We start from the raw sequence: 144,179 nt of genomic DNA on the forward strand, positions 1-144,179 counted from the left end.
TTATAAAATCCCAATGTTCTTTGTTTGTGGATGTACTGCTATGCACCAGGAGTAACACATCCTTTTTTTGTTTAACTCAAAAGGTTTTTATTAAGGTTTTTGCGTAGACAGCTTAAAGGACAAGTAGAAATAAAGTTCACAAATGTGGTACAGTACATTAAAAAGAGGGCAATGAAAACAAAATAGAAAACATAGAGAGAATGGGCAGAGATCTACTAGGGGGAGACAGAAGAAGAAAGGGTTAAGGAGACACTTCAGGAATACCCACATTGATACCTATTCAGATTTACAAAGCATAAGGAACTGGTGGTGGTCCCTAGGTGGAACCAGACAAGGAGGTTTGGGTTCGGATATGTGGCGTAATATTCATACCAAGGGAACCACTCAATCAAATGAAAGAGTACTGAGGTGGAGTACTTAGACCCAACGGTTTCCATAACGTAGCTGTGCTGGATTTTTGTAATTATTTTGAAGAGAGGTGGCGGTTCCGGGTTCTTCCAGTGTTGAGTTATTGCAGCCCTTGTGGCTATAAAGATGTGTCCAGTGACATATCTAGATCGAGAGGGACAAGATGGAGAAGAGCAAGAGCAGGTTGGGGTGTGAGGCTCGTGGAGGTAACCTGACATATCAAATCAAACACTTCCCCTCAGAGAGATCCAGTCTTTGGGCAGGTCCAGCAGATGTGGAAGAATACATCATTTTAAAATGTCTGTGGAAGGGGTGTGTGTGAGGGAGACCCAATCAGAACCCGCAATGTCGGTGATTTCAGATTCGTATGAGTTTTCCCAATTGCAACCTCCTCCAAAGCACTACACAGCCATGTTTTTATAGTCAGGTATGGGATGCTAAACACAGACATGGAAAAAAGGCCTCATAGAGCAGACCCCAGGACTCTGAATGGAAGGTAGAACTAAAAGGCTCCACATGATAGTATAGTGTCAATAAACAGGTAACTGTACTTACTTATGTCTAATAAGTACAAATATACAAATGCAATCTTTAAAACATTTGTGGAAAACTTTCTTGTTGTATCACCATGTACATCTGATGTTATACAGCATGTGAATAAATACATTTTCTTTATGTCTAGATTTATTTACACATTAGTTTAACCTCAAGCCATCCATGTCATTGATCTGTTTCTGGGTGGCCTCGCGACTGTGGGATGTTAGAGTAGTAAACTATGGCTGATCTACTTAGTGTAATAACTGGAAAGGCACACATCACCCAAGGCACACATCACCTAACCCACACATCACCTAACCCACACATCACCCAAGGCACACATCACCCAAGGCACACATCACCTAACCCACACATCACCCAAGGCACACATCACCCAAGGCACACATCACCCAAGGCACACATCATCCAAGGCACACATCACCCAAGGCACACATCACCTAACCCACACATCACCCAAGGCACACATCACCCAAGGCACACATCACCCAAGGCACACATCACCCAAGGCACACATCACCCAAGGCACACATCACCTAACCCACACATCACCCAAGGCACACATCACCCAAGGCACACATCACCCAAGGCACACATCACCCAAGGCACACATCACCTAAGGCACACATCACCTAACCCACACATCACCCAAGGCACACATCACCCAAGGCACACATCACCCAAGGCACACATCACCTAACCCACACATCACCCAAGGCACATATCACCCAAGGCACACATCACCTAAGGCACACATCACCTAACCCACACATCACCCAAGGCACACATCAACCAAGGCACACATCACCCAAGACACACATCACCTAAGGCACACATCACCCAAGGCACACATCACCCAAGGCACACATCACCCAAGGGACACATCACCTAAGGCACACATTACCTAAGGCACACATCATCCAAGGCACACATTACCTAAGGCACACATCATCCAAGGCACACATCACCCAATGCACACATCACCTAAGGCACACATCACCCAAGGCACACATCACCCAAGGGACACATCACCTAAGGCACACATCACCTAAGGCACACATCACTCAAGGCACACATCACCTAAGGCACACATCATCCAAGGCACACATCACCTAAGGCACACATCATCCAAGGCACACATCACCCAATGCACACATCACCTAAGGCACACATCATCCAAGGCACACATCACCCAATGCACACATCACCCAAGGCACACATCACCCAATGCACACATCACCCAAGGCACACATCACCTAAGGCACACATCACCCAAGGCACACATCACCTAAGGCACACATCACCCAAGGCACACATCACCCAAGGGACACATCACCTAAGGCACACATCACCTAAGGCACACATCACCTAAGGCACACATCACCCAAGGCACACATCACTCAAGTCACACATCACCCAAGGCACACGTCACCCAAGGCTCACATCACCTAAGGCACTGATGGGACTTCTCAGGTAATTAAATTCCCCACATAAACCTATTTTGTTTTCTTTTTGTCCAGCCATGTTATGTACTCCTGTAATTAGTTTACAGTAGCTAATGTGAATACAGGCATGTGGTGCAAAATAAGTCAATTGTGTGCTTCCACTCTGAATTGGTGGCTCTGAAGTCCTCACTCAGTAATTACAGGTATTTCCCCATGTGTTGAGCACCGGCGACAATGTTGACACTTCTCATCTTTACAATTAATTGACACAGGAGTGATAAAACATGGATAAAAACTGTAATGTGTAACCTTTTAACTTTTGCTTTATTAAATAGTATAAATCATACAGTCATATGTGGCTAGACCATTTTATGCAATTGCCACAGGCAAAACTGTAAACATGTGATTTATTTCATTATTACAAATTAAATTAGTTAGGTGGTTGTACCAAAAGGTTTTAATAGGTGCCAACTGCTCTTCTGTTTGTTTTAAGCTTTGCCCCCTCCAAATATTTTTTTTTTTTTTAAATACACATATTAATTTGAAAATCAGACGAACTATAAGAGAAAACATATGAACTGATAAATGTCATAATAGCACAACTATATCAAGTTAGTATGTTGAAGTGTATGACCATAATAATGTGCTGTATACCACATATTTAAGAACTCTATGGAACCAATTGTATTCTCCAATAAGAATGCTGCAGGAACACAGTACTTTTGATTATTGTTTTGGAAAAAACTATGACCCAAGGACCATAATTTCCAGATTTAGGGATGTGTAGCTTGGAAAAAATGCTTATCCATAATACCTACAGAAGACATCCTCCACAAAATTAAAACATTTTTAATTGGAATCACATTCTGCAATGTAAATGAGTATTGAGCAGTTTCCTGTAACTTTTTTGATCTTACTGTATGGTGTTATTCAGTGTTATGTAAGGAGACACCTTACTTTCTCTATTTGGTATAAAGCTTTACGGTTTGTATTTACATAGACGGAACTTTTAGATCTACTGTCCTGTAATGTCCCGTTATGTATTGTAAAATCTGAAATAATCCAATCAGCAGCAGTCAAAATATCTGTGCCTAAAAGAGATGATTGTTTAGACTACTGAGATAAATTCACACAAACAGCTATTATTAATTTCACATTACTGAAATTCCCTTTACTGTATGTTTTATCAATCAGTCACATTTGCTACACTAGAGAAGATTAAAAAGACAGTTTATACAAATTATCATAGAACAGAAAACAAATAATCTCTGTGGATTTACAGATGTACAGTATACAGTACTTTCAGCTAATGGGTTGCATCCTATTCAGGAACTTTCTGGGGTAGCTCAATTTGATTTATGATTAGTATTATCTCTACTTATATTATGACTTTTTAAAAAAATAATTAGGTCAAATAATTATGATTATGTTTTTATTGTTTCTTTATCATTTTCTTAATTATGTATACATTTTAGCAATTGTGCTAATTGATTGATTATTTTGATAGTAGTTTTACTATATTTGAGACCAGTTGATTAGTATCTGCAAGGTTGCCTCCAAATTGCCTGTCTGAAATGCAAAAAGTGGAACACTAGGCTATGGTCAGCCTGTTGTAGCCTGTTACATATTGAATGTTATGTTTATCTGTTATTGATGAAAATGCAAACTTTATTATAAATATAAAATTATCAAGAACATTTGATCTATAAAGTGTTTTTTCTTCATAGTGCTCTCCACTATCCAATCATCATTGATTTTTCTGTCTGTTGTGGCATTTCTAGCCCACTGCCTGTATCCATCAACTGCCCAGAACCAGGACTAGCACAGTACTTGTATCCATCAACTGCCTGGAACCATGAGCTAGCAGAGAGTGTCCATGAACATGTATTCCCACCAACAGCTATGATTGTTATTCCGCTAACTTATATATGATGTGTATCCCAGACCTCGTAGCTTGTTTGAGCAGGGCAATCTATACCCTCTGGGCCTGAGTCATTAAGGGACATATCTCTGTTTTTTTGTGCATATCGTACACAAATCCCTTCTGCGCATGGCCAGAATGAGGACACTCAGCCGTCAACGAAAACAAGTCCACTGCGTATGCCAACGCAAATGTCAGTTATGACGACTTATGATTTCGGGGAGAGTGAACGGGTCAGGGAAGGGGCGTGTGCCTATACTCCCTCCCTCCATCAGAACATCCCCTAATCTGTCCAGTTTCAAACGGGCTCTAAAAACCCACCTCTTTCTCAAAGCCTTCCAGTCTCCCACTTAACTTCCTACCTTTTTCTGCCTCTCCCCCCTCTTCCCCCTCCCCTGACTCTGCCCCCGTTCCCTCTTCTCTCCCTCTCATCCCTGTGTCTCTCTGTCTGTCTACCCCTCCCCTTAGATTGTACGCTCCCTTGAGCAGGGTCATCTCTCCTCCTGTTTCCTTCACTTCTAACTCTGCTCTCCAGCTACCCTTCCCCCCAACCCCCCTGGGGGTCTCCCCGTCATCCGTGCCCTTCCTCTTGGGCTCCAGCGCTTGCTGGTCTTCCCTCCCCCTCTCTCTAGCTGTGCTTTGAGCTTACTGAGTTACGGTGCTTATTGTTTACTGTACCGTGCTGTCCCACCTTGTATTGTACTTGTTTGTCCCTGTACGGCGCTACGGACACTTAGTGGCGCCCTATAAATAAAAATTAATAATAATAATATTAATAATAATATACTCGATGCACAATGTGGGCGTGCCAAACTCAAGCGAATGCAGCCACGTCGGAATGAAGCTCTGTGTGTGTGAAAGTTTCTTGTTTTTCTGCCACATGTCTTGCACCAGCTGAGGATCTAGTCTAAGTCCTGGGTCAGTACCATATGTATGCTATAACATGTGTCTGCAATCAGAAGCAACTGTAGAATGTATTTTATGTACAGTAGACATTAAGGACAGCCTAATAAATGTTTTTCAACGGAAAAAAAAATTATAATTTTTTTTTATATACAGTTTCCATTTCTAATCATAAATGACTATATTACTGACAGGTAACATTAATTGATTAATATTTTTTTTCTGTGCATTCTTTTGAGATTTCATATTACACATACGTATTGTATGCATCCTGCAGTGTCTGGTCTAGTACAGCAGAGTGAACCTACACCCACAGTCAACACCACACGTATCTTGAGATCCGTTCCTTGCTGACTACGGGAGTAGGCAGAGCCAATTTACGAGCCGTTGAGAACAACTGCACGATGCGCTCAGTATGCTGCCTTTATGACTCAGACCCTCTGTGTTATATCATTTCATGTCTTCATCTGTATCATGATCCTCTCAATGTACAGCACTGCATTTCATGTTGGTGCTTTATAAATAATAATAATAATAATAAGTAAAAATGCTCCAAAGTCACAGATATTTTACTCATGAATATCACACCATTGAATTGTCTTTATTCACATCCCATATTATGGTGGAAATTCTGAATAAAAAACATAATGTACGGCATTCACATTTTGGTATTGTTTTGAAATGTCTATTCTGTATACATTATGCTTACACAGTTCATACTGTTTATTATTTTATTACACTACTGTACACTCTACCTGTGGGACCAAAGGTCCAACTCAGTAGTCGTATTATACTTTGTATTCTGCTCCAAAATTTCTATGCCATGCAAACATTCTTTTTATTTGGCCTGCACAAAGCTCATTGGTTTCACTACTTGATGCATCGATCAAGTTCATTACTTTTCTTTAAATGAACTTAAGACAATCTTATTAGATTGGAGTAGAACCATACAGTATTTATACATTATAGCAGTGTAATACAGTTAACTTACATTGTGGTTTTTATACAATAAGACACCTGTTTTTTTTCAGCCCTTTGGCATAGTAACACAAATCAAAGTGGGACGTACGCCAGTTTGGGTAGCGAATCACTCTGTGCATGCCCAAAAAGTGGTGGCGTGCATAAGTTTCCATGCAACCTTGCATATTCCTGGCGTTTACGCCTATCTGCACCACAGGAGAGGCGGAATGGAGGAGGAAAGAGGTGTAGAAACGCAGGCTGAGTACACTAAAGGTGTGTTCACACAAATGCACCTGCAGAAACACACACACATATACGCCTGGTAGGAGCTGTATGTTTTGCACCTGCAATAGGACAGGTGTATTTACAGGCTGATTATGACTTCTTGTAAACCACATATGCTGCTGAGACATTTGCGGACCATTCTTGAGATGCGTATAGCTCTACATATTGGTGGAGATACAGTAATTTTCTTCTTTAAGAGTAAGTTACTTTTGTTTTGCGTCCAACTCAGGATAAGACCCTTTGCAGAGCTTTGCAGGTGTTTCTGAATCACTTGTACAGGAAGACTCTCTATTGCTACATGTTACATCTTGTCAGTCCAAGCATTGTTGTATTTTCTGGAGAACATTGTGTGTAGGCAACAGATGAAGTCATGTAGTATACAGTGCACTTTAATATTTGTTTTAACTACTCCACAGTTTTCTACCTGCAGCCACTTTATGACATGAAAAGTCTCTCCAAAATAACAAACTGTTAAAACCTTGCAACTGCTGACCTTCTGTACAGAGCCCACAGTAGTCACACAACCTCTGTGGCAGCACTTTACAGAGCACTTAGAGAGAACATTGTAATTTCTGATTTTCCGTTCTCCAGGGTTCAATAATCTTTATTGGATTGTGTGCCATTGCCCATTAAGGGCATTAAAATGAAGGTCCATATTGGAAAGTGCATGAAAAAGCTAAAAAAAAATAATGCACAGACGTCGACAGTGACCTAGAGCCAACCCAGGACATTGCTATGACTGCAACTGCGGATGGACCGGTGAGTTTGGAACTTGTCACTTGTATTACTCGACAAGTAGATATAGGCCATCTGCTAAGGGATATTATGATTTTAGTGATGGTAAAGCAAACAAGTGAACTTGCATCTCACTGTGCTGACTCTCTGTTTCATCCCCTGTGCAGGTTCCTGTAACCCCAATTTCACAGCTATTCCCACTATGCACCCATCACAACACTTTGGTATATAAAGATATGGGGCATTAGAGACATTGGGAAGGGAATTAAAAGGAAATAACAGATATGAAGTGTGATGAAATACATGTACATTGCTGACACACTTTCCCGTGCTGTGAACAAAAGTGAAGGTTCTGAAAGTCTGATGGATAAAGAGATAGACGCATATGTTAATTTGATTGTAGCTTCTCTACCTGTGTCTCTTGCAAGACAAGAACAGATAAGAAAAGAAACAGAGACAGACATCACAATGAAAGTGTTACAAGACATCATTCTGAAAGGATGGCCAGCAGAAAAAAATGCGTGCCCACTGTCTATTCATGATTATTGGATGTACCGCACTGACCTTACGGTTGTCAATGGTATTATTTACAAAGGCAATAGAATTATTATACCTGCACGACTAAGAAAAATTATGCTGTGCAAGATACATGAAGGCCACTTAGGAGAAGAGAAATGTAAACGGAGGGCGCGTGAAGTGATGTATTGGCCAAGAATGAACCAGGACATAGCACAGACAACAGCTACATGTGAACTGTGTCTTACGTACAGACCAAAGCAACAAGTCGAGCCGCTGAGTCCTCATGCAGTGCCAGAGAGACCATACCAGAAGGTAGGCGCAGATTTGTTTGATTGTATTGGAAAAACACACATTGTCGTGACTGATTATTATTCTAATTACCCTGAGGTGCAGACTCTACCTACAACTACTAGTAAAGCCGTAATCAGTTGCATGAAGTCAATCTTTGCAAGGCATGGTGTTCCTATGGAAGTGTTCACTGACAATGGACCTCAGTTTTCCAGCGCTGAATTTAGACAGTTTGCTGAAGAGTGGGAATTTGTCCATGCAACATCGAGTCCCCACTATCCACAGTCAAATGGGTTGGTGGAAAGTTCAGTAAAAACTGTAAAGAGTCTAATGAAAAAAGCACAAGACGGCAAAGAAGATTTCTACAAAAGTCTTTTAATCTACCGCAGTACACCTTTACAGAATGGACTCTCTCCTGCACAAATGCTGATGGGAAGGAGGATTAGAGCAAATCTTCCGATAAGTGACGAACTGCTTAATACGCATAACTCAGCATTGGTGAGACTGAGTAAGGTACGTCAACAGGAGAAACAGAAACTGTACCATGATAGGCGAGCAAAAAGCTTATCTGATCTAAGATCAGGTGACCAAGTCCGTCTCCGAGATCATGAGAAAGGCATTTGGATGCAGAAAGGTATTGTGCAAGCACAAGTAGCACCAAGATCTTATATTGTACGTACAGATCGTGGAACAGAAGTAAGAAGAAATCGGGTCGATTTAAGATCTCAACCCAACCATAGTGATGGCAACACGACTGAAGAATACCCTTCATCTGACATGTATGATGGACTTGATAATGGTGAACAAACCATGATGGAAGAAAGGTCCAACATGGTTGACGATACACAGACTTTGTGTGAAAGACCCATAAGAGAAATACGCAGACCTGAGAGACTCATTGAAACGTGTTAGATGATGTTCTTAATGTTATATTGTTAAATTGTTATACTGAAGGATACAGGGCTTATCTTTAAAGAAAAGAAGATGTGATGTTATTGCATTAGATATGCTTAATGTTTGTAGACACTCCCTTATATGTTTAAGCTTGAATCTTTAGTGATGGTCCCTAAGACCATGGGGAATGCTGGGAAGTGGGTGTGGCCAGTGTGCAATGTACCCAGAGTCTGCAAATGGCTGAATAAAGAGCTCAGCAGTGCCCACCCATGCTTCAGTGTCCTGATGAACTGATTTACAAGTATATTAACAAAACATGAAGGACTTACAATGACTTGCATCATCCAGGAACAATCACAACCAATGTTGACAACCAATGTTGACAACAGACTGCACCGCACTGGCACCCTAGGACCAGCAGCTGGATTAGACCACCTTGCTGTAAGGAGCTCAATGTGTAATACAGCACCTCACGTCCTGGACTACCAACCACAACTGTCTTTAACAAACTGCTCGCACAAACCACAATGGAGGTGCTCGCAAAAGGACTAATGCTGTGATAGGCGAATGCCTGCTTGTTAAGGGAAAAATAGACAAATTTGTACTGCACGTGCCCACGGAAAAAAAATACAGCAGCGTCTATGTGCAGATTTGGCACTTTGGCCTCTATATGCTTGGAGAGGTTGAACTGGAGATGAATGGGATGATCACACAAAGTTCTAACACAGCAATGGCTTCTTTGCATAATTGTAACTGAGACAGGCCCACAGAGAAATGTCTTTCATTAACTGAATCACTTGTGGGTGCCTGAGGGTTCATGCAAATAGACACTGATGAAAATGATGGTTGTCGACACTAGACAGCCACTTCTGATTGTGAATTTACATCTGAAGTTGTTTTTGCTTTCCTCTTTGATTGTGTCTGGTTTATATGATTTTGTGGGAGGATTTTATAATGAATTTTTGGCTATGTTCATTTATTCATTCTATTTTATCTGCTTTATTATAGAGACTTTTTATTCAGATGAATATAAACATACCTATACTATGCTAGGCTGGGTTGGTCATACTGTAACAGGGGTTCTCCTCTCATCGTGTAATGCCAGCCTCACCCCCTGTCAGCACAGATGAGAATTCTTTAGGGGAGTTGGAACCACAACTAATATGCAGCTGCTCCTGGCAACCATTAAATACTGCATTAGTATTTTTGTGAAAGTGCAAGTAACAACATTCCCATGGCTGCTACTGCCTGCCAACATATGCTGTAGCTTCCGGAACTACATACACAGTAGTTCCTAAAACTAGAGATGCTCGGGCTTGGTTTTCCCGAAAACCGAACATTGCCAATTCAAGTAACGAGCCGAGCCGGTTTGGTACTTTCCCGCTTCCTCGAATCTGAATCGAGGCAAAATGTCATTGTTGCATTGTCGGATCTCCTGGGTTTTGGATTCCATATGTACCTCCCTCCCCAGGAGAGAGCACGTTTGAAGCCTTGGAGAGAGCTGGAAAGGAAGTGAGTTCCAGAGGAGGGGAGCAGCAGGCAGAAGTCTTGGAGGTGGAAGTGAGAGAAGGTGATGATTGGGGAGGAGAGGCAGCGGTCATTGGCAGAACGGCGAGATGAAGCCAGTGTAATGACTGGCAGAGAGGGGAGGCAGATGCATAGTGGTGGAAAAGGAAAATAAGAGGAGCAGCAGCATTAAGGATGGATTGGAGTTAGGAGTGGCGGTAGGAGGTTAGACCAGAGAGAAGGAGGTTACAATAGTCCAGACAAGAGATGACAAGGGAGTGACAAGGTCCAGGTTGCCTACAGGGTGAGAAAGGGTATGATCCTGGCAATGTTATGAAGGTAGAACCAGATAGTACTTAATTCATTAGCATTGCGACAGTATCTAAAATATGTAATGTTTAACCCTTGCAGAGTAACATCAATTGGGAAGGTTAATCCATTGGAAATAAAAAATACATAATTTAAAATGTTCTCAACTCAATTTTTTTTATTACGTCTTATTATATATCATTTAAAGGGGTAGGGGTACACGTTAGGGGACAAAGTAGGTACTGGCATCACCTGGGTGGCAAAGTTGAATTTAATGCAGTAGGTATCCGTGGTTTCGCTGGTGCTAACCACATGGTAAAAATGCTTAATTTATCAAGCAGTGACAAGGTAAAATGTTTGTCGCTTGGATTTTGAAAAGTTAATGCCATCAACGCACCAACACCATGCTTAGCTTAGACCATCTGCATGTACTGCTATCCTGGCTAACTACTAAACGTAGGGCGACCTTATCAGTCAGTTTCCTCTTTTGTATCACCTTAACTCCATCACTGCTGGGGGACTGCAGGGACATGTGCTGCTGACTCTCTAGCAGCACAGTGGTTAACAAACCCACAAGCAGACAGAGGATGAGACCCCACTGTCACTGCCACTGTCCAAGGTTCTGAAATACTATCAGCTCTTTAAAGGAGAGAATGAACAATGAGCATGTGCAGGAATATAACTCTTGATGTAAGGCAACAGCAAAAGTTTTTTGCCGGCACTGTCTCTGTAAGAAAACTTTGATAAATTATGGCAAAATTATATTTTTTATTGCTGCAATAAGTAGGGACAAAAAAATTATTAGTTATCACCAAATATTTTGTGGACTGTCATAAATAGGCCCGTTTATGGTGGTGGTACACTGACAGTTTTTATTTATTAATGGAGTTATATCATTCATGCATAGGGATTTCAGTGTATGCACAGATCAATTACTTCAATATGACATCAGGTCGTAGACTAAGGACACTGCATGATAATCAATTGAATAATTGAAACTTGAGGTTTGTGATACTTTTACAACACTATATGATGTCTCCATGAAACAGCACTGCGCGTTACAGTAATGGCAGTGTGACATGCCTGGTGTCATACTAAAGCTTTCTACACCTGTACTAAAAAACAAAGACATATCAAAGCCTATAAAATAAAACCAACTTGACTATAATGAGCTTAAATAAAATGTAATATAAAGCTACAGAGTAAGTTTAAGGAGATTGTCCACAGAATTAAACATTTCTAAAGATGCTACAACTTAAGTTTTCTGGACATTACCATGTTACAATGCAAGGGGTGCAAATTAGTTTATTGTTTTGCACATAAGTAAAATACTGGCTGTTTTTTCATGTCGCACACAAATACTTGATAGCTTATTTGTACACTGAAATTTAAAGTTGATATTTGTGTGCTACATGAAAAAACAGCCAGTATTTTCCTTATGTGCAAAATAATAAACTAATTTAAACCCCTTGCATTGCAACATGGTTTTGTCCAGTAAACTTAAGTAGGGAAGCTTACTCAAGTTACTTGATGAATCAGGCCCTTAGTCACAAGCAACTCAGTGAGTTGAAATACATTTCATGGGATTTGCAGAGATTTCAGAAAGGGATGAAGTGTCTGTCATATAAACAGTGATGCAGAGGACAGTTTTTCTGACTCAGAAGTAAAACAATAGGGTAAATTTACTAAAAGTACTAAAAAGAAAAAGTGAAGGTGTTGCACATAGCATTGAATCAGAGTTTAGGGGGTAAATGTATCAATCTGCGCAATCTGTGGCCCAGCGCACCTGTAAATGTGGCCCAGCAGGAGTTTTGGTTGTGGCAAGGGGGAAGCGCTGTTAATGAAAAAAAAAATCCTGGAGAAAAAAAGAAAAGAAAATACTTACCTAGCGGTCAAGCGGTCACGTCAGCTGGCGCTCCAGCTCCCTCCCTGGTCTCCTCCTCCGTGCGGCACTCGCAGTGAATGTCGGGCGTGACATCATCACGCCCAACATCCATTGCGGAGCGCAGCACAGAGTAGTCACCAGCACGATCAGCAGCAGTGCATTTAGTAATCAAGAAGAATTATACCAAAGAGGAGAAATGTAAAGAGTAACAGAATAAAAAGGTGAATGTAATAAGGAAAATATGAACAAACTTAATAAATGCAGTGAGAGTGGGGAAAACACAACAACATATGGAAGAGGAGTTATGAGTTTCCACCGCATTTGATGCTTCCCTTAGATGTGTATTTTTTTGGGCTTCTTAGATCTCATATACACTTTAGTTTGGTGTTGCGTGACAAGACGCAAGTACAAATTCCAGTGAAAATGCATATGTAAAGGAAATCTATTTGGCAAATAGTTGTTAATAGTGTTTCTATTCCTTGCTGTATGGTGTTATGGAATTTGTTCCGCCAATGATGATGTTCGGGAGGTCACCTAGGCTTCCCCATTACATACCCTTGTGGTATATATTGTTTGTATTTTATGTGCGGCCCAAACCAACTCGTCATCTTCCAATGTGGCCCAGGGAAGCTAAAAGGTTGGACACCCCTGCTCTAGATGATTGCCGGTTGAGCAGGCTAGGTGCAACACGCTGATAAGGGGAATATCTTCTGACATATATTGCCCCAAATTACAATCTGCTTTGTCCTTCAAACTATAGTAAGGTTGTTGATATAGAATTGTGGGTATCTTAGAATTATGAGGCACTTAGGAGTAGTGATGACATTATGGTCATAAATTTCCATTGTTAGTCTCTGGTACACATTAGTATGGATCTGGGTAAGCAGCCCAAATTAATCATCAGAGATGCCATTATAGTGGTATTTGGCTTTGCAAAAGGCAAGTTACTGGGTGGACATTTCATGTGCTGCTGCCAAGCGCTACTGCACCACACATTGCTGTGCTATATCAGAGAAGTCAATGTTTTAGGTAGAAACATAATGTCCGTCTCACAAGAGGTCCAATTTGAAGCTCCTGGAGTCCTGATTTGCACTCTATAAAAGGCCACTTGGTAGCAGTAGGCAAAATCACACATCTCTATTCCAAGGATCTTGTCTATTGAGGTCAATAGTGGAGGCTGATTCCATTGTCAAAGAGCTGGACAGAGTAGAGTAGAGGAGGTGTAAGTTGTATTATACAATTAGACTGTAGAATATTTGGAGGAAAAGCAAAGATGAAAAATAAGTCAATACAATGAGAGACAATAAAAATGGAAACACAGTAAACGAAACTTTGCTCCTGCAAGCTAAAGCAAAGAATGAAGAATGTATCTGTGCTGTAACTGGGTCTTGCTCCTCAGCCCTGAATGCTGTTAGCAAAAATGCTGAGATCTTCTTTGCAATCAGGCGTCTCTCCTTAGATCTGACCGATACCAGTAGAAGTGCTTTGCAATGTGTTGCATCATCCAAGTTTAACCATGGCTGCCAAGAGGAATTCAGGGCCCCGGTACAGCAACTGGGGCTCCATTTACAGTTGAGCATGGCAAAAACTTGTGCGCCACTGCGCCCGAAATTAAGTGTGAACAGAGCAGGGAGGAGGGAAGAGGGCTGCCGATGCCGCGATCATGTGAGTATTTGCATTTTTTCTTTTAAGTAATGCAAAAAAAAAGACAAAAGAAAAAACTATTTAGGTTTTACATAAGAGACAAAAAATAATTGTAGGCAGTGAGGGCCTGGCCGGGCCCCCTGGCATGTCCCGCCCCCCCCTACTCTCGGCGGCCCTATGTATAACTATTTGCGGTGCTGTCACTCTCTCACTGTAATGTCACTAGGGTTTTGAAGACCCTAGTTTAACACACCTAAATACTATTCTCATGATAATTCTATAGCTATAATGACTGGAAGCTTGGAAATATATGTCATATAAAGGATCCCTCCCACTTGATCTAGCCCTCTCATATTTTCATCCACATTAAATCCATGTCAGGGAAGTAAGACTTAAGCTATAGTATAGAGTATATTTTGGTGATAACTATGACCAAAATAAATTGATATTTGGCTGTCAGTGAAAAACATATCCATTTTTGTACTTTTATATAAAACATATTGTTGTTATTGTGTAATCAATACTTTGCATTGCTATAGTCAAAAATATAAAATAACACATATTTTTTTTACCAGGGAACTATAGGGAGGGGGTTTACTGAATCATCCCTGGTACTTATATCTCAAGTAGTTACCCTAAGCATGGCCGTAACTAGGGCTGTGTGATAGGGGCGACCGCCCAGGCCGCATTGCTGAAGGGGGCGCAATTTAGGAATGTTTTAGGTTCATTTGGTTAAAATTGAGGGCTAGGTGGGCGGCATTAACCACTCAATAATACCTAGTAAAAGGAAAAGGGAGTATAAGGATGTTATCTATCAAAAAGACTCACGATCCCTTTTAAATGTAAAGGTTGTCATTTTCTTTTATTTGTTGAGAGTCTTAGAAATCCAGAAATTATTTAACAGAAACATTTTCCGCGCTATTTCTTGCAGCTACATTATCAAAAGACTGAAATGTCAATCCAAAAATAACCAGAAAAGGCACTTTCTCTAGTTTGAGAAGTCCTGCTGGTAATAACTGAGTGTATGGTCGCCACTGAGATTTTTTTTTTCAACCCATCACAGCCTTCTTTAAAATCTGTTTTTCAGAAACACTCTTTTGTCTGCAGTTGTGGAGTAATTACCGCAATTGAAATTGTACACTCAGTTGTTGACTGTGGGAAATTGGCTCTATAAAATTTTCCTCCGCTTGTTCTTGGCACATTTCCAACTCTGTTTTTTTTTCCATTAATTAGACAACAACCCAGATATTTTTTCGTGTGTCTATTTATGGCATTTGTGATTCTAACACAAGGTTGGTAAAAAGAAAAACCCTTGTATGTATCTCTTCTTGTTTGTTACAGTTCAAGCTACTGTCCCTTAAATGATTCATTCAGCAGAAAATGACCAGCAAGGAAACATAGCTTGTAAAACAGAACGAGGAACAGTCCGAATGAGGATGTCAGTTGCAGTCACAAGCTATAATGTGTAAATTCTGTTTGGCGATTTTTCAGATATAAAAAAAATATTCCTTAAGCAGATGTGAAATATCTTTTTGCAATTATTTATGCCAGTCCAATAAATTATGTTACACTGTCTGAAAAGCATCGTGGTACAATGTGATAAGGAAGAAGAAATATTAAGTGTTTGAATCTTGTGGGGAGTATGACATAAACTGACATTTCAAGGATCTTTTCTGTTATAGTTTACACCAGAAAAAAAGAAGATTATATTGGAAAAGAAATGTATTATGTGTAGCCAACTTGGATGATAGTGCTCTCTAGTGGCAAAGAATGCAATAGTACCACCATAATGAAAGTCTTAGGTAATGTGATCCAGTGTTGAGGAACAACAGCATTGTTTTAGAGTTTGGTATGACATGCTGGGTCTTGTAGTTCCACAATAGTTTGAACGCCCACAGATTCTCTAACTGTGTTCTAAAAGTAGAATTATTCATATAAATGACTAGCTGAATTATATGTCGTTGGATGAAATGGTTAATCTGCCTCATGGAATAATGTAACAGACTAAAACAATGATTTAATATCAAAAGCATTTTTATAGGTAAAATGAATAAAAATGTAATAAACCGAGTAACAGACAAGTTTAGCTACACTCAGCCATTGTATACTTTTTTACTTTAGAATTTTTATTCCCCTTTTAAACAAAACCTATTTCTGCTCCCATGTGCTACTCTGTTATCCCTGCCACTAACTGTCCATGCTTCCTGAACTTTCATGAAAGTCTATGTGGAAGACAGACTTTTTCAGACATTCTTCTGCAGAACATAGTGAGAAAACAAATAGTGAGGGCAGATTTTAGGGACGTTGCTTTCTGTACGGAGGGGCATATGTCCAATTCACTCTGCAAAAGGACTTTTCAACAAACTCAGCGCTGGCAGTTCCTGTACTTTCAACAGGATGTTTCCTACTCCATCATGTTACAATTTGGTGGTGAAGAACATTTTCAAAGCACACTCCAACTATTGTAAGGAAAAGCTTCACACACCAAAATATATGTAATATGATATGTAATAATCAGGGCCGGTGCTAGCATGTCTGATGTCCCCCTGCAAAATCTAAATTTGCTCCCTTTTATAAATTAATTAATTCAATAATGCTTTTCTTCTTTTAATGCAACCATAAAATAAACTTTAATAAAGAGAGTAATACAAATAAACACATTAAACAGAAAATATGTATTGCTATATGAATAATATAAATGAAGATTATGTATTCTTTGTAATAAAATTTTACATTTTTGGCAAATTAGTTTTGTGGGAAGTATAGAAGAGAAACAAATGTCCCTTCCTTCATCAAACTTCTGCTCCTTCTTCACACTGTGCCCCCCACTTTCATCACACTATGCTTCTTCATCATTACACTTTGCCCCCCCATTATCAAACTTTTGACCCTTCTTCATCATATAGTGCCCTCCTTCATCACACTGTGCCCTCTTCATCACACTGTGTCACTCCTTCATTACACTGTGCCCATTCTTTGTCATCTTGTGCCCCATCCTTCATCACACTGTGCCTCCTCTTTCATCACAGTGTGATCTCCTTCATCCCACTGTGCCCCCTTCATCACACTGTGCTCTCCTTCATCACACTGTGTCCTCCTTTATCACACTGTGCCCCCTCCTACATTACGCTGTGCCCTCCTTCATCACACTGTGTGCCCTCATTCATCACATTGTGCCCCCTCCTTCATCACACTGTGCCCCCTTCATCACACTGTGCCCTCCTTCATCACACTCTGCCCCCTTCATCACACTGTGCCCCCACCTTCATCACACTGTGTCCCTCCTTTATCACACTGTGACCTCTCTACATTATTAACTTGATTAATAGGTAGATAGGGTGAATATCATCCCCACTTTAACCCCTGACTTCTAGCTCCGGGCAACTTTCATATCTATTCTCCACCACTAAATGGTGCACTGGTTGCCTATTTTAAGATTACAGCACAGCAGGGACCAACCTAACGGCCTCCACCAGTAGTATCTCCTACAATAATAGCTCAATATGAACATGCATGTTTATGTTACAAAAGATTGCATTGTTAAACTTCTAGGATGTGTAATGCCGCTCACTACTTAGCATATTTATCAAGCAATGAAGTGGTATTTAACTATGTGTTTTAGCCCCCAAATACCTTTTTGATTATTTTGCCTATAATGATATTGTGTAGTAGAATTATTTATTATTTATTAAGTTATTTATATAGCGCATACTTATTACGCAGCCCTTTTATCATATTTCACCTCAGTCCCAGTGGAGCTCATTTTTCCTACCACAAGGGTACACACTGGGGTTAATTTTGTCAGAGGCCAATTAACCTAACAGTATGTTTTTGTGGCTCGGGTACGTTATAATGACACTGACTAATCCGTCGAAACTAACATCGACATGATGACTCTGAAGGGCTCCTTTCCACCGAGGATCGATGACGACTGCTGTGGAAAGCGACTGCAACCAGTCCCCATGAATGAAGAATCCAGCACGACTTCTTGACGACACTTACATCCGCGACGCTGTTGTAAGTATGCGCCCATGGACAATCTACAACGCTTTGTAAAGTAGATTGTCTATGGGCACAAATTTACATTACCCCCTTACCAGCAGCGATAACAGCATCGCGGATGTAAGTGATGATATGAAGTCACTCCAGATTCTTCATTTATCGGGATTGGTTGCAGTCGCTTTCCACAGCAGTTGTCATCAATCCTCGTTGAAAAGGAGCCTTTTGGATTCATCATGTCGGGGTAAGTGTTGTCGTGGTAGTCAGCATCGATATGCTGACTACCACCAGTTTTTGGAGTGTGGTAGGAACCAGGAACACCTTGACGAAACTCATGCAAACACGGGGAGAACATATAAACTCCACAGAGATTAAATTTAATGCCAAAGATATGTTACATCTATTTATAATTGTGCAAAAGTACACTGAAAATTACATCAGATCTTAAGGCTCTGCAACTTTTAATTGATGTAATATATGCCATTTAGTAGAGCCTAATAATGAAAATTTGCTTAAATCATTTGAAGATTAAATTGGATCAGTGCACATCCTTCCTCCTGTGACATCTGCTCCTTCCATTCTCACATCATGACACTACCACAGGCAACAATGCCCTTACTTATTCACACTCTAGTTAAAAGGTCACTACTTCCTATAATATCAGCTCATTAATCTCCTGAAATACTCTCTATCCTTTGAGAAAGATATGATCAAAATGTGTGTTACAGCAAATTAATCTGGTTTAACTTTGGCACTGATTGATTATTAATCTGGATATTTGAGAGGAATAGCTATAATTTAGGGTGCCCTACAAAATCAAAATCTGACTCTAAAATAGAAAAGAGATTAGAATCTATCAAGTATAGTAGCGCATAGTGCTAGAAATCATTATGGGAGATCACATAGACACAGAAATATAAAATACACAGTGATTTTATATTTACCAGTTCTTATTTATCTAACATCTTTACCTCTAAACTACAGACTAGTTTAAGCTTTTATATTGGATTGGAAGAGCAATTTTACTATATTATACCGTGGCGACATATATGAGACATCATAGACACAGAGGATTAATATGTTGTCAACTGTGGTGTATGGACATAAACACATCACTATAGTGTAGTATTAGGGGCAAACACAATAAAGAATAGACATGTGTTATTTGTATTTGGCTAAAGAGGTATGCCCCCCCCCCCCCCCACGCATTGGTAGAAGTTACCATTGAAATTAATTTGGAGACAATTAAAAGAGACAATTCCCCTTGCTAAAGCTATAATAAGACAAGACTTTTGCCACTGACCAGAATAATTGCTAAGAAGTTATTTATAATCTAATATTTATAACCCTAAGCTAGATAATATTATTGAACAATGGAAATTTAAGATCAGGAAAACATGCAAGAAAATATGTACAAAATAGAGCAAGGCTCCTATAAAATGATTGAATGTGCAGCTTCAAGTTAAAACAGATTAATATAACTTGTGCCTGACATATGGGAACAAATATCAGTTACTGCTTATAAACCTATACGAGAAAGATATGATATGTAAATTCAATACATTTTAAAATAAAGTTATAGTTTTTTTATTTTATGAATGGTATTGGATTGTAAGTGCCCCTATATATAGAATGCCTGTACTTTCTGTTATGTTTAATGTCTATTATCTATTCTGGAGGGCACTATCTACTAAAATATAAGACAAAGAAGTCTAAGGATATTATAAGTGTTAGAGAAGATTTCCTTCCAGTGCAGTTTTCAATTTTCCTTCATTATTTGTGCATTTCTATGACCTGATTGATAAGAGATTGTTCTATGTCAATCAGTTCAAAATTAGGGACACTCAGCTGCAGATATTGACTGGTAATAAAATGTGTTCTGACCCCAGTCATATGAGCCTTTATACATGAAAACAAATACAAAAGTATATCTAGTGCCCTTTGCAGGCCTGAAAATGCCTCTATTCTACCTTCCCCAACTGCTTTCAACCTACCCGCTTGAATATTATATATGTTTTCTATCGTGATTTCTAATTTCTTTTCTTGTAATATAGTTTTTTAATGTAACGACATCTGAATGTTATTGATATTAAAAAGCATTAGAATTATATCTGCACTCTTATTTGTGTTTTTTTGAAGGACACCTCAAGAAACCTTTTTGACATAGCTGATAATAGAGCAGTATAGATTGAACTTTGATACATATTAAGTGTATATTCAAAGTCATTATGTGCAAACAAGTTTACATATAGGTTAGTGAATGCTACAGTTAGGCTGGGTACACACTATACAATATTTCTCCTGATATGATATGCTTAACGATTTTACCAACAATTAAAAAAAAAAAAAGTCCCGATCAGCTGCCGGTTCATATGTACACACTAAACATAGTTTACACGATTTACCTTCAGATCTGTGCTCTTCATCTGTCATACCCATCAGCTGAAAAGATCGCGACTATGCACACTCCATAGATATCTATGGACACTGCCCGTCATGAGTGCATACACACTGCAGGATTGGAACAACATAATTCCATTGTTGAACAACATTTTTAGTCTAGTTTAAAAATCAAATGAAACGATACGATGGGCTTTGGAACGATAATCATCCATCGTTGCAGTGTACACACTAATGCGATATCAGGCTGAATGATCGTTTATCGTGTGATTGCCCCGGTATTCGGCTGAAAACCATGTCGTTTGCACCCAGCCATATAGACTAGCTTTTCATATTACTTTTTAGACTTAATGGCTATTTCAGAGTTCAAATGGTTTAACAGCTTCCTTAATCGCTGTGGTAATTTACATTGCACAAACCACAGCCACACACACAATCCAAGGTACCCAGTCTGCTAGCATTAAGTCTATATGACACTCGACTCAATCCTGGTAGCTCTTTTCTCATACTGAAAATGGTAATTATCAGTAAATGACTGGGCCATGTTGAAAACTAAATACTGTATCGGTAAAAACTTTTCACAAAGTTCAAAACAACAAGTCCTTCCCAATACATTTATTAAAGATGCTCTACATCCCAGTCTACTAGATAATTGGATTATTATTACTTTTTACTCCAGGGGGTAAATTTATTTGAGGGTATGAAAAAGTGGAGATGCTGTCTATAGCAAACAATTAGATTCTAGCTGTCATTTTGCAAAATGTACTAAATAAATGATAATTAGAATCTGATTGGTTGCAATTGGCAACATCTCCACTTTTTTTAAAACCGCAGCTTGATAAATTTACCCCAGATGTTTTGGATCCTCTACTGTATATAACATAGAGTAAACAGTACAGGGTAAATGCATATAGAGGATGAATCTACATGCTTTTCTGTAACTTTTCTTACTCCCTTTATGATGAATATATATATTTAATAGGAGTATTTATAATGACAAAAAATGAAATCATATTACCAAGTTCAGTAAACATGTCACAACGTGGATTGCAGTACAGCAATGTATGGCAAGACTCCACATGACAAGCTTATATGCATCAGATAAGCTGCAAGGTGTCCCTGGAAATTATATTAAAATGTTGGGAGCTGTGATGTGCTATTTGGTATAGATTAATAGTGAAGAGTACTTAGTAGATGTGCTTTCATTATATTTTGAGAGAAGTCTACGGGAGACACCATGTGGAAATCTGTAGAATTACAAGAAAATATAACCACCCCAGTGACTCATACTGAGAAGCCAAATACGTCGCAGTTGTTTGAGGTGACCAATTGTCATCCATACTATATCATTCCCAACCATACATGGAGATTATTTAACCAATATTTTGTGCTTTTGCTTATTCATGGAACATGGAATATATACACAGGTGCAAGTAATCACTGCAATTATACATTAATCCAGACACCAAAGTGACTACACCTGGTGGTCTGATTCCAGACTGCGTGGCTCCTGAATCAGGTTGCTGCTTTGTGGAAGCCAGAAAAGCAAAGAAACCTAAAGGAAATATCAAACTTAGAGGCAGACTTGGAATATCAAGCTTAACTTTAAATAAAAGTTCGAAAGAGAATGTCATTCAGAAGGTTTCTTATATTAGATAAATGACTCTCTTTGTGGATTGGTTTTTGGGTCTGACTGACTGAAAGTCATTCTTAATCTGAGTGCACCTCAAGAACCTCAATAATTCTGTTGGATCTTCACAGGGGGGTATTCAATTGTTTCTTCTAACGCGCTAAAACAAAAAAAACCGAGCGTTCGAAAAAAACTTCATATTATACGGTAATTTTGCGCATGTAAACAGTTAATACGGTACTTACTCGCTGCCAGCGGGCTGAATTTCAGCTCGCTGCTCAGGGAGCTGCGAGGTGAAATTTAGCGAGTAATTACCGTATTAACGGTAATATTTTTAGAGCGCTCTTTTTTTTTGTTTTAGCGCGTTAAAAGAAACAATTGAATACCAGAGTCCAATCTACAAGTGTTTAAAGAAAGTATGCTATTCAGCTACTTATGGGCATAAAACAGGTCTTAATGAAAGACACTTCAATTCATTCCATACAGTTCTGTACAAAGTTTATATAAATATTCATTTTTTAACTCACTAAGTGTAGTGAGGAGGCAATTAAATGTTAGACTGTTTTTGATGAGAGGATGAAACAGGACTGGCAGTGGCACATGGATGGACAACAATGGCAAATGGAATAATATCACCTGGGCAAGCAGCTGTGAAGATACCGGGTTTATGTTTAGCTCTTTTACTGTACCAACTGGTAAGACGTGCCCAAAGACAACCTCATAAGCCAGCCAGGCACACCCGCTGCTCCTAGTGGGCAAGAAGACGCTTAGGAAAATATACTTAAAAAACTAATGCACTCTATTGTAAAATACAACACACTACTGTGAAACACTAATGCACTTTTCTTGTAAAACACAACACACTAGTATAAAACACTATAGTAATGGACAACTAGTAGGGGACCTGTTGCACCAAGCCACACACAAACGTATCTTAAGATATATAATCACCATTTCCAGAGCACTGATCCAGTTATCGAGCATCGATCTCTTCACTACTCTGCCTACAAGACAGGGGACAAGCCTGATGTCAGACAGCTTCTGGCAGGAACACATAATGACAAATAGCACGGAGCCTGCAAGTCATGATCACAAGTTCATTCCACCAATCCTCGATCAGACCAAAAAGATCCGTAACCCATAGCTAGAACAGTCTAAGCAAAAGTGTCCTGTTGGTGGGACAATAGCTCCTTAATGCCGGTCTGATCCATATTGTGAAGTGGGTGCTGGAAAGCAGTGACACACTGGATTGGCACCCACTTATCAGAAGGGCAGATACCAATCCTCCCCCATCCCTCACATAAGCAAGGTCCCCTGCAGTGTTTAGCTCTTGAAAGTTTGGATGGCAATGATTTTGAATAGGGTCCCACTTGTTCATACAAAGGAACATGACCCCTCTGGTATCAGGCAATCTGGACCCACCTCCTGATTTCAACCATTCCAGTGTTTTTGGGTAAAATCATGCTTCAGACTCCTCCACTTTCGGCTGAGAGTGGCTGACCTCTAAAGGATATCCCACCAAGTCTTGTGGAAGCGGTCAGGGCTAATAGTCTGTGTGGAGCTGGTCTTCTGGGTACCCCATTGAAACCAAGTGAAAACAGCTCCTTTAGGGGCTGGTACAGAATACAACAGCAAATCTACCTGCTGGCATTTAAGAACAGTGCAAATGATAGTATAACATTAAATGCAAAATAACTGATGTTTTTACCCTTTATCTTTAAAATCCTGGCACATTGCTTTAGCCATAGTAGCATGGACCAAAAGTTTTATTGCTGAATTAACTCCTTTAAACACAAAGAACCCCGCAAAAATTGCATGGTGCATATATTAATTTCCAAAATAATGTATGTTCACAATCTAGAGATGTTTAAATGCTGAAGTATTCAATATTCAGGTGAGCACTAGTGTATAGTTCTCCATTAACTATGGACCTCTCTCTTAGGGCTAGATTTACTAAGCTGCGGGTTTGAAAAAGTGGGAATGTTGCCTATAGCAACCAATCAGATTCTAGCTTTCATTTATTTAGTACTTTCTACAAAATGACAGCTATAATCTGATTGGTTGCTATAGGCAACATCCCCACTTTTTCAAACCCACAGTAAATCTAGCCATTAGTCTTTTCCTTACGTAATTTCGGTAATTTTGTAGGTTGTAATAGATGTAATTATATAAATTTAATCTTTGTATTTATTTAATTTTGTCACTTTTGTACTTTGTGTTATTTGTTAATTTGTTGAATTTTCTAAGCCCTTATGTATGGCACTCCGGAACACTTGAGGCACTATGAAAATAAAAGATAATAATAATAATAATAATAATAATAATAATAACCAGATCTTCTACAGCAATGGGAAACTGGAGGAAACAAGGCTAAGAAAAGACACACATAAAACAACAAATAATAATAGCACACAGAGAGGAAGCCAGAATTAAATACGAATGAAATAGTTCTTATTGGAGAAAAACATAGAGTCTGATTCATTAAGAAATGTAAATCCTGATATGAATTGCTCTGTGTATGCTCAGAAAGGGGCTACACGCCAGTCAATGCAAGTCCATGCCATTCAACTTTGAATGCAAATACTTCCGACAGCCTGCTGTTTAAAGGGCAGAACGGGAAAGGGAAGGGGTGTATGCACATAGGCAATGTACGGTGAGGGTGTGCCAAGGCTGAGTGCACACATCCGCCCGATTAAAGCTCTGGGCATCACTTAGGTACATGATTTTTAGCCGTATCACTTGCACCAGCTACAGGTGAGTCGAATGTCGTATAGAGTGCTAGCAGGCAGGGCGCCTATCGATTGATAGTGATGACGGGTGCACACGCATGCTAAAACATGTTTATGTACAGTTGGCATTAAGAGCGTCATGATAAATGTATTGGGGGGGGGGGGGTTCGGGAGTGAAAAAACCCCAAAACATATGTTTTCAATGTATTTTTATTACTGATTATATTATTATTAACAAGTGTTAATGTATTCAATAATATTTTTCTAACTGCATTCTGATGGAACTTTACATATACATATGTATTGTGCATATTCTGCAGTTTGTTGTGTTTGTCTGCAGACGGAAAGTGTGTGTAATATAGTGTGTATCTATGTGTTAGATGAATTAATATATATATTAGTCTGAAGAGTTTACTTTCCTTGGGTACAGTTTATTGATTTTAGTTGTTTTATATTATTTGTGGATTTTCAATATTAGATGGGGGTTATGAGCATAAAAACGTGTGTGATTTTGCAGAAAGGTTCTACTTCATGGCAGTCAAAGGGGTTGGTTGGTAGAATGGAGATAACTAGGACCCACACTTTGATAATCTTTGGTAAAGGTCTAGAGTTGGAGTAATTGTAACTGCGCCCATTGAACAATGTGCTAGAGTTGCATATTTAATTGTATGTGTCTTTGGTATATCACTACATGGGAAGGACTTTCCTGCCTGAATAAATCAGCCTAAATAAATTCTATAAAGAGACTTATTTTTTTTGAAGTTGCCCTTTGTAAAGACAGTGGCAACAATCATGGATGATTATTCATGTAGTGACCATATATCTTTCATATCAGAAATTCATCCAATTCCTGTTGATAACAACAAGCTGTCCATTTCACAGTATGTACATACAGTATATATATAGATATTCAATATATTATCCAAAAACCCACTGTCAAGAAATACCCCAAAAGTGTAAATTACTTGTGATGCTCAGTGAGTTGTTATATGCACCAAGTGCCTTTTCCTGCAGACACTGTGAGGAGTACTGCTAGACTATGTAATAAAGGGAATGACTGGTTGCAGTGTGGCTAATGGCAGAGGTAATTTTTTTTTACCTTTTACCAATCAGTCTGTCAGTGGTGAGAGAAATAAGAGGAGCCCTGAAGTGGACCTAAAATGGGGCAGAGGTCAGCGTGGCAAGACAGAAGACTAGTGAGCAGGCGTGTCAAGAGAGAAGATGCTGGAGACCGGCGTGTCAGCAGAGACGACACCGGAGACAGTGGCCTTGTTGCCGAAGACAGCTGGGGTAAGGCAAAGAGCTGTCACAGTTCCCCCTGCTAACGTCTGAAGCAGCTGGATTAGGTAAGGCCTGTGGGCACAATTCGGTCCAGCAATCAGTTAGGGATTCACCAATGTCACTGTGCGACTCCCTAATTGGTTTCTGCCGCCATCGGGAGCCGCTCCCTGGTAGGAGAAGCGTGTCTCTGCACTGTTGTAGCGGGGTCTCCAGTAACCTCATGCAGCTCTCATACCTGTCTTGCATTAGAGACATATATATATATATATATATATATATATATATATACACAAGTTAACCCGTGCATGATACTCATGCATTCTAGTCAAATCAAGATACTTAAGGTCTTAAAAAGGTTCTTGTCATGCATTTGGGCCTAGCCCAGGCCTCCGCAGGGGAAGATCGTTACTTCCCGACGCAAGCGCCCTTTTTAATGTGTGTTCATGAGGTAAAATTACCTCACGAAAATGAGTTTGACCCCTCAACTCGTAAATTTAGCCTTTACTACCCCTCCCACGGGGGGAAGGGGGGATGATGGAAGTTAACTGACTTGACTATTCTAATTTTTTTGACAAATAATGTCAGTATACCAAATTTCAGGTCAATTGGATGAGCCCTTTCTGAGAAAATAGTTTTTTACACACACACACACACACACACACACACTAACGCACGCCTCTACACATGTGTGTTCATGAGGTAAAATTACCTCACGAAAATGAGTTTGAGCCCTACCAAATTTCAGCCCTTTTTGAATTTTTTTTCCCACACACACTAAGAATTTAGTGGGTCAGTGTATAACTCTGCCCAGCAGGTGGCGCTGCAACTTGGGTTTTTTTTCCACACACACACAGACAGACAGACGCCACTAAGCATTTATATATTAGATATAGAGAGAGAGAGAGAGAGAGAGAGAGAGAGAGAGAGAGAGAGAGAGAGAGAGAGAGAGAGAGAGAGCGAGATATACAAGGTTTTGTGGAAGGTAAGAATACATATAGTTTTCACTATTTCCCTTTGCTTCTTTTTCATGTTATCTCTTAGCCTAATCTGTAAACATATTATATTAATTTATTCAACACTGTGTTTTTATTTAAAAAAGTACAGCCTCTAGCCTTATTATATATAAGTAATATATAATATAATATAATACATTGGTTGAAGTGAAAATTTAGAAGTTGTGGTATATAAAATGTAATGGGAAGGTATGTAAAAGGAATATGATAATTTTACAATGAAAGCGGTGGGAGAAGTGGCGGTAGGGCATACCACTGTATACACCCCCACTTCCACCACTGATAAAGAAATACATCATCAACATGAACATGAAACATTTTTGCAAAAAATATATAAAGTTGATATGGAAACAGCTGGTGGGGTATTGTGTGGTGGTGTGTGTGTGTGTGTGTGTGGTGTGTGTGTGTGTGTGTGTGGTGTATGTGTGTGTGTGTTGGGGGGGGGTATGCTGCATTAATTTGAGCACTCCCAATCATTTTAAAAAGCAGGCTTCTATGTTCAAAGGCATACCATTCTGTAAATAGTAGGCAGAGATGCAAAACAACATTGTTTGCGTGACAGTAAGCTAGTCAAAATATCATCAAATCAAGGTATTGAATACTGAGTCCTTGCAACATGGTTTGTCCAGGTGCAAATTTGCACCCTTTAGAGGATGTCGTTCTGAAACCCTATATGTCTGCACGTGAATTATTACAATTTCTCAAACTTACATAGGAAATGCCGCTGGCTGAACACATAATATTTGCTGAGTTACAAGAATAAAAACAAGGAAGTAGTAGTGAGCACAGGTCTAACACGAATGTCATTTTTCACACTCCTCTCCAGCTTGTCTATTTCTGCCTATTATGACCCAAGGGCAATTTTAGGATGTCCATCATGTTATCTAGATACCGCACAACAGTATATTGAAGCACAAGGCAAGATAATTAATATACATTAAGGGAAACATTCATTTTGTTTCTGAGAAAAAAAGATATTCTGAAATAAGATAAGCACGTTCTATGTATCCTGTTGTGTGTTAGTTACATCCTGCTGGTCTTCCTCTATATCATCAGACAGTATGTGTCGGAAAGCAGGGCGTTACACACATTACACATTCTCATTGGACCTGAAAAGAAAATGAGCAATGCCTGAAAGTAAATTAGCATCCGATAATTTAGGGTTCTAAAGCAAAACAGAAACTGTGACATTTTGATACAAAATCATTGTGTAAAAGAATTGAATAATGTTAAGTATTAAGTTAGTATATACGCTAGGATGTGCTGTGACGTGCAGGAACTCAGGCAACAGGAACAATGACTAGAGGTCAGTATGAACTAAATTTTTCTACCCATCTCTCAGAGATGATCTCTGCAATATTACTTCTGTACAGCATTCCCTGACAGGTTGAAAAAAGGACTTACTCAGTAAATATATACATATATACATCATAGTTGCCAACCTTTAATGATTGGCCTCCGGAAGTCTCGGTGTAGAGGTGGGCGTGAAGGGGCGGGGCTCTGTGAATTGCATCATTTTGGCCCCGCCCCTGTGACGTAATGAAGCAAACTCGTCATTTTAGCACGGGTGGTGGGTCAAAATGATGCGATTCCTGGAGAATCGCATCATGGAGGCTTCAAATCTGCCCACTTCACTAGGAAGTGAGCAGATGCGGGAGAATTATCAGCTCTCCCGGGAGTCCAGGAGACCTACCCGGAATTCAGGAGCCTCCCGGGCTTTCAGGGAGAGTTGGCAAGTATGATATACATATTTTAAAATGATTGCTTGACTTTCTCCATGCTCTTTCAAATGGTTTTTTTCTACCAGTGAGTTAGTTATTTTATAACTGTATAGAAGTAATACAGAAGGTATTAATAGGAATATTTATTTCACACTGACATTTGAACAACAATATTTTGTCTTCTAGCCTTTCTACACCTCATGTTAAGTATAAGGATCTTTGATATCACAGAGGTGTCTGTGCCCACACACACACAGGGCAAGGCTCGGAATCCCAAAGCGATGTCTAATATCCTTATATTTCAAAGAAGAGATTCTGATTCTCTTTATCATACATGAGTAGTACTTGCTCAACTTTCCTCCCACACTCCAATGACAGATTGTTAGATTAATTGGCCTGTGTTGAAATTAGCCCTAGTGTGTGTTCACGTAGTCGGGGAAATTGATTGTAAGCTCCACTGGGGCAGGAACTGAATGGTGAGATATTCTCTGTTAAGCCCTGTGTAATATGTAGATGCTATATAAATAACTGTTAATCTCTCTCTATATAAAAGTAGTTTGTTTGTTTGTTTGTTTGTTGGTGAATGTGTTCCACAGCTCTCTCAAAGTAAAACTGGCAAATCTTTCATAATGATTTAGTATCGAAAAGGAAAGCTGCCAGACCACATAGCGACAACGTGACAATGCGACAGAACGACAAATATTGAAAACATCATATTTTGGTTGTAAACAATTGTTTGACTGCTGAAAGGAAAACTCGCTACAACACAACATAACGACAATGCGACAAAGCAACAAATCTCACAACAGTTGCATTTTTCAAGTGATCGCATAACTTTAAAATAAAATAAATCATAGTCGCAATAAAATTTATTTCATTTTACTGAAATAAAATTTTGTTTAGTTACAATTTTATTTTATTTCTTTACTCAAAGCTTCTGTATATTTTCTAAATAGCAGTTTTGATCTATTTACCAAATAAGTTCCTAATATATAAAAACTGCAACACATTACAAATAGGACCCCCACATTGCCGGGTGACCCTGCTTGTAAACAATAATAACAAAAATACTGTGTGTGGGGATCAGTTTGTGGGATGCACTATTAGAATAATGGTAATTCAAATTAAAGAATTTAAAGGTGCTGTTGAGCTGCATACAAATTCTATTATTGTTAAACTTTTTCTGAGCATGATAGAATATAACATATATTGTTTGCATTTGACATTAAGGAGAGGCTTAATTTGCTTATGAAGTGAGAGGCACACTGGATTTTCACACTCCATACTGTGCTTGCATTAGGTATGAATGCTAGGTTTGGAGAACATTCATTTCTTTTGCATAATTATAGTTCAAATATGTGCCTAATAATATCTATTAATAGGTATATGTATATCCTGTATACGTATATATTTATCTTTGTCCTTTTGTAATGTATGGATCATTAATTTATATATGCTGTGAATTAAGTGAAATTATTTGATAAGGGAGGATTTTACATTGTAAGTCACCTTCTGATAAAGTGACCATTATGCCATGAAATGCGTCAAGGCTTTCACTCTCTATGTGAGATAATTAAAAGCTTTCTTGCCTTCTTAACATAGTTTATGTATTAACATTTATTTATATAGTGTTGGGATACTCTGCAATGCTTTACAAGCGAATGCACAGATTCACGTTAATTTTTTATTTGCTTATTGCGCTCAATTCTGAACTCACTCACAAAATGAGAATCTGACAATTTAAAGCCATTATCTATAAAAGCTATATTAAAGCTACTTTACTAATGGAAGTGCTGCACGGAGAACCTGCTGTCATAATGATTTAAGTTTATGCTGCTATCATTTCCAGATTGCTCAGCCTAAAGTGATCCCAATTATGCCAATCCCAATATTATATGTAATTTCCAACTTAAAACTTCAACGACGCTTCTTCTGCTGTAGGGCGTTAAAATATTATTACTCTTTACACCAATTCTGTACAATATCACCTAATTAAAAAATTATCTTGAAGTAGATCCGTTTCTACGCACATTGGATGCATCCTCTTTGAGATGGCAGAAACCAGTGATATAATTAAAATATATACTGCGTTCTCCTGAATATCAGCTCATTAATGGCTGTGTAAACTGTGCATAGGCAACGATTGGGTGCACATTAAGTTACAGCATTTTAGATTTTACTGTTTAATAACAATTTATTTAGTTGCAGAATATCACTGGGGATTTATATGTTCTCCATGTAGCACACTACAGAAAAAAAATACATTAAATCATTATTATTGAGAAACGTCAGAAAAAAAGTTTCTCTTTATTTTATTCATAAAGCAATTTATAAAACAGTAACTGTAACAGAACACTTACAGATCAGTGATAACATGTACATTTCAACATGGAAACTTAAAGACTTGACATTGTTTTTAGCTGAGTGAGAACTTTAATAAAACACTTCCAACATTGTCTAGTCGTCATTACAAATATTAGTCAACTGAATTTCTCAAAGGTACATTGAGTGCCGACTTGCTGAATGAGTGTATAGGCTGGATACATGTTAGGACTTGGTAGGCATTCATGGGAAAATTAGTCTGCATATGGTCCCAATCATTCCGGTGGATAACCTTCACATTACCCTTTAACAGGTCATCTGATAAACATCAGCTTTAGACTTTTCACATAAACACGGCACCTTCAAGTGCCCTAGGCTGGTAGTCTTGAGCATGAGAAGGTGATTATATCCATGTATATTTCGAAAGATCCTTCAAAAATGGTTGTAAATGGAAATGGAAAAATCGTAAAAGATCGTAGATGTTTAAATAATTCTGATTGGAAACATTAGTTAAAAACAAAACAATTTTTTTTTAATGTGTATATATATATATATATTTATTTATTTACTAGCTTCTGTTACCCAGTGCATTCGTTGTTGAAATATTTACAGGACAATGAATTCAGAACTTGCCTTACAATCTCTTTGGCATTGCGTTAAGATATCCCTTATGTACTTCCCGGAAAAAAAGAGCAATCTTTCTTCTTTAATGAACATATAATACAGATTTATATTCTCCATAAACTCTGCATCCTCCTCAGTGCTTAACTAACAGGCAAACTAAGATGTAAATAATTCACTTAGTTTAAGGAACAATAGAGAACAGGTGAATAAGAGAATTACATTTCTGTTAGAGAGTTGGGAATTATGTGATCATTTATAGCCATAAAACTAAGCTTAAAGTCTAGTAAAGGAAAAATATTTTATATCTTTATAGCTATTTTAAATTGGAAGATAGTCTAGTGTCAGTGACTTTCAGTTCAATTTAATACATCACATCTACAGATCTACGGTAGATGGCATACATTCAGTACAGGCATAAGATTTTAATTATTTGGAATGCTTGAGACATGGGTTTTCCAGATAAGGGGAATTTCTGTCATTTGGATCACTATGCCTGAAATATACTACATTATATTGAATAGTTACCATGCATTGTTGTAGCAGTGCTCCTCACAGTGACTGTAGTAGGAAGCACAAGATTATCCCGTCTGTCTGTATGACATTTTCATTTCGTAGCAAATCATTTCTTTCTTTCTAATTTTTGAAACTTTTTGGATAATGTGCTTACAAATAACAGATCTTATATTTATTTAAGAAATATAAAAATATTATCATACAGCATTGTTTGTTCTATGTTTTTTTGTTTCTTTATGTTTAACATATATTTAATAAAGAATGATATGATAAAAAATGTAACTGCTTGTTGTTGTTTTTTTAAAATATTAACAAACATTGAGTTGACGCTGGTTAGATGAAATGTTATATAGTTCCTGGTATGTGCCCTGTGGAGAGATGGAAAATAATTATTGGGGAATGGTGTGTTTTGCCATCAGGAAAGCGTGTGGGCTACAATGTGAAACATATTTGAAGAAAAGCATTGCATACTGTCCAACGGTGTCCCTTTACAGTGTTTGGATGGGCCGAGATTAACCATTTTGTAATGTTGGCATCAGGAAATATCAAATATGGGTGGGATATATAGGACAAGTTTATCCAGATTTATTTTGGCCCTGGACTTTTGGAATTTCCGCCACCTTGACTAGCTCCGAGTTGAAGAAGGGACACTTCTGGTAATATACTAAGTCATTAAGAGAAAGCACTAGAACCACAGCCAAAATATAGGCTATCCATGACCAGGTGTGATTTTTCAGGAGGATCAGGTGTAATGAACTTTTCAGCCAATTTGTGTTCATGATAATGGATTTCAGTGGCTGCTGGCTACACGAGGGTGAATATCAATATTTAAGAAAGTGCACCAACCCAGAAACACCTCCAGAGGGAGATGGACTAGGATCTGAATTTTTTTATTGCGGGAGCAAATCTGAAAAACATGGCTGGAAATTCACTACCAAAAAATTAGGATAATTTCCAAGTATATGGAACACTGGAATATACAAGAATTAGTGGCAAGGTTTAACATATCTGTAACCATAATCAAAGTCAATGTCAAAGTCTCATACACTGTATGGTTGAAGTCAGATCTGTAACTATGTGAATAACACAATTCCTGGGTCTAACACACACGCAGGCAAATGTGTGGTATTAAATGCCCACAGGGTTAATGACTAATAGTCAGGATGTAGAGGTACTGAGTAAAGATAATAGTTGTAGTCATAGGTAAGCCAAGGGTCTTATATACAAGGAGACAGAAATATGGACAAACAGTAGACACTGGTGAAAGCTCACAATAATCTGGCAACCCATCGCGCAAGGCACCTGGTTAATATAGCTTCTGGAGCATGCTCAGTGTTGATGGTAATGCGTGACCCGAGTGCATTATAGAGATTTTCATGCACACAGATGCTGCTTACAAGTAACAGTCTGATCGGGCGATGCCGCTGACTGCCAGCACCTGGAACCGGCACCCCCAGACCACTGCCACCCAACAGGCATGTCCGTGAAATGTCTAGCAGCAAGATACCAGCTCACAACAATCAACTTTAACTGTAATAATTATACCTGGTTAAATAGCTGTTATTATGTCACCTTTTATTCATTTTTAGAAACTTAAAAATCAATTAATAAAAGTTTTTATCATCAATTATTGGAAAAATAAAATGCCCTGCTTGTCCCAGCAGATCTACATCATGTCACAACATTGCAAGGTGAATTTGCCAGGACTGACAGGTGGAGGCTCCATCTTTCTACATAATTCACTGTGACTATTTCTAAGGATTAGCCATAGCCAAGTCGCTGGTTTTGAGATTGGAATCATGACTTCCAATGTAATTTGACTGCATACCTACTCAGGTAGATCGCTGTGTACAACAGAATACTGTAGAGCATAGCACAATTAAACAGTAAGGGATCTGCTGTGTGGCACTCAAAGTACCTTTGCTCCCATTATACAGGACACTTGTCTAGGTTGATCCACAGTTGGACACAAAATGAAAGTAAATTTCTCTCTAAATAAGAACACGGAAAATACCGTATTTTCGCCCATATGCAGATTGGTACATATCTCTCTGATGTGTCCGCCTCTACATCAGCAGCATATGCTCCTGTTTTATGACAAGGAATTATCATTAACAAAAGGTATATGTGTGTTTCTGAAGGTCAGCATGACCCACATTTCCAGAAACACACCTTTACTGTCCTCGGACAATGTTAGAATGCCCCTTTCCTCCCCCTCCACGTGAAATCGGGCGTAAGTGTCCTAGAATCGCTCAAGCCTGCATAGGCATATATGCTTGGTGCCATTCTGAGCATGTGCAGGGCAATTTCATGAAATACACGATATGCAAACTGGGGTGCACTCCCCATCACAAAAAGTAATGAATAGTACAGACACAGCATTACTTGTCACTTCCGGTCACATGCAGAGGGCACCTAGAATAAAAGAATTAGACAAGAGTATATATAAACAAGAGAATAGGGGGTTGGAAACAGGGGCAAAGAACACACAAAGGCAACAAAAAACATGAGCCAATTAAACATAAGCAATTAGGTAGGGGGCAGACTACAGTTGTGGGGGCAGGGGGCAAAGGCAGTGAAATAACGGGGGTCCTGCATGAAACAAGAGTCAAGAGGCAAGAAAGAAGGTACGTGAGGGCAACATGGATGCAGACCAGCCTAAGCAATGAGGCAAGAGACATGGGGCAGAGATGGACAGACGGTGGTATAGGCTATGACATAAGGGAGGGGGAAGACAAAATGCAAGAGGCAAGAAGAAAATAATGCTCATAGACAAGCATAAGAGCAGGCTAGAAACAAGGGGAGACCGTTGAAGTGAGACAGTCAAGTGAGAAAGTTGGACAGAAAATTGGCAGAATTTTTATTTTGGGGGAACGAAGCAGATGGAACATAGGCAGTAGAAACAAGGTGGGTAAATAAGGCAAAGAGGCACAAAAAACATGAACAGATATGAGGCAATGGACTGAGGAGATAAATGGAACAAGAGAGAAATGGAGGAGTAGTGGGGAAAATAAGCATGGAGGGTACAAGGGGGTTGTCACAGCTATGGATAGTTTATGGATCCCTTTTGCCACTACTTAGATGTTATTAGCAGTGGATGGTGGAGGTTGAACAAAACACAGAAGAGGATAGTAGCTTTGCAATATAGTATATTGATAGATGGTATATCAGCAACAGTATAAGATATGTACAACTCAGCAAGCTGAGTACACGGCAGTTCACAAAATACAATGAAATCACGAAAGAAGTTCAGTTGGTAACCAATAGCAACGGCATGAAGATTGAACGCACACAACTTGAATAACGGAACTGGCTACTAGCTTGGCAATATATTCTTAATAACAGTCCAGCAACTAATAATTAGCAGAGTAATAATAATAGTCGTGCCAAACTTAGAACCATGGATGACAAGGTAACTTGATTGTAGTTCAGTAAAGAATACAGGCAGCCGAGCAGAAAGGTAGTTGAGCCAATCAATATGAGTGCAGGTGTAATAGGCAACTCACGAGCCAGTTCAGTGTGCTGATGTAGAAGTCCAGCACACAGGTAACAGCCGTAGGAGATTCAGTAAGCAGTGTGGAACTACAAGTACCAGGTATGGTGGTTGTAGATGTAGAAGTCCAGCACACAGGTAACAGCAGTAGGAGATTCAGTAAGCAGTGTGGAACTACAAGTACCAGGTATGGTGGTTGTAGATGTAGAAGTCCAGCACACAGGTAACAGCAGTAGGAGATTCAGTAAGCAGTGTGGGACTACAAGTACCAGGTATGGTGGTTGTAGATGTAGAAGTCCAGCACACAGGTAACAGCAGTAGCAGCTATAACCTAGACCAAGGTAGACTGAGTAACACGAAAATCAGGCAATAAGCCCATAACCTTGGGAGGTTAATATAGTGCTCCAGGACCAATAAGGTTTAGGGAGTGGTCCAGATCACAGTAGCTGGGAACAACTGTGAAAGTAAGGTTTGAAGGAGAAGCAAGCAGAATCATGGTTCTTAAAGGAAAAGTCACAGAGCCGGGACCTGATTAAGGGAGCGGCGTGTGACAGGGGTAATGTGAGGCAAGCATGGAGGACAGAGGAGAGCATAGTTAAGATGGTGAGCAGAAGAGACACAGTGGAGACAAAGGAATGAGATATGAGGCAGATGAGACAACCAGTGACATGAGGACAGCAGACAGGTGAGATATAATGACAAAAGTAGTGTCAACTAAGAGGAAATGAAAAAGAAAATAAATGAGTGGTAGAAATGAAACAGAGGAGTAGCCAAGGGAGACCTCTATAAGAAGGCAGGGCCCCTGTGATTCTGAAAAATAGCTGCATTGCAGGAGAAATGGATGAGGGCACAGAAGGGACATTTTTATGCTTTGATTTTTCATGCTTTTATTATTCTTTGATTTAATTTAATTTACTGAATCAAAAAATACAAAATGCTACATTGGATATAGGGCCACAAAATATACTCTCAAAGCATACAGGGGAATTGTGCCATAAAGGCCAATTGGCTCTTTTTTTCAGCACTTTTTCTCCCAAGCATTTGGAAATCGGTTAAAAGGTATTAATACTGCCTGGCCCAAAGACGCTGTTTACTGAGCAATTTAGTTGTACTTAACTCCAATCCAACCCGATCCTCCATACCATGCCACATCCACCATACCATGCCACATCCACCATACTATGCCCAATCCACCATACCATATCCATCATACCATGCCCAATCCACCATACCATGCCCAATCCACCATACCATGCCCAATCCACCATACCACGCCACATCCACCATAGCATGCCACATCCACCATACCATGCCACATCCACCATACCATGCCACATCCATTATACCATGCCACATCCATTATACCATGCCACATCCATTATACCATGCCCAATCCACCATACCGTGCCCAATCCACCATACCGTGCCCAATCCACCATACCGTGCCCAATCCACCATACGGTGCCACATCCACCATACCATGCCCAATCCACCATACCATGCCACATCCACTATACCATGTCCAATCCACCATACCATGCCACATCCACCATACCATGCCACATCCACCACACCATGCCACATCCACCATACCATGCCACATTCACTATACCATGTCCAATCCACCATACCATGCCACATCCACCATACCATGCCACATCCATCATACCATGCCCAATCCACCTTACCATGCCACATCCACCATACCATGCCCAATCCACCATACCATGCCACATCCACTATACCATGTCCAATCCACCATACCATGCCACATCCACCATACCATGCCACATCCACCATACCATGCCACATTCACTATACCATGTCCAATCCACCATACCATTTCCAATCCACCATACTATGCCACATCCACCATACCATGCCACATCCACCATACCATGCCACATCCACCATACCATGCCACATCCACCATACCATGCCACATCCACCATACCATGCCACATTCACTATACCATGTCCAATCCACCATACCATTTCCAATCCACCATACCATGCCACATCCACCATACCATGCCACATCCACCATACCATGCCACATCCACCATACCATGCCACATCCACTATACCATGCCACATCCACCATACCATGCCACATCGACCATACCATGCCACATCCACCATACCATGCCACATTCACTATACCATGTCCAATCCACCATACCATTTCCAATCCACCATACTATGCCACATCCACCATACCATGCCACATCCACCATACCATGCCACATCCACCATACCATGCCACATCCACCATACCATGCCACATTCACTATACCATGTCCAATCCACCATACCATTTCCAATCCACCATACCATGCCACATCCACCATACCATGCCACATCCACCATACCATGCCACATCCACCATACCATGCCACATCCACTATACCATGCCACATCCACCATACCATGCCACATTCTTTTCTCAGTAGACCATACCCCTCTGACCTCCAAAAGTTTGGACTGTTCATAGAAAATTAGAACTTTTGAGACAGGTATTGTTTGACTTAAGGAAAAACATTTTATAGAGCACAGAAATAGTTAAAACTTTACTCAGATGTAGTCAAACAGTGGTGATGAGAACTGCCTAGTTTACTAGAATAAGGAAATCCCATCAATACTGTCCTATATAGAGAGAAAACAGGTTAGCTGTATACAGGAAAAAAAATGATCAAATGCATAGTCCAGTAAGTCTTAAACAATGAAAGACTAGTAAATTTACGGTGATCTGCAAGGTAAGACATTTCTAGTTTATATGGTGAGAGGAAGCATATTGTCAGATTTTTTTTCATGAATTGGTATCTAGCTGATTGAAGGATATTCTGGGAGGGTATAATTAAATTATGATTCATGATTTAAGCATCTGTTTCAGTTTAACAAGGATTTTACAGTTTTGATGAATTTAATGCAAGATTTTGAGATAGGGTGAACTCTACCTGAAAGATCAACTCCTAATGTGAACCTGAAGAGTTAGAACAGCTTTATGATATGCAGCAGATTATGTACAATTTGAGCAGTTCATTGTTGTAGTAAATTAATTTATATTCTTTCAAATGTATTAGGCTGGAACACATAACATTTGTCAGGGGGTTACATTTTTTTCATAACAACTGCTATGTATCCATTTGTAGCAAAATACATTTATGGTTCATTAATTAATTAGTTTTTTTAGATGCCTCACATTATAATAAAATATAATATAACATCTGAAATAAATAAGAGGTTGTGCAAATTTGGACCAAATTGTGAATTTCAGCCTACAGTGACAAGAAGACCTCATTCAGATGGGTACTATGAGTAACAATTCAGATACATCTCTGTATTATATTGTGTATTATTACTACAGAGTCTAAAAAATAAATGTTTGTTATTGTGATTATTATGTCTTTATTGTCTAACGCGTGTGTTAGTCTGTCTGTGTGTGTGTGTGGAAAAAAATAAAACCAAGCTGCAGCGCGACCTGCTAGGCGGAGTTATACACTGACTTACTAAATTCTTAGTGTGTGTGGGAAAAAAAATTCAGAAAGGGCTGAAATTTGGTATACTAAGATGTTTTTAATTTGTTAATTTAATTTGTTAATTGTTAAAAGTGTTTATAAAGATTTAAAATATATATATATATATATATATATATATATATATTTCTTGAAGGAGAAGTGACAGTGGGGAGTGGTTGGTGGTTGAGGCCTGGGCTATGGCCCAAATGCATGACAAGAACCTTTTTAACACCTTAAGTAGCTTGATTTGACTAGAATGCATGAGTATCATGCACGGGTTAACTTGTGTATATATATATTGACAAATTAAGTTGTTTTTCTGCTTTTCAGACAGTGTTGCTCCAGGTGTATGGGCAAACATGTCTAAAATATATTACAATAACGTAACGTATTTAAACTGAAATGTGGCCTCAGTTGTTCGTGTCAGGAAACGTGGAAGCTGTGCTACAGTAAGTCAATGACAGACAACATGTGACAAGGTCTACTTGGATTTATGCCTATATCTGGGGGATGATGGGAGATGTCCTGATATGTGGCGTGATATTATTGGTCTAAAGTCTTATATGATGCTTTATCTACGTATTAGTTTGTGGTTTTAGGGCATAAAAATGCTTGCAAAAGTAATATGAAATTACCATTGTTCTAAATGAATTGAATGGTCTGTATTGCGCATACAAAATAAATAGAGAATATTCTGAAGAGACTTTGTTTTTTGGATTATTTCTGAATACTGCCATAACAGCACAATGTAGCTCTTTCCTCGTCTCAGCACACCTAGGCAATCTTCTATGTTGCTGATGCTCCCGTAAACACGGAGGGTAGTTCTTGAAGTGTGCTGGGCAAACCATCCAGGAGCACAATTGCAAAACCAAAGCTTTTACTGGTGTTCATTGGGTGTGCTTTATAAATGACCTAGAGCAGTGTTTCCCAACTCCAGTCCTCGGGGACCCCTAACAGTGCAGGTTTTCCAGGTGACAAGTGATATAATTATACCCGCTGAGGATCTTTCAAAATGTGTCAGTTAGTAATGATACACCTGTGCTCCAGCAAAGAGATATGGAAAACATGCACTGTTAGGGGTGCCTGAGGACTGGAGTTGGGAACCAGTGACCTAGAGTATAGTTCTAAAATTGTCATGTATAATATACATTTATTTGGGGAGTACTGAGCTTTTTTTTTTAAGAACTCACCTACATATTGATTGGCAGGGACATTGAATGCTGTATTTTGTATTATTGTAATAATCCTTTGTTTTTATCAAACTTTTTTGAATTATATTTTATCAAAAGTTACATTTTAATTCAACTTTCCTTCCTCTTGTCTCTCTTTTATGCTTATTTACTCTGTGTACACACTGGTTTGCACTGTGGCCCTCTGATGAATAAAGTTGTAATAGGACTGTAGAAATATACTGTCTGCTCAATTAAAACAAAGTCGTTATATTATCTGTAATTTTTACAAAGGGCATGATATGGGCTTATGCCATAAAGTTTCCTTTACTGTACATTATACATATATTACAAGTCCATTGAAAGTTTTGTAATATTAAACAATATGTTAGTTAAATATATAATATACTGTCTTCTATTTTTTTATTTCTCTTCTATTAAAACATCTGTTAAAAAATGTACGTTCTTAATGGCAACGTATACTGCTATTCCATTTGTCACCACAGTATGTCACTATTTCCACAGTAATATTACAAAAGAACACTTCTAAATATTTAGAATTCTGATTTGGATAAACAGATAAAATCGTTGTTCCCATTGATTACCTTTTACACTCTCTTGTCCATGCTTATTTTATGCTATTCAGATTTTGATTCATATGCATTTTTATTTCAATTTCACTGTGAGCGGCCTGAAATTTCCGTTGTTTTGCTGAGAGTAAAATCTTATTTTCATTTTTGAATTCCATGACAGAAGAGCTCCTGGATGATTTAATACTTATGGAGGTATACCTCATTGAAATCATAAAAATGCTTAGAGGGGTTTTACAGCTTAAAATACCATTTTGAATGTAAAACTGCACAATACATAAGTCAAGAACACTAGGATTTAATTTTGCTACAGATCTGACGTTTGTATAATGTATAATATAGTGAAGTGTTCTGTTTCATTTTTATCAGTTACTTTTTCATTGAAGTGGAATCTACCAACTGATTTATGTATTGTTCCTTTTATTCCGGAAGCGCTATCTATCATACTTACAAGCCATAGTGGAAAAAAATAGACTCAAATGTCATAAACCATAATCTTGAACCACACAGAAATCATTATTTATTAGACAATAAATATCATGTTACCTAGGGCTTTAGGCTATTTTTATATAAAAACAGGAATACCTCAAATTATACTTTATTTTTGTTTATGAGGCAAAAGTTAGCATAATGTTAAAGTGTCTTTTTACTAAATAGCAACATACTGTTCACAACATCACACTCATGGGAAGTTTGGTAAACAGTAAAGTTGCAATTTAAAATGATCATGAGAAGTAAAAATATACTTAATACAAATAAAACAGACTTCTAAAGGGTTAGTTAAATATTTTTGTTCTATAACTGCTAAGCTCTTGACTCGAATTGGAAGGTCTGACATGAAATTTAAAGTTTGAGTTTAAAGATCCTGTTCACAGTCTGCAATTACAAATGAGCTTTGAAATGTTCTTTTTCTGCCTGTTCAAAATGCAATGGCTACATTCTAGAGTATCTTTATTTTTTAATGAAACAGAATATTACTGTGTTTGAGTATAAAGTTGGCATGGGGAAATGTTAAAGATATTATAAAAATTAGTCTATCTAAATTTTGAGAGTCTATGGTAAATTTTTAAATATCAGAACTGGTTCATCAAACCAGCTCGAGAAACACTTTGAAACCATTTCAAGCATCTATATTAATTCATGAATAAGTCAAGTTACAATAGATTCTAAATATAAGCACCTTGAGTCTCTCTTTCTGCTATTTGCAAGGCATGCTGGGACATATCCTTATAAGCCCTTGCTTTCATTTAGGCAACAAATGCATTAACACAGCAAGTTCTGGAATCCCAATCCCCTTAATTTTGTTATTTAAGTCTGAAAATAAGTATTCTGAGTGAGGGCTTTCCAGTGGCAACAACCAAGCTTATCGCAGGAAAGGTAGCACTCATTGAATCCCTACACAAGCAGCAATGACTCATGGGAAAACTGTACATACCAAAGTCTATGGTATTCTTTTTGTTTTACAGATCAATGTTCTCAAAGATCACAAAACCAAAGTCAGAGACTAGTTACAACATTCCAACTTACCATTTGATGAAATATTCTCAGGGGTGTCAAAGATCTTTGTAATTTTGTAATTGATTCTTTTTGTTTGTTTATTATTTCATTGTTTATTAGTTTCCATGTTACTGATATGTAAGGCAGATTTTTCAGATGTGCGTCATGATATGCACCATACTTTTAGTTAGAGATGCTCAGGCTCGGTTCCCCGAGAACCAAACACACCCGTACTTAGCAGATCCGAGTACCGAGCTGAGCCAGCCTGGTACTTTAGCGCACCCTTGGAATTGAAAATGATGCAAAACGTCATTGTTACATTGTCGGATCTTGCGAGTTTTGGATTCTGTAAGTACCGCCCTTCACGGCAATCCAGCGCCCTTTCACAGAGGGACACAGCCCTTCTTTGTCCCTCTGTGCACAGTTCTTGGCAGTCTCTAGTGCAGTTGGCCAGCGTCATAGGTAGAAAAGAAAGAGGAGGGGTAGAATTGTTCTTCAAAGTCTCCAGTGACATTCAGGAGAGCTCCATTGCTCAATTGCTAATTGTCATTGCTGAAATAGAAATGATAGGTCTGGCAGGCTTGATCTTCTAAATCTGCATTCATAATGTACTGTGTTATACAAGTAAAACATAAAGAAGAGTGCACCATTGCTCCATTGCTAATTGTCATTGCTGAAATAGAAATAAAAGGTCTGGCAAGCTTGATCTTCTAAATCTGCAGTCACATCGTACTGTGTTACATAGGTAAAACACAAAGAGGAGAGCTCCATTGCTACATTGCTAATTGTCATTGCTGAAATAGAAATAATAGGGGTGGCAGTCTTGTTCTTAATCTGCAGTCACATTGTACTGTGTTATCAAAAAAGATTCACAGCAGTACAAAGAAGACCAGGAGCACCAAGCAGCTGCTGGCACCAGTCATGATGATAGTAATCCCTCTACGTCATCTGCTAATGACTACTGCATCAGGATGAGGGGGATTTTTGTGTAGCTGACGAGGGCGCTAATGAGGATATTGATGAGGATGATGTTGTTTGTGTAAGTCCTGCACCAGTGGAAGCAGCTCTTGCACGTGATAAGAAGAAGGCCATTGTCATGCCTTGGCATAAGATCAAAAAATCCACGTCTTATGTGTGGAATTATTTTTACACAAATCCTGACAACAGTTGTCCAGCAATTTGTAGCATTTGTAAAGCCACAGTCAGTAGAGGTAGGTACCTTAACCATCTGGGAACCTCATCCATGTTACGCCATTTGAAGCGAGTTCATGGCAAGCTGTTGGGAAAATTGGAAACTTATGCTAAAAAATAACAACAAGCAGTCCAGCATCAGCTAGGTCCCTTCTCTCAGCTAGATCCCGACACCTGCAATCTACACCCACAACACCGTCCATATCAATAACCTCAGTAGCGATCAGAGTTAGTCCTGTATCCAAGTTGCTAAAGCTAGATGACTACTACACTATTCTGGATTCCTCAGAAGAATTCTTGAGCGTTAGTCCTACTACTGCTGCTGCTGGGGGTGGATCTTTATCCCAGAAGCAGACCAAGATGAATAGATTGCAACAATTGACTGTTAAACAATCCTTTGCAAGAGGAAGCAAGTATGAAAGCTGTCACCCAGTCGCAAAGCGGATCACTGATGCCATGGCGACTATGCTAGTATTAGATCTGCGTCCAATATCCACTATTAATGCAGCTGGATTTAGACAGTTACTTGAGGTCTTGTGTCCAAATTCCATCACGAAACCATTTTACTAGAAAAGATATTCCTCACCTCTATCAAAAGGTTCGTAAAAATTAAATTATTGCGCTACAAAATGCCATTCTACCCACTGTACACTTAGCCACAGATATGTGGACAAGCGGAACTGGGCAAACTAAAGATTATATGACTGTGACAGCCCACTGGGATGGTGATTTGCCTTCACCAGCAGGAACAGCGGCAGCATGCACCCAAGTACGTCACATTTTTCAGAGGCAGACTACTTTGTGTATCACCGGCTTTACTAAGAGGCATACAGCTCACTATTTGTTACAAAAACTAAGGGATGTTATTGCAACATGCCTTATACCGCTTGGACTCTCATCAGGATATGTCATTTCTGATAACGCCACCAATATTGTGAGAGCATTACAGCTGGGTGAATTCCATTACATTACCTGTTTTGCTCACACAATCAACTTGATGGTGCAGAGTGTTTTAAAAAAAATGACAGGGACTTGCAGGAGATGCTGTATGTGGCCCGTAAAATATCTGGACATTTCCGACAATCGGCAACAGCATGTAGGAGATTGCAGCAGCTACAAGAGCAATTTAATTTGCCCTGCCACAAACTGATGCAAGAGGTGGTGACAAGGTGGAATTTCACCCTATATATGCTTCTACAGATGGAGGAACAGCGAAAAGCCATCCACGCTTACTGCACAAGCCATGACATTGGGAAAGCAGGGGGATGTATTTTACTCAAACGCAGTGGAGAATACTTTCCTTGTTGTGCAAGGTGCTGAAACCAATTTGAAGTAGTCAGACACTGCTAGCTTGAGTCAAGTGATTCCCTTAATTAGACTTTTGGAAAAGCAGCTTGAGAAACTGAAGGAGGAGATGAAACAAAGCAATTACGCTAAGTATGTCAGATTTGTAGATCAAATACTTTATTCGCATTACCAGGAGTTATCAAAATCTTGAAATCGGATCACTACATTTTGGCGACTGTGCTTGATCCTAGGTTTAAGAGCTATGTCTTATCTTTGTTTCCAACTGACCCAGATCTAAAGAGATGCAATGAGCTCCTGGTGAGCAAGATGACAGCTCAAGTATTACATTACAGGATGGCGTCTCCTCCATTAGTTTCTCAGTCAACTGCTGCTAGGAAAAAACTTAGCTTTCCCAGGGATGATGCAGATGACTCAGCCCAACATTTTGACATCTGGTCTAGTCTAAAAGAATTGACCAAAAAACATGACACCACTGCCGTAACTCCACCTGATCCTACTATCAACATCCAAACGATGGTGGAGGTTTATTTTTAACGACACATTAGAATTAGAAACGTCAGACAGTCCCTTTACATACTGGGAGGAAAAAAAGGGAATTTGGAGACACATGTACCAACTCACTTTGCACTGCCTAAGCTGCCCACCCTCCAGTGTACCTTGTCAGCGATCGGCATAGGAGGCTACTTCCTCAAAATGTGGAAAATGAATGGGAAGGCCTTTCCCGCCAATTACATCAAAATACTGAGACTTCTGTAATGGTGGATTCAAGCGGTGATGAATTAATAATGTGTGAGGATGATGTACAAACTGATGAGGGTGAGGATGAGACTGAGGGTGATGACAACAACATCTTGCCACAGTAGAGTTCATTAACAGCACTGTTACCTAAGGTGCCTTAAGGCCATTGTTAGCTTGTTTTGTGGGGGCCCAAACAAACCAAGCACATCATACCCCCTCCAAACATACCCCCTCCTGCTGCAAACTCTTCTCTCTCTCAGCCTCTCTGGTTCTGTCCACGCCTGGTTCACCTCATACCTTGCTAACCGCTCCTTCTCTGTATCCACGTCTGGTTCTTCCTCCTCCCCCTACCCTCTCACTGTAGGAGTCCCACAGGGCTCCGTTCTCGGCCCTCTACTCTTTTCGCTCTATACTTCCTCCTTTGGTGCTCTCATCTCCTCCTTTGGCCTTCAGTATCACCTTTATGCTGATGACATTCAACTTTACATCTCTTCACCTGATCTTTCCTCCACCCTCCTCACTCAGGTATCTGACTGCCTCGCTGCCATCTCCTCCTGGATGTCGGAGCGCTTTCTCAAAATCAACATTTCCAAAACTGAACTCATTGTCTTTCCTCCTCCCAGCCTCCCATCCCACCATGACCTCTCCATTGTCGTTAACAACACTACCATCTCCTCTGTCTCCCAACTCTGCTGCTTGGGTGTCACCCTTGACTCCTCTCTCTCTTTTGCCCCCCACATTCATTCTCTTGCCCAAGCCTGTCGCTTCCAATTACGCATCCGCTCCCTTTCTCTCTCAGGAGGCCACCAAAACCATCATACACGCACTCATCATCTCCCGCCTGGATTACTGCAACCTCCTCCTCACTGGCCTCTCCCACTCCTGTCTCTCCCCCCTCCGCTCTATACTCAATGTGGCCGCAAGACTCATCTACCTCTCACGCCGCTCCTCCTCTGCCTCCCCTCTCTGCCTTGCCCACTGGCTCCCCTTCCCCTACAGAATTCTTTTCAAACTCCTCACTACCACTTACAAGGCTCTCTCCCACTCTACTGCCCCTTATATCTCTAACCTCCTCTCCATTCACACTCCCGCCTGCTCCCTGCACTCGGCCAATGACCGCCGCCTCTCCTCCACTCCGATCACCTCTTCCCATTCCAGAATCCAGGACTTTTCCCGTGCAGCCCCCCTTCAATGGACTGTCCTCACTCGCTCCATCCGCCTCTCTCCTACTCTGTGCTCCTTCAAATGTGCACTCAAAACTCACCTCTTTTTCAAAGCCTACCAACCATCCACTTAACCCCCATCTCCTCCGCTCATTCTCCCCTCTCTCCCATTCCCTCAACTGGCTCCTCTTGTGCCTTGTCTGTTTTACCCTCCCTTAGGATGTAAGCTCGTATGAGCAGGGCCCTCTTCCCTCCTGTCTCCTTACCCCTTCTTCTGCTCCGTGTCTATTGCATCTGCCTGCCTGGAGTTTCTGAAGTATTGGTACTTTTTATTTATTGTTCTGTACTGTTATACCCTGTATAGTCTACTGTTTGTACTATGTGTGGCGCTGCGGAAACCTTGTGGGACCTAACAAATAAAAGATAATAATAATAATAATCAGCCTCAAAAGTGGCACTCCTTGTTGTTAAAGTGCTTGGTTTGTTAAAGTGTGCGTGTCCTTTTTAAGATCCAAAATAAGGGTGGGTGGGAGGTCTCAAGGACAATTCCATCTTGCACCACTTTTTCTTTCAGTTCCCGCTGTGTGCCACTGTTGCCTACATGTGCTATATACTGTTGTGTACTTTGCAAAAATCTTAGACACCCATTGATGATGCAGATGACTCAGCACAACATTTTGACATCAGGGGGTATATTTACTAAACTGCGGGTTTGAAAAAGTGGAGATGTTGCCTATAGCAACCAATCGGATTCTAGCTTTCATTTATTTAGGGCATTCTACAAAATGACAGCTTGAAAATGATTGGTTGCTATAGGCAACATCTCCACTTTTTCAAACCCGCAGTTTAGTAAATATACCCCCCTTTCTTGTCTACTGTAAAATAATTGATCAGAATAGGTGACACCTCTGCTGTAACTCCACCTGATCCTACTATCAACTATCAACATCCAAAGAATGGTGGAGGATTATTTTTTATTTTTTTGAACGGTATAAAGACAACAGTTTTATTAACAAAGAACAACATTGCTTGAAGAAGTAGTTTAAGCATGGATGTCTAAATAGACGTGTTTATGTATTACCTTTTACTTTGCTGCTGTTTCATCAGTTTTGCACAAAGTGTTTGTAATCTGCACTTTACCTCAAAGGTAACTATCTATATTATATTTTTTTGTGAATTGGGGCTGATTCGAAGCTCAGTGAAGAATTCGCTTTTTGCTGTGAATTACAAAGGCTCTTTTTAGTACATTGTCTGGCATCCTGGATTGGTCTTGGTCTGATAAAAGCACGCATCCTGGGGGGGTCAGCACTCGCCGCCATGTATTAGCTGTAGAATTGCCACAGTTATCTAAGGTATTGGTGGTGTGATCAAATGAACCATAACTGATTTCATGATCCAAAGACAATTCCATCTTACACCACTTTTCTTTTCTGCAACTGCTGTCTGGCAATGTTTCCTAGATGTGCTATGAACTGCCGTGTGTTTGAGTCATTGCTCTGTCGCTTAGTATTCAGCTAGGTCACTGCAATCTTTGTTTGAAAGTGTATGAAAATAATATTGTGACCTGTGAGATGGTCAAAATTGACTGCAAATGACTTGAAATTAGTGTTATTGAGGTTAATAATAATGTATGGGGAAAAATAGCAAAAATATGTGGTTTTAGAAAAAAAATAGGGATTTTAGAAGAAAAAACGGGATCCAAAACCAAAACACGCAAGGAGGGTTTTTACAAAACCAAAACCAAAACACGGATTTAATCCAGATCAAAAACCAAAACCAGAACACGGGGGGTCAGTGAACATCTCTACTTTTAATCTGTGTAGTCAGATTTGCCCATGAAATATAAATATATATATATTGTAACAAAAGGAGGCATTTAGCTGGCAATATACAGGAGAAAGCAGGAAAGTAGAGTAAAACATTTGTGCAGTAATGCACCTAGAGTGAAGACTTATGTATGAAAAGCAATAGTTTAAATATGGTTAAACTTACATGATCTGAAATCCTTCCTCTCAGCAAACAGACAGGGCGTGTCTGGTTGTGCAAACAGAGGCAGTGATGGTTGTTTTCTTTTAAAGAGAAGGTGGGTGTGTCACCTGTCCATCAAGCTAAGGCTGGGGGAGGAGCATCATGTATAAAAGCTTGTTTGTTTCATTTGTTCAGGGAGACCAATGCTGGGTGAGCTGGCTGGTTCTGAGAGAGAGCTGGACTATGTATAGCTAGTGTTTAGGGTCTCCATGATTGCTGTACAAGTATACGGTGTCAAACATTTACCATCCTGACAATAAAGAACCATAAAAAGGAAGAAGGTGTTCGCGTGTGCTTCTGCAGTAGCGGGCTCTTGCCACTATATATATATATATATATATATATATATATATATATATATATATATATGTATATATGTATATATATATATTTAAACAAGCAATATTTGCACATGTAGCTCCTAATTCTTTACTTCTATCAACTAACTTGAGGACAAATGGTGAGAAAAATGTATTTAATTCCAGAGAATATTCCAGTTGGACTATACACGCTACAATTTTCAGTGAACATCACAGAATCATCCTACTGCATCATCCTATCATCCTACTGCATGTTCAAAGAACCTATCATACAGTTCTAAATAGTCAGTACTACCGATTGTGCTGTTGAAATCGAGTGTAGGTCTGATGTGCTGTACTACACAAGAAACTACAGGACACGTTCACTACCTATGTGAATTATAAATTCACAAAAGAACTCACAGAAAAAAATAAAATAATTAAATTAATGTCACCTGTTAATAACATAGTGATAAAAAAAAAAGTTATATAAATAAGTGGTTTTTTTTACCATGAAATACATTTACTAGGATGTTCTCAAAGTCTACTGAGCACAAAATAGATTTTTACAGTTGCTCGTGATTTCAAACACATGTTATAACATGCATACAAGAATGTCATAACTAGTACTCAGGACTTATGCTAACCCTGGAGCTGGAGCAAAAGATGCTGCAGAAAAACAAGTAACTTTGAGATGACCAGAGCTGAATTCGGATGGGGCTGCATGTGCTTGAGTTTGGAATGCCCTTACTTTACATTGACTACGGCAAAACACCCTTCCACGCCCTGTTCACTCCATGAAATCGTAGGCTGTAGTAAGTGTCCTTTGCATTTGAACACATATTGCACAGGGCTGCGTTTATAGACATATGTCCCGGATTTGGGCATGCAGAGTGATTTTGCATAAATCGGCAAATATGTGCCTTGATGAATCAGGTCCTACAATTCATTATGATGGACTTGACATTGCTCTAGGAGAAATTAAATGTCATTGGAATCTTCTTATATCCTACACTGATAGGCACTTTTCATTAACCATTTTCCACATTTGCTTTCAATGTTGTTTGATTTATGTTTGATGTATCATATTGCACTTATCCACAATGGGACATCTCACTGACAGGAGCTATTTTGAAATACATTAACATACTAATTGTATACAGGTTGACCCCAATCAACTGATAATATAATGTTATTTCTGAAGCAGTTATTTACATTAGCAGTGTTAGGCTGGGTACACACTGTAGGTTTTTCAGCCGACCATTGGGTCAATGATCACGATAAACAACCGTTCGGGCCAATATTGCATTAGGGTGTATACTTAAATGATGAACGACAGTCGTTCTAAAGTACTGATTGTTGTTCCACTTGATTGTTCAGCAGAACTTTAAATCTCGTTCCAATGTCGTTCCAAGCCTGCAGTGTGTATGCACTCATGATCAGGATCTCCATAGTGTTTACAGAGACATGATATTTCAAGCCGACGGATAGCTAGCTTTGAATGCCTAACTGTAATTTGCACCAGTCACTTCTCTCACCGCAGGTATATGAAAGTGACAGTCACTCAGATTCCCAACCTACAAATCTGGGATTTTCTGATAATATAAAGCTATGGATGCAATGTTATTCACACCACTCGGTGCTGCCCAGAATCCCTGCTCTGTGGCCAAACGTAAAATTTTGGCAAGAGAAGAATCACTGCCAGGCTGCCGCACCTCCCTCTAGCCATTGGTATCTGGTAATAGTTCTGTTAGAAGAAGTGTGATAAGGCAAAATGTTCATATTTACTTTAGTATTTACCACTCAGTTTTCAAGAAAATGCATGAATTTAGCATCATCATGATCAACATAACTCCTGGGGGTAAGTTCATCAAGCTGCAGGTTTATAAAAGTGGAGATGTTACCTATAGCAACCATTCAGATTCTAGAATGTAGAATGTACTAAATAAATGAGAACTAGAATTTGATTGGTTGCTATAGGCAACATCTACACTTTTTCAAACCTGCAGCTTGATAAATTTACCCCTTGTTCTTTTTTAAAAAGTAACTAAAAAAAATGTACAAATATAATTGTACTCTCCTGTACATAGATATTGAGTATCATTCTGTTAACAGCCAGATGTGACTGGACACACATCAGAGTAAAGAAACAGCACCAGATTATGCTACTTTAGCTCTACCCTCTTAACTACAGCTTTGTATGAATGTGGTGTTGCTGGACAAAGGCAGTATATCTGGCACTGGATCGCACCGCACCATTATGGACCATTATGTTTAAAGAACAATGCTCCTTCTGTGGTGTGAAAGAAAAAGTAACCATAAAATATCAAACCAGAAAACTCTTTGGTTCACTGGTTCAAACAGAAGTAAAAAAATTATTCAAATGAAAAGATGAATATAGGACTATTGGACTAATGGCTTGTATTAATCAGGTGAGAAATTAGGCTGGAACTGCGCTCATAGATTAAAGCATGGTGGCGAAGTGGTTAGCACTTCTGTCTCACAGTGCTGGGGTCATGAGTTCAATTCCCGACCATGGCCTTATCTGTGTGGAGTTTGTATATTCTCCCCTGTGTTTGAGTGGGTTTCCTCCGGGTGCTCCAGTTTCCTCCTGTCACAACTATATGCGTACCTGCTATTGTTGGCGCAACTCGGAGGAAGGTGCGGAGTCTAACGTGCCCCTGGTATTCACCAGGAACCCCCACAAGGGACTCCACTGCAGGGACACGCAGGTCGCGGTCCTTTCACGAGTCAACAGTGAGATACAAGGCGGTGTCAGACAGGCCGGGTCAGTAATGTTCTGGTAGTACACGGTACACAAGGATATCCAGAAGAATGGTGAGACAAGCCGGGTCGGAAACGTTCAGGTAGCGCAGTACAAAGGGAGAATCCAATAGGGGTGGTCAGACGGTCCGGGTCAAAAGGTCACAGGCAGCACAGGAATAGTCAGAAACAAAGTAGGATACTGGTACACACACAAAACGCTGGAGGCAGGAAGACCTGATACTCTGGCACAGGGGTCAGGGCAGGAAGGGGCTATAAAGCCCAGGGGACCAATCAGGTGTAATGGGTGGCAGCTAATTAGCGCTGCTGCGCTATCCAATAGCGTCCCGCTGCCTAGCAACGGAACGCGCACGCTCAGATGGTTAAGCGGTGGAGACTTCCGCGTCTGGTTACTAGGCAACCAGACCCGCGGGATGATGACGTAGGCGGCCGCCCCGAGGAGGCAGCGGGGTGGCGCCTGACACCTCCCACACTGCAAAAATATACTAGTAGGTTAATTGGCTGCTATTAAAAAATTACCCTAGTCTCTCTCTGTCTGTCTATGTATGTCTGTCTATGTTAGGGAATTTAGACTGTAAGCTCCAATGGGGTAGGGACTGATGTGAATGAGTTCTCTGTACAGCGATGTGGAATCAGTGGCGCTATATAAATAAATGATGATGACACATATATTTATATTTATATATATATATATATATATATATATATATATATATATATATATAGGGACACCCAACGGAATGTGGAAATGTCTTTATTCAATATACTTTGTATGGCCAACTTTATTAACATTGTCAAGACAATTTTCTCTCTTGTCTATATTACACTCCATTACAATATTATATTGTGTACAAATAGGGTAACAACAATTTTACATTTACTAAGACTGTCAAGCCGCATCTGAACGTTAGGCATAAGTATACACATTTGTTTGCCTGATGCAAAAATACTGCTGTTTTCAAGTTTAAACATAGAGACCCCTCATACACATGTAAGACCTGAGTGTATTCTGTTATTAGAACTCAGACCAATTTTACCTTGTGAGGAATTAATGAGCCAACTGCAAAGGAATAGAGTATTTGTTTTCTCTTGAATGCCAAAAATTGTTATGCAGGTATCTATTCATTTTTGCTATGCTTGTTTCCGTTGAAACCTTAATTTGCATTCTCTGTTTAAAGGCTGAAAGATAGAATTATTTCAAATCCATGTAAAACAGGGATTATATCTTTTGAGAACATGTAAAGTAAAATAAGAACAGCATCAATAATATTCCTAAAAGATAAATAATCAGAATTAAATATTTCTTCTGTTGTTTCAATAACATAAAAGGCAAATATAGACATGTGTCTCATAAAGATCTGTTCTGTTATAGGACACGTGTATAAATTATATTTCATAACTTCTTTTTCTAATATCAGTTGTATACTCGCATCTTGAAATAAATCCTGAATTCCTGCATTTTCTGATACTGAAGTTATCTTTTTTTAGCTATTTTAATGTGTTTGATAAATCACAATATTAAATATGTGATGTTAAATATATTTTTTCTAATTACTTACTGCACCTAGAATATATTTTATTTTTGTATTCTTGTGATAATAAAATTGAGAAAATAAATTATTCATTGTGATTGTATCTACTGGATGACACTAAATATTTACAAACTACATATTACACAAAACCTTTATATCCATTTATAAATATTGTAACTCTGATTGTAGATGCAGCCAGGTTTGTAATGCATCTTTTTTACTATTGCTATAAAGAAATCCCTAGATGCAAATGTCAAAATGTAAATATTTTTTTGTGGTGGTTTGGCTGCCTTGTAATCAGTATCAATCAATATATTTATATATATATTTGTACTTGATGACTATGAAAAATATAAAGGTTGATGTTTTTGTTGAGTTTGTCTAAGTGTTTTGTTGGAATTGATGGTGTGCAATCTGCATGGGATTCCTTCACAAGGTAAAATGCATTTCTTTGTCTCTACAAGTTTTATATATATTGTTCTCACCTAAGGGCCACAAGGTTATAAACTTGTTTCTTGTTCTATTAAAATGCACCCAACAATGTCAACCCTGTCCGTGTTTTTACAATGTGGGACTGTTTTTGATGTTAAAGGCCCTCTGAGGGATCGTTCATCTTTTTTAAAATTCCTAAATGAAGTACTTGTTAGAGAATTTTAAAAAACATTGTGCTGTCAACAAGGATGTCAAGCCTATGCTTTTGCAAATGACTTTGGGTTTAGTTCATTGAATTTGTATATGAATATGTAACAATTTACAAATGTATTCATACATGTGCATGTTCTCTGTGAAAATAAAATGTGTGTGTTAAAATGTGCTAATGTTCTTATAGAGGAGGGCTTTTTAAATAACATTTTTAGAAATGTTCTAAGTTTGTATGTAGCAGGTGCTTAGTATAGTGATGAGGGCAGCACAGTGGCATATTGGTTAGCACTTCTGCCTTACAGCACTGGGGTCATGGGTTCAATTCCCGACCATGGCCTTATCTGTGTGGAGTTTGTATGTTCTCCCCGTGTTTGCGTGGGTTTCCTCCGGATGCTCCGGTTTCCTCCCACACTCCAAAAACATACTAGTCGGTTAATTGGCTGCTAACAAATTGACCTTAGTCTGTCTGTGTGTGTTAGGGAAATTAGACTGTAAGCTCAAATGGGGCAGGGACTGATGTGAGTGAGTTAGTTATCTGTACAGCGCTGCGGAATTATTGGCGCTATATAAATAAATGGTGATGATGATTATGATGATGACAATACTAATAACATTGAATGGTTGCATGAAATCTTGGCCGTTTGCTACTTGTGATGAATTACTTTCCGGTCATCTCCTTAAAACAGCAGCACAGACCTCATTGAAGATAAAGGTTCCTAAAATGATGCAAAAAGATGGAGGTTGACCTGGGGCCTTCGTCCCTCTAATACTGGCGGGTGGCAGTGACAGCCTCTGTTTTCAGTGTTGTGGCCAGGGGCCATTAAACTGGTTTCATGGGCAGGCTATCACTCTTACGTACCGTTAGATATTAATATGTACCATAAAGCAGAAATTCCTGCAGTTTGGCTTTCACAGAAAATCTGTGACATCATTATAAGATTTCCTTCAGGCTAGGGGTTGTCATGTCAAAGCTGTGGATAGTGGATCCAATGCTCCCTTTTAGCTGTGTATTAATAGGTCACTCATAATAGTGATATATTGATTGGTGACATCAATATATCATATATATATATCAGCAAGTTTTAGACCACTATAACTAGTGATTGCTGTAGAGATGCAGGGGGTGCGGGATCCCAAACCAGTAAAAAAAGGTGTCATAAGCACAACTTTTTGCCATCCATTCCAGGCCCTATCCGCAGCCAGCTCCACGTTAAATAATTATACAAGTTAGCACTTTACAAAGCTTCCCCATCTAAAATGTATACTTCCCTGGGAAATGTAATTCTCTTTAACCTTGTGCAAAGAACACATATTTGCTACCCCTATACTCATTGGATATTGTGGGGTAAATATCCAATGGTTGATCTAATTGATCTTCGGAAATAATTATTGAAAAATATTTTTTTTCTATTTTCCCTATATAAAGCCCATAAAATAAAAAGGGTTTATTCTAATAGCTTACCGAAAGAAATTTCCTATTTGTCTCAAAACCTTTACTCATCATCAATCTGATGATGATTAAAGCCGTTTTAAGTAGAGATGCTCAGGCTCAGTTCTCCGAGAACCGAACACATCTGAACTTAGCAGATCCTAGTACCAGGCCGAGCCAGCTCGGTACTTTCGCGCGCCCTCGGAATTGAAAACGAGGCAAAACGTCATTGTTACGTTGTTGGATCTTGCACGTTTTTCTATAAGTACCACCCTCCACGGCAATCTAGCACCATTTCACAAAGGGACACAGTAGCAGTAGCACGTTTCTTGGCAGTCTCTAGTGCAGTTGGGCAGTGTCATAGCTAGAAAATAAAGAGGAGAGGTAGCAGTGTTCTTCAAAGTCTCCAGTGACATTCAGGAGAGCTCCATTTCTCCATTGCTAATTGACATTGCAGAAATAGAAATAATAGGTCTGGCAGTCTTGGTCTAAATCTGCAGTCACATCGTACTGTGTTATATAAGTATAACACAAACAGGAGAGCTCCATTGCTCTATTGCTAATTGTCATTGCTGAAATAGAAATAATAGGGTTGGCAGTGTTCTTCAAAATTCGCAGTTACATTGTACTGTGCAATAGCTCACCCAGAAGTAGGAGAGGTGGCGGTGTTTAGTGCTGAAACAGAAATTCAAATAAAAGGGCTGGCAGTGTTATTAAAAGACACATTATTCTTTTTACTCTCCAGTCTCACTCATGATGATACTAATCCCTTAACCTCATGTGCTAAAGCCTATGTTCAAGTGCACAGTGGTTTTAAGTCAGAGAAACAAAAATATAAACAAAAAGCTTGTACCTTTTTAAAGAGGAAAACACCTCTCTAATAAAGGTGAAAGTTTACTGCAGAAAAACATAAAATTGCCAACATGCCATTCTACCCAAAATATTACCAAGTATACAAGCATCAGCTAGCTCCCTTCTCTCAGCTAGATCTCAGCACCTGCAATCTACACTGTAATCATATTCACCCTCATCAGTGTGTACATCATCCTCAAACAATACTAATTTATCCCCACTGGAATCCACCATCACGGAAGTCTGTGTACTTTGATGTAATTACCGGTAATGGCAATCATGGAATTTGTATTTCTTTTTACGGAAGAGTTGTCATGATTTTTGGGCAGTTCTTCTAGACGAGACCAAATGTCAAAATGTTGTGCAGACTCATCTGTATCACCACTGGGTGTCTTGGGAAAGCTAAGTTTTTTCCTAGCAGCAATTTCCAGAGAAACTGAAGGAGGAGATGTCATTGTGACATGTACCACTTGAGTTGTCAACCAGGAGCTCATTGCATCTCTTGAGATCTGGGTCATTTGGAAAGAAAGAGAAAAAATAGCTATTAAACCTAGGAACAAGCTCAGTAGCCAAAATGTATTGATCTGATTTCAAGCTGTTGATAACTCTTGGATCCTGGCGAAGCAAATAAAGCGCTTAATATACAAGCCCAACATAATTAGCCGTGTTGCTTTGTTTCATTTCCTTCTTCAATTTCTCTAGCTGCTTTTCAAAAAGTCTAATTAGGGAATCAAATGACTCAAGCTAGCAGTGTCTGCACCCTCTTTGCAGGTGACTACTTTGAGTGGTTTCTGCACAACACGAAAAGTATTCTTCACTGTGCTGGACTAAAGGACATTCCCCCTAAATTCTATTCTTCTTGCAGCTTCTGCATTCTCCTACATGCTGTTGCAGAAACCCAAAAATGACCCTAAATATTTCGGGACACAGACAGCATCTCCTGCATGTCTTTGTCATTTTTTTTAAAAGTTCTGTACCACCAAGTTGATTGTGTGAGCAGAACAGGGAATGTGATGGAATTCCCCCCGCTGTAATGCTCTAACAATATTGGTGGCGCTATCAGAAATCACATTTCCTCAGGAGAGTCCAAGCAGGATAAGCCATGTTGCAATGACATCCCTTAATATTTCAAACAGGTTGTCAGCAGTATTACCTCTGACCTGCGCCTTGTCTCGTCTCTGATAACCACCTATCACTCCCGCCTTCAAGACTTCTCCCGTGCTGCTTCCCACTTATGGAATTCCCTACCACGCTCAATCAGACTTTCCCACAGCCTTCAAATCTTTAGATGCTCTTTAAAACTCATCTCTTTTTTAGAGGTGACCTTATCCTCGATAACACTATTTACACTAATGCACCCTCACAACTATCCCAATCTCCACTCTGAGCCACAATCGCTCCTCTTGTTTTAACTGTGCCCTCTTCCCTTTAGAATGTAAGCTCTCTAATGAGCAGGGTCCTCCATACCCTTTGTTTTCATGTCTCCATTCATTTTGTCTGCCTTGTCTGTTCTTATTTTACATATGTCCAGTTTTATGTATGTCCTTGTCTTCTCAACTGTACGGCGCTGTGGAGCACTGTGGTGCCTTACAAATCTAAGATAATAACAATAAAAATAATAATGTGCCTCTTAGTGAAGCAGATGATACACAGAGTAGTCTGCCTCTAAAAAATGTGCCGTTTTTGGGTACATGCTGCTGCTGTCCCTGCTGGTGAAGGCGAATCACCAACCCAGTGGGCTGTCACAATCATATAATCTTTAGTTTGCCCAGTTGCGTTTGTCCATATATCTGTGGTTAAGTGTACAGTGGGTATAATGGCATTTTGTAGCCCAATAATTACATTTTTACGAACCTTCTGGTAGAGGTGAGTAATAGCTTTTCTAGTAAAATGGTGTAGTGATGGAATTTGGTAACGGGGACAGAAGATCTCAAGTAACTGTCTAAAACCAGCTGCATTAATAGTGGATATTGGAACCAGATCTAACACTAGCATAGTCGCCATGGCGTCTGTGATCCACTATGCGACTGGGTAACAGCTTTCATACTTGCTTCCTCTTGCAAAGGATTGTTTAACAGTCAATTGCTGTAAACAACTAGTAGTCCTTATCTTGGTCTGCTTCTGGGTTGAGGACCCACCCCCAGCAGCAGGATCAGCAGCGGTGGGCCTAACGCTCAAGGATTCTTCTGAGGAGTCCTGGATAGTGGAGGAGTCATCTTGCCTTAGAAACTTGGATGCAGGACTATCTCCGATCACTTGTGAGGATATTGATGATGAAGGTGTCGTTGCAGGTGCTGGGATCTAGCTGAGAGAAGGGAGGTAGCTGATGCTGGACTGCTTGTTGTTATTTTTTAGCATAAGTTTCTGATTTTTACAAAAGCTTTCCATGAACTCGCTTCAAATGGCGTAACATGGACGAGGTTCCTAGATGGTTAAGGTCCCTACCTCTACTGACTGTGCTTTACAATGCTACAACTAGCTAGACAACTGTTGTCAGGATTTGGGTAAAAATAATTCCACACATAAGAGGTGGATTTTTTGGTCTTATGCCAAGGCATGACAATGGCCTTCTTCTTATCACTGACAAGAACTGCTTCCACTGGTGCATGACTTTCCACAGTAGAGTTCATTAACAGCACTGTTTGCTTAGGTGCCTGAAGCCCATTGTTAGCTTGTTTTGTGGGGGCCAAACAAACCAAGCACTTCAGCCACAAAAGTGTCACTGCTTGTTGCTGGAGTGCTTGCTTTGTTAAACTGTACATGTCCTTTTCAAAATCTTGCATGAGGTTGGGTGGGATGGCCCAAGGACAATTCCATCTTGCACCACTTTTTTTTTCTGCCACTGCTGTGTGGCAATGTTTCCTAGATGTGCTATGAACTGCCGTGTGTTTGTGTCATTGCTCTGTCACCTAGCATCCAGCCAGTTTGCTGCAGTCTTGTTTGAAAGTGTATGAAAATAATATTGTGACATGTGAGGCGGTCAAAGTTGACTGCAAATGACTTGAAATGAGTGTTATTGAGGTTAATAATAATGTAGGGAAAAAAAGCGAAATTATGTGATTTTGGCAAAAAATAGGGATTTTAGAGAAAAAATAGGGATCCAAAACCAAAACACGCAAGGGCGGTTTTACCAAAACCAAAACACGAAGTTACTACAGATCCAAAACTAAAACCAGAACACGGGGGTCAGTGAACATCTCTAGTTGTAAGTTAAAAAGAAAAGTCTAAGTAAATAAATTAATTAGGTAAATCTGGAGATGCTGCGTATTCTGAACAATCCATGGGTTGTGCCACACTTACAATTGCACGCACTTATTTTAAATAGGTTTCAATTGCATGCCCACAATCTACCTCTCCAGGTGTAAGAGACTTCATGTGCAACGTCTGAAATAAACTAAACATTCCACGTTGTTTTGGGAAAGCACAATTTTGTGCTTGGAAGTTGAATGTTCAGCTCTAAATAAGTTTTAACGTCTCTAGTTACTAGTGATTTGATAGACTACATATTGATTTAGCCAACAAAGGCTGCCTGCACTGTGTACAGGTGACATGTCCAGTTTAAATGAGCAAAGTAGAATGTACTATACTAAGTTACATGGAAATATACAGTGTCTGTTCAGTGAAACAGAATTCACATGTACTATTATTTTGTAATATTTGTTTAAGCGTTGATTTATTTTACATCTATCATTTAATTATGATGGATCATATTATGTCCCAGACTGACTATTTCTATATTAATGCTCTTGCAGTTCTCAAATTTTTAAACCATATCTCCTGCTTTTGCCAAAACAGTTTATGATTCCTCACAGCAGATGTGAACTTTTACTTTTGAGCCCACACATCAAGATCACATAACCTGATTTAAAAGAGCTTTGCACTGGCTAAGCACGGGAATCATAGATGATGTTTCTGGGAGACTCATTAAGCTGATTTTTTTATGGGAACTTTATATCAATTCAAGGTTTTCAATGTGCACAATCACCCTTGGAAAAAACGAACTAGGCTATGTTATCGGAATTCAAGACAGTTTCTAAAAACTAACATTTTATTTTCTTAAAGAATAATTACGCTTAAAATATATTTTTTTTTCAGATTTAATAAAGTGGTGCAAGAGGGTTTTGGTGAATCTTTAATTCAATTAAAGTTTATTTTAAAAATTGTGTTTGTGTATTTCTTTTACCTTTTTTGTATAATGGACAGGGGTCTTGGAAACCTCTGTCCATCATATTAAAACCATGTAGGTGCCACTCCAGGGGTCCAAATCATGTTCATTACCTTAGCCCCAGAGTGAGGTTAGGAAAATCCTGTGGATAACCCTGCAGGAACAGATTCTCGGCGTGGGAAATTTTGACCCTTAAAAAATTGCCTGCATGATAGACTTCTGAGGACATGTTTCATTTTGCTTCTGAAAGTCACTGACGTTGGAATCTCGGTTGCTGTCAGTGCGCTAAGGATTACGCCTGGGAGTACTGGACTACAATCTTTTGTGGGACAATTTATTTTGCATGCAGCTGCTAGATTGATTTTTCTTACAAATAATTGTTCGTCTGCTGAGTTATACCTCCTTGTGGGAGTCTCTGTCGAACACCAGGGGAGCATTAGCGGCCGCGCCTGCGAAGCTTAGTCAACATAATCAAAGGTGCATGTTACAAAACTAAGTTGCTATCTGGGAGCCACCTCAACACAGGACAGGTAGGTAATATGCAGGGGATATCAGGGGCGCACGGAGGATTTTTAAGGGGGGGTTTCCCCTCCACTGAAAAAAATAAATATTAAAAATGAGAGAGCTGCCGCGCATGCGCCGGCGCAAGCGCAGCAGCTCTGTTTAGGCTGCACTGTACTATACAGCAGCCGTGGCGCTGTCAAAGAAGCGTCCGCGGCGGTGCTGTATACAATACAGCACCGCCGCAGCTGCTATATAGTACAGTGCCGCTATGTAGGGCACTTCTTTAACGGAGAGGAGGGGTTTCTGGAGACCCAGAACCCCCCCCTGCGTGCGCCCCTGGATATGTCCAAAGCAGGGTTCGGGAATGAAATGTGTTGCTACAGAGGTGAGTGGGAAAAGGGGAAATATAATACAGATGAGTGGGAATGTGTTACAATGGAGGGATATGGAAAAATTAGTTAACAAAGATGTACAACAACACACAGGAATTATTGTATAAAAAAACTATAAAGCTCGTAGATAGCTTAAAAATGTTGTAAAACAAAATTTCACAGTAAATAAATTATACAAATACAACAAGTTCCCAAGCCATTATTTTATATGGTGAGAATGATAATAAGACTGAAAATTCTTGAGGATCTTTGGGACAGCAATAATGTACGAGATAATAGAGCTTTGTCTATTTTATATTAATATTGCTAACACTTTATCTCTAAGAGGAGGTAAATTTAATCCAAAGTCTAATTTATTTCCTTTATTCATGGAAAAGTCACAAATAGATTGTTTCTACAAAGCTACTTTGGTTCAGTTTAAACAACCGTATTTTAGACCAAAAATTAAACATTCTAATCTTTCCCACTTAGAGAGATTAATACTTAAATAACTTCACACAGGTGTGTGGATAATAATAAAAAGTGCAGATAAAGAAGGGGGATTTGTAGCTCAGGATATCTTTGATAATAATTTGGAAGCTAATAGATAACTTAACAATGCTTTTTATAAAAGACTGAGTAGTAACCCCACCGTGATCTGTAAATCAGAGTTTAAACAATTGTTGGATGGTGCTATGGCCGATGGGGTCATTTCCACAGAGGAATGGAGATTTTTATTTGTACCCTACCCTGTCACTCCTATTTATTATCACTTAAAAAAGTAACACAAACAATTATATTCACCACCTGGACGTCCTAATATATCTGGCTTAGGTTCCCTCATATTTAATGTTGTTATGTTGAATTCCTCTTGCAACCTCTGGTTGTGTCTCTGAGATCCTCTGGTTGTGTCTCTGAGATCCTCTGGTTGTGTTTCTGAGATCCTCTGGTTGTGTCTCTGAGATCCTCTGGTTGTGTCTCTGAGATCCTCTGGTTGTGTCTCTGAGATCCTCTGGTTGTGTCTCTGAGATCCTCTGGTTGTGTCTCTGAGATCCTCTGGTTGTGTCTCTGAGATCCTCTGGTTGTGTCTCTGAGATCCTCTGGTTGTGTCTCTGAGATCCTCTGGTTGTGTCTCTGAGATCCTCTGGTTGTGTCTCTGAGATCCTCTGGTTGTGTCTCTGAGATCCTCTGGTTGTGTCTCTGAGATCCTCTGGTTGTGTCTCTGAGATCCTCTGGTTGTGTCTCTTCGCAACTCAACACATTTATTAAATTCATTATGTCCTACTTTGTGGGACGAATCTCATGCTTTTCTCACTTTGGATGTTGAGTCATTATATACGAATGTTCCCCATCAAAAGGGGATTGGGGTCATTATCGATGTTAAGTCTACCTACTCGTGGGAATGTCATTTCAGGGAGAAACTGTTCCTCTATGGTTGTTACATAGATGAGTTGTTTACTATTTGTAGAGGTCGTGAGTCACAGGCTCAAGATTTTGTCATTCACAAATCACTATAATCTTACATTTTCTTAAAAATATGATAGAACTACCATTGAATTTCTGTATCTGTCCCTGTTTGCTGTGGGTTCTACCATTATTACATCTACCTATCAAAAACAAGTGGATTCCAATAATTAAGTGCACATTACCTAATTAAATGGAAACATAATATACTGAAAAGTAAATTTATGCTTTTACACCGCAATTGTTTTATTAACATATTGTTTTTGGTTAAAACTAACGAAATGGCGAATATATATACTTTAAAAGTATATATTTAAAAATCAAATCAACAACTTTTTGAAATTACTGCATAGCAGTTGTGTGTTATTGAGATGAATAATGTTAATGAATTACCTAAAGATTTTTATATTTAACTAAATATGTCTGTTCTGCTCTTTTTCAACCCATTGTACCAGGTTGCTGTGTTAATAAAGATTTGCTTTTCTATCGGAGGCAGCAGAGTGTGAGTGGCAGGTTTGCTATCTTTCCTCTGCAAAAATACACTGTGTAGATTGGTGAATACATACATGGGGCAAGTTCGGTGATGTCATAGCAGCATAATTACCTTGCCCCACTTTGTAACCTCAGCTTTTTGTCCTGTATCAGATACAGTAAGCTTATAGCATCAATTGTCTATAATAGACTTACTTATAGCAAATGTTGTCTGTTATAGATGTCATAGAAACATCAAGCAATGTAATTTACAATGCTTTTGATATGACAATTTTCGGTATCCTTTGAGATCAACATATTTACAGAAAAGTATCAACTAATGTACAGTAGCATTTTGTAAATTGTTTATCGTCCAGAATGAAAGTGTCATCCACGTGTTTGTATGACAAGATTTTGGCTCACCACCTGTTCACCATAAATGTCACTGTATGTGTATATGCAGAGGTGTCAAAGTACTGAAAGTCTGAAACTATATAGTATTTGGAATGTTGTATTTAAATAAAACAACCTCGTTTGGCAATGACAGTTTTAATGCCTTATGATACTCTATTATATGTTTTCACAAATATATAAATGATATATAATATAGATGAGAAGGCTGCGTGTTTCATTTGTACTTCTATTTTTTTGGATTGAATATCTGCCTCACCCTGATGCAGACACACCCAGGCAGGACTGCCAAAATATTTGTCCAAAATAATGTTCTTCAGTGCAAGACTCTTTTAATTCCATCATTAAACATAATATAGGACACAATACACAGAAAAAACATGTTTTAATCAGTTTGAAATAGGGATGGGTGAGTGCATTCCAATACATGTGAAGAAAAAATGTGGTGTAATTTCTGAGTTCTATTACACAAAGCTTAATACATTTAATATATGGCAACAGTTTAAATTTTAAAACTTTGGTGGCTGCTCACTTTCCAGATTTTAAGCGTCTATTTCTTGCGTCACAAGTGGTTAAATTGACGGATAACTAAACCATGATTAACTTTAACTTTCTTTATAGCAATATGATCTATTAACAGTACAAACATATTTATATTTTGATTTCCAGTTTAAGTAATCTTTAGTTATGTTAGTATTTATGTTTTTAACTATAGGACACTGATTATTATACTTTTAAAACAAAGCATTTTAAGGTTAATGGATTTCTGTTTTTTTTTATGATTACTGTGTGTGAAAATCAACAGGAGGACATTTACAAAGAGCACTCAAAGCTTACTGCAAAATGCCTTGGTTTTGCACTGGTGTGGCTGAATGATTCGCTTAGCGCACTACAAGGCCTACTGTCTCAGGAGATACCTCCAACCAAGAAATGTACCCCAGTTACAGAGAGGGGTAAAAATCTTCAAGTGCAAATTGTACTAAAGTGTAAATGTCACATCAAAGTCCAACATCGTGCTCTTTAAGTCATCATCATCACCATTTATTGCACCCTTTTAGTGTGCAATAAAATAAACATTTCTGTTTTCCTCCTAAACTGTGTGGTTTAGCCTCATTTATTGCTTAAATTAATCATGGGGGATACGGTGACTGCTTGCATGTGAATCTATTTAATATATTACATGGAGTTCACTTTTCATCTTTTCATGGAACTCATTTTTTTGAGAATAGGCAACACTTATTTGTATCACCAAGCTCAAAAGTAATATTCATACTTACATACTTTTCCTTTTTTTCCAAGTTTCAGTTTGCACATTTTGCTGTATTTCAGTGTTAGACATCATAGCTGGCCTGTGATATATGTGTGATCTAAAATTTCTGTTCCCGAACTCTCTATTTTAGTAATACAAACAAACATGCTCTTTTCTGGAACTCACTGGTGATCCACTGTTTTGCAGCTTTTAAATACTTCCCCTCCCCTCTACACATCCTTACCTGAACCGTGGGGTCCCCCCTGGAACCTTCTGTCTTTTTACTTTTGCATTCTGTGATGGGAGCGAGCTATGCTGCCTAGATAACATCTCCCACTGGCCAGTTAATCCGCAGGAATTACATGGACTGTCGCCTCCAGACCAGTTCTTAAATTGTGCCCGGAGGACAAGGGAGAACTTATTGAGGACATATGGTGTAGTAAGAAGAAAGGGACATGTAGGAAGGGACAGCTGGAAGCTCTGACACTTTACAAAAGCATGGAAGAAGTTAATTTCAGGAGGAACTGTGTGTTATCCAAGATCTGGAAGTAAGGAAATATAAGTATTACCCATTTTCTTACACAGGACTGATTCAGACTTTGGGGCAGGAACACAGCAGGGGAGCCACTGTAGAAGGCCAGCTCATCTTCATTCCTACTCCAACCCACTGGCCCAGCACCCACTAATGTTTAAGAAGGAGATAACTAGGGGTTGCTCAGAGAGGGGAAAACACAGTGGGAATTTGACCATGGATATAAGGAGCTGCTCCAGGGGGTATTCATTCTGAGGATTGATTCCTGAAAGGTGTGGGGCTGACTGGTGTTGAGTTTCTGCTCTCTACCAGCAGACGCGGTAATCATTGCTGTCCTGTACCTGCGGAAGAAAGCCTGTTGTTCCATCTTGGGACCTGTCATCACCTCACTCCGTTGGGAGATACTCACGATGTTCTGGGTAAATTGGTGGCCTTCACTGTAGTAACACAATCATTATAGTCATTGACCACAGCTTGCAGTTGTCGTTCACCCTCTCATGATCCTATAGAAGATGTGGGACTGATGTGAATGAGTTCTCTGTACAGCGCTGCAGAATCAGTGGCGCTATATAAATAAATGGTGATGATGATGAAGATGTGGTGCAATGTCAATAACAATATAAATTTCAGGACCTTAATGCCATGTCAGTTCAAAACAAGAATTCCACCTGGTGTGCAGCTGGGATGACAAATACATTTTGAAAGTTTAATAGTTGTATTAAACCCATTAACCCATAAAACACAGTAGCTTAACTAATAGAGTTTGTATTATTTATATTTCAATCGTTTGGCTCATCTGCCCCAAGGGACATATACTGGGCTCTGTTTATGAAGCACAAAATGATTGAGGCACAGCACAGATCCTCTTTGGATGTCCTGTGCATTATAATTCCTGATATTTTGAAAATATTTTCCAGAGAGTCTTTGCTGCTGTTACAGGGAGAGAACTATTCTGGAATCAAGTTGCCACTGGTAACCTCCTCAATTTTGTTGGGGATGCACCTTTAACCTATTAGGGATTAGGGGACAAGGTACTGGCTATACATGTGGTTTGGGAATAATAGCTCACACCGAGAACAAAAAGCAATAAACTATCTTTATTATATGCTCACTGGAGGGCAATAGAAACAGTCACAACTAATACACTAATTAACCATAGATCCCACTAACATTGGGGAAACATTTATACAGACAACTTAGTAGAATTACTCTCCCTTTATCTGGGGAGGAATCTTGGCCCCTGAAGTAGTCTAGTATGGCAAAAGAAGAAAAGAGAAAAGCCACTGTTGCTTGAAGTAAATTCATACAATAGTTTTATAATATACAACTACCAAAATGTGTTAATGTTTAAATAGATTTAAATTGTGTTAAAAAATAGGATCTCACTGGCATACCTAATCCTTTGTCTGCATTCCTTCCCTGTCAGTTAGTAATGGCTGGGGTTCTAATGTGTGTAGCTATGAGGTAGCACTGCCGCATATCTGATCTCTTTCTAACACTCTGCATATACTCAGCCAGCGTCTCATTCATTCAGCTGGTTGCTATGTATATATCAACCAGCATCTCTTCAGGTTTCAGTTTACAGTATAAGCCATGCAATCACTGCTGCACTCATGCAGCCAATCTTCCAGCAACATCTGATTGATTTTGCTGGCTTTATAATCTGCTTCCTGTTGCCAGCCTAATGCTGGTGATGCTTGACCTAGTGTGCCTTGTATCCTGATCCTGATCATGAGCCTGATTCTGCTATCTTCTCCTCTCCTGACTCTTGACTTGTTAAACAAATCTGCTTATATATCTCTATCTGTCTTCAGCTCTTGCTTGTTTAAAGAAACTGCTGTCTTCTCCTGCTCCTGACATATGCCTGTATGTTACTCTGCATTAACCTCTGCCTGCCTGGCTCTGAGATCTGCTATTAACATCCTGATTGCTTGCTCCCTGCTACCATGTGCTCTCCATTCCACTGGGCAAGCACCAGATTATTCTGCATTAACCCTTGCCTGTTTGGCTCTGGGTTTTGCCAATAACATCCTGGTTGCTCATTTACTCCTGCTGTGTTTTTTCCACTCCACTGGGAAAGTGCTAGATCAACAACTTCTACTACCTTAGCTTAAGTCCTGCAGGCAACCGAGTACTGTGGAACATAACTAGTTGCTCAGGAAAGGGGGCTGCTAAAGATGAACATTGAACATCTCTTGAAGCGGTTCTAGCAGTTGAGGATCTCATGCTACTTTGCCATTAACAGATTGACAGATGTATTCCTGTTCAACAGAAGTAGAAAAAAAACTATAAAAGCAGCACTTCAACATGTATCAATATCTATATTATTAGCTGTTAAAACTATATAAATGAGTCAGATGTGTATCTTTTTCTATAATTTTAATTGTAATATAAATGTGCATAAAAACAATATAATATTTTTTTAACAGATTCATCACAGAAATAAGTATTTTAAAAACAAGATTATTACTCTCAATGATCATGTTATGAGTTCTTCTTGTATTTTCCTTTTTAATGAGTTAACAGCCATTTTCTTTAGGCTTCTAATTTTCAGTACTTTCACTTTATAAGAGAAATGTCCCAATTTACAAGAAGAGTCCACTTAGTGTTATAAACTGTTACATTTCTCTTTCAGTGCAGCCGACAATTGTTCCCAGTTATGAGCTGAATGGATATGTGACTCATTATTTTTGAAAATGAGTGTCAAAAGGTTTCCTTTGAAGAAAACTTTTTAAACCTAATGTGTTTCTTCGCAGAGCTTGCGTTTTCTTCAGAGTATAGTAATCGTGGTTCCAGAGTGTTCTTTAAATCCCTGCTGACCAATCCAAGCTTCCAAATAATCAATCTACCACTGTTTGCAGATGTAGCATGAAACAGATTAATCATTTAAACATAACATAGAACATAGTAAAATAAAACATTTATACACAGCAGACTAATATACAATTATATTATACAGTATGTTTCAAGTTTCTAAAAATAGACATCTATTTAAATGGCGCTTATTGGCTGTTACATAGATGATCTGTTTTTTAATTTGGAATGGTGATTTGCACTCAATTAATTAATTACTTGTTCACACACTTGAACAATAATTCAGTTAATTTAACATTCACAAGCACTGTTCACACCCTTCAAATCAAAGATAGATTGATAAGCACTAAAACTTTCTTCAAGGAAGTATATAGAGACTAACAATTATGTTAACTATGGTGTATTCATATTCATACTAGGACAATAGATACAAACGTATGTCCAACTTGCAAACATTCACAAAAACCTTTTATTTTACAGAGGTGTGAAATTGATTTTGCCCATTCCTGATTTCCTCTATTTTTTGCATATTTGTTCCATTTTTTACAATTGTTTCTGATCTTCAAACAAAACTGAAAATATGACAAAGTAAACAAAAAATACAGTATTTAAATTGTGATTTCATTTTTTATTATTATTATTATAATAATTATTATCATAGATTTATAAGATGCCACAGCACCGTACAGTAAGGAAACAAGGACAAACATAAAACAAGGACATACAAGGCAGACAAAATAAATGCAGACATAAAAACAAAGGGTAAGAAGGACCCTGCTCATTAGAGAGCTTACATTTTAAATAGAAGATGGCACAGCTGAAACAAAAGGAGCGAGTGTGGCTTAGAGTGGAGATTGGGGCAGCTGTGAGGGTGTATTAGTGTGAATAGTATCATCAAAGAAAAGGTAAGCTTTAAACGAGGTGGGTTTTTAGAGAATGTCTTAAAATTTGAAGGCTGTAGAAAAGCCTGATTGGGCATGGTTGGTAATTCCATAAGTGGAGAACAGCACGGGAGAAGTGTTGTAGGAGCGAGTGAGCGGTGGCTACCAGAGACGAGACAAGGCGCAGGTCAAAGGTAGATCTAAGAGGGCAAGCGGGAGAATATTTTGATACGAGAGTTGAGATTTAAGAAGAAGTGGTGTTGTTCAGGGCTTTGTAGGTAAGTGTGGGTAATTTTAATTGGATTCTGGAGGACACAGGGAGCCAATGTAGGTATTTGCAAAGTGGTGCAGTAGATGTGGAGCAGTGAGAGAGGAAGATCAGTCTTGCAGCAGCATTTAGAATGGATTGAAGTGTGGCTATATAGCTGCCAGGAATGCCGGATAGCAGGAGGTTGCAATAGTGAAGACGGGAGATGATGAGAGAATGAAAAAGAATTTTGGTAGCATGTTGGGTAAGAAAAGGGAGTATTCTGTCAATGTTTTTAATGTAGAATTGACAAGATTAGAAGAGAGTCTGGATGTGAGGAAAAAAACAGAGTGCGGAGTCAGGTTTGACACCAATGCAGCAGGCTTGAGAGGCTGAGAAAATTGTGGTGTTATTGACAGTGAGGGAGATTTGAGGGCAGGTGGGGATTCTGGCAGGAGGGAAAATAATAAGCTCTGTTTTGGATATGTTGAGCTTTAGGTAGCATTGGGATATCCATGTAGAGAGAGCAGAAAGACAGTTGGCTACACAAGATCATACAGAAGGGGTGAGGTCAGGGGAAGCGATAAAGATTTAAGTGTCATCAGTATAGAGGTGGTACTGGAGGCTGAATGAGCAAATTAGTGCCCCAAGAGAAGAGGTATACAATGATAAAAGTAAAGGGCCAAGAGCAGAGCCTTGTGGGACCCCAACAGATAGTGGGAGTGGAGGGAAGGATGTGCCAGAGGTAGAAACACTAAAGGAGAGATAGTTAGGAAGTGAACCAGGTAAGAACTGTGTACGAAGGTCAATAGAGGGAAAGGTGTATAGGAGAAGAGGGTGATCAACAGAGTCAAAAGCAGCAGAGATGTCTAGAAGAATGACTATGGGGATATGACGCTTAGACTTTGTAGTAAGTAGATCATCGATCACTTTTGTGAAAGCAATTTCAGTGGAATGTTGTGGACGAAAGCCTGATTGCAGAGAGTAAGAGGAGAGAAAGTAAGACAGGTGATTGTACACTAATCGCTCAAATAATTTGGAAGCAAGGTGGAGGAGAGAAATAGGGCGGTAGTTGGAGAGAGAAGTTGGATCGAGTGATGGTTTCTTTAGAATTGGCGAGATGAGCACATATTTAAAGAGGATGGAAATTTGCCAGTGGAGAGAGACAGGTTGAAGAGGTTAGAGGTGGGCATGCAGTGGAGGAGAGGGAGTGGAGAAGATGGGAGGGAATAGAGTCGAGGGGACAGGTTGTAGGGTGAGATGATGAGATGAGTGTAGAGACTTTGTCTTCAAATGCTGGAGAGAATAAATTAAAGGTGGATTAGGGAGTGTAGGTGAAGGTGGGTAGAGTGTGTTATTTTTTCATGAGGAAATATCTTGCTGAATAGTGTTGAAATTTTTTCTTTTCTTTGAAGTAGCAGGCAAATCATGGGCTGTGAGGGAGGAAAAGGGAGGACGTGTAGGTGGGCAGAGAAGTGAGTTGAAGGTGGCAAAGAATGCAATGTGGGTTAGAAGAGTAAATATTAAAGATTTAAAGAATGGAAAGGGCAGTGGTGTAAGATGAATGGATGAATTTATAGTGGAGGAAATCAGGATAGGAACAAGATTTCCTCCATGGCACTTTGCAGTGTGGGAGCACTTTTGCAGGTTGTGGGTCTGTTTGGTGTGCCATGGTTAGGGTTTGGATCATCGGAGACAGTATGTGATAGCTGGAGCTGCATTGTCTAGGGCTGAAGTGAGTATTTTGTTGTAGAAAGAGGCGACCTAATTAGGGCAGGACAATGCAGACATTGGGGAAAATAGTTGGTTTAGTGAAAATGAGAAGTGGATTGGGTTAAGGGTACTTAGGTGTCATTTTGTACATGTGGATTTGGGTGCAGATGAAAGGGCATGAGGTAAGGTGTGGCTGAAGGAAAGGAGGTTGGAGAGTGGGAATGCTAAGTTTCTTAAATTAGAGAAGGAGCAGTAGCAGGAGAAGGCAATGTGGGTGGGAGATGAGACCCACTGGGCGAGACCAAAGGAGGAAGTAAGTGAAAAAAGTTTAGCTATAGAAGTGACAGTAGGATTATCAATGGGAATGTTGAAATCGTCTAGCATGAGAGTAGGACCTGGGGGAGATAAATGTCAGCAACATGAAGGTTCTCCACCTTCAGATAAAATAGATGGAAAGTGTGGACTTCAAAGGAAGAGAATGAGAGTCAGTGTTCAGAGGATATGAGTATTTAAAGGGATTTGTCTGTTTAAGGGTCTGAGGGTATGGCTTAGAGAGAGTCCCCCATAGGAGAGAGCTGCAGAGGATGTAGTGTCAGAGGAGGTAATCCAAGATTCTGTAATGGCAAGGAGGCTGAGGGATTTAGAAATTAATAGATCATGAATGGATGCTAGTTTGTTACAAACAGATTTGGCGTTCCATACACAGGAGAAGGGAAGAGAGGGTAGTGGAGATATGTTGATAAGGTTGGCAGGATTGCAAGTACGGGGTGGATGGATAGGTTTGGGATGGAACGAGGAGCGTGAGCAGAGAATGGGGATTGTATGGGATCCAGGGTTAGGTGAAATGTCACCAGCAGCCATGAGAAGAAACAGGGTGAGGAAGAGGACATGCAAGGAGCATTTGTAAGTGTTAAGTTTATTTATGTTTATGTAGGCAGGTGATTGTGGTGGGTGCAAGAGTCAAAACAGTTCATGTGTGCAGTCTATTGAGGAGGGAAGTAGTGAAGGGGAAATCATAATAAGGGAGGGATAAATAGGATGATGGAGAAATAAGAGGAGTTTGAAGAGTAGTGTGGTCATAGTAAATAGGAGAGAGTGTATATTGAGTAGGTGCATGATGGAGAGGTGTGTGAAATGTGAATGAATGTTTATTATCTGGAAAAGGTAATGAGAGAGTGAAAAGGAATATTTGATCTAAATGGTGCAGGGTAATGGAAAAGGTGAAGGATTCTTTACCACCCCCTGGCTGGGGTTAACAGAGTAGGCAGTTTCTGTAGCGCTGACACGACAAAGTCCAAGATACTGACAGCTGGGTGCAAAGGGTCCAGCAGCCAAACAGAGATGGCAAAAGCAATAACAATTGAGCTCAGTGGGCATTTGAACAGATTTTGAAACAGCAATTACAGTTGAGCTCTGTGGGTCCCACAGCTGAATAGAGATGGTAGTTCAGTAGGTCCTAAAACAGCCTTGTTTTCAGTATGAAGTTGATCCTCAGCACTGTCATTCATTAATACATACATTTATTGAAGGAAAAAGTTATTAACATCAACTAGCCCTGTGTCAAATAATAATTGCTCCCTTAGTTACTCATTCAACCAATTAACTAAATTGAATTGATAATTGGGTTCATTTAGATTAGACACAATCAGGCTTGATTACTGTCAGTCCTATTGAATCTAAATATCACTTAAATACCGAATCTTTCCAGCAAAGGTGTCAACTAGCAGCACAGTACGCAGCAAAGCATAGAAGTTCCAGAAGAGATGAGAAAAATAGTTATCGAAATATATCAATCTGGAAAGGGTTATAAAGTCATTTCAAAGGCTCTGGGACTCCAGCAAACAACAGTGAGAGCTATTATCTCCATATGTAGACAACTTGGAACAGTAGTGAATCTTCCCAGGAGTGGGCCGGCCTACCAAAATTCATCCAAAAGCACATTGACTCATCCTGGAAGGTCAGCGTTCATGATTCCACCATAAGAAAGAGACTGAGCAAAAACGGTGTGCATGTGAGAGTTGCAAGGTGAAAATCACTTACCAAGTGGAACATAAAGATTCATCTCGCATTTGCCAAAAAAACACATTGATGACCCCCAAGCCATTTCAGCTAATGTTCTGCGGACTGATGAGCCAAAAATTGAACTTTTTGGAAGACATGTGTTCCGTTGCATCTGGTGTCAAGCTAATGCAGCATTCCACAATAAGAACATCAAATCAACAGTCAAACTTGGTGGTGGTAGTGTGATGGCATGGCAATGCTTTACTGTTTCAGGACCTAGTCAACTTGCCTTAATGGAAGGAATCATAAATTATCTATACCATAAAATTCTGAGGGAGTATATTCACTCATGAGTCCGTGATCAGGTGTCTGTAGACAGTATCATGAGTACAGGTGTCTGTAGACGGTATTGTGAAAGAACGAGGAAGGGGAGGAGCTGGTAAAGAGCCACAGTTAAGTTGCTAATATGCTCAGAAAATGAGTTAAATGCAAGTACATTTACAAAGGAGAAGATCCTAATAGAACTCTCAAAACTTAAAGTAGATAAATTAATGGGGTCAGACGAGATTTATACAAGGATACTAAAATAGCTTAAAGGGGTGCTGGTAACACCATGAACAGAATTATTCAATCAGTCACTAGCTACAGGAGTAATTCCAGAGGACAGGAAAAGAGCAAATGTAGTCCCACTACACAAAAGTGGAATCAAGAAAGAGGCAAGCAACTACAAACCAGTGAGCCTTACTTCATTAGTAGAGAAATTGTTGGAAACACTCTTAAAAGAAAGAGTTGTAAAATCTCTCAAATCCAGTAACTTACAGGATCCGATACAGCATGAATTTACTTGAGGGAGATCAGGTAAAACAAATCTAAAAGTAAAAGATCAAGGGGACCATAGGTGTAGCTTCTCTGGATTTCAGTGAGGTTTTGACTCTGTCTTAAAAATCGTAGACTGTCAAATAAACTTGAAAGCTTGGGATTGGATTCTAAGATGGCTGAATAGATAAGATCTTGAATTCAAGATAGAAAACAGAGAGTTGTAGTAAATGACTATTCGCTAGGAGAGAATAGCCCCTTACCTAACGAAAGATGTATTGACCTGCAGGCAAGAATGTTTGGGATGTGTCAGGTTGCTTGAGAATTGGAGCAGTGGGCAATGCTTGTTTAAGAGAAAAGAACAGCTTGGATGCAGAAGTTGGTCAATTTTTGGGAATTAGAAGCCTCTTTAGTGAGAGCGATGATCGGGGCTAACAATGTAGAGTATCCTGGACAAAATTGCTGGTATTGGTTGGTGAAGCCAGCATTGGGTGGTTTTAAGTCCAGAGGGTTCTGGCCAATCGAGAACAGCAAGAACCTTTTCCTGGTCCATTTGGAGACCTGTACTAGAAACAATATGTCCCAGGAACGGCATTTCATCACATTCAAATAGACAAAAAAGTTGATTTTCTGGAGACAGGAAAATACTTCTGCTACATGGATGGGGGGTAGAGAGGTCTTTTGAATACACCAATATATTTTCTAATTAAACCATAACACAATTGTAAAGCATATCTATAAAAACCTCATAAAGCTCTGGAAACCTGCTGGTGCATTATCTAGCCCAAATGGCATCACCAGGTATATTTAGTGACCGTCTTGGGTGTTGAAGGCGGTTTTCCATTTATCCCACTTACATATGTGAATGAGACTATATGCTCCACAGAGATCTAACTTGGTAAATACTTTAGCTCCTTAAATGCAATCAAACAACTTGAAGACTCCCATTTTCCTTATTTAGTAAATTAATCCTGCACCTGCAGATGAAGAAAAGTGTCAAATGAAGTAACGTCGAAGCTTCTCTTTAATATAATCAGATATGGCTTGGGATTCAAGAAGAGAGAGCAGAGAAGCATGGCCACATGGTGGAGTTTTCCAAGGAAGAAGGTTGATGGGACAATCCTATGCACAATGGGGTGGAAAAACCTCAGACTGTTGTTTATTGAAGACATCCTGTAAACCCATGTATTATGGTGGTATAGAGGGAGTTATTGAAGTAGTCATGATAAAAACTTCTTCAGAGGTGTTACCTTACAAATACAACTGGTATGACACAAGGCACCTGAGGCTAAGATTTGAGCGCTAGACCAGTCACCATATGGTGAATGTAATTGCAGCCAGGGAAGACCCAAGATGATTGAGCTGGTAGTACAAGGAATCACTAGAAATTAAATATTCTCTTTATGCAGAGCCTCATCTTAAAGTTTTAGGGAAGCTGTACAGTCCTGATTTTTATTAAAAGGAATCCAGCTGCCATTAATAACAATTAAGAAGACTGGATTGTCTAAATGCAAAAGTGACACAGACCACTTAGTCACAGTGGCAGAAAAAATAAAGTTTCCTGTGGCACCAAAGTACAGGGGACCAGAAAGGCAACTGAAATTGACTGATACAGAACAGTTACCATGTCCAGCCATGTCTGAACCAGTTAGGACAGGATGCATCACAATAGAGGCATAAATTATTTCTAAACTTCCTCTCCTGTTCCTAAGGAGAGAGATGACTACAACCAAAATATATTGGTTCCTCTGAAGTTGTCTGAGGAGACTGTAATAATGAGGCTAGCCTGATATTGGGCCTCTGGTCCTGTTCCTTTTCTTGAAAATGTTCCTCAAAGCAGATATCCACTCTATTGCACAAGGATATTAGCTCTTTAAGAGAAGTAGGAAGCTCAGGATGCATGCTCATCTTTAATTCAATATGAAAGACTGTGTCAAAATACTGCTGTTAAAGCCTCCATCATCATTCCACTGCAGTTCAGAGAAACGTGTGCAGAATTGCACTACATATTGACCCATGGTCCGGGACCCTTAGAGGAGGCATAGAAGGCTACATTAGAAAGGAAGCACAAGTATATATTAAAGGATCATTGCGTTCCCAGAAAGAGGAGGAAAGGGCCAGAGCTTGACCAGAGAGCAGTGAAATGATATAGGCAACCTTGGCCCTTTCAGCAGGGATAATGCCTGAGAGCATCACACTGGCTGAGTAACCCACGGCAAGTCTTGGGGTCACCTTCATACTTGGCGGGAGATGGTAGTCAAAGATTTGAAGAAGCAACAGGAACTGTTGAGATTGCAGCAGAAGCAGGAATCAATACAGGTGATGCAATCTTAACCAAAGTGTTCTGTGGAGTGTCAAGCCAGGTGGAAAACACAATACCAATTGATTCTGGGTTGTTTCTTGGTTATACACTCTGCCCAGGATATGTAGGAGAAAGGAGACAGGTTACCTGTTGAATCCATGTTAGGAAAGATCTTACTGCTAGGGCCACACAGAAACTGAAGACTCAATGCAGTCCATCTGGTTTGATGCTACCTTTAGCGGAGACACAGAGTCCAATGTGGTATCATCATCTATCCAGTATATTCCTGGTGTCTTCTTCCGTCCGGTATATTCCTGGTTTTCATCATCTAATATATAATAATATAAAATAATACTTGGGATGTCTTTCTTTCGACTTTACTTTTTACTGCCTGTGGATAATTGTATAATGATCAAGGAGCTTGGTAACTTCAAGACCAATATGCATTGCTGGTGAGGGAATAGATACTAGTGGTATGTCTCAATGGCCCTTATTCCAGTATTCATTACCTTAACTCCATCAATGTGGGAAATAATTGAGACCTTATCCAAGCACTTTTGTATACTATGGTCACCGTATTATCTTCTAAAATGTACTTTACTGTATTTATAAAGCTGTTTCATATTTGTATATTCATGTTACAGTAATAGGCATATTTTAAAACAAAATATATAATTTATAATGCTAAATAAAAACAATCAATTCTCACACAACTGCATCTAGGAATTATCAGTAGCGTTTTGCAAATTACTATGATTTGTAAATTTACTCTAATAGTAAATTGCTTGTCCATTTGAAAATACAATACAAATAAGCCAAATCATTTATTCAAACTGACGTAGATATATATTTACATGGATGTTTATCTAAACTCATGCTGGCAATATCTGCTGGATAGAGTTATTTATAGACAGAAAAAAGTATTTTTTCTTTTTTTTTCAGTTGTAGCTAATGGTAGGGTATTAAGTACATTTTGGTCAATTGCTGATATATGATAACCTTGTAAACCAGCATGTGCGATATTACAGAGAATTTGCATTAGTGTTTTAATTTGTTTTGATATTTTTTATCTCGTCGTGTATTGTATTACAATGTAATCCTCAGGTAATTCTGCCCAGATGAGACACAAAGGCTCACTTAAGGTGCTGTTTTTTTTCAAAGAACTTTATTTTATTTTCATACAGTAACTATGGGCATTGCTCTGAACTGACCTTTGAAGTGGGTTTTAACAAAATGCCAGTGATTTACTGCATTCCTTAGATCAACATTAACAATTGTGTGAAATAATAAAGCCTCGGAAAATCTTGTTAAAAATCTAAAAATGAACTCCTAGGGCCTGACTTAGAAGTGGATGTAAGTCCATGACAGAGTTGGATGTAAGTACATTTGCGTCTCTTAAAAATGTGACTTGCGTAAAATGTGTCACACTGCGCATGTCTACAATGTCTGCATTTTGAGCTGAGCTTTTCTTATACTTGTTGCAACATGAACTTGGAGAGGCGGTTCAGGGGTGTTCACGTGTAAGTTCAATACAGTAAGAATGTGGAGACGCAACGTCCTTAGAGTTGCAACCAGTTTTGAACTATACATATCTTTAACATACACCTTTTAGGAGGCATGACTTTGTTGAGTTTCCAAGTTGATGACTAGAATCAAAGCTGTATGTATCGTTGGATAGATGCAACTCAAAATAAAGCCATAGAAATGTAAGTGTACAAACACATTTTGGCATGTATTTAGATCTTGTATTTTTATGTTTCAATCTAAACGAATCCTCTAATGTTCAGTGAAGATCATCTAGATCAGTAGTTGGTAATATGAGATGTATCCTGGACTTTACATGGAGCTTTCTTTACATTAAGGGGCAGTATATTACATTTGCAAAAAGGCAGTGGATTGGATAAGTCACATGTCACCTTTCCTACTTAATTATTATTATTTTTATTTTCCTTCTTAATGGCCCTAAATTACCAGCAAAATGTATTTGTGATCTGATATGCTTTTATTAAGTATATGTGAAAAGAATTTAGTTAATGGATTGGCGCTTCTGTGCATTAATTTATGTGACGGACATCTGTAATTTCCATTGGATTGGTCATCATAGACATCTGCTGGTTGTAACAAGGTACTGCACACTGACAAATATTGGTTTCAGAATAGTTCATGTTTTAATGTTACCTTGTTTTAAATAGCTTTGAAACTACTACAAAATATATTTACATATAAGGGATGATTTTTCTTTATGGGGCTACTTAGATACCTTCAAAAGTCCACCTCCATGGGAGGGATTCAAATGACAGTGTTTACACTTTGCTCTAATGATAATTTGTATTAACTTCCTCTCACCATTTTGGAGATGTAGACTTCCCTTCTAACTGAAATAGCTGTCTGGTTCCTATATGACATTCACGTTCAGTCATTCAACTCTGAGGGATATATTTAATATGCGGAGGTTCCGTAAAACTACTGATTCCCGGCGCTTTAAACGGCAATTTTATTAAAGACAAAACCCAATCTCAGTCTCCTGCATTATACTGCCAGCAGCATAAATTATTTTGCTGGTAGTATTGCAAAAGGGATCTAGGTTTCTTCTCTGCAATTGTGTTTAGGTCGGAATGACGAATAATTGTGTCTTTGCCTCTAGGGGTAAACTACTTGGTACCTGTTGTAAAAAAGGAAAGTGGTATGTGTTACGAGCCGTGGCAGTACTCACAGCCGCCGCGGCTCGCTTCTGGTGCCCTCTGACGTCCCGGCCGTCATCTTGACGACCGGGGCGTCATTTCCGGAGTCTACCCTGCCGGTTATAGCGTTCTGCTCACAGTTCTGCTTCCTGCTTCTGAGCCCTGTTGGTGTTTAACCTCAGATTGTCCTCTCATGTATGACCCCTTGCTTGGATTCAGACCCTGCCTGTTTGCTCGTGACCCTGACCCTTCTTGCCTGTATCTTGGACCTTGCTACCGTGCCTGTGACCTCTGACCTCGGCCTGTTATTTGGATTTGCTGTCTGCTGCCGGCCCTCGGCCCTTGCCTGGACTTCTCTCCGCTTTCCCGGGTTCTCCCCAGCCGGTCCACAATTCACAACCCTCTGTAGTCTGTGGCCAAGTCTGTCACCACCACTAGTGGCTCCAGTGAACACCAGGCTTTCGGAGCAGACTCCGGGTTTTGTTGTACCGGCTGGAGGGGTTCCTAACAGTATGGAGAATTCCTCTCATAATGTGCTTCTCCCTAACAAAACATTTCAGCATATTAGTGCTAGCACCTAATGCCAGGTAATTCACAGACATCGCTGGCTCTCTGCATTGCTGGCTTCATCGTTGGCTTTACTAAAAAACATACCACTGTCAATCTGTAGGAAAAGCTCAAGAATGTAATAGCAAAATGGCTCTTCCTGCAAAGACTCTCCTCAAGATTCCTCATTGTTGATAGCGGAAAAAAGATTGTGTGTACATTATCACTGGGTGAATTTCAACACGTACCATGCTTTGCACACTTAATAAACTTGGTGGTTCAGAATGTTTTTAAAAAATGTGAGGTAAGTGCAGAAGAGGCTGTCTGTGGCCTGTAAATTTCTATGCATTTTCGGCATTAAGCAACTGCCTGTAGAAAATTGATGCTGCTATCCTTCTAATGATCTTTGCTTACTGACTCTTTACATTCCGTGACACATGGGGGGGAGGGAATTTAAATAGCAGCGATGTTCCTCAGAACACCCCATAGAGGTGCAAGGAAAAATGAGATTTTACTATAGTAATGGTAAAAAATAGCTAATTGTGTGGTACCCCAAAGCCCTGTTGAACAGCACAGAGGAGTGCATAAATGCTTTTAAAATGCAGGGCTACAAGGGGTTAATTGTGCTCCTGAAAACTTGTGCCCAGGAGTGATTGACAGGAGGAGGATGAAGGCCCTGATTGGCTGGGGGAGTAACAGGAAGAGGTTGTGCAGGAAGGGAGAGAGAGAGAGAGCAGCATGGTAGAAGGAACAAGGGGAGGATGTGTAGCCGAGCAGAGAGAAGATAAGCTGCTGCCAGAACTGTGATATTGCCAGCAAAGCGGACGGAAAACAGCTGGGGACACGCAGCGGGGCGCCAAAGACAGTATTCACTAACTACAGAACTCTTTTCAAGGTAAAACCTCAGCCTGCAGTGTACTGCACACACCCCAGTGTCAGAGGGAAGAGTGATGAGAGAATCTATCCAAAACTGACATTGTATTCTTGTACAAGGAAGGATTGTGAGAGCTTTTCCCCCAGATCATACCTATACATAGGCTGCAGGGAACAATTAAGACGGTCATTTCAGCTATATCCTGTGTGTGTGCATGCTGATATCTGGACATTTTACCCTGCTGCAGAGTACATGTGCTGATAGAGATTCATTGACTGTTGAGAGAACAGCGCCATCTTGTGGCTGAAATGAGCAACAGCTCTGCTTTCTACTATAATACTTAACCCTTGATGGAAACCTCTGCAGGACATTGGAACACTACCCAAATTCCTGTGCACAGGTCAGCCCAGGACTGAGTGAAAAATATGGTAACGTTACCGGGGATAATATTGGTGCACCAAATGTTTTAGATGATGTTAATGTTATGTGATTTACCTAAGAATTGATTTATTAATATTGAAGGTGTGGCATTCAGTGTTAGTGGTACCGTTGCAATTCAAGTTAACTCAGCAGTAGATGCTAAAAGTGGGGCGCCTGAACCATAGGGAATAGCACGGTACCCCAAACACCTGAATAAGAAGTAGCCCTCTAGTGGGCGCGGTAGTGACCGCAAGAGTCTTTATGGGTTATTATTGATGGTTATTGCATCATCACCAGTCAGATATTGTTAACGTGAAAAGAGTAACTGTGATTACCAGTGTGCCTTATTAGACAATGTGTATGGAAGATGTTATCGTTACTCTGCCTTATACTCACAAGGTGTATGTTATATGTTAAATGCTATTGCGCTCTATGCTGATCAGACGCATTATTTTGTCATTACTATTGAGCTGAAGGGGTCAGTGGCGCGGTGTCTTACCAAAACTATCCTTACCGCATTCTCAATAAAATCAAGTTGTTTGACCAACCTTTGTCCCTTTCATTGAAGTATTTATCTCCTGACTACCGGATATCCAAAAGAGAAAAGAACCTGACTCGTATCTGGAGGACAAGGTAAGGGAAGGATTTCCCATCAGTACTCGACCACCACAATTGTATTCCCCACATGATGTCTAATGTGGAAAATATTGTGTCCGTGGTCTTTCTTACACCATTTCACTTCTGGGTCAGGCACACCTTGGTCTATTTTCTTTTCTAAAAAAATGGATCCTATCAGCCAGTGCTCTGCCGCTATGTTTCATAGGAATTTTTATGTTGTATTAAACTGCCATGTATTTGCACCACTGCTCTGGCACTAATTTAACCAACCTTTGGCCAATATTGGTTAAAATTTTGACAGTTGTGAGGAGTTCATTAGAAAAAAAACTGTAAATGCCTGTAAATTAATGATAATGCTATAAATAATAATGTAGGAACTCAAAAAAAGCTCAAAATTACATTATTTTAACTTTTTTTCACAAAGCTTAATGAAATCCAGATAAAAAGCCAAAACCAAAATACATGGGGATTTTTGGCCAAAACCAAAACACTTAGATGGTTTTAGAACCAAAACCAAAGCACGGGTGTCTGCGCACATCTCTAAAAAAGACACATGGCCTGGGCCACAAATGCATTTCCAAACATAAGCAGAGAGACCATGCTATTGCGGTTTTATTAAATTAATGAAAATTATTAACAATTATGAATAATGGTAAGCTAATGGCAAAAGATATGTGCAACTCAAAATACACTATAACTATGCGCCCTCGTCAAAATACATTCTATGGGAATCATTTAGAATTGGACAAGCGTAAAAATGCAGGTTTAGATTTTTAGTAGTAAATGCAAAATTTGCATTAAGAGAGAACTGTGTCTTGACAGTGCTATTAATAAATGTGAAAGTCACATTTTCCATGTAAAATATAATTAAATAAAAATACCCCACATCCGTTATTTAAAAATTCAATTTAAATTTTCTTTCCACTGCTTGACACAACAGAGCTGCAACACTACTGATTTAAGTAGAGTTAAATCAGTTGGAGGTGGTCAATATGTAAGCAGTCAATCAGAAAAAACTAGATAGTCCTGCTCGTGTCATCATCAGCATACATCTTTTCACCAGGCCTCCCGCATCTCTAGGGGGACATGCTACACTTATGTGAATACATCCTTACTATACTTAATTTATGATTGCCAGCCCCCATTCTGCTCCACCAGACATATGGGGATACAAGTCTAAGATCTAGAAACAGATGCTGCATTTTGGTATATCTGTGCAGTACAGAATTGTGTTTAAGTATGCCACAAAAATTGAGGTATGCGAACAATGTCAACAAATGTCAACCAAATTTTAGCCCATGGGGGGACTTGGGTCAGTAGTCTATTAGGAACATTTTAAAGGAAAAAAATGCAGGTAACCCAGTGACCCAGCCAAAGGTAGCCCACTATGGTACCGGCCCAGGGAGAAAAATGACCCCCCTGCACTCCAGCCCAGCCAGCCATTGTTGATGAAGACTGTTGTATTGAAAATATAGTAAATAAATAAATAAAATTTCCCGCTAAAATAAGTAACCAGCACCAGTGCTGTAGCCTGGGCTGGTTACTACTAAAGCAGGGAAAAATTAATGTGAGGTCTCCCAAAAGTGTCACTCAGCACCAATCTCTGAATCTGTTTCGGGGGGACCTAAAATGGCAGTTAATAACACCTGAGCCAAAGGAATTTTGCTAAGACTGTTGGCCTATCATGGAGCTGCGGTTTTTCTGTTTTTCCCTTTCCAGTGTTTCTCTCATCCTTATTCTTTTTCCAGGATGTTCAATTCTTTCAATGGTGATCAGTTGATGAGATTGTTTCAGGTAATGATAATGAGAATGTGGGGATGAAGGAGAAATTGTTAACACAAGTGGTCCAGCCAATTACACTATTCAATTCCAGGGTAAAGAAAAGTTCTGCTAATTTTGGAGCTCGGAGACAGTGTGAGGGGCTATTGTCTGACCAATATTGTGTCTGTAAGTACTGTGACCCCATAGTTGAAGAGAGGAGCATCCAGCGATGCCAGTTCATTAATAATTTGGACTTGGCGGGCATCCATGAGAATGATTATCATTCTTTGGTGGGTAAGGTTTTATAGATAAAACTGAAAGCTGGGTGTGCTCTCACATGCCTCAGAGGCCAAATTATGTGGAACTAGTTCTCTTTCCACTAAATATTTCTGAGGTACTTGAATTATGGGGTGGGGGGCCAGCAAAGGGAAGGTATAATACAACTAGGTCCCTTAGTTTGACGCTTCCCAATACTCAGTAGACCGATCACTGTTTCACATACAAAGAAACTTGAGTATTGGGAGACTAAACAGAATGAACAGACAATAGCCTGCCCCACAAGTATTGATAAAAAACCTAGCAATTTTATTAGAGTGAATTTAACTAAAAAGGCTGAAGGATATCATAAACGAGATTAATTTAACAGACATAAGATGGTGTTATTTGTGGAAATGTATTGTTTAAATGTCATATAGGCTAAGACATGCCTTGGACAGATAGACATGCTAGGCATGAGGAACTTTACTAGAATATTATTTATTGATGTAACATATTTTATCATACCCTGTATCCTTCCAGATAATGTATTACATATGTGGGTGAAGGGCATACAAAAGGTTAACTCCGAGCTCCAAGAGGTATATGTTCCATTGGAAAAAAATGGTTTCTAGAATTGTGACTCTCTTTTATGGTAACCTGACTGATATCCACAGATAGTGTTGTGGTACTAAGTGGGGGCACACATTACAGAGAGTGAAGTGTACTACTGAGATTCTTCAACAAAAGAAAAACAAATATTTTTAGAGTGAGAGTGTTTGGCCTGTGGAAGTCAAATAATTGGATGAAGTCGGCTAAATTAAATAATATTGGTTTACCATTCTATAGGTACGACAAGTGTAATGACGCAATTGCATGGATTAATAACACACATAACACACACACTCTTACATTCACACTTAAACTTGTAAATAGTACAAAGTACATTGTGACACCCTCACTGTTTTTTGTTAACTCAAACTACATATAAGCAAATCCCTGGTCCAGTATTAAATCTCTCTCTTCCTGACTGCAAACTACAAGACTGAACCCAGACCTAGGCCCAGGCGGCGCGCTTGCGTAATGTAATATATTTGGTTTACACTTTCCTGTATTATGTTCTACCTTTGTATGCATCATCGCTTGCTGTAATCCTGCTATCTTTTGCTTTTAAATCTCTTTGTGCGTTGGAACCATAATAATCAAATTGACCAGCATGTATTGGTAGCGGCAAAATGAACATTGCACTAGAGTTTTCCTACTCTTTTTAGATTGGAAACAGGAACTTTTTAAAGATATAAATCCAAATTTGAATCTTCTATCCAAAGGTTTCTTAAACAGTAGAAAAGAAAGTTAACAATTCAGTTAAGAAGGGGCAATCTTAAAACAAAAATCAATATAGCACATCCTTTATATTTTTGTAGAGATAATTTCATTGAAAAACCCCAAATTTTCACTATGATGCAATATAACATTTGTAAAAGTACTAATACAACTAATAGCTTCATTGTCAAGCACTTTGCACAGACCCAATTGTAAATATGTCCTTATTATTATTATTATTATTTTTTATTAATTAAGCCCCCTCCTCCAAGTGATTTTTTTCCAATTTGATATTGTGCCCCTTTTTCCAGCTTGCCTTGCTGTGCCATGGGCTCCTGCTGCCCACTCCTAGTTACACACACAGAATTAGTAAGCAACTGAAAGGTACTATATAAACACAATCGTTGTAAAAACCTGGGGACTCTGCTCTCTGGTGCTACTAAAGCAAACAGACTTTTTGTGGCTCTACGGAAGCAATACAAAATAAATAATTAAATTGCATATACCCCACAAGTGCATAGTAATTAAACTGGGGAGATAAACAATCAAAAATCCCTAAGCAGTATGTTCTTACAAAAATATAAAGAATTAAGGTGCAGAGAATACATATTATGAGCCTCGAACTGCTCAAATGGGCAGTATTGTTCACTACTAGCAATCCACAATGTGCACCACTAAATTAAGATGGGATAGTTTGTTTGGTAGCATTCCAAGTTAATAAAGAGAGTATATTCCTAATTATGTCACTTTAGGAATTGAGCTTGATATGGGAAGCATGTTGTTTCATTAATCAACCTAACAGGTTATTAAAAATATTAAATATATGTGTCCTGATCTGTATCAGCTTATAACTGTGCATAGTGCAAAGCAAAAATACTTTTATCAACAGTTTCGGATTTTCATCTTTAGCATTCACAGCTATAAAAAAATCTGTTTTGCAATTTATTTTTTAAAATATATTTTTAATGTGCTCACCTGTGTCATACACAAATGGTCTGCTTTTTTTTAAGCACAGGTGCGACTCTAACCATTGTAGACATCAGTTCTCTCTAACACGAGCTGTTTTTATTTAGTGCATCTCCAAGTTAGCCTTCTATGGGACCAGTCCGTGGGGCAGATACCACTCGGCCCCCCAGCCCGGCTGCCCCTGAGTACAAGACATGGGTAGGTTTAGGTTTAGGTCTATTACAGCTGCATGGAGTAATCCTAATCCCTGGGGCAGCAAGGTGGCTAAGTGGTTAGCACTTCTGCCTTACAGCACTGGGGTCATGAGTTCAATTCCTGACCATGGCCGTATCTGTGTGGAGTTTGTATTTTCTCACCGTGTTTGCATGGGTTTCCACCTGTTGCTCTGGTTTCCTCCCACATTCCCAAAAAAACATACTAGTAGGTTAATTAGCTGCTATCTAATTGACTCTAGTCTGTGTGTGTCTGTGTGTGTCTATATTAGGGAATTTAGACTGTAAACCCCAATGGGGCAGGGACTGATATGAATGAGTTCTCTGTACAGCGCTGTGGAATTATTGGCACTATATAAATAAATGGTGATGATGATGATCCCTCGCATTGAAAGGATTTTCTCATTTAAATTTAAATAAAAATATAAGTGTAATACCACTTAAGATTAACTAGCCTCACATTCCAACCTTATAAAGTTTAGTTACACTATGCTAGGGAAAGATCCATATCTGACTTTGTCATTTTTTGTGTGTATATTACAGCATACTGTATGTATGTTATTTATGCATATAGTAAGAATATTATGTGTTAGCATTTGAAAAAGAATGTGAGTGGAGGCAATTCCATGAAAATCCTGACCTCTGCATTGTGCTGCGTGCTGATTTTGGAATTGCCCTCTCAGAAATCCTGCACTTGCATTACACACATTAAATGAATACTATGACATTGATCAGAGGTAGAAGAATGTGTTTTAAGTGGCTACAATACTGGGCAGCTGGATTTAATTATGGTACCTATTAGAATTTTCTTTGCTTCCAGTGAATTCCTAATTCTTGTTTATACTTTTAAGTATTTTAACAATGCATCTGGCAGGGAACAATCATGCCTGTCCTAGGTGAGGCCACCTCGGAATCTGGTGTTTTACACATAATGTAACTTTAATGGGGCTAGAGCTGTTTCAAAATGTATAATGAACAATCACCCAGGCTATGCTTGTAAATCCTAAGAACGTGTGCCCTAATAATCTTCTTAGCCTCTGTCTCAATAATCTTTATTATTTAATTGTAGGCAATAATATTCAGACTCTGTTAATTTAAAGGATATGATATTGCATTAACAGTCAAGTGGCTTGATTTAGAGTTAAACATAAAAGTGCCCCATTTGTTTATGACCAATTATGTGTCTCCACTCATTATTGTTATTATTATCATTGATTTGTATGTGAGACAGTGCTCCTCATCTGTATTTTGAGTTGTTTCCATTTTTGCCAATAGTGGGATGGGGCAAGGAGAGGCTGAAACTGGGCCTGAGGTTCTTCTAAGCAGCAATGGTTTTTATTTATTTAGCAAAAGGAAGCTATTGGTCTGCACAATCAGGGCTCTCATAGCGCATGGGCATGCTGGGCAGTTTCCCAGGGACCCGTCGACCAAATGGGCCCCATCGATTTGCCAATTTTTCAGTATATTATTCTGGAAATTGCACTCAGAGGGCCTGGTTCATTAAGGAAAGTAAAGCAGAAAACTTTGCACCTGGGCAAAACCATGTTGCTTTGGAGAGTGATGTAAATATAATACGTGATGGTAGATTTAGAGTTGGGGTAGAGCATGTCCTAGATCAACTTTAAATTTCAGTGTAAAAATAAAACCATCAAGTATTTGTGTGCTACATGAAAAAACAGCCAGTACTTAACTTATGTGCAAAATAATAAACTAATTTGCACCCCTTGCATTGTAACATGGTTTGTACAGGTGAAAACTAACTCCTTGTTTTTGCCCTACTTTCCTTAATGAATCAGGCCCTGAGTGTTCACATGCATGACGATGATCAACTGTATAGGAGAACGTTCATTTTCAAGACTGAAACTGATGAAAAATCAGCTTTGCAGCACAATGTGGCAGCAGCAGTTGAAATGGCTTTCACTCATGTGTATGGAAAATGACATCCTGAAGACCATTGACTTCAAGCCAATTATAAAGCAACTCTCTGCAAAGAAATTTTGCAAATGTTTGTGTTGAACACGTGATTAATAATAAATAGTTTATAGTAATTTCATGCTGTGCCATCTCCTTCTGTATGATTACCAACAGAGTAATTTCTATGTTGAATTTCTTGTTTTTCATGTTATATTGTCCAAACATTTGAACGGATTAATCTCTGCTATATGGCATGTTTTTTTAATGTTGAAACACTGATTTTGAGGTACCAATAAATATAAGCTTAATTTTATCGATAATTTACATTTTTATTCCTGTGAGTGGTTGTGTAGGTAGGGCCCCAGTGCACTGCTTTGCCAGGTGGATTATAATGCTATTAAGACAGCCCTGTGCACAATCACTTCCCTCTGCCTATAATGGCTCAGATCATCATCATCAGCTATTTATATAGCACCACTAATTCCGTAGCACTGTACAGAGAACTCACGTACATCAGACCCTGCTCCATTGGAGCTTAAACTCTAAATTCCCTAACATACACACACAGACCGAGAGCGACTAAGGTCAATTTAATAGCAACCAATTAACCTACAATTATGTCTTTGGAGTGTGGGAGGAAACCGGAGCACCTGGATAAGACTGCGGATGAGACCAAAGCCTTAGCACCAGGATGTCGCCCCATTCACCTCTTCCATAATCTGCCACCGTTGGGTCCCCCAATGCAGGCTCAGGTACTTTGTACACATTTGCATGTTCCAATCACTGTGAAACAGCATTGCTAACCATTGGACCACCCAACAGTTCTGTTAGGAATCAATGATTTTTCTTATAGATGACTGTCTGTCTGCAATATGCACCATTGGGAAAAGTTAATTTCTGGCTTAGCCAAAAGCATTTTACAGAGGCAAAAGCAATCTGTCATGTTAGTTTGATACCGATTTCTAAAACAATATTGTTATTATGGAAATGATTGCTGTAATAATCCTTGTTGAAATAAATATAGATATTTAAATAACATGCTACCTGAAAAAGGATCAAGATATGAAAATATATCTAAGATTGAACTTAATCTCTCTGTCTCTGTTCCATATTGACACTTAAATAGTTCTTCTATAGCTTTAGTCCTGACTTCTGAAGGGTCTATCTGTTTCAAAGATTAAATAAAATCACATATTATATTGTATTATTCTACATTTTAGCATTTCCTGAGTGCTTTGCTTTGGAAACTTCTTTTACTTGACTTTAAGTCTGCTGAGCTGTAAGCAGCTGGGTCGCAACCCAAAGTGTATCTAAATATGTTCCCTTGTCATTTGTATATCTGAGAGGTATATTTGATTTCAGATCTGTTTTCAGCTCAATGCCTGGAATTGGGCTGTTGCATTTAATATTTATGTGTAGCCGGTCTCAGTTTCAATTCACATGTTTCTTCTTTTTCTTCTTGTCAAAACAAAGATATATGAAGTGAAAAGGTATATAAATAAATTTTAGAATTGTTTCCCATGCATTGTTGAATCTGTCCTAAATGTCCTCCTTAATATATTATCATCACCTTCAGACTGACTGCATTCCTTATCACGCAAGAGCAAGTTCTATGGAAGTGGCTTTTGAGTGCTTTTGAGTATAGTTATTTTGCTGTGCTTAATCATGTATTTTGTTTGGAATTATACTCTAAATGGTATCACTTGATCTTAGAATGGATGAGATAAATGAAATGTTGTCATTGCATTGGCAGCTGTATTTACTATCTGATCATTTCAATTTCTCAGCCTGGTAAATGTCATGTGAAAATGAATAACTATTGGTAATGTATATGCAGTATGACTAAACTAGGATAAATTTACAAAATAAACATCACAATATTCAGACTTTCCCTCTTCTAGAATAAAATAGATTATTGAGGGTGGTGTTGGAGAGAGAGGGATAGATCAGTGAGCAATTAAACCCAATAATGTATAACAAATTTGTGTGATGATATATCTGAAAGAGGATCTGCTGCCCACCCACTGGACTCAACCATTTGTGGGCTGAACCTATATTCATGAAATTGCAGCAGGTACATCACTACAGACTAGTGTTTAATTTGGAATAGAGTTAATCATTCTCATTGTCATGTACTCCTGTAATGACCAATGGCTGCATACAGTACTTATACTTGGAATCCACCACTCAATAAAATAAAATACAACTCCACTAGAGATGGGAAATTTCTACATTGGTAGCAAGTGTGGGACAATAAGACCTCCATTTGCAAGCTTCACTTGATGAGCTTCAATCAACAAGGTTCAAGCTTCAGGTACAGAACTGCACACCTCAATTAAATAAGCACAAAAACAACTAACTACACTATCACCAAACTGTTGGATATATGTATCCAGTGTACAACCCACCTGAAAAAAGTAACAAAACTGACTACTGTTTGAGAGGGACAAACGTGCTGCCTGGTGGAAGGAGTCAATGTTTTTGCTGTTGTTCTGACCTCTGGTGGTGGCACACATCTGCACCGACATGGAGACTACATGGGAAACATTAGGGAGGAGCAATCTTAAACAGCATCCAAGAGTGCTCTCTGGTGAATACATCTATTGTGTTAATAAAGGAACCTTTAATTATTCAATGTTCTAAATGTCTCAGATAGCTGATTCTACAGCATGACAAAAAGGATCAGATGTTTGCTTTTTTTTATTTTTATTCTAAATAACACTAGAAATATGAGATAGGATCTGTTTGGTTGCAGTGGACTACAGTATCATTTCAATGTGCACCAATTTTCATACATTTTCCCCATTACAAGTACAGTGAGTGACATTTACAATTAATATGCAACGGCATTAAGGTCCAGGCAAGTGTAGGTCAGGTATCCTTATTAACCAACAGATACATTATAAATGTGGGCCTACAGTACTAATTTTAAATTCTGCTTAACTTTGTACATATGCATCTTTCCTATACCAACCCATAGAGCGCCCATTTCTTTAAGCAAAAAAACAAGCAGTCCATTGATAAAGGAATGCCCTTTCTATGAGTGAGCCATGGGCAAATATTATATAGTATGCCCAATCCTTTCTTAATAGCAAAAGGGGTAATATGTGAATTTGTATGCCCTGTATAAATTAAAATTTGTTAGCCTTGCCTGAAGCAGTGTGATATTGGCTATGTGTTGATATTGCCTACTACAGTACTATCCAAACAATATTGGACTAAGACACAGACTGTAGCTCAGGTATTTTTAGTTTTAATAAATAATCGTGCTGCTCTTATAGCATCTTCTCTTTATAAAAATAAATATTTCTGTACCTGTCTATAGATATATATTTTTTAGCATAGAGTTTTGGTTCAGTAAGTAAACCATGTTTAGGAAGTGCTTAGAGCTTTAATAGAGTTTTTATTTCTTCGTTATAACAGTTTCGTGCCGGTAGGTCTGGCAGCTGTATGGCCACCAGACCCGCCGTCATTTCTCTTTTAATGCAGACAGTGTGACTGTCGACATTACTACTGTCAGCAGCCACAATAACTACATTTTAAGCATGTCAACAGAATGGATATGTCGACATTTTCCCTGTCAGCATTTTGGTGTCGACAGGATAAACAGTATAAATGTTGACAGATCCACCGCCGGAAATATGACCACCACCGCTTTGCACCTCACTTGTCAAAGCAAAATCATCATGACAGCACCATCATACTACTTTGCTTTGATTGAAAACAATCAAATTCCATTCACTTACAGTTTCCATACCACCACTTCTAAATTTCAATCAGATCACATTTTAAATTAAAATAAAATTCTACCAAATTAGAAATAATGTCTGACATAAAAAGTTAATATAAAGCTGACTCTTTGCTAATTTGTTTAGAAAAAAATTAATCTTTATACTTCAAATTTTTGTAAAATGTAAGTTTAAGAAAATATTCCTTATTTCACTCTATTTAAGCAGGCATATAAGCCAAAGGAGCTTGTCATAGGAATAAAAATGAGGATAGTAACAAAATCTGGAAGAATTTATAGAGAAATGTTCATGAGTTATAGGAAAACAAACAGAACAGAATATTCTGGGTGACAGCCATACCAATATAATAACATACAAAAACTTTTCAGAGAAGGAGAGACAGGAAGTGCATTATTCAGCCTAGTACACAACTTAATCGATCTGGAAGCTTTGTGAAACAGAGAGTAAAACTCTTTTACAATGGTAGCAATAGCAAAACTGATTTTTAAAGGATTGTATTTACTAGTGCACCAAATATGAGCACATTGCAGACTTTTATAACCAATAAAATAATTTTTTTTATATATGACACTTGAAGGTTAGATCCATTCTTAAAAAGGGACTGGCTCCTTTGTGACAGATTCTCTTTTGTTATTTAGTGGCTGTTTGCTAGGGAGGGCAGGTTGGAAGCTAACCCAGAATGCTAATTGTAAACCGAGCAGTTCTCGGTCTCTCAACTGCTTCATGCCAGCATTATTTACATGTCTACATTCAGAAGGGAACTGTAGTGGTCAGTATTAGCAGGTTGGCTAGGCTTTCAGCATGTTAGATGACCTAAGCGGCTTGATTTGCATGCTTACAGTTTACAGTTTACAGACATAAATGAAGCTCCATACAGCTTGAATATAAACATAATTGCAAAAAAAAAATTGTACATCAGCACATGTGTCACTGGTACCAAATTCCAAAATAGAAATGTACACACCTTGGTGGTCTCCTAAAGACCAAGTTGAGAAGGCTGAGGAATATCCCAAGCATTAATCCTCAGTTTTTAACCCCCTCCCATCTGTGTGGAGTAGAAGTGGGTGATCTCCGGTGTGAAAGGCCACAGAGAGTGCGGAAAAGCTGGGAGAAGTGACACCTGGATTTGGCTGAGATCAGATCATTAACAACTTTGGTCAAGGCACTTTATGTGGAGTGGACGGGGTGGAAGCCAGATTGGAGAGGATCAAGACAGGAGATGTCAGAGTGGTAGCTAAGCTGGTTGTAGACAAGCTGCTCAAGTATTTTGAATGCAAGAGAAAGAGAAGAGAAATGGGACAGTAGTTAGAGAGTGAGGTGGTGCCAAGATTTTTTTTTAAGAATGAGTGAGACAAGAGTATGTTTAAGGAATGAGCAGAAGATTCCAGCGGAGAGGGACAAATTGAAGAGGTGAGCAAAGTGGAAGCAGGCAGTGGGGAGTGGGAGTGAAGGAGGTGAGAGGGAATGGGATCCAGGGAGCAGTGAGGAGAGGATAATATAAGAGAATGGACTTTGTCACATGTAGTGGGGCAGAATGAGCACAAGAGGTGGTGGCTGGACTAAGAGGAAGGTGGAGTCGGGGTGGCAAAAGAGTGATGGGAGAAGGATTTTTGGTGTTTGATAGCCTCAATTTTGAAAGTGAAAGTTAGGGAGGATGGGAGGGGAGGAGAGGGGCAAAGGAGAGTGTTGAAAGTGGCAAAAATGTGGTGGGGATTGGAGGACTGTGAAGAAATGAGAGACTTAAAGAAGGATTGTTTAGCAAGGGAGAGGGTGGAACTGTTGGATGAGAGGATGAACTTGAAATGAAGGAATTCTGCCAAGTAAACTTTCTCCAGTGACGTTCGGCAGTACATGTGCATTTTTGAAGGAACTGGGTAAGTTTGGACTGCTACAAAAAGAATGTTGATCTGTACTAGAAAGGGAAACACCTCCTTAATCTAAATATCTGCTTAGTGCTATCTTATATTCAGGGGGGTGCTCTTCCAACTCAATCTAGATATCTAAGCCTAAGGACGGAAGTCACAAAAAAGAAGAAAACCTGAACACATTCTTGTACTAAGACTCTTATAAGTTAGCTGTATCTTAATGTGTTGCAATTTTGGAATGTCAAGGTTGGGGTTTAGAGTATCCAAGGTGGTCAAGAGCATACTCATGAAAAGAGTGTGTGGTCAAACTAGAAGAGTCATGAACACATCATATAGTGTCATGTCCAGCGATTTGGACGTAGGTATGTCTATGGTATCAGCTTTCATATTTTACCATCTATCTAATCACATAATAATGGTTTAGGATCTTGTGGCTCTCCAGTTGTTGTGTGTAACTCTGAACTGCAGAACTTATCATCTGTTATTAGAATTTTTTCCAAGAAAAAAGACATTGGTAGTAAATTGCAAATCAATAGTATAAAGTAAAAACAATACTTAGGAACCTTATTACATGGTTATACACGCAGCTCTAACCTATTTGCTGAAATGTCTGCTATAAATGTGAAGTCAATATATGTCTACTTTTTTACAGTTAATTATAGTAATCAAAAGAAACCATAAAAATAGACAAAGGTGTAAAGGTGTAAAGTGCTATAAATACAGTACACAACGATAACAACTCTACACCAGTTAAAGCTACTTTTAAAAATACCTATAAACATACATAGTCTTATTGATAATATCTCTTTAAATTAAAAATATATTTTAAAGGAACAAGTGCATTTACTTGCTTAAGATGATAATCAAAAATGTTAATATGTTACTCAATTCAAATCAGAATGATATGTTGTAAATGACACAGATTTCTCATATAGAAACATTTGTTTATACCAGCATGCTGCAAGTATGGGACTGAGAAATTCCAATTGTATCACTTCATTCATGAGAATGTGAGCAGATGAAGCACGTCATCGTCACAGCCATTATTTGACAAGATCATTTATCTTTTTGTGGGACTAGTTTTTAATTTCATAATCCTTAACTAACATTTAGAAGAACAAAAGAGATAACAATTGCCCCTGACTATAACAACCAGTTTATGGTTCACTGAGAAGAATGTTTTAGTTGAGATTATAAATGGGGGACATGACATTTTGGGTTCCTGCACACAGGTGACTTTTTGTTTACACAAGAAACATCCATCCAGTTGTGTAGATACTGAGAGTGTTTAGACCAATGTTCATATTTGCATTGATGCAAATAAAGGGGTATGAGGGAACGGAGATCTAATATTTACTATAAACTAACTGATGTGGAAATGAAAGCAGTAAAATCTTCCAGCAAAAAGAACTCCACCTAGAAAGTCTGCAGGGGGCACTATAGAGGGGTGGGGGCGGGGGAGTTCCATTACCCTGAGCACCTCACTACAGGTAATGGACCTAGCTTGTTTTTACTTCTAATAGGGTTTTCATCATATATATTTTAACCTCTTCCTCGTTTTTGCTGGTTGATAATTGATTAGGTTCCTGCCCTACAAGAACTTTGATTAGTTAATGTATCAGCTGCTGCAGGAGATAAAGAGGGACATCTATGAATACTGGTGGACAGTAATACAATAGTACTATAGCAATTTCTGTTTCTTAGTGCTGTCTAGAAAATGAATGCAAACATCTGATTACAATGGGGGTTTCCTGTGCACCAGTTTTCACAAATGCCCCTTAATGGTTTTTCAGTTTTAAAGCTGTGATTTTAAACAACTTTGCACCCAAGACAGCTGTATTTTTTTCTACCTAAAATCCCCAGCCTGCCACTACCATAAACCTTTATTGTGCATTACACTAGAGTCAGCACCTTTTATAATTGTTTGTCAGGTTAATAGCACATGTGCCTCACTATAGAAATCCCTACACATCATTGAAAGCTCTAGCCACTTAACTTCTCTGATACTTTCATTGTTGTTGTTTCCTATTATTTCCTCTTGCAGCTGTTAAACATGCAAGTTTAAATGATCAATTTGATATTTCCACTCACTTACCATGCTGCAAGTAAGTAATAAAGAAAATGATACATATATTTTCTGTAGTCAATGGATGCATCTATATACTGTTGAGAAATCAGCATTGAGGGCCTGATTCATTAAGGATCTTAACTTAAGAAACTTCTTATTTTAGTCTCCTGGACAAAACCATGTTACAATGCAAGGGGTGCAAATTAGTATTATGTTTTGCACATAAGTTAATACTGACTGTTTTTTCATGTAACACACAAATACTTGATAGCTTATTTGTACACTGAAATTTAAAGTTGATATTTGTGTGCTACATGAAAATGCAGTCAGTATTAACTTATGTGCAAACCAGAATACTAATTTGCACCCCTTGGATTGTAAAATGGTTTTCTCCAGGAGACTGAAATAAGAAGTTTCTCAAGTTAAGATGCTTAATGAATCAGGCCCTGAGTTCTTAACATTGTTAACACCTTCACAATAAAATATCTACCATATCTACCCCTTAGATTGTACGCTCCTCTGAGCAGGGCCATCTCTCCTCCTGTTTCCACCACTTCTAACTCTGCTCTCCAGCTACTTAGCCCTCCTCCTCGAGGGTCCTCCACCCCATGTCCACTCTCGCTCCCTCCTCCCCCCTGGGGGTCTCCCTGTCTTCCGCGCCCTCCTTCTTGGGCCCCGTCGTTTGCGGATCCTCCCTCCCCCTTCCCCGCCCTCTCTAGCTGTGCATTGAGCGTACTGAGTTGCTGTGTTTACTGTACTGTGCTGTCTCCCATTGTATTGTGATTTTGTTTGTCTCTGTACGGCGCTGCGGATGCCTTGTGGCGCCTTATAAATAAATATTATTAATAATAACAATAATAATAATAATACCATGTACATTCATTAACATATTAGCAGAAATTGTGTTTTTTATTCGAATCAATGGTTTTATCATGACAAGTATCAATATTTTTTTTATATAAGTTTCACAGATACCAATGCGATGATCATTGTGGTGTTTTAAAAAATATCATGTGTCTCATTTTGGAATGTGCTTCATGACAATATACATTGTGTATCACTGAACAAATATACATAAACAGAGATCAGAATGAAACGTATAAGGTGTTCGGCTTAGTACTGCTTTCCACTCAAAGATCTTTGTCACCTATTATTCATGAGCCAAGAAGCTTTGTGCACTCTTTATATTATTCACATTCTTCTAGAGAAAATAATATCACACAATACATGGTCCTGTTGACATTATAATGAACAGTCCATGTGTTTCCATTTTTCAAACTTTTTAATTTCTGAGGCTCTGAATGTTTCAGAAAAAATATGATTGAGACAAGGAGAATACAGCAATTACCGGATCTTTTAGGAAATACTGTATTAGTGTAGGTTGAGCATGTTTAGTTAGTTATTAGAATGTGTGGTTGCAGAATAATGGCATCTTTTTTTTAGAAAATGGACAGCTGTCTGAAAGCCCAAAGCCGTGGTACTTGATACTACAATCTGGCCTCTTAGTATATTGGCCAGCTTTAGAAAATGGTAGGCGAAGTATTCAATAAGGAGACAATGGCAAATGTCAAGTAAGAGAGTGGGGATCTCAAGTTTAAAAGACTGTTGAGTGACATGCAGGGTAGATCAAAGAAGGAAATTTAACAGGTATTTATCATTATAATGCTAATAGAGGTTAATAATAGAAACTGAAGCTGGGATCTCATGTCTCCATGTTGGAGAAGGAAAAATTATTGCGCTTCAAGACCTAAGAGAAATGCATTTATTTTACCATGGCAAGCTATAAGGAGCAAATAGCTACTAAGTAGATGTGTCACTCTGAATCATTTTAATATAATTGCATTGTATATTCCACATATCATAACTGGGTATTGAAGGATATTTAGAATATAAAGGCCTTAAATTAAATTATAAATTAATGCTTGCCACTTACAAACTTACATAAATTGATTTCACTTTTTTTCTGTCAAGTGTAACAATAATTTGGAGATATTTAATGAAAAATGTTTATTCCTAGAAACATATGTATTGACTTTTATCTTAAAGGGGAAACATCAAGTTTTTTTGCAATTTGTTTAAACCTGCCTCTCGTCATGCTAGAGTACAAGACTTATTACCACATCTGGGATAAACATTTTCAAGCTGTAGACCACATATTTTAACTTTCACAGACATTGCTACCTAGAGAATTTTAATGGTGAAGATGCGTCTTGACAGACAAACTCAGGTAGGATGATTGGATGAGTCTCCTATGGGTTTTTTTTTTAACTAGAGATCAGCCAATCTTTTACAGTTAATCTATCAAATGATTCATGATATTAGGCCAATAGTTCTAATTTTGGAGAATAAATTATAATATTTTGCATTTACTATAACAAAAAAGCAATTCATAAAAATGCTTTATGGCTAGAAAATTCCATTGAAAATGATGTTGTGTTCAATGTATTTTTTAATAGAATGTTTGTTTGCTATTTCAACTAACTTTTCATAATGCAGTATTTATGGCCTCAAAGGGGGAGATCCGCAATGTGCGGCCGGACATCACCGCGATGTCTGTCTGTGCACATTGCCGCTTATTATGATAAGGAATTCCACTAATTTTCCTGTGCATCTCCAGACATCGCCTTCCAGAGGCACATCAGGTTGATTTGAATCTCCTCGTAAAAGTGATGTTTTTAAAGAATCAATATTTCATTTTATAATACTTACAGTTTAGCACTATTTACTATACTTTTATTCAGTCGGCGTCCATTGCCCTAATAGCCGATTGCTGCCATCTGCGTGTTATCCATCAGGCAAGAGTGAATGATCATTAATATGGTCAAGTGTGGTAACATATTCTGTATCTCCAACACTAGCGGTATTACGGTTTTAATTCACCAAAACACAAGGTAACAATGACATAAAAGAAGCCTCTTCTTAATGTCAGGTGTCGGTTAGTTGTAAAGAGAACTAAACTGTCAGGGAAAACTTTGTCTGTAGATATCTGGTCATCCTTAGCTGCAATTTCATCAAATCCTGATGTGTAACTACTATAAAGAATATTGAAAAATGTGGCTCGATTGTCATCACAAAGATCCTTCTGTGAATTTGATGGACATCTAAACTGTCTTCTAGATTGATAATAGGATTGTCTTCTTTTTGAGCAAGAGGTTTGCTTAAAACAGCAGAAGATCCACCGTACTGATTTTACCCATTTTGTGCTAAAGCTAGGAGATTGACTTGTGTCGTACATTTCACAAATCTTTTGGTGGTTTGCAGCCTATTGCTATCAATTTAAAACAAATTTTGCTAATAATGTTATTTAATTATGATGCGTGAATAATTCATAGAAGTCTAATATACCCAGGGTGGGAGATGATACATGGAGATCAAGGGACTCCATTTTAGATAGGCTGATCTTATACCCAGAGGCTGAGCCATAGGCTGCAAGAGTGGAAAACAGATTTGGGAGCGAGATGTGGGGAGATGTTAATGTGACAAGGATGTCATCTGCGAATAGGCTAAGTTTATACTCCTCGGAGCTGACCATAACACCTTTAATATCTGGGGAAGAGTGGACTATGGCCACCAGGGGCTCAATCACAAGAGCAAAGAACAGAGAGGAGAGAGGGCACCCCTGAGCAGTGCCATTGGTAATTGAAATCGGAGAAGAGACCACCACATTTACTGAAATTTTATCAGAGGGGTTTGAATATAGAGCTAAGATACCTTGAGGAAAAGTGCCCTCAAAGCCAAATGTCCTAAGTGTTTCCAGCATGAAGGGCAAGCTGATTCAGTCGAAGGCCTTCTATGTATCCAGAGAAAGCAGTACAGCCGGAGTTAATGTAGTGAATGAAACCAACAATTCTTCTGGTGTTATAACGCACCTGATGGCCTGGTATGAAGCTCACCTGGTCTTTGTGTATCAGAAAGGGGAGTACCACATTAAGGCGATCAGCAAGGATTTTAGGTAATATCTTGATGTCTGTGTTCAAGAGTGATATGGGTCTGTACACAATCCGACAGGTCCTTGCCCTCTTTTGGAATGACAATGATAAGTGCTTCCAGTCAGCAAGATAAAGCAAAAGAAGCTTATTATAGGTTTTATAATAAGTAGCTTTGAAACCATCAGGACCAGGCGCCTTGTTAGATTTCAAGTTTTTGATAACACCAGAGATTTCTTGTACTTGTAAAGTCAGCCCCTAATTGCTGGATTGCTTGTGGTAGAAGTCTGGGTAGGTGGCATTAGGAAAGGAAATGCTTAAAGGCCTCCGCCATGCAACAGTGAGATGTTATAAAGTTTACTATAAAAGCTCCTAAACTCCTCTGTTATTTGGTTTGGATCCTGAGAACTACCCCCTGAATGAGGTTTTATACAGAGTACATTGCTTTGGGAAAGTTTAGATCTTAGCCTAGATGCCAGTAATCTATCTGCTTTATCACCTTTTTCATAAAAGGTTTGATTTAAGCATTTAAGTGAATTCTCTGCTTTGGTAGAGAGTAAAAGATTTAGCTCACCTCTAGCTGCTACAAGTTTAGCATAGTCCTCTGGCAGGCACAAGTTTTTATGAATTCCATCAAGGCTGTGTCTATTTGGGATTTGAGATGAGGGTTAAGTAAGACCCTATCATTAAGGCACCACAGAAATTGTTCCTGCCCCATCTGAGGGCCCACGAAGTCCACCGTTGACGGGCCATGGTCAGACCATGTGCTAGGGAGAATATCCACGTCAAGTATTTGTTGAGCTAGATCCACACACATGAAGATCATGTCCACGCGTGTGTGCACGCCATGAACCAGTGAAAAGAATGTAAAATTTTTTGTGGTGGGCTCCCTGACTCTCCATGCATCAAATAAAAGGTGTTGAGAAAGAAGAGACCCCAGGGCCTTAGAGTTAATATCAATGGAGGGTTGATTGGGGGGAGGTGAGGATCTGTCCAGATGGTTGTCTAGGGTAGTCTTAAAGTCACCTGCCAGGACTACGCTACCCGCCCGGTGCAGGGATAGGAGATCACTTATGGAGCGAAAGAATTAATCTTGGTTTGTGTTGGAATCATAAACATTTAGGAGTGTATAAGGGATATTATTAAGGTCACATATCAAGAGAGTATAGTGCCCCTCCTTTCTAGATCCCTAATCTCTTTAGAGACTGTGAATGTAAGATGTTTAGCTATAAGATTAGCGACCCCCTTCTTCTTTCGAACAGGATCACAAGCATGATAAGAGCAGGGGTAATGTCTGGATTTGAGTTCAGGTTGGCGGGGGGCCAGAGAAGTGAGTCTCTTGTAAGAACACTATGTCGCCCTTCAGTTGTCTAATAGTATGAAACAGGGTGATCCTTTTTTGTGGACAGTTCAGCCCTTTTGCATTAAGCGTTAAAATTTTGACTGCCATGGGTATGGAGTTAAACTGCTAAAGCATAAAGAAAGAAATGAGAGGTGTTTGGGCCATTGGAAGCCCAGAATGACAGCCTCAAGGGAAGGGGTAAGACAGGGTCGGCGAAGAGTAGAAGAAGGTACGGAAATGAGGGCTAGGGTTATGAAAATGAATAGCCCAAGAAGTTGGACCCGGGAAAAAGACGGTTAAGTAGCTGAAGATGTCCGAGGCTGGTCCTAAGGGCCAGAGGGGGGTAGTGTGGCTCTGGCATCCACCAGATGGAATACAGAGGTGTGGGAACCTCACAGTTCCATGGTGTGTGAGAAGACCAAAGCGTAAAATAGAAAAAATAGTAATGCAACAAAATAATGGAACAACAATGCAGTATGTAACGTCACTAAAAACTACAGTACTTAACCAGGTGAATGTGGTGTGTAGTGCATGTAAAACAAAAATACCCCATAAGACTTATCTACAGATGGATATGTAAAAACAACATTTGAGAGGAGTTCTGGAAAGTTCAGGGTCCAAAATAGAGAGCGACGTAGTGGGTAGTATGAAGAGTTGCAGAAGTCCAGGATGACTGAAAAAGTAAAACAAAGAGAAGGCACACAAGCAAAGATAACTATTGCACGAAAACAGTCCTGAGGTTGTATAAACTCAAAAGGCACTCGCCAAGAATTAACAGAAATCCCAATGAGGGGGAGGTAGAGCCCAAAAATAACAGGCAATGAATGTTCAGGTGATAGGAGGATTGGCCTTCTTAGAGGAAGCGATGTGCCATTTTTGCCTCGGAGCTCTCTGAGGTAGAGGGGTAGCGCCATGTTCAGAAGACTGTTCCGGAACAGGGAGGTTCAGTTTCTGAAGCAGAGATCGAGTTTCCTCCATGGATTTAGCAGACAGCACTCTACCCTCTCTCTGGATTAGAAGGGCGAAGGGAAAGCCCCAACGGTATTTAATGTTGTGATCTCTAAGGGTCTGAGTCACATACTTCAACTCTCTCCGTTTGTGTAAAGTAGAGGGGGCTAGGTCTAGGAACAACATAATTTTAACTCCATCCATGAGAATCTCCTGGCGTCTTCTAGCTTCTCGAAGAATTTGATCTTTTTCGCTTTGAAGTAGTGTAGGCGAAGAATAACATCTCTCGGGGAATCGGTATATTGTGATCGAGGGTGGAGTGCCCTATGGGCTCTGTCTAGCAGGAACAGGTCATCAGAAATGGAGGGGGCCAGCATACGGAAGAGCCAAATTAGATAGTCCTCAAGTAGTGGCACCTCCACAGACTCTGGGATATTACGAATTCTAAGATTGTTTCATCTGCCTCTGTTCTCAGCGTCTTCCTGTTTATCAGCAAGGGCCTGAAGACTGTCTCGAATAGAAGCAAATTCTTGTTCCGAAGATTTTTGGAATTCTACAATTTCGTCATGAGACCGCTCCATGGTGTCAACCCAAATGCCAATTTCAGTGACCTCAGAGGAAAGATTGGACGTAACTTTGGTCACTTCATCTTTGATGACCTGTTTAATATTTCTCATTTAGGAGAGAAGGGCAGCAATGTCTGCTTTAGTAGAGTGAGCTGAAGGGTCATCACCCAGAGAGTCCATTTCAGAATCACTACCAGGTAAAGATGGTCTGGACAAAGCATTGTGGCTCAGGGTAAGGTATTTCACAAGCGATTGAGAGTGTGATTTCTTATTTATGGGCATTCTCATAAGAAGTGGAGATAGAGTGGGAGTATACACGATCATTTAGGCACACAGATGATGTTCCAATAAAGAGTGGTCCACGCACTGGACTTAAATGAAGTATCACATCGTAATTAATCAAGCAACCAACAGCAGATAAGTCAGGAATACAAGCTAAGAAGGCAATGTCAGGGGACCAACATGAAGGCAGAAGGAGGTTATCCATGATAGAAATGTTCGTAAGAATATATTTGAGGCAGAAGTCTCTCCAGAAATCAGTGCAAAAGTGTGTGTATATATTATAACCAGTGAGTGGGAAGCAGAAAATATGCCTTAGGGTTGGAGCACCCTCTAATGGTGACTTGGGCGCTCAACCAATGACAATTTTACAGATTATATTTGGCCCTTATGTAGGCACATACAGTAAGTAGCTGTCTATGAGAGGCAATCCATGAGCAGAGAGTTACACACCAAGACTGAGGTCTTTATATACAGGAGTGAGTGGCGTTAGAAAAAGATTTATGTTGGTCTTAGCCCACAACTGTATAGATAGTGGGAAGAAGCTGAATGTAGATAAACCCCTAGGGGTGACAACGAAAAGGAGTGGTGTCAGAAATCAGTATTGAGCTGTCCAGCTAGTATAGAGAATATAGGCAAAGCAGGGGTTTTCAGCAGTCAACCTGCTAACACTAGTTAGTAGTGCTCAATAACCAGGGCTCTTCACCACCATCGCGTCCAGCAGGTGGGACCGATGCAGATGTGTGCTCACCTGGCAAGTAGTGTCCAGAACCTCCACAAGAAGCACAGCGCAGAGGGAAAGCGGGTCTGCACGGCTCCTGCAGGAGCAGGGTATTAGGGGTGAATCTTCCGCAGCCCCGACAGGTTGTCCTCCCAGTGGAGAAACAAGCTGCAAGTTCCGGCTGGCAGGAGAGCAACAGGCGCAGCATCCAGATACAGAGTGGCAGAGTCTCACCCGAGCAGGTAGCGTCCTCAGCTGTGACAGGTAAGAAGCGGTGGGGGACCCTGGCGGGTAATGGGCACCTCAGGGGACCATCACGAACACAGAATCCAGGCAGCACGCCTAACACTTTGCCTCCATGTACCTCTGGGTCACTGTACATGGGACCGTAAGTTCAGGGTAGCCTCCTGAGCTCCGTCCCAGTCTATCGGGGCAGCACACACTGCTGTCTGTTTTTGCTCAAAATTCCCGGGGCAGTGATATACTGTAGATTGTAAGCCTCCAGGAGCAGCAAACTTAGAATGAACTACAGCTCTGTGTAGAGTAAGGCACCCTCTTTCAACTGGAGGAATTTAGGCACGGTCATGGGCAAATGTAGGCTGGATGTCCTAGGAAAACCCACAACTCAGGACGGAGCAGTTAAAAAAGCTGACTGGTCATTTTGGCAGCCAAGCCACGCCCCATGGGAATAACTTTTTAACTTCTAAAGGGTTCAGTTTATCAAACCTTTAAAATAGAAAAATTGAGGTTAACAAATTAGAAAAATGATAGCTAGTATCTAATGGGCTGCTATGCTCTACACCTCCAATTTGATAAATCTACCCCTAAATCTTCTCAAGAGAATTCTATATTATTTTATTGGGACGTACAGGGATTTCTATTACTAACATACTGAAATAGATTTTTCTTTTTTATGGCCAATAATCAACAAATCAATTGCGCAAATACGTTTGTAGGACCTTCTCCCAATGTAGTGTATTAAACCCTGACTAGACAGAAAGACCTACTCCTACAGTATATAAAATTCTCATGGTCCAATGCAATTTCTCGTTACATTTTATTTTATCCCCATGTACAGTAAAAGAACCAAGCCAATGCACAGAAACAAAAATATATTTTGAAAATGAATTAGAAGATATTCTGCATAGCTATTATAGATGATTACATATTCATTATAATATAAACATTTTCAGGAAATTTAGGTTTAAAATAAGCTATGTTTTAATTACCCATTCACCTCACACCTGGTTTTCAGTTCGGTATCTAGCAGAGACTTCAAACAATGAACTATTCGTTTTATTGTTTCACCCTATTTCTTTGTCTTTCCTTTACCTCCCAGCTTGAGAAATAATAAATTGCTAATGTCAGTGTGGGCGTTTTAACCTCTGGTTATAAAGTGGAGTTCACACATCTGGGATGCAGTAAGGTCTTCTATGGGAAATGGAAATAGAACCTCTGAACATATAGTAATATAGTATGTACAGTATATTTGTACATTGAGTTTTTTGTACATCGAGGATATTTTGCTATAGTTTTAAAGATTTTATTGATTTTTTTAATTTTATTTCATTTTTGTAATGAGTCAGGCCTTCCAGTTCAAGTGCACATGCACAAGCAAGCAAGCTAGTGCAGATAGACCAAAGGCTGGTGCAGTGGTCAGGGCATCACTCAGCTGTCTGGAAAAATGTTATTGTTAAATTGGGCAAAAGAAAATGTTGTATTGTCGTGATAAGCTGCAATAGAAAATCTTCCATATCACCAGTTCTTGATAAATTTACCCCAAAATAACTAATTCACACTTTAATACACATCTAGCGGTATAGCTTAACCTATGCAATCACCACCCCATTTCTCGCCTACATTACATTGGAAATAAATTATCTTGTAGCATAATTCCACTTAGAATGTGAGCTCTCCAATGAGCAGGGTCCTCTATACCCTTTGTTTTCATGTCTGTATTTATTTTGTCTGTCTTGTATGTCCCTCAGTGCCGAACTAAGGGAATGGAGGCCCCTGGGCTAAGGGGGCCTCCATTCCCCCGTGAGGGACCCCCCCTGTGATCCGAGCTGCCCGCCCTCCCCCTGGCACTTACCTCCTTCTCCGGCGCGCTGTACGCTCTTTACTGAGGAGATCTCGTGAGAGTGAGACTCACGAGATCTCCTCAGTAAGGAGACTACAGCTCGCCGGGGAAGGACCGTAGTGAAAGTGCTCAGCAGCACTGATCGCGCCGGGGGTGCCCCGCCCCCGACCAATCAATACTGCTGCTGAACACTTTCAAGGGCCCCCTGGATGCCATAGGCCCCTGGGCTGTAGCCCAGTTAGCCCTATGGTTCATCCGGCCCTGATGTCCCTGTTCTATGTATGTTCTTGTTTTCCCTTCTGTATGGCGCTGCGGAGCACTGTGGCGCCTTACAAATCTATGATAATAATAATAATAGCATTAGTCACATTCGTGACAGTTATTTCATACAATGCTATATATACATGTTTTATATATCATGGTTGTTCATTGACTTTTGATCTTGAAACAGGTTTTTTGAAATGTGAAATGTGTAAACACTGCATTACAGTAGATTTAGTTCACATGGCTAAAGGCTGTTTCACATGTTGACCTATTGTCTGTAACACGATAGTGAAGTAGGTATGAGACCTTAGGTGGTTTTCATGCTCATATCCTTCTCATTAAAAACAAGTTGTTCTGTTTAGAGTAATGTCAGTTATGCATGAGAACACAATTATTTAATTACTGAATGTGATATTCCTGTCTGTCAGCTAACTGAAGAATACTAAAATCAGCAAAAACATATATACCAATAAATGCAAAACTATGTTTTTATTTAAAATACTTTAGGGGGGGTTGTCACTGTAGGGACTGTTGAGTAGCTGTTCATATAATGTAAAAAGGCTTCACAGAGAAAAATGGAAGCCAACAGTTTTTTTCTAGTATGTTAGTTTTGGTAAGAGGTTGGGGGACCAAGGAGGTCAGAGAAATGTTCTGTGGCAGTCCAGTAATTTCTAGTGAGCACATCTTTTCTCACACAACTCCTTTAAGGAGTTACCTTTTCTGATATTTTCAACATTTAGATGATATGAAATATGTGATACTGAATATTAAGGGTTTGCACTCATCAAACAATTGTTCCAAAGTTCTATAGATATAACAGGAAACATATGTCTCAGCGAGACATGATAAGGTTGCAGAAATCCTGGATGCCTTATTGCTCTGGATTCCCAGCGGTAGTACATAAACTAGGGTATTAATCCTATTTAACAAATCTCTGCCATTTTCAGTGGTTCATACAAAAGTAGATTCAGAGGTCAGAAGCGATAAGATTTGTGCTACATTTCCGAAATTTGATTACATGATTTGCAATGTTTATGTGGTCCGGTATACCATGGTATGCCATACCGCCACTTCTACTGCCTGCATTGTAAATCTATCAAATTCCATTCACTTACATTTTCCATACCGCCACTGATAAATTTCCTCTTCAACCACTGGGTCTAACAATAACAATACCTCATGTTACTACCTGGTAGCATGAATGTACTCAAGATGCTACTTCCAAACACTGGTAGGGGGTGACTTCAAGAGTTGAACAGAGGACAGACAGCTGCTCTGAATGGTTGTATTAAGTCTTGCATAAAGGTTTGACCCTCTTTCTCCAGGTAATCGCCAATTGATGCCAGGAGAATGCAAACCACTATGGGTGGGGAATACACACACTATTGTCTTGCGCACCATACTTCTTACTTATTGATTACTTGTGTATAAGAAGGTTTATAAGATGGTAGTGAGAGAGGATTTATCGATAATAGAGAAAGACTTTTTTCAGAGCGGGAATTATGGTGATTCAACAATTCATATCTTGAATAAATTTAAAAATGGATTCCTCACCAACAGTATTTATTGAGAGAGAGAGAGAGAGAGAGAAGGAGATATAGAGAAAGAGGGGGAGAGAGAGAGGGGGAGAGAGAGGGGGGAGAGAGAGAGGGGGAGAGAGAGAGACTGTTTTTCTAATGAAATAAATTGCACTGTTTTATTATATTTTGTTTTACAGAACATATTTTGCGTACATGTATACATTCATTGAAGATGTTGCAGGAAGTAGGTCGGGGAAGAGATGACAAAATATATATAACAAAGCACAAGTTTGAATCCTTTCAATTATTTCACTTCTCACTAATGTCGAAGTTGAAGTAATCAAAAACAGCCCGGGACAACATAACATAAGAGGAATGCTTAATATAGCTTGAACACATAAATAGAACATTAAGATTAATTCACGCAAATATTTTTAACAGGAAAAATAAAAGATAAAAGACCTGTTTTGTTTAATAATATATAGATATAATAATACAGCTGTACTTGTGGTATATCTTGCACTAGAAGCCTGAATATGATAAATGAAGCTTAAACCAAAACAGTAAACAGAAAAATGAACATTCCTAGCCTTCAATATTCTCTCAGGTTAATGTGTGGTAGCAGTGATGGGAAGCGTCAGAGATTTTATCAGATTTTATCAGGGTGGTTGACCAAAACCATACATTATTGTTTTCATAATTATCATTTTGCAAATTTATTGGTCATTTTGATATTTTCCGAACATTTTAAACAGAGCAAGAGTTTAGTGTAATCGGGTTTGATTAAGAGACATTTAATAAAGAATTGAATAGTCAGTGGGTTCCAACAAAGACTCTATTGGTTCCGCAATGCACCACTTCACCAGTGACACTGAGAGGTTGGAAATTATAGTGGATGGTGTTAAGGCTCCTTATGGCTATCCACAGTTAAAACATATTATGGGCTGGGGATAGTGACTGCGTGGACCAATCCAGTTTTAGAACTATTATTTGTTTTAGATGTAAAAGAGAAACTATGCGGTAAATTTACCAAGCTGCGGGTATGAAAAAGTGGAGATGTTGCCTATAGCATTCAGATTCTAGCTATCATTTTGTACAGTGTACTAAATAAATGATAACTAGAATGTGATTGGTTGCTGTAGGCAGCGCCTCCACTTTTTCAAACCCGCAGCTTGATACATTTACCCACCTGAGTTTTTGAATAGTTTCAATTTACATTTTATGTCGCTCTAGACCAGTGGTCAGGGAACAGGGGTAAATTACCCCAAATGGTGTAAAAAGTATATTCCGGGGGGTAATGCTGCCGATTCACATGCTGTCAGTTGGATTGTAGACCCCTTTAAATGTGACATTGCTGTTGCACCAGAAGAGCCTCAAGGGTTGGCAGAGGCACTCCCTGAGCTTCGATACAATAATGAAGCACGTATTGCATTTGAAAACAAAGCAGATCTGTCATATTTTTGGATATCAACAGCTGCAAAGGCATCAAAATTGCACATGGGGAGGCAGTCAAAAAGTTGCTGCCTTTTGCAACAACCTACCTCTGCGAACAAGGATTTTCCACTCTAATGATAATAAAAACAAATGCAGAGAAATCGATTGTACGCTGAAGACTGTATCCAAATTGGTCTGACATCAAAATGCCCCAATATTGATGCTCTCGTATCAAAAAATGAAGCAACATCATTGCTCCAAAACCTGAAGTTTTGAATTTAAAGCTTTCAAAGAAATTTTGAATAGATTCAATACAATTTTGAATTCCAATAATATATAAATTTACTTCCTTTCAAATCAAGGGGGCAACATTGGCGTATCTAAATATATTTGGGGTAAAAAGGTAAAAAAGTTCCCTGACCCCTGCTCTAGACCACTTTTCTGTGCTGCTCAAAAAACCTCCTCCCCTTTACCTTCTCAGGCTTCCATGATTGCAAATGATTCCATTTGTATAAAACAAATACCAAAAAAACTGCACAGAGTGCCATCAGTGCCCTCTACCACCCTAATCCTGGGTCTGTGTGGCCTTTCCATAAATCAATATTCAAAAATTTGTACACTCAGAGCCATAAGAACAAGTGGCAGGAAGTAACAGGATGCTGCTGTATAAAAGTACCACCCTCATTATACCACATAAATATGTATATAATACAGCATCCACCAAATCCATACTACTATGATAAGGTTTGTTTCCACAAAGAAAATGTTCTTTAAATGCACCTAACATATAGAAAATAAAATATTGCTGCATGATTTGGGATCCTAAACTAGTGCAAATGTAAAATGTCAGCAATGTAAACAGAAAATAGTTTTACCTTATTCCTATATTAATTTGCTGCATCTCAGTAATTGAAGTAAACACTTTGATAAATTATTATTTCTAATACTGTTTAATGAACATGACCCTATAGTGATCTAAAGATTACTATTAGCCACTAATTGAGCAGGTCGGATACGTGATTACGTCACTAGAGGTCACTCCATGCACAAGTGTGCTGCAGTCTGTTTGGATTTTGTGTCCTAGTTTCCGAGACATCCAAAACTGCTGCAGGCAAAGCACAAACCACCATAACACATGTTTATGAGCTGATTCTGCTACAAATACTGCATTTCCACAGTTGGCTGTGCTGACCTAATGCTTTGACACACATTGCAGGTTTTATTCAAGACAATATCCCTATTTTTTAAGTGTCCTAGTTAGCTAAACTACTTCCTAGTCTCTTATATTATCTGCAGCAAAAGACAACAGTTATATACATTCTGTAAGAGAGTTATAACCGATTATATTTAGGAGAGTGGTGATATTAGAATCCTCTTTGGTGGCGCTGGAAGCCTCGACTTGCTAAAGTACATAGGTTTGTAGAGAAAGGCGGCTTCATTTGCAGAGCAGCAGATGTTAGCACTGATTCTTGGTAGCTAAGGCGTTTCTTGCTAGGTGCGGACTGGTTGCATGACCGCAAGCTCACAATTTAGTTGCACTTTTCCCAATGTAAAGAAACAACCTGAAAATTTTATGTGATTTTTTACTTTGCATGCAGCGTGAATTGAGATTTTCCACCTCCCTGTACTTCTAGATTCCAGAGACGTCTGCCTAGTCTGGAAAATGTGTTGTCACCTTGAATTGCACTAGGTGAACCTTCTAAGTTCTCTGGAGCTAAACTGGTGCATTTCATAAATGAGGTCACAGAAATCTTCATTCTCTGGTGTTAATCCTGCCTGGTGTTATATATATATATATATATATATATATATGGGGTAGTGATTGCATAGGTTCTTCCATACCAAGAGATGTGTATTAAAGTGTGAACTAGTTATTTTGGGGTCAATTTATCAAGAACTAGTGATATGGAAGATTTCTATTGCAGCTTATCACGACAATGCAAAATTTTCTTTCGCCCAATGTAACAATAACCTTTTTTCCAGACAGCTGAGCACCAGCCTTTGGCCCATCTGCACTAGCTTGCTTGCTGTGCATGTGCACTGGAACTGGAAGGGTGACTCATTACAAAAATGAAATAAAATTAAAAAATCAATAAAATCTTTAAAACTATAGCAAAATACCCTCTAACTAGTAACTACAGATCAAGCTCATCTGCAAAGGATCCTTGATAATTTTCTCAGGATTGTTTGGATTTAGTCCTACAACAACCAACAATGTATGATCTGAGAAAGAAATAATAAGCCACACAAATGTGGCCACACAATGTGTGGCTTATAAAATGGGTTTATTGCACACAAAGATTAAAAACCCTTACAATGTTAAAATATATTAGGGCTTATTTGAGCATATGTTGTAAGCTGTACTCTGTTCCATGTGAAACAGCAATGGACTGGAAGTGATGTCCCTGGAGGTACACAGATAAACAGTTCAGCCAAAACAGAAAACTGAAGACACAGCGATCAAGAAGCCACCCTAAGCGTTTTGCAAAACAACTTCGTCAGGGGTGTGTGGCTTTCCCCCGCTGTTCAGGTTTAAATAGGCAAACTAATTAATGAATTCATGTAATAATCACCCTGTTAAGGCACCAAAAATCTTGCCTCTAAGCCAGGTCTAATAAGACTTTTTGTTCTGTGTCACACACTAAATAACAAACACAAAATTAAAACAATAAGTATGCTTAACAGTTGGTATTAGGGTAGCCAGGCCAATAGGAAACTACAGCTGGCTGCTGTCCTTCAGGATTGGTCCCAGCAAGAAGCAAGGTTTTACACTGTTTCATCCTAAAACCAAGCTGCCTCTCTCCAGCATCTGACTTCAATATTGGCCACTACCCAATGCATTTTACAGAAGTTACAATAGATCTATTTGCAACACTGCTACTACTGTATATGATTTTCTAGAACATTTTTGTACCTAATAAAAAGTCAGAGATCTCTGGACCCAACTGCACAATGCACATGATGTATGTAAGCATACTGGGATAGTAGTATCTGCCCTTTATTTCATAGCACTGATAATCCTCTATATTGTAAGCTCTCAGGAGCAGCACTCTCTTCCCTCCTGTCCTCCTCTTTTTGTTTCCATACCTTGTGCATGCCAACTATATTTTGCCCCTCCTTCCTGGACTTTTTGCCCTTGGTCTCCACATCTCCCTTGTTTTGGTATCTCAATCAGTGGCTCTGATCCTGTTGCACTCAAGCTCCTGGACACAGGTTGCATTTGCACTGTTTCATTTCCTCACCTCTCCTCCTTGCTTCTTCTAGTTATAGTGTGTCTCTATACCCCATTGCACCTCACTTCATTGTACAGCTATTTATAGCTTTGTTGTGAATTACACTGCTATATGCTTATTGTAATATACTGTAAGGCTATGTACTGTTTGTTGCATGCTGTCTGTACAGCGCTGAAGACCCTCTGCGGTGCCCAATAATTAAAGGATAATAATAATAATACTTTTCATAATATATAGAATAATACATCCCTCTTTCCATTACTGTACTAAGCGAGTGAGGGGATTTGTGATCATATAAAAGCAATGACTGTCGGCTGAGTTCTTTTATACAGATTAGGTGGCACGGGTCTGCTACCTGTACAGACTTGGGCTGAGGCAGCTGAGAACAGATCTGTAGGAGAGGTTGGAGAGTGAGTCTTAACTGAAGATAGACAGCAGAGCTCCAGTAGAGACCTGGAGCTGAAACGCAAGAGTCCTGAGAGAGAGTGAGGGACAAGAGTCCTGAGAGAGAGTGAGGGACAAGAGTCCTGAGAGAGAGTGAGGGACAAGAGTCCTGAGAAAGAGTGAGGGACAAGAGTCCTGAGAGAGAGAGTGAGGGACAAGAGTCCAGAGAGAGAGAGTGAGGGACATGAGTCCTGAGAGAGAGAGAGAGAGAGGGACAAGAGTCCTGAGAGAGAGAGAGAATGAAGGACATGAGTCCTAAGAGAGACTGAGAGACAAGGGTTCTGAACAGATTAGCTGGACATGTGTTAGAAAGGGTTGAAGAAGTAAGGCAGTGCCCTGAACGGGGCTAGGAGATTATTATTTTCACTTTGTGGTTTGCTGTGAATGAAAGAGATTTAATGTTAAAAAGTTATTTGGCTGGATACCTTTAATTGGTACCCAAACACTGCACTACTGGATGAGTCTGCTTCCAGAATTAATTCCCCGGGCTCCTAGAACAAGATACTATTTATAGAAGTTTATCCATATATTAATTTCACTTGTTTATTATAAATTAATAAAGAGTCTTAGGTTTCCATAGAAAGCTGTCCTCTTTATATAGATGCAATATTCCTGAATAAAGGTGCTGCAAATCCTGTATCTTGAAGCAGACAACTCTGTGAACCAAGTTCATGACAATGGGATACGCTTGAAAGGTTTTGGTGGAATTGAGCTTACGGTTAATTATATTTAGCTAGTGAGTTGAAAGAAACTTTATACACCTGCATACATTCCTCCAGACTCATCAGTGTGTTATTATACACAGCAGTATTACCTTGTTCTGGCAATCTGCTGCCTTTTCTCTGCACTTAGGACCTGCATAAGATCCCAAAGATAGAATTAATCTGGTAGTAAACATTGCTTAACAGGGTATCAAGTAGATTCTATAAGCCTTGTATGCACAGTAATGTCCTTAGGAATTATTATTATTTCCCCCCTTCAAATATTTATTGTTTGATAGGTTTTTCTCCTGCAACTTTCAGTAAATGCCATGATTTATATATCTAGTTTACCTTCGAACTTTCTAGTAAGCACTTTATGTTAGCCTTGTACGTCGTTTTATTTACATTGGCGCAAAACAGAGCTGTTGTTTGGCTGATGGGTCTAACAGTAAAACACCACTCTTCACTATCCTCCTGTCACTTGCAATACTTGAGCCAAGCCGAGCAGCTGTTAATGCCCCTTTTGAATAAACTTTCCATTACCTGTGAACTTCCCTTTCAGGTAAATAAACATTGGTAACTGTCCAACTGGGAAGAGGAAAGTTGAGTTCAGTGAGCAGGGCAACAGGTTGATGTGGCAAATGGAGCATGGAAGGTAAGTAAAAGGATCCTGAACATATAGTTGTGGGTCAGTAACAGGTGGTCATAACAGTGATAAGAGAGCAGGCATAAGTTTGGCCAAGGACAAGCCAGGTCAGTAATAAGTAATCTATGTAGGTCCCATAATGAAGGAGAGGAAGCGCACCTACAGCACTGACCAGGAATGAATGAGATTAGTTGGCCCTTGTTCTTGCTTAACCCAGTGCACTGTCATGTCAGTTAGAGAGTGTTTGTATATACAAATGGGTAGTTCTCTCTTAGTGCCACTAAACTAGTAGTAAGGACTAAGGGGTATATTTACTAAACTGCGGGTTTGAAAAAGTGGAGATGTTGTCTATAGCAACCAATCAGATTCTAGCTGTCATTTTGTACAATGTATTACATAAATGATAATTAGACTATGATTGGTTGCTGTAGGCAACATCTCCACTTTTTCAAACCTGCAGTTTAGTAAATATATCCCCTAGAGTGCATTCCCCCTTCATATATACAGAAGACCAGTAATAGGTGGACAATAATTTATAAGAAATCAGCAATTGTTGCTCAAGCATCATGTGCACTGTACTCTCCTTTTAAATTTGGAGTCTGGTAACCCCAATAGGCATGACCCTGACCGTGAGGTTTCATGTCCATAAATAGTAGAGGGAGATAAGGTACAGGCATGGTGCTTATTCAGAAGTCAAGATCAGGAGCAATGGTGGCCCTGTATATGATACTAGTGTCAAGATCATGTATTCCTGAAACTGTATCTGGTCAGTCCTCAGCCTCCAACTTTTTATCCTCACCACCAGTGTCAATGATGCAAGGCCTTTGCCTGAAGGATTTGCTCTTGGTCAGCTGAGGGCCATTATGTTCCCTATCTTCAACTTTAAAAAGATGTCCTCCGCTGCCAGCTTTTCAACAGTATTGTATAATTAATTCCCTTATTCCTATCCTGCAAATTTCTTGGTTGATTTTCTGGTACTGATCTCAGCTATGTTTACTTTGTATACCAAGCTTCTGCCTTCCTCACGCCTGCCTGTGACCTCAGCTGCATCTGATTATCCCATCGCTTGAGTCCTCTGGCTCCCAACCAATGGAGTTCATTGCATTCAAAATAGTCTGGTCCAAAAGATGGCCTCTGCTGGAGCCAATGTTGCTTCCACATATGGCAAATTATCCAAGAGATCCAGATCCAGATAGAAAAGATGCAAGCCAATTAGAAACATTGCAGGTGGTGGGTTGAGGGACCATGCTCAAATGGGTAGTATTAAACGAGAGTAGTACCAACAAATTGTTACAAGCAAACTCCACCCAGATAGTGCCTATCTAACATACACCCTATAGCCCAGGTGCTGAGAGACAGCAGGACTAAGCAGTGTGCCACCATTCTGCACCAAAGTGCTGGATTATAATACAAAATTCCACAAATGTGTGTAAGATACAACTTGGAGACATATAAATCACTATTTCTACCCTTTCATGAAAGTTGGACCTTTGGTCCTCCGTTACCCATTTCTTTCAGTATCCAACACCAAACCAGCTCCCCAGTCAGAACAGGATCTGCTTCATGTGAGTAAGTTCAACAGCTGATTGCCAACCAGGAATGATGCTGAAGGTGAAACCTTAATATATGTCCTTGAACTTGCAGATTGCAGATTCAATTTCAGACCAGAAAACTGACTACAGTTTCTCTGTTAGGTTTCGATTCTATGGGAAACTATATTTACAAAGGATTTGTGCAGCTACATCACATTCCTATTTCTATGATACACAATAGCCACTCTATGCCCCTGGAGACCGTCAATGGGTCACCAATCACTGATGGCCTGGTCACACAGAAAAATGTCTGGCACCACGTTGAGATGCAGTTTGTGCATATAGAGTGGTTGCAAGTTAACATTGTGAGGTCCCCACTCTTCCCAGTGGCGTCTGGAATTTCATGGCTTTCTCTTCATAATTCTGATATTAATTGGATAAATGGGACTGTCTCCTTCAAATCTGTAATTTGTTTACAACACTGTTTTGGAGAGATTCCAGCTTTACTGCAAAATTTCAGTGTAACTGTTGCTATGCTGAAATCACCACTTTGCAGAGTTCCCAAGACCTTTTCACGATTCACTGATGTGTTTATTTAAAAAAATACAAGCGAGTTCTCAGTCTTCGTGATTTTTCTGCTTTGGCCTGTGGCCACCTTGATGGGTAGGTAGTCATGACATCTAACACACTTGATCAAACTTCCACAAAATCCCCAACACAGCTCAAATTTATTTTCTATAATGTTGGTGGGTTAAATTCACCAATTAAAGGGAAAAATATCACAGCATACCTTAAAATATTAACTACAGATATTATCTTCCACCAAGAAACAATATTGGAACAATAATGACACCTCCACCTCATGGCTACAAACTTGCATCTTAGCATTCTAGCATTATGAATCCAGAGGAGTGGCTACATTAAGTAGGAACTTACCACACAATATTACTGACAGGGTTATTGACTAAGGTCAATTTTTGATACTGGATGTAGACATTTTCGAAGTGAAATATACATTGGTAAATATTTCCGCTCCATACTTAAGTGTTTTGTCCCAAAGAGAAAGCTCATCCCTAATAATAAGGGGTGACTTTAACACAGTGGATGAGCCACTCTTAGACACCCCTCCCCCACCCATCCCTGGTGGCTCCTAGACCGATGTTGCATGCAAGACTGCCAACATGCCCTACTCTTCTCTTCTCTTCTTTCATTCTTTCCTCTTACTCATCTTTACCTGTCCTTCTTTCCAGTTTCCCCCTCTCAATAATCTGCAGGGATTCATAGAAGAATGTGCTTTTCTTTGGGCCTCCTGGCCTCCTCCTACTTACTACTAGGTCATACCGTAGTTACAGCATTGAAGCTTTCTAAATAGCACAATTTTACTTTTTTTATATGTGGATCAGAATGTATTAGTCAGGGAGTATACTAGGATTGGAGTCACATGTTGCTGTCTTTTTATTCTCTGCCTTCTTCTGGATCAACTTGGGGACTTGAGGATGAAAGACAATGAACGTAGGTCTTTTTTCAACCTAAAGGGTAGATTTATCAAACTTTCTAAAGAGGAAAAGTGGAGGTATTGCCCATAGTAACCACTCAGATTATAACTATGTACTAGATAAATGATGCTAGAATTTGATTGACTGCAGCACCTCCAACTTTCTTTTGTAAAAGGTATGATAAATCTGAGCCCAAATAACTAGTTATAATATTTTCCAAAGAGCAAAGTATTGCTAATTAAATATACTGCAAGCTCATGCCCTTAACACTTTGGATTTGTATAATCTCTGCCTTGTGGTGAATAGCGATAATGAGCTTATGGACTATACAAATGTATTACTAAACTGTTAAATTGTAGTGGCAGGTACAGGTCCACTTTCAGATCTGTACATAGCTAAAGAACTATTTGGAGATAAATCCCAAATTTTACAGAATCAATTTGGAGCTGTCTTATACATACAAATTAGGGATGTGCACCGGCGACTTTTGAGGTCTCGTGTTTTGTGTTTTGGATCCGGATTTTCGTTATTTTTGAGGTTCGGATTTGTCTCGCAAAACACTTGACGAAAGGTCTCGGTTCGGATTTAAGGTATTGGATTCGGATTTTTTTTGAAAAAAACATAAAAAGTTTAAAAATCAAGTTTTTGGGCTTATTTTCACTCCTAGGCTATTATTAACCTCAATAACATTCAATAACAAGCATTTCCACTAATTTACAGTGTATTCTGAACACCTCACAATATAGTTATTAGTCCAAAACGTTGCAAAAAGGTATCTTTCTGGACTGCGTAGAGGAGTGGGTCACCACAATATATATTAAAAACCCTGAACTTTTATGATTCGCACCAATAATTGTACCTGGACTGCGTAGAGGAGTGGGTCACCACAATATCTTAAAAACCCTGAACTTTTATGATTCGCACCAATAATTGTACCTGGACTGCGTAGAGGAGTGGGTCACCACAATATCTTAAAAACCCTGAACTTTTATGATTCGCACCAATAATTGTACCTGGACTGCGTAGAGGAGTGGGTCACCACAATATATTAAAAACCCTGAACTTTTCTGAATCGCACCAATAAATGTACCTGGACTGCGTAGAGGAGTGGGTCACCACAATATATATAATAAGAAAACCATCAACTTGTTTGATTCGCACCAATAAATGTACCTGGACTGCGTAGAGGAGTGGGTCACCACAATATATTAAAAACCCTGAACTTTTATGAATCGCACCAATAAATGTACCTGGACTGCGTAGAGGAGTGGGTCACCACAAGATATATTAAAAACCCTGAACTTTTATGATTCGCACCAATAAATGTACCTGGACTGCGTAGAGGAGTGGGTCACCACAATATATTAAAAACCCTGAACTTTTATGAATCGCACCAATAAATGTACCTGGACTGCGTAGAGGAGTGGGTCACCACAATATATATAATAAGAAAACCATCAACTTGTTTGATTCGCACCAATAAATGTACCTGGACTGCGTAGAGGAGTGGGTCACCACAATATATTAAAAACCCTGAACTTTTATGAATCGCACCAATAAATGTACCTGGACTGCGTAGAGGAGTGGGTCACCACAAGATATATTAAAAACCCTGAACTTTTATGATTCACACCAATAAATGTACCTGGACTGCGTAGAGGAGTGGGTCACCACAATATATTAAAAACCCTGAACTTTTATGATTCGCACCAATAATTGTACCTGGACTGCGTAGAGGAGTGGGTCACCACAATATATTAAAAACCCTGAACTTTTATGAATCGCACCAATAAATGTACCTGGACTGCCTAGAGGAGTGGGCACTGGGCACCACAATAAAATATATAAAAAACCTTCAACAGGTCTGCATTACACTACACATACGGCTGCTCCTCCATCCTCTCCATCATATACATGTTGGAGTTTTAGCGTGTGACAACCTCTTGTTTTTGATAATGTCAGTGCATTTTGAATATTTTTCAATTTGCCCCACACCACTGAATGTACTTTATCTATGATACGCATCTATCTATCTTGACTGCGTAGTGTGGTGGCCCCGGTACACAATTTGGTACCGAGGCCACAATATAATTAAAAAACCCTCCACGTGTCAGAATTCCACCAAACAAGTATCTGGACTGCGTAGTGGGGTGGCCCCGGTACCCAATTTGATACCGGGGCCACAATAAAATAAATACACCCTCCACGTGTCAGAATTCCACCAAACAAGTATCTGGACTGCGTAGTGGGGTGGCCCCGGTACCCAATTTGATACCGGGGCCACAATAAAATAAATACACCCTCCACGTGTCAGAATTCCACCAAACAAGTATCTGGACTGCGTAGTGGGGTGGCCCCGGTACCCAATTTGATACCGGGGCCACAATAAAATAAATACACCCTCCACGTGTCAGAATTCCACCAAACAAGTATCTGGACTGCGTAGTGGGGTGGCCCCGGTACCCAATTTGATACCGGGGCCACAATAAAATAAATACACCCTCCACGTGTCAGAATTCCACCAAACAAGTATCTGGACTGCGTAGTGGGGTGGCCCCGGTACCCAATTTGATACCGGGGCCACAATAAAATAAATACACCCTCCACGTGTCAGAATTCCACCAAACAAGTATCTGGACTGCGTAGTGGGGTGGCCCCGGTACCCAATTTGATACCGGGGCCACAATAAAATAAATACACCCTCCACGTGTCAGAATTCCACCAAACAAGTATCTGGACTGCGTAGTGGGGTGGCCCCGGTACCCAATTTGATACCGGGGCCACAATAAAATAAATACACCCTCCACGTGTCAGAATTCCACCAAACAAGTATCTGGACTGCGTAGTGGGGTGGCCCCGGTACCCAATTTGATACCGGGGCCACAATACCTCCTCCAAACATGCTACAGACAATTCGTCATTGAGATCCCATCAAATATGTTAAAGACAGACAGGGTCCAAGTTTTATTAGTTGACTTTGTAAACAAAAAAACTGTCCCTGTTGCACATAGTCGTGCAATGAAGACTGACTTTTTCATTTAAAGGCACGATCTTTCAAGTGTAGTGTTTGTAAGTCTAAGTCATATTATACTTTTGGTAAAATTGGTTTTTTTTGTTCCTCTTTATGGTAATTAATTAGTAATAGAATTAAAGTAGGAAATAGAATTAAATAGAATTAAAGTAGGAAATAGAGTGGTATAGAGTTGTAGTGTGGTATAGATAGAGTGGTCCACACAATATAATAATAAAACCCTCAACTGGTCTGAATTCCACCAAACAAGTATCTTGACTGCGTAGTGTGGTGGCCCCGGTACACAATTTGGTACCGAGGCCACAATATAATTTAAAAACCCTCCACGTGTCGGAATTCCACCAAACAAGTATCTGGACTGCATAGTGGGGTGGCCCCGGTACCCAATTTGATACCGGGGGCCACAATACCTCCTCCAAACATGCTCCAGACAATTCGTCATTGACAGACCCCAGACAGACAGGGTCGTAGTGTTATTGTTTGACTTTGTAAACCCAAAAAAATGTCCCTGTTGCACTTGCACATAGTCGTGCAATGAAGACTGACTTTTTCATTTAAAGGCACGATCTTTAAAGTGTCAGAAAGAGAGAGAAGACACAGGAGAGGAGAGTTGTAGCTGGGGACCTGGGGTGGAAGCTCCCAGGCTCCCCCAGCATTGCCTGGAAGTCTGAGCGTGGTGACTGAGCCAGGGCAAGGAATGTGTGCCCTGGATGAGGGGGAGAACTCCATGCCACTATAGTGAACCCAAGAGAGAGGGGGACACTGCACATGGAAGAGGCCCTGGAGTGAGGGCTGCTACAAGAGGCATGGTAGCTGTAGTGTCAGATCCTGAGGCTGAGAGTACACAGAGTGACGTGTCAGAGCACAGGAGACATTATCCCCGCAGAGGAGGGATGAGCTGCAGTTGAGAGGTCTGTTGTTGAAATAGGACATGCACACTTTAACAAACCAATCATTTCAGCGACAGGGCCTACCAAACAACTTTGACTGAAATGATTGGTTTGTTTGGGCCCCCACACCAAAAAAGCTATTCATCTCTCCCTGTACAGACTAAACAGGCTCTACTGAGGCAAGATGTCGTCCTCATCCTCAACCTCTGATTCCTCTCCCCCTACAGTGTCTACTTCCTCCTCATCACACATTATCAATTCGTCCCCGCTGGACTCCACAACCACAGGTCCCTCTGTAGTATCTGGAGGGCAGTGCTGTACTTCATTGAGGAATTGATTATTCATTTTTATAAACATCATTTTTTCAACGTTGTGAGGAAGCAACCTCCTTCGCCGCTCACTGACCAGGTTCCCCGCTGCACTAAAAACTCTTTCCGAGTACACACTGGAGGGGGGACAACTCAGGTAAAATAGAGCCAGTTTGTACAGGGGCTTCCAAACTGCCTTTTTTTCCTGCCAGTAACAATATGGACTGTCTGACATGTCTACTTGGATGGTGTCAGCAAAGTAATCATCCACAATTTTTTCTATTGTCACAGCATCCAATGCAGCGAGAGTAGACATGTCTGCAATGGTTGGCAGGTCCTTCAGTCCGGACCAGATGTTATCAGCATCCCCGCCAGTGCCTCTTTTGGGAAAACTGAGCTTTTTCCTCGCAGCCATAGATGTGGAAGAAAATGAGGGTGGAGCTGTTGGCATGTCACGGTCCTCTTCAGAGGACAATCTCCTGACCAGCAGGTCTTTGCACCGCTGTAGATTTGTGTCCGCCGGAAACAGAGACACAACATACGCTTTAAACCGAGGATCGAGCACGGTGGCCAGAATGTATTCCTCTGACTTTAAAAGAGTGACCACCCTCGGATCCTGGCAAAGCGTACGAAGGGCTACATCCACAAGAGCTACATGCTTGCTGTAATCGCAATGGCTTACCAGCTCCTCCCTCACTTTCTCCAGCTGCTTCTGCAACAGCCTGATCAGGGGAATGACCTGACTCAAGCTGGCAGTGTCGGAACTGACTTCTCGTGTGGCAAGTTCAAATGGCTGCAGAACCTTGCACAACACGGAAATCAGTCTCCACTGCGCTTGACTCAGGCGCATCCCCACTCCTTTGCCTATGTCGTAGGTGGCTGTGTAGGCCTGAATGGCCTTTTGCTGCTCCTCCATCCTCTGCAGCATATAGAGGGTGGAGTTCCAGCGCGTCACAACCTCTTGTTTGAGGTGATGGCAGGGCAGGTTCAAGCTTTTTTGATGTGCCTCTAGTCTGCGGTAGGCACTGGCTGAATGCCGAAAGTGTCCAGCAATTTTGCGGGCCACCGCAAGCATCTCCTGCACACCCCTGTCACTCTTGAGGTAATGCTGCACCACCAAATTAATGGTGTGGGCAAAACATGGGACGTGCTGGAAATTGCCCATATTTAATGCCCGCACAATGTTACTGGCATTGTCTGACACCACAAATCCCCATGAGAGTCTAAGTGGGGTAAGCCACTGGGAGATAATTTCCCTCATTTTCTCTAATATGTTGTCAGCGTTGTGCCTCTTATTAAAGCCTGTAATGCACAATGTTGCCTGCCTTTGCATGAGCAGCCATTTTGTAGATGCTGCTACTGATGCAGCTGTTGCTGTTGCTGCGGAAGGGGATGCATCTACCCAGTGGGCTGTCACAGTCATATAGTCCTTCGTTTGCCCAGAACCACTTGTCCACATGTCCGTGGTTAAGTGGACAGTGGGTACAACCGCATTTTTAAGAGCACTGAGGACACTTGATCGTACTTCTCTGTACATTTTTGGTATCGCCTGCCTAGTGAAGTGGAATCTCGAGGGGATTTGGTACCGGGGACACAATACCTCCATCAACCCTCTAAATCCCACTCCACTGATGGCGGACACCGGGCGCACGTCTAACACCAACATTGCAGTTACAGCCGCAGTTATAGGCTTTGCAATAGGGTGACTACTATCGTATTTGGTGGTCATGGCAAACGACTGTTGGACGGTCAATTGTTTGGTGAAAGACTTAGCGGTCTTACGACTTCCCCTCTGGGAAGATGACCGACTAACAGCAGCAACAGCAGCAGTGGCAGTAGTAGGCGTACCGCTGCAGGATTCCTCGGATGAATCCCGTATTGAGGAGGACTCAGTCTGGCTGCTGACTTGGGCTGCAGGACTGAATCTGATGGAGATTGTGGAGGAAGTTGACGAGGAGGGTGTTGCTGGTGTGTATCCAACTGGACCACGGGATTTAGGTGTCCCTGTACCGATGAGGGTCCTAGCCCCAGTTCCTGAACTAACCACTGAACTATGAAGGTTATTCAGGTGACGTATAAGGGAGGATGTTCCTAGGTGGGCAAGATCCTTACCCCTGCTTATTTGAGCTTTACATAAGCTACATATTGCCATACATTGGTTGTCTGGATTTGGATAAAAATAACTCCAGACCGAAGAGGTGCATTTTTTGGTCTTCTGACCAGGCATGACGATGGGCTTTTTCATCCCATGGACATCAGCTGTTTCCCCCCCTGGTGCCTCATTTACAATAACCACATCACCATCCTCATCATCAAGTTCCTCCACAGCGCCAGCTACATCATCAATAGCCTCCTCCCGAGCCACCTCTTCCCGTACAGTGATGGGAAGGTCAGGCTTGACAACCACCAACACCCTTGGACTCGCCTTGGGGATTTGTGATAATTTCTCTTTAGAAGGCAGAGTTGTTTGCTGTTTTGTTGCTGACAGCATAACTCTCTTCAATTTTTTGTAGGGGGGGGGAGGAGGAGGAGGGCTAAGATCCGTGGGTGAAGCTGAACCACTAGTCATGAACACGGGCCAGGGCCTAAGCCGTTCCTTGCCACTCCGTGTCGTAAATGGCATATTGGCAACTTTACGTTTCTCCTCAGATGATTTTAAGTTTCTCTTTTTGCTACTTTTTCTTAACTTGGGCTTTTTGGATTTTACATGCCCGGTACTACGAGATTGGGCATCGGGCTTGGAAGACGACGTTGATGGCATTTCATCGTCTATGTCATGACTAGTGGCAGCAGCTTCAGCATTAGGAGGAAGTGGGTCTTGATCTTTCCCTACTTTATCCTCCAAATTTTTGGTCTCCATTATATGTAGCACAAGATACTGCAGAATGTGTGAACTTGGTAATATTGCAGTACCAATGGACTTATACTGCTGGATTGGTTTTGCAAATTTGGTTATAATTATTATATATTTATTTTTTTTTTTATTTTTTATTTTTTTTTACTTTTTTTTTATTTTTAAAAAACTTGGGAATAGTGGGGAAATAACTATGCCCTTAGAAGCACAGAGCACAGGACACAGCACCACTGGACTGAACAGGACACGGCACAGGACCCAGCAGCACTACGGAACTCAGCAGGACAGAGCACAGGACACAGCACCACTGGACTGATACTGCAGAATGTGTGAACTTGGTAATATTGCAGTACCAATGGACTTATAATGCTGGATTGGTTTTGCAAATTTGGTTATAATTATTATATTTATTTTTTTTTTTAAATTTTTTATTTTTTTTTACTTTTTTTTTATTTTTAAAAAACTTGGGAATAGTGGGGAAATAACTATGCCCTTAGAAGCACAGAGCACAGGACACAGCACCACTGGACTGAACAGGACACGGCACAGGACCCAGCAGCACTACGGAACTCAGCAGGACAGAGCACAGGACACAGCACCACTGGACTGATACTGCAGAATGTGTGAACTTGGTAATATTGCAGTACCAATGGACTTATAATGCTGGATTGGTTTTGCAAATTTGGTTATAATTATTATATATATTTTTTTTTAAAAATTTTTTATTATTTTTTACTTTTTTTTTATTTTTTAAAAACTTGGGAATAATGGGGAAATAACTATGCCCTTAGAAGCACAGAGCACAGGACACAGCACCACTGGACTGAACAGGACACGGCACAGGACCCAGCAGCACTACGGAACTCAGCAGGACAGAGCACAGGACACAGCACCACTGGACTGATACTGCAGAATGTGTAAACTTTGTAATATTGCAGTACCACTGGACTTTTACTGCTGAATGTGTGAACTTGGTAATATTGCAGTACCAATGGGCTTATACTGCAGGATTGGTTGTGAAAATTTTGTGGTAATTAAAAATCATTAAAGTAGTTTTTGGTATTTTTTAAAAAAACTTTTTTTTATTTTTTTAAACACAGGGGAATATTGGGGAAATAACTATGCCCTTAGAAGCACAGAGCACAGGACACAGCACCACTGGACTGAACAGGACACAGCACAGGACCCAGCAGCACCACTGACCTCAGAAGGACAGAGCACAGCACACAGCACCACTGGACTGATACTGCAGAACACAGCACAGCACAGCACAGCACAGCACAGCACAGCACTAAACAGCACAGCACAGCACAGCACTAAACAGCACAGAACTAAACAGCACAGAACTAAACAGCACAGAACTAAACAGCACAGAACTAAACAGCACAGAGGACCACCTAACACACCCTCCCTCTACCCTGATCAATGCCCGAGTGAAGATGGCGGCGACTAGCGGGGAATTTATAGGATCCGAGTATCGCGAGATCCGACAACGGGATTATGAGTCAGAGCCTCAGTTTCACTTTTGAATTTGGCGCCAATACCCGGATCTGTCTCGGATCCGACTCGGATCCGCAACGTTCGGGTGGGCTCGGATTTCAGAAATCCGAGCGCGCTCATCCCTAATACAAATGAGATCTAAAATATAAATGCCATATTTAGTGAACTGTAGGACCAACGCTAACATTAGGCGCAGTGGAAATGTATAAGTAGTGGTGTGGAAATTTAGAAGTAGTGCTATGGGAAATGTTAGTAAATGGAATTTGATAGTTTTACCATGAGAGCAGTAGGAGAAGTGGTGGTTTGGCATGCCAATGTATACCAGCCCACTTCGACCACCGATTAGAAGCCAATATTTCTGGGACACCAAAAACATCATGACATCATGTCAATCATTTAGTGCTTTTCTTTTTTCGTGGCACCCCTACATTGAGTGCTAACACTGGGGATTTAAATTAAATACTCCCCCCCTTAATATTTGTCTATGGTGATGAGATGGTGTGTTTAATACTTTAAATTAACTTGGGCATGCACTTCACCCTTCTTTTCTTCGGTAGTGCTGCTGCCGGCTGTACTCCTCTGTGTCAGTGGTAGGTTGGGGGCGTAGTGCTACACTGTAAAGTCACAGAGCAGGGCCACACTCCTAGCCTGTCAGTGAAGCAGAGAGCAGCAGCAGCGCTAAGCATGGCATCCCCTCGTCTGCCTGCCACTCTCTAGGGGGGGTGCAGTGCCTCAAGGGAGGACAATCAGAGAACAAGGGGCAGGTGATAGGCATGGGTACATAGGGCACCTAGCACCCTTCCACCAGTCCTGCTGAGCTGATTTTATCTATGCAAAACTCCAATTTGCAATTCAATCTGTTCATAGCATAACTTCAATTTTTGCTCTATATTAATAAAACTATGGAAAGGGGATTTCCTCATTTCCATCTGAAGTCATATTTGTACAAAACCTGCATTGCATTTCATATGCCTAGAAAAAGTGAGTGATTACATGTAGTCTTGGCAGAGGAACTATTTGATTAGTCTTAGTGGAGATCAATGATTGCTCTCCAATGTACAAAAGACAGCCTGTGCAAGTCAATGGAGAAACAGAGAAACAATGACTAATAGAACCAGATGTGGGTGTGTTTTGAAAAATGAAACTACTTCTAATTAGTTTAGACATAATCTTGATCTTGTTCTTTTTCCTCTTGCTTCAAAATACTAACCCTAACTAAAGCCATTTACAAAATGTTATTGCTGAGATTCCAACAAGGTTTATAAAATAATAAAAACTAGAAAATCTCTTTCACATAGACTTATTTGAAATAATACAGGCATACTGAGTATTTCACAAAAAAATATTGCAAATTAGGTACAATTTAAAATACAGGAACCGTAAAGTGACTGTAATGTTAAGATTTTGGGGATTTATGAGATATTATTAATTTAAATTATGCTGGACACAAAAGCACCAATCCTGAACTCAACAAGAACCATGTCCTTATGTGGCTCTGCAGCCCAAAATTTTCCGGCATTGCAGGAGTTAGTTAGTGCAGTGGATTCCAAACTTTTTCAGTTCAAGGCACCCTTAGGGTCTCCAAAATTTTTGCAAGGCACCCCTAAGCCGAAATAACTACCAAGCACCCCAGGGAGCCCAGGCGCACAGTTTGGGAACCACTGGGTTAGTGCACTTGAAGATGACTGCGCACAATTTAAATTTTGCCCATTTTCCAGCCACATTTTACAACATTTCCAATAATGACCCTATTAATTTAAATGTGACTATTATCGGGCATCAGGGTGGTTTTAGGGCTACAAACACTTGCGATGTCAGGAACATTTCCTAGTATCAGCTGGGGCACTGCAGTGTATGTGGTAGCACAAGGTATATCTATCTCTATGGAAACAAATATATACCTACTGTAAACTGTGTATATATACACTGTTCAGCCACAACATTAAAACCACCTGCCTAATATTGTGTAGGTTTCCCTCGTGCTGCCAAAACAGCTCTGATAATTTGAGGCATGGACTTCACAAGACCTCTGATGGTGTCCAAGACGTTAGTAGCAAGTAATGTAAGTTGCGACGTGGGGCTTCCAATTGCTCTGACTTGTTTTTCCAGCACATCTCACAGATCTGAATCTGGGGGATTTGGAGGCCAAGTCAACACCTTGAACTCTTTGTCACAATCCTCGAACCACTTCTGAACAATTTTTGCAGTGTGGCAGGACACAGTATCCTGCTGAAAGAGGCCACTGCCATCAAGGAATATTGTTGCCATGAAGGGGTGAACTTGGCTTGCAACAATGTTTAGGAAGTTGGTATGTGTCAAAGTAACATCCACATGAATGGTAGGACCCATGTTTTCCAAGCAAAACATTGCCCAGAGCATCTCACTGCCTCTGCCAGCTTGACTTCTTCCCATAGGTCATCCTGGAGCCATTTCTTTCCCAGGTAAATGATGCACATGCACCAAGCTGTCCACATGATGCAAAAGAAAACATGATTCAGCAGACCAGGCCACCTTATTCCATTGCTTCATGGTCAAGTTCTAGCTCTCACATGTCCATTTAGGCACTTTCGGTGGTGGACAGCAACCAGCATGGTGCTCTGACTTGTTTGCATCTATGCAACCCCATATGCTGCAAGCTTCAATGCACTGTGTGTTTTGACACATTTCTATTATAGCCAGCGTTGACGTTTTCAGGCGTTTGTGCTACAGAAGATCTTCTGTGGGATTAGATCAGACGGGCTAGCGTTCGCTCCCCATATGTATCAGTGAGCCTTGGATGCCCATGATCCTGTCGCCGGTTCACTGGTTGTCCTTCCTTAGACCACTTTTGGTAGGAACTAACCACTGTATACTGGGAACACCCAACAAGACCTGTCATTTTGGAGATGCTCTGGCCCAGTCATCTAGCTATCACAATTTTGCCCTTGTCAAAGTCGCTCAGACCCTGACACTTGACAATTTTTCCTGCTTTCAACATATCAACTTCAATAACTAACTATTCATATGCTGCCTAATATATCTTACCCCTTGGCAGGTGCCATTTTAATGAGATAATCAATCTTATTCACTTCACTTGTCAGCGGTTTGAATGTTGTGGCTGATTGGTGTATGTATATATATATATATATATATATATATATATATATATATATATATATATATATATATAATGTTAGTGAAAAACCTGTATATATTATTTATACAGTTAGAGTATATGTATAGTTCTGTCTATCCTTGTTCCAGGAACAGAGTGGGGAATGTAAAAATGTGTCCATATTACGATATTTTTACACTAACCACATGCTCCTCTTCTCTCAGGAGAAATAGACAATTTGATCTTAGGTTTAATTTCCCTGTACATTGTTAATAAGGTAATACTAGATGTGAAATGAAATAATGTCTCAGTTTCTCAACCACTAAGAAATTCTCTATAATATTGTATGACACCGCACTGAAACATTATCTGGCAATTCAGTGTTGTAGAAGGGTTTTGTGCCCTTTTCAATTAGGGCTATTAATAGAGAATATTATTATAAACAGCAAGTGTTCAAAAGCCCATGAATCTGCTTTGTGTCAGCATTATTCTGGGTTGAAGGAACATATTGTGCTTTCTCACCCATCGTTGGGCGAGGTCCTGCACTTTTTACACATAAATTGGCCACTAAAGTCATATACGAAACAAATGTTTTTTAAGAATGTCTTGAATATTCTATGCTTAATTTATATATCTATATCTATGTCTATATATATATATATATATATAGATATATTATATATATATATAGATATATATATATATAGATATATATATATATATATATATAAATATATATAGATATATCTATATATGTATGTGTGTATATATATATATATATATCTATCAGAAAAAGGGAAATCCTTTTTCCTAGCAGGGCAAGCAAATAAATGACCCATTTGCTCTGATTGACCGCTGATACAGATAATGATGGAGTCTACAAGAAAGAGAAACAAAGCAGTGATTAGGAGAATGGTAACAGTAACAAAGCATTGATTAAGAACACTGCCATTTATATTGTGTTTAGTGCTTCTGCTTAGAATTCATCACTGTCAAGTCTTTTTTTGTAATGCAGTGAATGAAGGCTTTATATTAGGCCTCATTATCAGCTCAATAGTAGAGGACAGATCAGGCCAATGATGTCCGGAACCACAGATATGTTGTTAAAATACTGCAATTTGTCAGCATTTAGATTAACAAATAAGGGACGCAGTGTGTGTGAAACGAACCTTGGGTGGCTCCAGGGATCGCTGATAAGAATATAACTATGTCTCATGCTGCACTTAAAACACTAACACTGTGTATAGCTTCAACACACGCCAATGTTGAAAAACGTTTTTCTTATCTAGCCAATTAAAATGTTTTAGGATGTCTAAAAATTTTTATAAACAGTATATATATATATATATTGCAAAAGTTGTATTGTGCCTCTGATTTAAAGGTCTGAGACATCATTTCAAATTAGTTTAACTTTACATAGAGTCATATCTGAGTTCATGTGACATATTTTAGCCAAATCATTTTAATGTAAAATAGGAAATAAAAACATTAGGAAATCCATCTTTAATCAATTAAGTGTAAACTGTAAACTTTATTTTTTGAAAATCTGTTTTCAGGGATTTGGTGGAGACTTTTTCTAATCAATAAAAATTGGCAAAATAATAATTTTGTAAAAAAAATTAAAAGCAAGAAGTAATAATGGTAGCAATAATAACAACTAAATAAATAAATAAATACATACGTACCTCTTTATATAATTATTGATTCATTGCAGTATCTGTTTTGTGTTTTATACCTTTGTGTGCCCTCGCAGAACAGGAAAATCTTCTATATGAAACTGCTTCTGTTTCTCCGCCTGACTAAATAGGATTTGAGGTCAGCTACGGAAAAAAAAAAATGAAAGCCATATTATTTCTATTTCATTATTGTCCTATTAAAATTAAATGACATTTATCCTCTACTATTTGAAAACACAAAACCATTTTTCCGCAATTTTCTCTTTTTCATTAGCACACTTTATAAATACCATGTGGTCTATTCTTTAGGTCCTTGAAGGGGTTTTAATGGCCTTCTATTGACTGTGCTATAGAAATTGACTTGAATCAATTGTAATACTTTGTGAAAAGAAGGATTATGGTACAATGAGCCACAATGGCTTCCAGAAGCACGCCAACCGAAAAGCAGACCTTACACAGAATATACCCAGCTGTTGATCTGCCTAATTCTTTCACGCTCTTCCGATTTTGGGAGAAACCTTGTTGGCATGAGATTGCCATCAATCTCTGCATCTTATGAAAAGTCTAATTTGCAGCCCTTTTATTTTCACACACTACAAGAAATGTTTCACCCATTATTGTGTAGGCTTAATTAAGTCTGGTCACTAACTCACAGTACTGTGTCACTCAATGGGATGTGCAGATGTGCTTTGAAATGATGGGGTGATACTGTTGTGAAAAATACAAATCCTAGCTTTAACCCTATTATTTTTGCCTGACAAAGTTATATAGGGCCCCATTGTTCAATTCAATGACATTGCAGTGCACCAGATGGTTTCAATGCAAAAGCCTCTTCCTAGGCCATAACATTTTTGGAAATCTTTTGTTATGTGGACCTTCAATTGAATTATTTGCTTCTCATTGGGATTTCATTGAAAGGAGCAAGCCCATGAACAGGTTTGGATGTATTGTTCAGACGAGAGAAGATGGACACCAATGAATGCAAATAAGAGACTACATCCTGCCCCTTTAATTGAGTTTAAAGGAGTCACTTCAGAGATCATTTAGTTTGACATCGTTACCCCTATGGAACTCCCTGAAAATGTTAGAAAATAGTTTGTATCTGACCGGCTGCTATGCCTTCTGTCAGGGGGTTTTCCAGCTAAGTGAGCAGTTTTTCATTTTATTCACAGAGCTGTCTGCAATAAAAGTTATTGTTTCTTATAATCAGCACTGAACTGTTGAGTGAGGACAAAAAAGGAGTAGCTTGTGAATATATGGCTGGACATTAACTCAAGGCATCCAACTCGATCATCTGTTCATTATTCTATGAATTGTTGACATTCACCAAAGGGGTGAACAACAGAGAAGTATCTGATTCTAGGTCTGAAGCAGCAGAGGTTTGAGATGACAAGCTTCTAATGACTTGGTCTGTGCTATGAAGTTATCACTAGTCATCAACTGCAATCTGTTCATTAATAACTGATGAACTAGATCTTCCCACCTGTTATCCCTTTATTAAATTTGTTTGCTATATGTATTTTTTTGGTAACATGCAGATGGTATATTGATTCATTTAAATTCTTTACTCTCTGCAGTATGACTAGGGCGAAATATGTAAGTCTGGACGTTAATGACTGCATGAAGAAATGCCTAGCGAAGTTACATTATAGCCTTGAAAGTTTTATATTCCACACATTGAAGGATGATGTACACTTAGCTTGCTTTTGTCCTATTATAAAAGTTGCATGTTATTTCATTTCAGTATAGCATGAATTTAAGAAATAATTTCATCTTTAAATAATATATGTAAATAAGGTAATATTTGCCAAGAATTGTCAACGATCTGCTGGATTTTGTAAAAACTCAGAAATATACACTGATCAGCCGAACATTAAACCCACTGACAAGTGAAGTGAATAGCACTGATTATCTCACTACATTGGCATCTGTCAAGTAGTGCAATATATTAGGCAGCTAGTGAAGTCTTGAAGTTGAAGGGAAAAAAATGGGCAAGCGTAAGGATCTGAGTGACTTTGACACGTGCCGAATTGTGATAGCTAGATGACTGGATCAGAGCATCTCCAAAATGACAGGTCTTATGGAGTGTTCCTGGTATGCAGTGGTTAGTACCTACCAAAAATGGTCCAAGGAAGGACAACTGGTAAACTGGTGTCAGGGTCACAGGCGCCCAAGGCTTATTGATGCGTGTAGGGAGCGAAGGCTTGCCCATCTGGTCCAATCTCACAGGAGAGCTACTGTAGCACAGATTGCTGAAAAAGTTAATGCTGGGTATGATAGAAAGGTATCAGAACACAGAATGTACCCAATGTACCCATTGATGCATACAAACAGGGCCGGACTGGGACTAAAAACCAGCTCTGGCATTTCAAGCATACAGGCCCATCTCTGTTGATGAGCATGAAAAAACTGGGTGCCACTAAGGGCGTGGCCACATTATTCAGGGGGCGTGGTCAACATGGGGAATTGATACATACATTACATACATTATAATAGAACATTACATTTATCAGGTCCTCCCTATCATGCCATCCCTCCACCCCAGAAGCACATTACAACACCCCCAGTCCACTGTACTTATCTATGCTTCTGATGCTGCCGACATCCATCAGAGTGGGAACGTCCTGTAGAGTGAGCAGGGAACCTCTTAGTCTCACAAGATTAATAAATCTCATGAGACTTAGAGCTCCTCGGCTTGCTCTGCAGGCTGTGTCCTGTCCAGAAACTGGGAGTAGCTATCCGCTCCCTCCTGCTAACCAGAGCTGGACTTAGTCTCAGGGGGCCCTAGGCACTTAAGACAGGGGGCTCCTATTATGTAATATGGTTATATTAGACACATTTTCAACAAATACATAGGCAATACTGTGAGCACTACTGTTAGATGCACACAGTTCTGCCTTCACAAGCAGTACAATGTGAAGTAGGACATACCTCCCAATTGTCCTTGCAGTCAGACCAAATCCTGACTAAGCGGGACAGTCACCCACCAAATTCAGGAGTTGGCAGACTGTCCTGCTCTCTTACCTGTCTTGTCATTGTCAAAACTTGTGGCTGCTGGTGTCTTTAGATCAGTTGCTGCTTGTCTGGATCCTGGAATGTTGGGGGCCCTAATTGGAAAAAAATGGGTACATGAAAGTTAGAAAACTCCAAACAGCACCGGTGTTAACTCAATATAGCACCCACGTTATAAAATTAGGCCTCACTCCAGCCCCAACATTAAAATAAAAGTATTCCAATTTAATAAATAAATCTATTTCCCTCCCTCCAAACAACCTCAGCAAGAAATTAAATAGCATTTATGTTTAATAAAAATAACCATTTCCCACAAACATCCCAGGCATTAAATAATTCATAATCACATTTAATAATTAGACCTCATTTTCCCAAAACAGCCCCACATTCACTTAATAGCACACATTATAGTCATAAACTGTCCCCCACACACATTATAGTCATATACTGTCCCCCACACACATTGGCCATTTTTATTCTCCCCCTCCTACAGCCATTGCCCCCCCCTGCAGACATTTTCAATCACCCCCTCTACCCCCCCGCAGACATTTATTGCCCCTCTTCCTCCTCCCTGCAGACATTTATTGCCCCTCTCCCTCCCCCTGCACACATATTCCGTTTCTCTCCCCCCTGCACACATATTCCGTTTCTCTCCCCCCTGCACACATATTCCGTTTCTCTCCCCCCCTGCACACATATTCCATTTCTCTCCCCCCCTGCACACATATTCCGTTTCTCTCCCCCCCTCCCTGCACACATACTGCGTTTGTCTCCCCCCCCTCCCTGCACACATATTCCGTTTGTCTCCCCCCCTCCCTGCACACATACTGCGTTTGTCTCCCCCCCTCCCTGCACACATATTCCGTTTGTCTCCCCCCCCTTCCTGCACACATACTGCGTTTGTCTCCCCCCCCTCCCTGCACACATATTCTGTTTGTCTCCCCCCCTCCCTGCACACATTCTGCGTTTGTCTCCCCCCCTCCCTGCACACATACTGCGTTTGTCTCCCCCCCTCCCTGCACACATATTCCGTTTGTCTCCCCCCCTCCCTGCACACATATTCCGTTTGTCTCCCCCCCCCTCCCTGCACACATATTCAGTTTGTCTCCCCCCCTCCCTGCACACATACTGCGTTTGTCTCCCCCCCCTCCCTGCACACATATTCCGTTTGTCTCCCCCCCCTCCCTGCACACATATTCCGTTTGTCTCCCCCCCTCCCTGCACACATATTCCATTTGTCTCCCCCCCCTCCCTGCACACATATTCCGTTTGTCTCCCCCCCCTCCCTGCACACATACTGCGTTTGTCTCCCCCCCTCCCTGCACACATATTCCGTTTGTCTCCCTCCCCTCCCTGCACACATATTCCATTTGTCTCCCCCCCTCCCTGCACACATATTCCGTTTTGTCTCCCCCCTTCCCTGCACACATATTCCGTTTGTCTCCCCCCCTCCCTGCACACATATTCCGTTTGTCTCCCCCCCTCCCTGCACACATATTCCGTTTGTCTCCCCCCCTCCCTGCACACATATTCCGTTTGTCTCCCCCCCCTCCCTGCACACATATTCAGTTTGTCTCCCCCCCCCTCCCTGCACACATACTGCGTTTGTCTCCCCCCCCCCTCCCTGCACACATATTCTGTTTGTCTCCCCCCCCCTCCCTGCACACATATTCTGTTTGTCTCCCCCCCTCCCTGCACACATATTCTCTACACTTACCAAAGCACTGACAGCTGCCTCCACTGCAACTAGTCCTACGCGGGAGCCGGGCCGGCGCACAGAGCCGTCATGACGTCACACGTCATGACGGCTACACACACAAAAAAAAATTTTTTATTTTATTTATTCTGGGTATCGCAGGGACCGGACCAGCCCACACTGCCATAGGCTCTTCTGGCATTTGCCAGAAGTGCTAGATGGCCAGTCCGGCCATGCATACAAAGTACACATTTTCATGGCAACGGTATTCCCTGATGACAGTAGCCTCTTTCAGCAGGATAATGCATCCTGCCACACTGCAAAAATTGTTCAGGAATGGTTTGAGGAACATGACAAAGAGTTCAAGCTATTGACTTGACCAAATTCCCCAGATCTCAATCTGATCGAGCATCTGTGGGATGTGCTGGAAGAACAAGTCACAGCCATGGAGTCCTCACCTTGCAACTTACAGGATTTAAAGGATCTGCTGCTAACGGCTTGGTGGCAGATATCACAGGACACCTTCAGGGGTCTTGTGGAGTCCATGGCTCGATGGGTCAGAGCTGCTTTGGCGGCACAAGGGAGACCTACACAATATTAGACAAGGGGTTTTGATGTTGGCTGATCGGTATATAATGTGTGAGCCTCTGTGAATTTCAGTAGCAGTTTTATGCTGTGTATTTTTTCAAAATGCAATTCTAGTGAAGTAAGGGCAGCTTGCACTACTTGCAATAATTGTAGCAGTAACTACAACTTGCATATTGCATTGCAAACATGCATTCCAAAGCAGTACTACGCTTTGTACCTCCCCAATTACACCATCACAAACTGTCTATAGTGTGGTTGCATCAGTAATAATTGAATCATGCACAGAGCAAACATGTTTTGAGATAATAGCACAAAATGAGGTTTGAGGTAGGAGAGGGTGTGAGTCAGATAGTCCCCTGGCTGCATAGCATTGCTACCCAGAGCAACCTAACTATAATAGTTGGGAGGAAGTCAAGCATTGCTGGATATTGTAAACTAAACTCACAAGTACCATGTTGTATTAGTAAATATGTATGCGTGTACCTAACAAATTTAATGGAAGAGACTTGTGTAACAGTATAATAAACAATTTGTTGTGTCATAAAAACATGTTATGATGGTATGTATTTTAAATGCATTTTAGTTTCTTTAGTTCATTTTTATACAATATGGAAACTATGGGGTATATTTACTAAACTGTGGTTTTGAGAAAGTGAAGATGTTGCCTATAGCAACCAATCAAATTATAGCTGTCATTTTGTAGAATGTACTAAATAAATGATAGCTAGAATCTGATTGGTTGCTATAGGCAACATCTCCACTTTCAAACCCGCAGTTTAGTGAATCTAGCCCAATGATTTTTATGTCTAATGTTTTTGTTAGATCCATTTACATTTTTTGGCATCTTACTGGTAATTCATGATTTATTGAGTTTAAAAATGGCTTACTTCAATCACCAAATTACGTTTAGTCGAGTTTACAGATGATCTCATATACAGGAAAACAGACATAACATTTTTCTTTTGATTCACAGCTTCTTAGTATCTGTAATTCATATATGAATCTCTGGTTAAAGTTCAGATTAATTCATGGTGTGGTCTAAATGACACAGTGGGCAGTTTTACATTTGCAGATTCATGCATTTCAGCCACAGTCCAATAATCCCCAAAGTGTTTGCTCAGACTGTGCTGTGCTCCTACATATTTCCCGTTTGTTCCTGCAATTGTCCTATGTATCCACTTTCCACTTTTGGCATCAGTTAGTTTTCAACTGGCGTTAATCTCAGTAGACAATGCGTTTGATATACAGATATGGGATCTCTTATCCAGAACGCTATTATCCAGAAAGTTCTGAAAACCAGAACGGAAATAAAATGAAATAACTGCTGCTATTTGGCACTACTGTCATACATCCAGAAATAACCACTAGAGGCCTGATTCAGACACGCATTCTGAGCGCAACCCCCACTCCCAAATTCAGCAAGGTACGTAGCTAGGTGAATTCATTAGTAAAGTCATTTGTGCAATGTAAAAGCTGGCGCAGCGTACCACTGCGTCTGATGGCAGAAGTCTGTGTTCAGCTACGCAGCACATGTACATCTGAGTACATTAGACATTTGGATTGCTGCTTGTTATAAATAGGACGCTTGAGCTTACTTTGTAGGGGAGCTGAATTTGCGTCACCTACCAGGGTTTTGGGTTTAATTGAAACCCGCAGTGTATTGCAGATGAAAGACTCTTAAAGGCATATTCAATTAGCTTCCGGGATCGTGGCATCACGCAGCCGCCTCCTTCCCTATACCGCTACACCACAGATTTCCCTTCGCACCCCATAGGATTGCAAAGGAAAATCTGCGTGCAATTATGGTACCGTAATTGCACTCTATGTGCGTGGCCCAGCAATGCCGCGATCCCGGAAGCTAATTGAATGTGCCCCTTAAGGTAGGTGACCGATAAACATGCTCAATAGATGTGTGTTTATGGCATTAAAAATGATGTTTACACTTGAGTCTGTGTTTTATTTACATGTTTCTTTGGGCACTACAGGTCCCAGCATGTACTTGCAGCCATGGGTTTGCTTGTGCTTGTAGTACTACAAGCGCCAGCATGTCCAGATACTTAATGGCATCCTGGCCATCCTGGGTCCTGCAGTGCACCAGAGAGCAAATACTTTGATGCGTTATACTATTAATATTACCCCATGCACAACACCCAGGAGTGCGGGAAGGGTCACAGTACCCCCTTTCAGGGGTACCCCTGGGGAGCTGAAGCAGGATACCCTGCTACAGAGCCACTGGCCCAGGCAGGTAAATCCTAGTGTAATCGGGTGAACCTGCGCTGTTTGCCCCCCATCTCTTACTAGTTCCTGTCTAGGCTGCAACACTACAGATGTTTAAGCTGATTTGGGGCCACGTTTTTTTTAAGTTTTATTTTTTACTTTGTTCGTAGAAATGTAATGATTTATGTCAATATTGTGACTGTATCCAATTAGATGATAGTGGCATAATGACTTTGACCCCATAATAGTGTGTGTGGAAAGCAAATGATTACCGTATATACTCGTGTATAAGCCGAGTTTTTCAGCATACTTATGTATGCTGAAAAAGGGCACTCGGCTTATACACGGGTGAACTTACCTGGTGTCCGGTCCCTGGGCTTCAACTTCTGCATATGCGTTCCAACACAGGAAGTTCGGCATTTGGAACGCAAACTTGCGTTCCAAATGCCGAACTTCCTGTTGTTGGAACGCATATGCTTTCCACTGCGGGGTAAGTGAAAAAATCTCTCTCTCTCTCTCTCTCTCTCTCTCTCTCTCTCTCTCTCTCTCTCTCTCTCTCTCTCTCTCCTTTTTTTTGTAAAATTTACAGTGCAATTACATAATGAACAAACAATACAGCCACCATGTTCATACATTTATATCCCTACCCCTTTTTTTAGGTTAGGTTGTACCCAATGCCAATGATTTTATAATCATTTATAAATGTTCCTTGTCATCTACTGTTATTTATGGTTTAGCTAAAAATAATTTCATAGATTGAACCTATCATTTTTATTTAGGTTTTTAAATTAGCGCTCTTTTCCACCCTAGGCTTATACTCGAGTCAATAAGTTTTCCCAGTTTTATGTAGTAAAATTAGGTGCCTCGGCTTATATTCGGGTCGACTTATACTCGAGTATATACGGTACCTCATTCATTATAGTAATAGGTGATGATGTCATCATTTTTTTAGCCCGGCTCTACTCATCACAAACTTCCTTATGTCTAAAAATGGCTGGGAGTTAATATCTAATAGAAAGGGACAAATGTTTATTAGATATTAGTGTTTGTTCAATATTTCCTTTCATTATGGTTCAAATGCACATGTATACACGTTTTTATTTATTTTAAAAAGCACACACACAAAAAAAACACACACCACAAACACCAGTGTATCTATTTTTTAAAAGGATATAAACAAATATAAAAATAAAATCAACTATAATAACAATTTTCATATAATAATAACAATTTAATATAAATCAATTTTCAATATGTTTGTTCAAACTACAATTTATAGTTTTGATTTAAAATATTGGAAAATCCATTTACAAGCTTATACTACTCTAATAAATGTGCCAGTGTGGCTTCTAAAGATAATTCATGTGTGATATTATTCATTAGAGGCATGACAATGCCTAGGAATTGAGACACAGTCGATCGAGGATAACGCACTTGTATGCTCTATTTAAGAGATGGTGAGACAATCATTCAGCCCTGTATTTTGTGAGATCCTCACATCTTATGAGGTGCAACATTTTGTGGTCTATAAGTTTTAATTTTGAAACCATTGGTGAATACAATGGCCTATGTGAGACAATTTTACCTCACAGGAGGTTTAGGTTTTGGTCCAGCTGTTGGTGGAGAGACTGCACGTGACCACCTGGCAGCTCTCTGCCCCAGCTACATTGCGTACTTGGGATGAGATAACATTCATTTTGGTCCACTAATTCATATATTGTTATCTGCAATCCTAGTACAGGTCAGGTTATTTTTTCAATATACTTCAAAGCTGGAAAAAAAAATTGTTTTTTTGGGAAGGCTCAAATTTGTATTTTCTCTACTTGTGGGATGGTCCTTTTTAATGTTTTTGAAAAACCCTACGTTAAAAACATTTTTTTACTATTTGTTCAACAAATCTAAGGAAATATTAGCTTTTTGCCTAATTTGAAACATTATTATCCTCTCTCATTTTACACAACTGGCAAGACTTTAGTGTTGGCTAAAAGACAAGTTGAAGGACCAACGCAAGCATGCTTAGACAACAGGCAGTGGTCCCTCAGCTCAAGTAGACCTCAGTTCCCTTGAGATCACAGCAGTGGCCTACATTGATGAGCAGATGGTGCAAGGGGTGTGCCGCATTGATACTGGATGCAACCCTCCCCTATTATAACCTCTATCCCCCCAAAGCTAAATTATAAAATAAATAATACATTGGTTCACAAAAATACATGTTTTTGCTTGACCAAAATACCCTCTCCCCCCCAATTAACTGGCTTATTGGTAAATTTGCTGTACACATACATATCCTTGCCACTTATCCTGCAACATAGTCATCCTAGTGTACAATCAGACCACAGTGTTTAAGATGAAGGATTATTTACTCTCCAAATCATATGTCAAGTTCCAAATGATGCATAGTTAACAGAATTTTTTCCGAAAGCTCCCTCTGCCTACCCCCAGGCAAGTCTTTCACCCAAGCCCGGTCTACCTGCACCCCAGGCACTTCTGCCTACCCCCCCACCCACTTCTGCACACTCTCCAGTCACTTTGGCACAACCCCCAGCTACTTCAGCACACCCTCCAATCACGTCAACATCCACGTTGTCTGTTACACGTCACTCTGTGCTGCCCCAATCTGCTTCTTCTACACTGTTGCTTCCACATTACTGGTAATCAGAAGCCAGGTCCAAAAAACTACAACCACACATCCAAGGGCCACGTGGCGTCAAAAATTAATACTGTTTTTTGTGAATGTTTTTTGGATCACATGTGGTTTTTGATGTATGATTAATACACTTGTTTGAGAATGCACAAAGCAAAGTCTCTACTTTTTTTCTAATAGACTTGAAAAGTGACATTTATACAAGATTGTAACATATACTTTCGTTAAAAGTAGATAAAACAGCCCATATTGCTTATAGCGGGATGCCTCCACAGTTTTAGGAGGGCTGGTGTCGGCATCTTCCACGTCTTCGCCAGCAAGCTCGGACACTTCCACCCATGGAACACCACACATAGAGCAATGTCACATACTGTTCTCGACGCATAAATAAGAGTGCCACCAGACCGGTGGACATCTAAACCTTGCCTTTAATAGGCCATATGTCCTCTCAATAACAGATCTGGTGGCCGTATTTCTATTTGAGTTTGGGCGTGTCCAAGATCATCTAGATTTGTTTGTTGTGCAACATGAAAAGCTGCCATTATTTCTGTCACTTTCAAAGAAAACCACAGAAGATACAACACTTGCATTGTATCATGCATAATATTGCAGATTTTGCAACAGGGGACGACCTCTCATTTCTGACTACAGTACTTACCATATGGTCTTGCACCCCCTTGCCTCAGTTGTAATCTACACCACGTCCCTGTTTGTCTAAAGGCGAAAGAGCCAGTGTACTCCTCCATACAGCTACCAGGTGACAAATCTGGAGAGACGCGTCACATGTAGCCTGGACATTTATCGAGTGAAAATGTTTCCGATTCCAAAAAAATCGTAGCATGCAGACATGAGATAGCCGGCTATGGTCAGAAACTGCCACTGTATGGGCACAAGGGACTTGCAGATGGATGAATTGGCTGAGCCGCAACAGCAATGTCGTCAGCACAACCTTGGTTTGGGACATCCCTGCAACTACTTCCACTGTGGTCTGGAACAACCTAGTGGCGCAAAAGTGCAGAACCGCCAACACTTAGGTCAATGGTGGTATTGCTGTCAGGATATTGCGCATTGGTTCAAGGTCACTCTGCACAATGCGCAGGGTGTCCATGATGACATGAGGCGGAAGTCGATAGCAATGGACCACCTGACCATCTGACATCCCAAAGAGGCTGAAATGTGACATGAAGACACCCTGAGTTGGCAATGGTTGACCAGTTGACCAGTTGCTGGTTGCAGAGGGGTTTACACCTGTTGGCCTTCTCTTCCACCACCTCCTCCATGTCCGTAAGTGGCTATTTGTGAGAAAGATGGATGAAGGGTGCAGATAAATAAATTACCTCATGCCTTGCAACCTTTGTAGTCTGTGTGTATATTACAGAGTTAAAACATTCTTACACCTACAAGTGACATAGCTGGGCTCATCATAATATATATATATTTAAATATATATATATATATATATATATATATATATATTTATTATTAAAGTAATTTTATCGCTTACTAATAAATCATTGTCCAATGCGATTGTTGTGGTTCCAACCCACAAAAATATTTAATTGCCAGCCATTATTACACATTAATGATGTTACAATAAAGTAGGAAAGTATAAAAGCACTGAATACATTACATTTCCTTATAGTGTTCACCCAGGTCCTGTGAATACAGCCATGCTCTCACGTTGCCAGGATCAAAGAGAGCTAGAACAAAAGCCAGCATGCTTGTATAAAGTGTACAGATAACACTAAGTGAGGTCTTCATTGGTCCAGAGTTAATGATATTCCAGTTCTTTGCAAGTTATAGGTCAGTTCATTTGATCTTTACAAAGGGTGAGGGGTAATTTCCCCCAACCCATTGTTCACATGTTTTGACTCTGAATGACCAGTTTACACTGATCCACACAAAAGTATTTTTGAGTATTAATCTCATATTGCTTGTATCTTGCGATCGCTAGATGCGATCGCTACTCCGTCCACACCGGGTTAATACTGGTGAAATAAGCTTTAATATGAGACCAAACTCTTTACCTTTTATGACACCTGAACCATAAATACCTTTATTACAGCACTATATATGCATAAATAAACAATCTAATACATTTTACTAATAAACTAATATTTACTAATAAATAAATATGGATTGGAACCTTAATAAATATGAACTATATATAAGTGAATGTGTAAGTGTAAGTGTATGCATGGGTTATTTATCGTGCGATTGTGTCATGACATGTGGCGTTCTGAATGCAATCGCACGGTAATCAATATACTTTCATCCAATTATTCGACTTTGACAGCATATATATATCTATATCTATCTATCTATCTATCTATCTATATATATATATATATATATAATAAACCAAAGTAAGCCTATAGGCGCTATATAGACACACAATAAGTGCAGGTGTGAGAACAATATATAAAAATATATAATTATTTTCATAAAATGAAATAGGCAGCTTCTTCTTTTATAACATTTGTTTGCAAACAATGTCAATCTAAACTATCAAAAGAAAAGAGAGAGCACCAACGCATTGTGTAATTCTTTAAAAACGTTTTAAATATGTTCCAAAGTGGCAATGGAACTCGTACCAAAAAGATGAAAATAATCAGCTTGTCTAGGATATATGATGCAACAGAATAATATAGAACCACATACAGTGCTAGATAAACAGTTGCAAGGTGAATTCCTTATACTACAAATGCACACGTCACGCACCTGAGATCTTCGGCAAAAAAGACGGCCCTTCTTACAAATACCCGTTACGGGAATACGGACAACACCGTCACTGGAGATAAAGGCGGATCTCTTGTACCTAAGTGCATATGATTTACACCTGATATCCTCGGCATAGCAGGCGGCCTCTCTCACAAGCACCTGCTACATGAACATTGACAGCATTGTCACTGTAAGTTCATTTCCAATAGAACGTGTTTGAAAATATTCATGATCTTTGAGTGTTATGAACTTCCACAACATATCGAGTCAGTAATTGCTTTTTTATTATTGGGATTCCAGTAGCGCTGCAAACATTCCATACTTTTATATTATTATTTAGGATATATGATGACCGATCTTCATGACTCCGAGGAAACAGTATCCTCAAAACTATGACTCAAAAGAGGAAATAACAGCACATAATGTAATATACTCCAAATCATATGTCACAGTAAATAGTATCTTCAAAAGTTATTCACATAAAAAGCAAACAAATGGCCATACATAAAAATCATAAAAATCGGCTTATCTGTAATCCCCCAAGGGGAACAATCCTCTCAGGATCTCTGGCCAGAAGCGGAGAAGAAGAGTTCCACATCACTAAAATAGGAAGGTACAGCCTACCATCCCCTAACGTGCTTCGTCCTTAACGACTTTCTCAAAGGGTCCTTTAATATATATATATATATATATATATATATATATATATATATATATATATATATATATATATATATATATGTAAACAGTACATAAAATATTAACAGAAAGCTTTTTTTTAAAAAAAAATGTTAAAAAGAAGCAAGAAAACAATGTGTATCTTAAAACATTGGCATATAATGATAGAATACAAGGCATGCCATGGATAAATATACACCAAAAATAAAAACGCACAATGCCA

Source organism: Mixophyes fleayi, chromosome 3 (assembly GCF_038048845.1).
Source record: "Mixophyes fleayi isolate aMixFle1 chromosome 3, aMixFle1.hap1, whole genome shotgun sequence".
NCBI classification, from domain to species: Eukaryota; Metazoa; Chordata; class Amphibia; order Anura; family Limnodynastidae; genus Mixophyes; species Mixophyes fleayi.